This window comes from Myotis nattereri (genome assembly GCF_964212035.1).
Source record: "Myotis nattereri genome assembly, chromosome: X".
Lineage (NCBI taxonomy): Eukaryota > Metazoa > Chordata > Mammalia > Chiroptera > Vespertilionidae > Myotis > Myotis nattereri.
Genome location: NC_138078.1, coordinates 117121386 through 117265564, shown reverse-complemented (window position 1 = coordinate 117265564; position 144179 = coordinate 117121386). Strand labels below are relative to the sequence as shown.

Genomic DNA, 144179 nt, shown 5'->3' with positions numbered 1-144179 from the left:
TCCCGGGAGCTAGGGGTCCCTTGCCTGGGCCTAAAGGGAAGCCCACGATCGCGACGCCCCCCGCTGCCACTGCAGGTCCCCGCTGCCCGGGCCGGACGCCTAGGCCAGAGGCGTTAGGCCTGGGCAGGGGTGGAGCCTGCAACCGCGGGGAGCTGGGGGTCCCCTGCCCAGGCCTGACACCTCTGCCTGAGGCCTCAGGCCTGGTCAAGGGGCCGATCCGGTGATTGGTGACCGGAGGGTGATGAGGGTCAACTCCTCTGGCTGAGGCATCAGGCCTGGGTGGGGGGCGGAGCCGGGGATTGGGGGGATAGGATGGTCCCCTTGCCCAGGCCTGAAGCCTGGGTCAGAGGTGTCAGGCTTGGGCAGGGGGTGGAGCAAGCGATCAGAGGGAGATGGGGGTCCCCTGCCCAGGCATGATTCCTGGGCCAGAGGCCTCAGGCGTGGGCGGGGGCCAGAGCCAGTGATCGGGGGGAGATGGGGGTCCCCCGTCCAAGCCTGACACCTCTGGCGGAGGCGTCAGGCCTGGGCAAGGGGCCGATCAGGCGATTGGAGGGTGATGGGGGTCTACGCCTGAGGGCTCCCAGTATGTGAGAGGGGGCAGGCTGGGCTGAGGGACACTCTTCCCCCCCACACACACACACCCAGTGCACGAATTTCATGCACCCGGCCCCTAGTTTGATATAACTGCCTGGACCCCATTTATATAAAACTTGTGAAAGTATCTGCCTGGCTCCTTTATTATGAACAAAGTTGGCATTATCAGCATGATAAAAATTTGAAAACAGCAAAGAACAGCACCGCTTTTGTAGTAAGGATGCAGTGTATCAACCTCCTAGAATATGAATTCCCTTCCTGATTAAAGATTCAGGAAGTTATCAGCAGTGTAGAATGGTTGCATAGTTATTTCATTTAGATTCATATTCTCTCTCTTTTACTTCTAGATAATTATTTTAGTAGTTTGATATTCACTGTCTTCTATATTTTTTCTGGAGACCTTTTTAAGCTAAAAAGTATTTAACTATGAAATATTTAAGCGGGAAATACAGAGTATATAACAAAAAGTAGTTACCAAAAGCTAAGTTTAACAAAGATTAACATTTTTCCCTATTTGCTGAGACTCCTTCCCTCTCTCTACTGTACTTTTGATTAAATAAATGATGCCCACTGAAACCAGTTTGGCTCAGTGGATGGAGCATCGGCCTGCAGACTGAGAGGTCCCAGGTTCGGTTCCGGTCAAGGGCATGTACCTTGGTTGCGGGCACATCCCAAGTAGGAGATGTGCAGGAGGCAGCTGATCGATGTTTCTCTCTCATCGATGTTTCTGGCTCTCTATCTCTCTCCCGTCCTCTCTGTAAAAAACCAATAAAATATATTTTAAAAAAAGAAAAGAAATGATGCCCTGGCTGATGTGGCTCAGTTGGTTGAGTGTCATCCTGTGCACCCAAAAGTTCCAGGTTCGATTCCTGGTCAGGGCACATGCCCAGGTTGTGGGTTCGATCCTGAGTAGGGGGTGTGCAGGAAGCAGCCAATCGATGATTTTTCTCTCATCATTGATGTTTTTACCTCTCTTTCCCCCTCCCTTCCTTTCTCTCTCAAAATCAATTTAAAAATTTTTAAAAAGAAATTAATTATAAGCCTCACCACCACCACCCTGTCCATCATATCCATACTCTTCTCCAGAGTTAACCACTGTTTGATATTAGCGTGTGTTATCATCAACCATAATCAATGTGTGAAATAATACATAGTATATTTATATACTTAAAGTACTATATAAATGGTATTTCACTGTGCATATGTTTCTTTTCTTTCTATAATTTTTATTTTGTGATTTCTAAATTATTATATATCTATTATACTTAAAAATTATAATTCAAGCATAGATAATTGTTGAAAAAAATCATCACCACATAGCTTCTATTCAGATCCAACAATAATCACCATTGATATATCTTATTGTGTACTTTTTCCTCTCTACATAAATATTTCAGCCTGGATCTCCTAAGAATAAAACCATTTTTCAATATAACCACAGTATCATTATCACACCTAAAACAATAAACAATATTTCCATTATATTATCTAGTATCTGGTCTCTATTCATTTCCCCTAGTTATCACAAAATAGAACCTATCTTTGATTTTGTTTAACCATATCCCAAACAAGATTCATGCATTGCATTGGGTTATTTGTAAGTTTCCTTTCATTTTCAAAATTCAATTCATTATTTTAAAATTTCCCAGATAAGTTGCTTTGTAGAATGCTCCATTTTATTTGTTTGACTGTTCCCTTATAGCTTTAATTAAAAAAGTGTACCTTGTATTTTTGTGAACTGAGAATTTCCTTCTGGTGACTGCTTCAAATATATCTCATATATTGTAATATGTAGTATTGTCATAATCATTGCTTCGAAGGATGCCTGCAATTTTCCTTAGTATCCTTTGCTCCAAAAATTGTGTAATATTTACAGACAAAAGTGATTTTCAAGTTATTGCATTGTATTTTTAATTCCCAGATCTTATACATGAAGATAAGAAAATGCTTATACATTTTCTCTTTATGACACTTCCTGATATTTTCCTGATATGGACTACATATATGATTACATCTGAGAGAATTCTGGGAGAACATGAACTGTCTATGTATCTATAAAATATACTCTATTATAATTTGTTTTATTTCCTACATTTTGACCTATTCGTGCCTATGCCTATTCATTCCCTTATATTCAGTGCAGTATATTGAAATTTCCCATTATTAATGTTTTCACATATTTCTCCATGTATTGCCTGTACTTTCTCCTTTAAATGGATAGTTACTGTGTAAGTTGGTATTATACAGAGATATTAATTTCTGTTATGTCTTCATTTTTAATATGAGTTTTGCATTATAAAATATACTTCTTGCTCTAGTTTAATACTTTTGTCTGAATTCAACCTTTTCATTTTTTCCTTTTTATTTATTTATTTAATTATTTTTATAGTTGTTATTAAAATCACTCATTAAAAGTTCAGCTTTATTTACAAAATAACATTGACTATAGAGGCAGAATTCTATTCTGTAAAATAAAAAATACGATTTTTAAAAATCTTTATTGTTGAGAGTATTACAGATGTCCCCTATTTTTCCCCCATTGCTCCCCTCAACCTGGTTCCCGTCCCACCCCAGGTCTTCAAACATTTTTGCCTTCGTCCATGGGCTATGCATATATGCATATAAATCTTTTGATTAATCTCTTCCTGTGCCCCCCTTCCCCCTTCCCTCTGAGATCCTTCAATCCGTTCCATGCTTCTATGCCTCTTCTATTTTGTTCCTCAGTTTATTTTGTTCAGTAGATTCTACATATAAGTGAGATGATGTGGTACTTGTCTTTCTCTAACTGGCTTATTTGACTTAGCATAATAACCTCCAGATCTATTCATGCTGTCTCAAAGAGTAAGAGATCCTTCTTTTAAACTGCTGCATAGTACTCCATTGTGTAAATGTACCACAGTTTTTTTGTTTTGTTTTTTTGTTGTTGTTTTTTATCCAATCATCTACTGATGTGAACTTGGGCTGTTCCAAATGTTATCTATTATAAATAGCACTGCTATGAACATTGGAGTGCATATATTATTTCTGATTGGTGTTTCAGGATTCTTATGATATATTCCTAAAAGTGGGATAACTGGGTCAAATGGCAGTTCCATTTTTAATTTTTTGAGAAAACTCCATAGTGTTTTCTTTTTTTTTTAATTGTCTAAAGTATTACAAATAGTAGTACATATGTCTGTTTTTCACCCCATTGACCTTCCCCTGGCCTCCCCACCCCCCTGGCACATGCCCTCACCCCACCCCCCTCCCAGTGTCTTGTGTCCATTGGTTATTCTTATATGCATGCATACAAGTCCTTCGGTTGATCTCTCACCCCCCGCCCCCGCAACATTCCCTAGCCTTCCTGCTGTAGTTTGACAGTATGTTTGATGCTTCTCTGCCTCTGTAACTATCTTTTTGTTCATCAGGTTATAATATTCTTTATTATTCATAAGTGAGTGCGATCATGTGGTATTTTTCTTTCACTGACTGGTTTATATCACTTAACATAATGCTCTCCAGTTCCATCCATGCTGCTGCAAATGGTAAAAATCCCTTCTTTTTTATAGCAGCTTAGTATTCCATTGTGTAGATGTACCATAATTTTCTAATCCACCCATCTGCTGATGGGCATTTAGGCTATTTCCAAATCTTAGCTTTTGTAAATTGTGCTGCTATGAACATGGGGGTGCATATATCTTTTCTGATTGGTGTTTCTGTTTTCTTGGGATATATTCCTAGAAGTGGTATTACTGGGTCAAATGGCAGTTCCATTTTTAAATTTTTGAGGAAACGCCATACTGTTTTCCACAGTGGCTACACCAGTCTGCATTCCCACCAGCAGTGAAGAAGGGTTCCTTTTTCTCCACATCCTCTCCAGCACTTGTCTTTGGTGATTTGTTGATGATAGCCATTCTGACAGGTGCGAAGTGGTACCTCACTGTTGTTTTGATTTGCATCTCTCAGATAATTAGTGACTTTGAGCATGTTTTCATGTGTCTCTTGGCTTTCTGAATGTCCTCTTTCGAAAAGTGTCTATTTAGGTCCTTTGCCCATTTTTTGATTGTATTGTTTACCATCCTTTTGTTAAGTTGTATGAGTTCCCTGTAAATTTTGGAGATTAAACCTTTATCGGAGATAACATTGGCAAATATGTTCTCCCATGCAGTGGGCTTTCTTGTTGTTTTGTTGATGGTTTCTTTAGGTGTGCAGAAGCTTTTTATTTTGATGTAGTCCCAATTGTTTATTTTCTCCTTAGTCTCTTTTGCCCTAGAATCTGTGTCTATAAAGATATTGCTAAGACATAAGTCTGCTATTTTGCTGTCTATGCATTTTTATAAGATTTTTATGGTTTTACATCTTTCATTTAAGTCCTTTAGCTATTTTGAGTTTGTTTTTGTCTATGGTGTAAGTTGGTGATCTAGTTTCATTTTTTTGCATGTATCTGACCAAATTTCCCAGCACTGTATATTAAAGAGGCTGTTTTGACTCCATTGCATGCTCTTGCCTCCTTTGTAAAATATTAACTGAGTATAATGGTTGGGTCAATTTCTGGGTTCTCTGTTCCATTCCATTGGTCTATATGTCTATTCTTGTGCCAGTACCAGGCAGTTTTGAGCACCGTGGCTTGGTAATATAGTTTGATGTCTGGTATTGTGATCCCACCAACTTTGTTCTTTCTCAGGATAGCTGTGGCTATTCAGGGTCTTATTTTATCCCAGATGAATTTTTGGAGTTTGTTCTAGATCTTTGAAATATGTCATTGGTATTTTAATAGGTATTGGATTGAATCTATAGATTGCTTTAGATAGTATGGACATTTTTATGATGTTGATTCTACCAATCCATGAACATGGTATGTTCTTCCATTTGTTTATGTCTTCCTCTATCTCTTTTTCAATGCCCTGTAGTTTTCTGAGTACAGGTCTTTTACGCTCTTGGTTAAGTTTATTCCTAGGTATCTTATTTATTTATTTTTTTTTTGTGCAATGGTTAATGGGATTGTTTTTTTTTTTTCATTTCTCTTTCTGTGAGTTCATTATGGGTGTATAAAAAGGCATAGATTTCTGGGCATGAATTTTGTATCCTGCTACATTGCCAAATTCATTTATTAGGTCTAGTAGTTTTTTGATGGAGTCTTTGTGGTTTTCTATGTATAGTATCATGTCATCTGAGAATAAGGACAATTTTACTTCTTATTTTCTAATATGGATGTCTTTTATTTCTTCTTCTTGTCTGATTGCTATGGCTAGTACTTCTAAACAGAAGTGGTGAAAGTGGGTATCCTTGTGTTGTTACTGTTCTTAGAAGAAATGAGTTTAGTTTTTGGCCATTGAGTATGATGTTAGCAGTAGGTTTGTCATATAGGGGTTTTATTATGTTGAGGTATGATCCCTCTATTCCCACTTTGCTGAGAGTTTTTATCAAGAAAGGGTCTTGGATTTTTTTCAGAGACTCTTTCTGCATCGATTGATATGATTATGTGATTTTTACCTCTCAATTTGTTTATGTGATGTATCACATTTATTGATTTGCAGATATGTACCATCCTTTCATCACTGGAATAAATCTCACTTGGTCATGGTGTATGATCTTTCTAATGTATTGCTGATTCTGATTTGCTAGAATTTTGTTGAGGATTTTAGCATATATGGACATCAAGTATATTGGCCTGTAGTTCTTTTTTTTGTGGTGTCTTTATCTGGTTTTGGGATTAGGGTAATGCTGGCTTCATAGAAAGAGCTTGGAAGTGTGCCTTCCTCTTTTATTTTTTGGAATAGTCTGAGTAGGATAGGTTTTAGTTCTTCTGTGCATGCTTGGTAGAACTCCCCTGTAAAGCCATCTGGACCACGGCTTTTGTTTGCTGGAAGCTTTTTGATCACTATTTCAATTTCTTCATAGTTATCAGATTATTCAGATTTTTGGATTCTTCTTGGTTTAGTTTTTGGAGCTTGAATTTTTCTAGGAATATGTTCATTTTCTCTAGGTTGTCCATTTTGTTGGAATAGAGTTGTTCATAGTATTTTTTCATAATCATTTGTATTTTTGTGGGATCTGTTGTCATTTCACCTCTTTCTTTTCTGATTTTTTTTTTTATTTGGGTCCTCTCTCTTTTCTTCTTGGTGAGCCTGGCTAGAGCTTCTTCAATCTTTTTGATCCTTTCAAAGAACCAGCTCTTGGTTTTGTTGAACTTTTGTCTTGTTTTTTTTTTGTTGTTGTTGGTGGTGTTGTTGTTTTTTTTTGTGTGTGTTCTTTTTTTTGTCTCTATTTCATTTATCTCAACTCTGATCTTTATTATTTCCTTCCTTCTTCTTATGCTGGGGTTTTCTTGTTGCTCTCTTTCTAACTCTTTGAGTTGTAGAGTTAGGTAATTTATTACCATTTTTTTCTTGTTTTTTGAGGTAGGCTTGTAGAGCTATGAACTTCCATCTCAAGACTGCTTTCATTATATCCCATAGATTTTGGATTGTTGTGTTTTCATTGTTGTTTGTTGCCATGATGTTTTTTTATTTCTTCTTTGATCTCTCTGGTAACCCAGTCATTTCTTAATAGCATGCTATTTCGTCTCCAGGTGTTTGATTTTTTTCATTGTTTTTATTGTAGTTGATTTCTAGCTTTATGCCATTGTAATCTGAGAAGATGCTTGATATGATTTCTATCTTCTTCAATTTAAAGAGACTTTGCCTGTGACCCAATATATGGTTTCTCTTTTAAAATGACCCTTGTGCACTTGAGTAGAATGTATATTCTGTGACTTTGGGGTGAAATGTTCTGAAGATGTCAATTAATTCCATCTGATCTAGTGAGTCATTTAGGATTGATGTTTCTTTGCTGATTTTTTGTTTAGAGGATTTGCCCAATGTTGATAGTGGGGTATTAAAGTCGCCTACTATGACTGTATTGCTGTCAATCTCTTCTTCGATATCCTCCAGAAGTTTGTTCTTTTTTTTTAAATGTGTTTGGGTGCTTCTGTATTGGGTAGGTATATGTTTACCAGAGTTGTTTCTTCTTGTTGGATTTCTCCTTTTAGTATTATTAAGTGGCCTTTCTTACCTCTTGCTATGGCCTTCACTTTGAGGAGTAATTTGTCAGATATAAGTATCAATACCCAAGCTGTTTTTTCATTTCTATTTGTCTGAAAAAATTTTTTTCCATGCCTTCACTATCAGTCTGTGTAAATCCTTTTTTCTGAGTTGGGTTTCCTGTAGACAGCAGATATTTGGATCATGTTTTCTATCCACTCAGACACCCTATGTCTTTGTATTGGGGCATTTAATCTATTTACATTTAAAGTTATTATTGATAGGTACTTGTTTGTCACCATTTTTTTTCTTTATACCTGTGTTCCTTCTTTGCTTTCTATTTCTTCTTTTTACAGCAGTCCCTTTTAGCATTTCTAGCATTGCTGGTTTGGTGGTAATAAACTCCCTTAGTCCTTTTTTGTCTGTGAAGCTCCTGATTTCCCCTCAGTTTTGATTGATAGCCTTGCTGGATACAGTATTCTTGGATTCAGGCCTTTCCTTTGCACGACTCTGTATATTCCATTCCATTCCCTTCTGGCCTGATGTGTTTCTGCTGAGAAATCAGTTGCTAGTCTGATGGGGGATCCTTTGTAGGTAACTTTCTGTCTCTCTCTGGCTGCTTTTAAGATTCTTACTTTGTCGTTGGTTGTTTGCCAATATAATTATAATGTGCCTTGGCGTCAGTCTTTTGGGGTTAATTTTGTTTGGGACTCTGTGAGCTTCTTGGATTTTTGTGAGTTTTTTCTTCCCTATGTTAGGGAAGTTTTTTGTCATTATTTCTTTAAACAGGTTTTCTATAACTTGCTCAGTTTCCTCTCCTTATGGCACCCTTATTTTGTGGATTTATTTCATTTTTTGTTGTCCCAAAGATCCCTTAGGCTCTCCTCCTGTGTTTTATTTTTTTTTCCTAGATGCTGCTCTGCTTGGGTATTTTTTCCTACTTTGTCTACTAGCTCACTGATGTGGTCCTCTGCTTCTTCTAGTCTACTGTTGATGCTTTCTATTGAGTTCTTTATAGCAGTGATGCCATTTTTCATTTCTTCTTGGTTGTTCTTAATTTCCTCTTGGTTCTTACATATACTGTTGAATTTGTCTTCCATTCTTTTCAGCGATCTTATGAACATTTATCTGAATTCTTTCTCTGACATGTTGCTTGCCTCTATTTTGTTTACTTCCTTTTCTGGTGATGCCTCCTTTTCTTTCATATGTAGGCTGTTTTTTTGTCTCCTCATGATTTCTCTTCTCTGGGTATCTGGTTATATAGCTCTCTCTCTCTTGTGTTGATTTATGTTGGATCATGTTTTCTATCCACTCAGACACCCTGTGTCTTTGTATTGGGGCATTTAATCTATTTACATTTAAAGTTATTATTGATAGGTACTTGTTTGTCACCATTTTTGACTTCCAGGGCTATAAGTCATCTCAAAATACAATACAACAAGGCACAACACACAAGGCACTGGACACCAATGTATTCAGGATACTAATAACCTTAAATAAAGGTGACCATCAGAGAAAAGAGAATTAGGGGATCAGAGAAAAAAATCAGGGCAAAAATGATATTGAGAAAAGGAAAAATGTTAGAGGGAAAAGAAAGTATAAAAAAGAGGGGGGAAACTATTTATATGGGAAGAAAACTCCAATAGAACAACCCTTAATCCCAAAAGATGCAAACAACAAACACCCAGAGATGAATGTAAACTACAAACAACAACTAATGACTAGCAAGGAGAAGAAAAACAGAGGCAAAAAACAAACAAAAAGAAAAACAACAAAAAAAGAGTAACAATCTCACAAACAAGCTCAACAATAACCAGTCTAATCAACAATCAGGCAAATAACAACAATAGGACAAAGAGAAAGCAAAACAAAACAAAACAAAATAAAAGGGCAGAGAGAAAAAAATTTGGATAGTGAAGAAAGAGAAGAGAGTGTGTATGAACTTAGAGCAGGGGATCAGAAATTAAATATATAAATAGGGTGAATTTTTAGCAAGGTGTAAAAGAAGGAATAGGAAAAATCTAAAGCAGGAATAGGCTAAGCAAGACAGGACAACAAGAGGGGAAAAGTAAGGAAGATAGTGTTTGCATAAAGGTAGAGTAAAATGATGCTAAAGGAACAATGAAAATAAAATGTAGAACACTAATCCCAAAGTAAAATACAACAAAGAGAAAATAAAATGGCATTTAAAAAAGGTAAAATAGTAGTAGTAATAATACTGATTAAAAATAAAAATATAATAATTAAAAAGGTAAAATCAAGTGCGGAAAAAAGAAAAATTAGTTTCTTAAGTAAAAGATGGAAAAATAAAAATGTGCAGTAGTGAAGGTCATTCACTTTCTCTACTGTTCTGTTTTGCACACCTGTTTCCTGTCAGGCAGTCAGGACAGTATTGAAGTTCCCTGGGTTCCCCTGCTCCTCTGTGTTGTAAGCCACAGTCCTGATTTTCAAGCAGGCAGTATTTCTTTGTTTCTTAGACTCCTTTATTTGTATTTACACAAGAATCAATTTGTGATTCAACCCCTGGGTGGCAGTGTTTCTGGATTGACTTCCAGGGCTATAAGTCATCTCTAGCCAGTATTTAGATTTTGTTTTCCCTGTCACGCTTAATACTGGTTTGGGAGAATGGACTGCCCCAGAGCTGGTTCTCTGATCATTACTCCCCACTGTGATCCCCAGGTTCTACAAAAACAACTTTCCCCTGCAGTCTCTGAGAGTGTCCCCAATTGGGTGATTCTATGTACTTGGCTTAGTAATCAAAAGCAAGGATTTAAAGAGAAAATAGTGCCAGAGTAAGTGCACGAACTCGCGACTTTTACCCTCTGGCACTGCGCGCAATTCTGTGAATGTCTCTGTGCATGTCTTTTTTTCCCCCTGGCACTAAGCAGCCAGCACACTGTTAAAATTTCAGGCTGCCTTTTTTGCACCCAGTCCAGCTGTGGGTTGCTTTTTAGAGTTCCCTTCTGCTAGCAGCCCTGTAGATCCCCTTCCACATTTGCGGGTCACACTAGCCCCAATGGCCGTGGATTTTGTGGGGCTACCACTTCCCCAGAACCTCTAGCTCCCGGTGTGTGCGTTTTTCTCTCCAGGCTGGCTCACAGACCTCACCTTTTCCTAGGGGAAATCTGACCTTTCTGTGAGAAGGTGCAGAGCTCCTCCCAGTCCCCATATTCGCCCTGCTTGAGATCCAGTGTTCCTGAGTTCTCCATACTGTTTTCCATAGTGGCTTCACCAGTCTGCATTCCCACCAGCAGTGTACTAGGATTCCCTTTCTCCATATCCTCAACAACACTTTCGATTTGTTGATGGTAGCCATTTTGACAGGTGTGAGTTGATACCTCATTGTCATTTTAATTTGCATCTTTCTCATTATTAGTGACTTTGAGCATTTTTTCATATGTCTCTTGGCCCTTTGTATGTCCTCTTTGGAGAAGTGTCTATTTAGGTCCTTTGACCATTTTCAAGTTGGATTGTTTGTCTTCTGTTTGTTAAGTTGTATGCGTTCTTTATATATTTTAGAAATTAATCCCTTAGCAGATATATCATTGGAAAATATGTTCTCACATACAGTAGGATCTTTTTACATTTTGTTGATGGTTACTTTGGGTGTCCAGAAGCTTTTTATTTTGATGTTGTCACATTTATTTATTTTATCCTTTGTTTCCCTTGCCCTAAGTCCGTGGTCAACAAACTGCGGCTCACGAGCCACATGCGGCTCTTTGGCCCCTTGAGTGTGGCTCTTCCTAAGCCTTAGAAGTACCCTAATTAACTTAATAACAATGTATCTAAGTATATAGTTTAAGTTTAAAAAATTTGGCTCTCAAAAGAAATTTCAATTGTACTGTTGATATTTGGCTCTGTTGACTAATGAGTTTGCCGACCACTGCCCCAAATGATGTATCAGCAAATTGCTATGAGAGAAGTCTGAGATTTTGCTGCCTATGGTTTATTCTAGGATTTTCATGGTTTCACAACTTACATTTAAGATTTTTTACCCATTTTGAACTTATTATTGTGTATGGTATAAGTTGGTGGTCTAGTTTCATTGTTTTGTATGTATCTGTCCAATTTTCCCAACACCATTTATTGAAGAGACTATCTTTACTCCTTATATGCTCTTGTTTCCTCTGTCAAATATTTATTGAGCATAAAGGCTTGGGTCAATTTCCGGGGTCTCTGTTCTATTCCATTGATGTATATGCCTGTTCTTGTGCCAGTATCAGGCTGTTTTGAGTACAGTAGCTTTGAAGTATAACTTGATATCTGGTATTGGGATCCCTCCAACTTTGTTCTTTCTCAAGATTGCTGCAGCTATTTGGGGTCTTTTTTGGTTCCATATACATTTTTGGAGTATTTGATCTATATCTGTGAAATATGTCCTTAGTATTTTAATAAGGATTGCATTGAATTTATAGATTTCTGTGCACAGTATGGACATTTTAATTATGTTAATTCTACCAGTCCATGAACTCGGTATATTCTTCTGTTTGTTTGTGTCTTCCTCTATTTATTTTTTCAATGTCCTGTACTTTTCTGAGTATAGGTCTTTTACCTCCTTGGTTAAATTTATTCCAAGGTATTTTATTTGTTGTTGTTGCAATGGTAAGTGGAATTGTTTCTTAAATTTTTCTTTCTGAGAGTTCACTAATGGTGTATAAAAATGCCATTGATTTCTGGATTTTAATTTTATAAGCTACTTGGCTGATTTCATTTAATAAATATAGTAATTTTTTAGTGGAGTTCAGTCTTTGGGATTTTCTATGCACACTGTCATGTCATCTGTAAATAATGACGGTTTTACTTCCTCCTTTTCAATTTGAATGCCTTTTATTTTTTCTGATCACCGTGTCTAAGACTGCCAGTACTCTGTTGAATAAGAGTGGTGAAAGGGGACATCCCTGTCTTGTTCCTGTTCTTAAAGGATTGAGCAAATAAGAAAAAAAAGAGAAAAACTCATGGACATAGACAACAATATGCTGATTGCCAGGGGGAGATGAAAGCGGGAGGTATAGGAGGGTATAGGTAGAACAAATGGTGATGAAAAGAAACTTGACATGGGGTGGTAATCACATAATGCAGTGTACAGATGACATGTTGTAGAATTGTGCACCTGAAACCTGTGATATTTTTTAACCAGTGTCACCACAATAAATTCAATAAGAATTATTATTCCATTCTCTTTTTGTTTGGTATTTTTGTTTCTAGAAGTCTCCAGAGGGTAAAATACCTGAACAACTTGAATTAATTTCTCTTTTTTGTCTAGATGCTTTTTATATTTTCATCCTGCCCTTGAATTACTGTATACTATGTCCATGTATAGATATATTTTTATTTATCCAATGTGAGTCATTTTCTTCTTCAATCTGAGGATTCCTATATTTTATTAGTTATTAAAAGTATCAACCATTTTCCACTTGAGTATTGCCTTCTCAATCCACAGTCAAGGACTTTTAACCATTTTTTCATATCTTCTATTACTTTATCTCTCTGTGTTTCCTTAGGAAAACTTGATCTATCATGCAGTTCATTAATTCTCTTTTCAGCATTGTTTAATCTTTTTTGTCCAATGACTGGTTTTTTAATTCATTAATTATATATTTTGAAACCCTAGAAGTTTATCTAGAACACAAAACCTTTTTTCTTGTACTGTGTAAACTTTTATCCCATGACTTGATCATTTTAACATGTACTAATTTTGTTTCAATAGTTTTAGTATCTCAAAAAGTTGGAGTGAGCTTCTTATTGGTTTTATAAAGCAATTATCCCTCAAGATAGATATTGTCTTTGCTTGGCTTAAGAATTTTATTGTGTGTTCACCTTTTGCAGAGATAAAAAAAAAAAATCACTGCTTCCCTCAGCCAGTGAATATAATTTGGTTGTTTCTTTTCAAATCCATTATTCAGGGAGGAAATAGTTCTTTCGGGTCTCCATATTTATTCAGAAGTGCCAGTTCTACTTTTATGCATTATCACTCATCACTCTGTTCATCCACCAAACACACACATACTTTTTTCCCCCCACCAGCCAAATGAAACTTCTTAAATTTTCTGAAGCAAGCCTTGTTCTTTCTTGCCTCTGGGTTTTGGCTAGTGGTGTTTGTCTTAGTCAGCTCTGATTGCTGACTAAAATACTATAAACTTGGTGGCTTAAATAACACACATTTATTTCTCACAATTATGGAGGCTAGGGAATCCAAGATCAAGGTGCTGGTAGATTCAGTTGTTGGTGAGGACCTTGTTCTTGGCTTGTAGACAGTAGCCTTATTGCTGTGGGCTTGCATGGTCTTTCCTTTGTGCGTATGCATGGTAAGAGAGATATCTCTGTCTTTCTCTTCCTATAAGGGCACTAATACCATCATGGGAGATCTACAATTATAATATAATCTAAACCTAATTATTTCCCAAATGTTCCATACCGAAATACATTATGTTAAGAGTGAGAAAAAAGAGGATTTGTAAAAGGTGTTTTGGAATTGGTGTTTTGTTATGTGTGAAGTGTTTGAGCAGGAACATATAACAAAAGTTGGGACAAGAAGTCCTGGAGGCTCAAGTGAGGTTTTCCTCTGTCCTCACAAATGTATTACATTTTATATCAGAACTAGAGGCCCAGTGCAGGAATTCGTACATTGGTGGGGTCCCTCTGGGTGGCCTGCAGGGATTGGACTGAAACCCGCAGTCCAACGCTGCCTACAGCTCCTGCCTGCTGTTCCTGCTCATCCTTGCCCCACTGTGCCTGTTATGGGCTTGTGCCCAATCAGTCCCGACCAATCAGGAGAGGCTCATGCTGCCGCAGCTGCACTCACAAGCCATGAGCCCTGTGTCTGGCACGCCCCCTCCCCAAGGGAGTGGCCTGCAGGATTGGGCTGACACTGGCTCTTTGACATCCCCCAAGTGGTCCCGGATTGCAAGAGGGTGCAAGCCAGGATGAGGGACCCCACTGGTGCATGATCTGGCCAAGGAGGGACCGTGGGAGGGCTCCAAGGTGTGTTCGGCCCATCTCGCTCAGTCCCGATTGGCCAGACCCCAGCAGCAAGCTAACCTACCGGTGGGGGCATCTGTCCCCTAGTGGTCAGTGCATGTAATAGCAAGTGGTTGAGCAACCTTAGCATATCATTAGCATATTACGCTTTGATTGGCTGTCCGGTTGTTATGCCATTTGGTCTATTTGCATATTACCCTTTTATTATATAGGATAGCTCAATAAAGTGTAGAATTGAACCAGGTGTGTAACTCAGATGTAGAAGAAGAATAAACAAATAGCAAGTTGAGTTGTACTTAAATATAAAAAAAAAATATTTCTGGAAATAATGAAACTTCAGCCAGAAAAGAAATAATTAATGTAAAAGGGACATGTTTTGATTAAATTCTCATAATGGCCTTAGAAAAGGAAAACGGTTTTTTGGAGGATGTTAGAGATAACCATGCATTAATGAGCTGAATGTAATTTCTTGTGAATAATTTTAAGAATTATTGCAAGTGTATCTGTTTATCTACTTACATAAAAACCCTGTGTGGTGTTTGTCATGACCAGAATCACGACCAAGTGGAAGGAAGTCAATCCTGCAGGGGTGGTCTTGGCAACGACTGCGCCCTCCCCCAAGCTGTTTCCTGTAATGGTGGGGTTTGAGGCAGGAACCCTCCCTCGGAGCGTGGAGGCATATCTTTTTAAAGTGTGCTGCACCAGCAGGGCCAAGGTTGAACCTGAGTGGGGGCGGCTGAAAGGCTTAGAAAAGACAGACAAGAGAATGAAAGCTGGGTCTCGGTGGGATGCTGCTTCTCTGAGAGACAGCAACCATGCCCACAGCCATGTCTTTATTTTATAGCAGATGCTACAAGGCAAAGTAAGGGCGTGACCAAGATGTTTACAACATTCTCCTGGGTTTCAATCCTTCTCAACTACATGCACCTTAACTCTATTAAGCCTACATCACTCAGTCACGTGGGGCCACGTGTCCGGACCATAGGTTCAAGCTTACAACTATAGCTGTTGGCTATAATTGTGCTGGGACTTGCACATGGAAATGAGAGGACTGTGCCCTCTCATCAGTCCAAGATTTGAACCTGTCCAAAACACTGTAGTGGCTCCCCACAATAAAGTTTTAATTCTGTTTTTTTGTTAATAATGCTGTGGCCCCATCCCATAACAAAGAAACAATTTCTAGAGGATGAGGCCCAGGAATCAGGATTTTAAAAAGATTCCCAGGTGATTCTAATGTGCAGCCAAGGTTGAGACCCACTGCTATAGATAATATTAAACTTATATCTAAATGTGCAATTCTTTGCCCCCAAAATGAGCATGTTCAAAAATTAAATGAAGAAAATTTGGATATACTCAATGGAGATTTTCACACATATTTGAGTGATGATTCTATTGATTCCACAGCTGATTCTGAAAAGGAAAATTTTTCCATTGAATTTCTTAATAGTATTGCTCCTTCGGGAATGCCATGTCATAAATTAAAATTGAAAGTGAGTGCAATCATCATGCTATTGAGAAATCTCAATAGTAAATGAGGTCTTTGTAATGGTACCAGATTCATTATCAAAAGATTATGACCTAACATTATCGAAGCTGAAGTATTAACAGGATCTGCAGAGGGAGAGGTTGTTCTGATTCCAAGAATTAATTTGTCCCCATCTGACACTGGTCTCCCATTTAAATTGATTCAACGATGGTTTCCCGTGATGCCAGCATTTGTGATGACTATTGATAAATCACAAGGACAAACTCTAGACAAAGTAGGCATATTCCTACCTGAACCCGTTTTTGCACATAATCAGTTATATGTTGCTTTCTCTCGAGTTTGAAGAGCATGTGATGTTACAGTTAAAGTTCTAAGTCCTTCATCACAAGGGAAATTAGTCAAGCACTCTGAAAGTGTTTTCACTCTTAATGTGGTGTATAGGGAGATATTAGAATAAGTTTAATCACTTTATCAGTCATTGTTTGCATTACTGTTGTTTTTATATCATGTTTTTGTTGTTTTCATATCATGTTTTTGCTGTTTTTATATCATGCCTCTGTTGTTGTTATATCCTTTTGTTACTGTTTATTTATTAATAAATTTATATATTATTTTCATATACATTTTACTAATTTCCTTTTATCTCTCACACTTCTATTATAAAGAGCAAATAGCAATATTAAAATATCTCTGCTAATTAATTCCCTTTTTTAAAAAAAATATATTTTATTGATTTTTTGCAGAGAGGAAGGGAGAGGGATAGAGAGTTAGAAACATTGATGAGAGAGAAACATTGATCAACTGCCTCCTGCACACTCTCCACTGGGGATGTGCCCGCAACCAAGGTACATGCGCTTGACCAGAATTGAACCTGGGACCCTTGAGTCCGCAGGCCGATGCTCTATCCACTGAGCCAAACCAGTTAGGGCAATTAATTCCCTTTTAATGTGCATGAATTTCGTGCACTGGGCTACCAGTTATAAATAAATAAATAAATAAATAAATAAATAAATAAATAATATAAGCATTGTTTTTTGGTGCTCACAAGAATGATCAAATTGTATCACACTAACTCAAAATTAAATGTGTATGTTTATTTGAATACTTTAATCTCGGTTCATCAATATTCCTCCAATATTTTTAAGGGTGCTTGTCTATGAATTAATGACCAGAAGATAAAGTAGGGTCAACATGATGTAAAGGTAGTCAATGTCAGGGTTTTTCATAAGATGTGACAGTCTATGAAGGGTCCCATTGTTCCAAATAATCTTCCTCAACATGTTGCTGGTGGCTAAAAATTCTGTTGTTTTAATTCAGTAATTTAAGATATTATTATTATAAGAACTCAATACGAATAAGCAAAAATTCTAAAAAAATGCTCATGAGTATATTAACTTGATTATCAGTGCCTAACAACCACAGCCCATACTACTTAATCAGAAAACCTTCAACTTGGGTACAAACAACTATAATTTTGTGAGGGATCAAACTGAGAAAAGCTCAAAAATACAGATCATGGGTCAGTATAATTAGCTGAGCAAACAGCCTATGTTTTATGTTCTTTATCTTCCTATTATCAGCTGCATGGATTTTTCAATGTCTCAGTTTTATCATCTGTAAATGAAGACAATAATAATACCTACTTAATGGGATTGTATATTAGGGATTATATGAGAAAGTACATTAAGTTACTTGTCACAATACCTGGGAAATGGTTAGCACTCAATAAGTATTAACAACTGTCATCATCATCATCATCATTGGCTGTTGTGAAGATAGGGGATCCCAGGAATCAATGAAGGCATACTTTACTGATTACAAAGATTAATGATACAGTTACTGAAGAGAAACATCATATTGGTGCTAATTTTTTATAAAACAAAAATTCAGACAATACCACTCATAAGGTGAAAAGATAACCTACAAAATGGGAGAAAATATTTGCAAACCATCATCATAATAAAAGGCTAGAGGCATCACATCCAAAAGGACCAAAAGATTGGTCACCAGGATATGCATGAAGTAGGAGCCCCTCCCCTGGCCCTACCCCAGATATGCCTCTTCCACCCCAATTGAGGGTGGGCTGGCTAACCAACCCCTCCCACAACCTCTCACGCAGGCCAACGCATCACCCCAGAGGACACCTCTGCCACGATTGGGGGCATGGCAGGCCAGCAAACCACCTGTGGTCCCTAGCCCAGAGAGGCCTCCCAGCCGTGGATGCCAGAGTCTGTTCTGGACCTAGGGCCGCACTCTCCCCGCAAGCGACTCTGAAGCCGCCAGTGTCTAACTGCCAGTCTCCAGGAGGTGGGAGTGCATCCACCATCCACCAAAACATAGGACCATCAAGCCATTCACAGTCTCAGGGCAGACACAGGGTTGTGGCTGAGGGGATGGAGGCCAGGCCAAAACAAAACAGCAGAAACACCCTGCCCACCTCGGCGGGTGCAGCTGCAATCCACAGGGACCTGGGCAGTGTATAAAGTGCTACCTTCTCCCGGGTCCTGTTCTGGCACTGCCACCTCGTTCACCCTCAAGCCCCCCTGAGTCCTGACAGCATAATGTGTAGGGCATCCTGTAGGAGTTGTGCTGTTCTGGGTGCTTTTGCCCAAAGACACCCTTTGGGATGAATTCAGAGCCACATCTCACTTCCCACAAGACGAGAACTATGCTAAAGGAATTCAACAAAAGCTTTCCACATCTCTGTTTATTCTTTTGAATCCATAAAATGACCTTAAAAAAAGGGGCCACCTAAGAGAGAATGCACTTTCTGGCCAGAGCATGCAGGATTATTTTGCCCAAGAGGTTAAAGGAAGCAGAGAGCTAGCACAGTGGAAATGGCCCTGGTGCCCTATGAGGAGACTGCGGGAATGGGGTTGCAGAAATTCCACAAGCCTCTTGCCACCTTCTCCTTCCCAAACCGTACCATCCAGATCCGCCAGGACTGGAGGCAACTGGGAGTCGCAGCTGTGGTTTGGGATGCGGTAAGCAAATCCTGGGGGGCCTCTGAAAACATCTGCAATGATTATAAGACTGGTCTTTATTTAAAAAGAAAAGAACAGCTTTGTTGAGATATAATTCATATACTTTACATGTCACCTAAAGTGTACAATGAACTGGTTTTTTAAAGTAAATTCAGAGTGGTACAATCATCACCATGCTCAATTTTTAAATAGTTTCACAACCCCATCCCCTCCAAAAAAAAAAAATCTTCTATCCATAGAATCACTTTTCTGATCATCTTCCCCAAAATAAATTGCATTTTAAGGGTGGGTAAAGGAAAGTTGAGGGAAGTTAAAATACTGCACAAAGGATATTGTAAAATGACAAACCCCAAAGTGAAGACCATGTGTTTTCTTTTTTTCTTTTAAATATATAATTTTATTGATTTCAGAGAGAAAGGGAGAGAGAGATAGAAACATCAATGATAAGAATCACTGATCAGTTGCCTCCCGCTGGCCCCCTACTAGGGATTGAGCCTGCAACTCAGGCATGTGCCTCTGACTGGAATCGAACCTGGGACCCTTCAGTCCACAGGCTGATGCTCTCTCCATTAAGCCAAACCGGCCAGGGCCATGTGTTCTTTTAAGTTCTGCATGGTTGTAATGGTCCCCAAATCTATACTAATAAAAGGGTAATATGTTAATTAGAGTGGATGTCTTCCAGAAGTCCTTCTAGACAAAGCTGCAGTGGCTGCGAGGGCCAAGGCTCAGGCAGCTGTGGGTGGCTGCAAAAGACTGAGGTTCAGGCCAGCAGTGGCAGCAGCAGTGGGGTAATGGGGGCGGTGACTTCCCCTGATCTGCTAGGTTGCCTCCCGCAGAGGGAGGCCAGACTGGGGGCCAAGGCAGAGGAAGTTAGGGGCGATCAGGCCAGCAGGGGAGCAAGTTAGGGTTGATCAGGCCAGCAGGGGACAAGGTAGGGGCAATCAGGCAGGCAGGCAGAGGGGTTAGGGGTGATTAGGCAGGCAGGCAGGAGAACAGTTAGGAGCCAGCGGTCCCTGATTGTGAGAGGGATGTCCAACTGCCAGTTTAGGTTCGATCCCACTTGGGCCTAAAGTGACAGTTGGACATCCCCCGAGGGGTTCTAGATTGGAGAGGGTACAGTCTGGCTGAGGAACCCCACCCCATGCACGAATTTCATGCACTGGGCCCATCTACACTCCCCCCCGTCTCTCTAAATATATATATATTCCCAGTGACCGTTATGGCGGAACTACTGCAACAACCAGAATGGTCACTATGGGGCACACTGACCACCAGGGGGCAGATGCTCAATGCACGAGCTGCCCCCTGGTGTTCAGTGCGCTCCCTCAGCAGAAGCACCACTCAGCCAGAAGCCAGGCTTATGGCTGGCAAGTGCAGCTGCGATGGTGGGAGCCTCTCCCACCTCCGTGACAACACTACAGAGCAGTGAGTCAAGCGGTAAGGAGCTAGCAGGTGGGTGGTTAAGAGCGAGCAGGTGGGCAGTTAGGAGTGAGAGGCCCTGGATTGTGAGAGTGATGTCGGGCCTAAACCAGCAGTCAGACATCCCCTGAGGGGTCCTGGATTGCGAGAGGGTGCAGGCAGGGCTGAGGGATTCCCCTGGACAAATTTCATGCATCTAATTAGCTTCTAACCACAATACATGAAAAACTCTTACAACTCAACAATAAAAAATGAATAACCAGATTTTAAGAAAGGGCAAATAACCTGAAGAAATTTCTCCAAAAAGTTAAAAATGACCAATAGACACATTTGTTTGATGCCAAGTTACTAAGGAAAGGCATATCAGAATCACAATGAGATATGAATTCACACCAAGTAGGATAGCTAGAATAAAACAATTTCAATAATTGAATGTAGATATAAATTATACACCACAAATAAGTGGCATTTGCACCCCAGATATTCAAGCTTGGATTAATATTTTATTTTATTTTATTTTTTAAATATATTTTATTGATTTTTTGCAGAGAGGAAGGGAGAGAGATAGAGAGTTAGAAACATCGATGAGAGAGAAACATTGATCAGCTGCCTCCTGCACATCCCCCACTGGGGAAGTGCCCGCAACCCAGGTACATGCCCTTGACCGGAATCGAACCCAGGACCTTTCAGTCCGCAGGCCGACGCTCTATCCACTGAGCCAAACCAGTTTCGGCAGGATTAATATTTTAAATCACATGATCATATAAGCAGATACAGAAAAGACATTTGAGAAAATCCAGTACCCATTTGTAATAAAAATTCTCAGTAAACTGCGAATAGAGGGAACCTTTCTCAATTTGATAAAGAATATTTACAAAAATAACCCTGCAACTAACATCATACTTAATGGCGAAAAACTCAAAGCTTTCCAACTAGAATCAACTACAAGACAAAATGTCCCCTCTCACCACTCCTTTTCAACAGTGTACTAGAAGTTCGAGCTAAAGGGAACAAAACAAGAAAAGTACATTAAATGTATAAAGGTTAGGAAGAAAGAAATAAAACTGCCACTGTTTGTAAATGATGTGAACATCTATGTAGAAAATCTGAATCACCTCCCCCAAAAAACAAAACAAAACAAAACAACAACAACAACAACAACAACAACAACAACAAAACACTTAGAGCTAATAAGAAATTATAGCAAGGTTTTAGGACACAACGTTAATATACAAAGGCAAATGAGCTTTCTATAGACCTGCAAGGAACAAGTAGCCATTGGCATTAAAAACATAAAACCATTTACATAAGCGCACCCCAAAATGAAATAAATAGGTATAAATCTAAAAAGATATGTACACAATCTATATGAAAAAAGCTACAAAAGTCTGATGAAAGAAATTAAAGAAGAATAAAATACATGGAGAGACAGTCTGTGTTTAAGAATAGGAAGACACATATAAATTGACAGTTACAAAATAATTACGGGGATGTAAATTATAACATAGGGAATATAGCAAATAATATTGTAATAACTCAGTTTTGTATTTGTTTTTCATTAAAAATTATGAGCAAAACCCGACAAAAAATTGAATATGGTATTTGAATAATATACCATATTATTTAGTCTAGTATAAATTTAGACTTCTTCATTTGAAAAACACCCCTCACTGAATTAAATTGAATTTAGTTGAAAATGATGTTCCAAGAGTTTCTTTTTTATTTTTTAATTACAGTTGATATATAGCATTATATTAGTTTCAGGTGTGTACACCCCAATGATTAGACATTATAAAACTTACTAACTGATCATCCCAAAAAATCTCATATCTTTCTGACACCATATATAGTTATTAGAATATTACTGACTATATTCCCTATGCTGTATTTTACACCCCCATGACTATTTTGTAGCTCTAAGTTGTACTTCTAAATCCCTTCACTTTTTTCACCCATCCTCTTAACACCTCTCCCATCTGGCAAGCATCAAAATGTTCTCAGTGTCTATGAGTTGTTTGTTTCACTTGTTTGTTTATTTTTTTTATTCTATGATTTATAGGTATGTATTTATTGCCATTTTATTGTTCATATTTTTAAAAATATGTTTTTATTGATTTTTAGAGAGAGAGGAAGGGAGAGAGATAGAGAGATAGAAACATCAATGAGAGAGAAACATCATTGATCGGCTAACCCTGCACACCCCCTACTGGGGATTGAGCCTGCAATTGCGGCATGTGCCCTGACCAGGAATGGAGTCAATGACCTCTTCATTCCTGGGCCGATGTTCAACTGCTGAGCCACACCAGCCAGGCTAGTGTTCATATTTTTTTATCTTTTTTTTTTCTTCTTCTTAAAGAAGACCCTTTAACATTTCATGTAATACTAGTTTGGTAGTGATGAACTCCTTTAGCTTTTTCTGTGTCCCCTCCAAATCATGGATTGAAGTTCTAACCCCCAATTTATTTGGAGATAGGATCTTTGACAAGGTAATTAAGCGTAAATAAGTTTAAAAGAGTGGGGTCTTAATTCAATAAGATTGGTATCCTTATAAGAAGAAGAAGAAACATGAGGAGTGCATGAACGTAGAGAAAAGGCCATACAGTGGACAAAGAGACTGAAGTCAAGGAGAGGTCCTTGGAAAAACAAAACCTGCTGACATATTGATCTGGGACTTGCAGCCTCCAGATAAATAAAAAAATAAATTTCTGTTATTTAAGCCTCCCAATCTGGGGCATTTTGTTATGTAGCTAGATGATTGATATACTACGCTAAAAATAAGTTATTTGAAAAAGCCAAATAGTTCTAGTATTTTTGATAGGTGATTTCATATTTCTTGAGTGAAGTTAGTTTAAGTGTTATTTAAAATGATCATTCTTAATGTAATTTCAAGAAAGCACAATTGGAACACCCACCTATCACAGAAACATAGCTTATCGTTGTATGTGTTAAAAAAGAAAAAAAACCTGTTGATTTTAGTAGAAAAGAAATGAGCATAAGGGCCGGAGGCATAAGTCTTCCATAAGCATTTATATTCAAGCTCAGGCCCAAATACAGTTTTCTGATAGATTTTTATATTCAGTCCTGAATATATGTTGAATAACAGGGCTGTGACAAAAGTAACAATTTCAGCCATTTCTTCACTGTCAGAAGGAATTTCTGTTTGTCACTCTTGAACAATAAGCTTTTGGACTGTATTGTCAAACTTATCCAACTCAGAGTCTCCTTCTCAGTTTGTTGAATGTTTTTGTCAAGTCTCTACATTATTTCAACTTATTATATGTTGATCATAAATCTCTTTAAGGAATCCCTCTCCATATTTAAAAGGGAAAAATCCTGCAAATAAAAAAATAAAGTAGGTGGCTCTTATACAATTCTGGACATTTGAAATTAAAAAAAATTACATATGTGGCTCTAGCTGGTTTTGCTCAGTAGATAGAGCATTAGACTGTGGACCAAAGTGTCCCAGGTCTGATTCTGGTCAAGAGCACATAGTTTGGTTGCAGGGCCTGGGCCCTGGTTGGGGTGAATGCAGAAGGCAACCAGTCGATGTGTTTCTCTCACATCGATGTTTCTCTCTGTCTTTCCTTCTCTCTTCCACTCTCTTTAAAAATCAATGGAAAAATATCCTTGCGTGAGGACTAAAAATATTAAAATAAAAATTACAAAAAAATAAAATAAAATAAAAATTACATATGTGTATATTATATACATGAATACACACACGTAGTACATGTATAACATGATTGGATTATTAACACAAGACCACATGACTTCCAACTAGATTGACTACTTTGACAGAATTGATCAAATAAACTAAAATCAAGCAGTTCAGTTAAATAACTGTATAGACAGGGAGACAGAGAGATAGAGACAGTGAGAGAGACAGAGACATTTTACTTTCATTCACTACTAAATTCAGTTGAATAACATGAACTAAGGGCATGTGTAAACATGAATTCTATGTAACAAATTTGGATCTATTGTTTTTGCCCTTTAATATGGATATAAGAAATATGTAGGTGTCATTCACACCTCCACCAAGGAAGACATAACCTTGCCACTTTTCTGCTGACTTTCTAAGTTATAGAAGTTGTTTGGTGACAGTCACACCTCCTCTGTGAGGTGCTGTATTTGAAGATTGCATTGTCCTTCAACATGACTAAGAATATTGGACAGTGATTGAATGTTGTCTAGTACTTATTAATATGCATGTTGTCATTTGTCATCTCAGTCATCACTGACACTTTGTCATTTATGTTACTGTAAGCATTATATCAAATCTGAGTTGCTAGATTTCAGGCCCTTCTCTTCCTTGCAAACTCATCAAAAATACAGATTACCATCTTCAAGAAGCCATGCTAATAAAAACAGATGGGTTTAAGATTGTTTGACTCATTCAGTTCTTTAATACAATACAGAAGAGAACTACCAAAGTTATAAAAGGGAAAAAAAACACAGAAATTGAACTTTGCCTTTTTAATATATTGTATCTGAGTGTACTGATTACCATATGACAAAATTGAATCTCCTTTATCAAAGGTAACTAAATATGTTTTTAAATAAGATAGTGCTTCTAAGTCAAAGAGCTTTCATATCTATTATTCCATTTTGTTATCATTATATCTATTTAAATGATAATGTAGTTAAAAACACTGAGGCTCAGATATTTTTAATGATTTGCCTAAGAACACAGTATTTTGTAATTTGAGAAATGACAATAGATTTCAGTCCCTCATATAGTCCACCTGATGTTTCTCTGCAATGTGTTTTTCTATTTCAACAAAGTCTATTATTTTAAAGCATTCTTCTTTGATATTCTTTTTTAAAAATATATTTTTATTGATTTCAGAGAGGAAGGGAAAGGGAGAGAGAGATAGAAACATCAATGATGAGAGAGAATCATTGATTGGCTGCCTCCTGCATGCCTCACACTGGGGATCAAGCCTGCAACCTGGGCATGTGCCCTGACCGGGAATTGAACCATGACCTTCTGGTTCATAGGTCAATGCTCAACCAGGAGCCACACTGGTCAGGTAAAAGGAATTATTTTTTTCATTTCTTTTTTTGAATTGTCATTGTTTGTATATAGGGAAGCAGTGGCTTTCTGTATGTTAATTTTGTATCCTGCAAATTTACTGTACTTGTTTATTGTTTCTAATAGTTTTTGGTTGGAGACTTAAGGGTTTTCCATATACAGATACATGTCATCTGCAAACAGTGATACTTTTACATCTTCATTCCTAATTTGGATGCCTTTTATTTATTTCTATTGCTTATTTGTTCTGACTAGGACTTTCAGAACTCTGTTGAATAAGAGTGTTGAGAACGGGCATCCTTGTCTTATTTCTGATTTTATAGGAAAGCTTTCAGTTTTTTACCATTGAGCATGACATGGGCTGAGGGTTTGTCATATATGGTCTTTATTATGTTGAGGTACTTTCCTTCTATACTAACTTCATTGAGTGTTTTAATCAGAAATAGATGTTGGTTTTTATCAAATGCTTTTTCTGCACCTATTGATAAAACAATATGTCCATGTAAAGACAACATAAATGCTCAACTGATAATGAGTAAATACAAAGTGGTATACCCATACAATAGGATATTATTCAGCAATAAAAAGAAATGAAGTACAGATACATACTACAACATGATGAACCTTGAAAACTTAATGCTAAGTAAAAGAAGATAGTTACAGAAGATCACAGCCTATGTAATACAAATTTTATCAAACGTCAAGTTTCCTAGGGCTGGAGTTGGGAAGACTAGCAAGAAATGGGAGCAACTGCTAATGGGGAAGATGTATTTCACTGAGGGGTTATGGGAATGTTCTAAATTCATTGTGGTGATGGCTGCTCATCTTCGTGAATGAATATACTACAGTTCATTGAATTATAGATTAAAAAATATTGTATGATTTGTAAAATACATACAAATAAAGTTGTTTTAAACAATTTAAAAAGAATTTTAAGGGTAAAAAAAGTCAACAAAACCTTAATGTTCAAGTATTAGCTTTTTAAAAAATTCCCTCTGCATTTGGTTTGCAATCCCAAGAATATCATTGTTCAAAAAAACTTTAGTAAGAACATATCTTAATAATTTATACTAATAAAAGGGTAATATGCTAATTAGACCAGAGACCTTCCGGACGTCCTTCTGGGCAAAGCCATGGTGGTGGGGCCAAGGCAGAGGTCGTGAAGCCAAGAGTTGGAAAGCATCTTGTTTGAACCTCCAGAACTGGTAAGGGATTAAAAAGCATCATGCACAGAAAGCGTTTACATAAAAAAGATCAGATCAGTATGAGAAGCTCAGTTATGAACAATATACAGCACAATTTAAAAATATATATCAGAACATATAGATGTTATTTTCTGGGGTACAGAATTGAACACCGTATAGGCTTTGTCCTCATGAAATGTAATATTAGCTTGAAAAGGTAAAGATGACTGTTTGGCACATTTTAAGTTTAGGTGCCTACTTTAGCCAGACATGGGCGCATTTAACAACAAACATTTATTTCTCAGAGTTCTGGAGGCTGGAAGTCCATGATAAGGTTGCCCACATGGCCAGGCTCTTGGTGGGTGCCCTCTTCCTGGCTTATAGAGAGTAGTTTTGTTGTGTTCTCACATGGTAGAAAGAGAGCTAGCAAGGTCTCTGGCCTCTCCTTTAAAAGCAGGAATCCCATTCATATGGGCTCTACCCTTTCAATCTAATTAAGCCCCAAGGCACCACCTCGAAATACCATCACATGGCAACTAGAGTTTCACTTATGAATTTTGGAAGAACAACATTCAGTCCATTGTAGTGCCTCTGAGACATTCAAAGGGAGATGCCAACTATATCTGAGTTTTTAGGGAAATGTACCCCAGCAAATATATATTTGTAATTGATTAGCATAAAACTAGTAAGTAAAACAGTAGAAAAGAGGGTGCATTGAAGAAGGGCCTATAGCCCTAGTTGGTTTTGCTCAGTGGGTAGAGCATTGGACTGCGGACTGAAGGGTCCCAGCTTCGATTCTGGTCAATGGCACATGCCCAGGTTGCAGGCTCAATCCCCAGTGCACAAGAGGCAGCCTATCAACGATTCTTTCTCATCATTGATGTTTCTGTCTCTGTCTCTCCCTTCCTCTCTGAAATCAATAAATATATATCCTATATAATCATAGAGGAATATGCAAATTATCCAAACGCCCTCACATCATGACTGTTCAGCAGGGTGGGCAGGGCTGTGAGGCTGTGGGGCTGCAGGGCAGGACTCCGGGTCTCATGTGATTTCGTCCCACAGCCAAATCCCAACACGGACTCAGGGTTTACTAAACTTTACTGGAGCTGCTCCCCACACCCCACACCCTGCCCCAGGACCACCCTGCCCTCAGCAGGGTGCCCTGGCAGCCTTCTGAGAGGCGGGTGGCCGGGGAGAGCTGAGTGGGGCAGGGTGGCAGGGAGCCATGTTCCTGGGGTTCTGAGGAGAATGCCTGACAAGAGCCTGGACTGCAAAGAAAGAAGAGGAAGCGGCCATGGGAAGCCCTTCCAATCCCCCTGCACAGACACCATATCCCAGCCCCTGCACCCCCAGGGGGATGGGGAGGCTGACCTGAAGGGCGGGGGATAAGACCCAGCCTCAGGAGTAGCTGCAGCCTACACCTCCGACTCCTGACCTCTTCCACTGCCACCCCTGCCAGGGGCACCCACAATAATAGCATGCCAGTGACCCGTCAGTGCTTCCAAGGCACCCGGGGCCCATTGCCTGCCGCTGCCGGGCCCCCTCCACTGGGGCCTGGCACGCCTCTCTCCCTACAACTCCAGACCCAGGTGGAGGCAGGCACGAGCAGCCCCCCCCAGCCTCCCCTTGTCAGACCCATTCCCCCCACCCCCCGATAACAGCGGTGCTGTCTTTGCAGCAGAAGTGCACTGAACCTTGCTGAGGGCCACAGCTAAATCTGCCCTCTTAGCCCACCTGGCCGCACCCTGGCCCGGCCCCGACCCCACTCCAGGAGATTGGAGTGCCACCCTGAGCACTTACAGCTGCAAAACAGCCACATACAATTTAAAGAATGGCGCCAAGTGGGGAGGTTTGACAGTTACACCCTCTTCGGCCTCGCCACCCCCCTAGCGCCCCCCAGCGCCCCCTTTCTTCCCCCCCCAGCCAGCGCCTCCAGGGACGACCACCGCTACAGGGCTGCTGACCAGAGTCCACCTCTCTGATGCCTGTGGAACCCTCTGCAAAGCTTCGATACCTACAGTCCTGGGAAGCAATCATATGCTCCTCCCCTAATCAGCACCTGCTACCTGTGAGGGTATCCATGGGCTTAAAATTAACAATCCCTTCCTGTTTAGACATCACTTACTTGGTGAAACATTTCTAGGTTTATTAGCTCAGAACCTCCTCATGACAACCCAGTGAGGTAGGCAGAGAAGAGATTACAATTCCCATGATATGTATGTATTCAGAAATGAAGCTCAGAGAGGAAAAGTGTCAATCCCAGTGGTTTCCAAGGTGCAGCACATGCTCCACAGGGGAACAATTTGATTTTCAGTGGGGGCAATTCAAGAATGAGTTAACAGTAATTTTTTTTTGCATTTCTTATGGTTCTAGGGGCCTCATCTACAGTGTATCCTATATAATAAAAGGCTAATATGCAAATGACCGAATGGTGGAATGACCGGTCACTATGATGCACACTGACCAACAGGGGCCAGACACTCAATGCATGAGCTGCCCCCTGATGGTCAGTGTGTTCCCACAGGGGGAGCACCGCTCAGCCAGAAGCTGGGCTCATGGCTGAAGAGCACAGCGGCAGTGGTTGGAGCCTCTCCCGCCTCTGTGTCAATGCTAAGGACATCTGACTGACGGCTTAGTGGGCCTAAGCTGTCAGTCAGACATCCCCCCAAGGCTCCCAGACTACAAGAGGGCACAGGCCAGGCTGAGGGACTCCCCCCCGCAAGTGCACAAATTTCATGCATTGGGCCTCTAGTATATATATAATTTTGTTTAAAGAGCCTATAGAATGAAATGGCAAAGCACATAATGCTGGAGTATATCAATATTTATGGGTCAAGCAGTCTATAGATGTATTACAATGGATTTTTACATTGAAATGCCATTAAAAAGCAAACACACAACAACAACACAAAACTAGGCACAAACTCTTTAACCTGAAAAGAATAAGTGCATAAATACATGCAATGTAATACTTATATCAGTTGTGTTAAAAAGGGAAATCATGAAGTAAAATTATCTTTTAAAGGGACCAATTGACATTACCAGATACCCTATGAAGCAAACAGGTCTCTGCCTCCCAGCTGAATATCCTTAACAATTTCTGGCTCTCCCTTTACTTCCTTTTAATAGGTAGCTAAAGACAGTAACAACACAGCTGACTTCCTCCTTCCAATTTACCCATCCTCCAATGCCCTTCCCCTCTGTCAATCACTAATCTGTTCTCTGTATCTATGAGGTTATTTTTATTTTATTTTGTGGATATATATATAAATAATTGATTTCAGAAGAAGGGAGAGGGAGAAAAAGATAGAACATCAATGATGAGAATCACTGATCGGCTGCCTCCTGCATGCCCCCTACTGGGGGATCAAGCTTGAAACCTGGACATGTGCGCTGCACAGGATTAGAACCGTGACCTCCTGGATCATGGGTTGAAGCTCTACCACTGAGCCACAGCATTTGGGCTTTTTTCTTTTGCTTGTTTGTTGTTTTGCTTCTTTTAGATTCCATACATGGGTCAAATCATATATATATATATATATATATATATATATATATATATATATATATATCCTATCTTATAAAAGAGAAACATGATAATTAGCTATACCTCCGCTACCCTTCCCATTGGCTAATCAGGGCAATATGAAAATTAACTGCCAGCCAAGAAGGCGGCCGGCAGCCAGGCAGCTTGAAGCGAACATGAGGCTTGCTTGCTTCAGTGATGGAGGACTCCAACGTTCCCCACCTGGCGCTGCAGGCCTCTGAGTTTGCAGTTTGAAACATTCTTACAAATATAGAGGCTAAACAAAACCCCAGAAACCTGCTTTCAGCCAGCCAGGATCTCTGAGCTGGAGTTGAAACAGTGTTTTGATTATAGAACCCAAATAAACCAGATACCTGCTTTCAGCAGCTGAGGCCTAAGAGCTGGAGCCAAGCCTCAGAGCTAAAGCTGGCCCAGAATAAAAATATAAATAATAAAAAAAGGAGTGGTTGGGAGCTTCAGTCACCCACCAGCCTGAAAACAGCCCTCAGCCCCTCACCCAGACTGGCCAGGCACCCCAGTGGGGACTCCCACCCTGAAGGGTGTGTGACCAGCTGCAAACAGCCATCATCCCCTCATCCAGGCTGGCCAGGCACCCCAGTGGGGATCCCCACACTGATCCAGGACACACTTTAGGGCAAACCAGCCGGCCCCCACCCGTGCACCAGGCCTCTATCCTATATAGTAAAAGGGTAATATGCCTCCCTGCACCAGGATCAGTGTGACAGGGGGCAGCGCCCAAACCCCCTGATCTCCCTGTGGCTCTGTGTGTGACAGGGTGCGGTGCCCCAACCGCCTCCCACGGGCCCTGCTCTGTGTGTGACGGGGTAGAGCCATAACCTCCCCATCGGCCCTGCCCTGAGTGTGACAGAGTGTGGCGCCCCAACCCCCTGATCGGCCCTGCTCTGTTTGTGACAGGGGGCGGTTCCCCAACTCCCCTATCGGTCCTACTCTGTGAGTGACAGGGGGGAACTCCTCAACCGCCTGATCGGCCCTGCTCTGTGCGTGACAGGGGGGAGCTCCCCAACACCCTGATGGGACCTGCTCTGTGCATGACAGGGGGGAGCTCCCCAACCCCCTGATCGACCCTGCTCTGTGCATGACAGGGTACAGAGCCTCAACCCCCCTGATGGGCCCTGCTCTGTGTGTGACAGGGGGTAGTGCCCCAACCCCCTGATTAGCCCTGCTCTGTGCATGACAGGGGGTAGCACTGCAACCTCCCCATCGACCCTGCCTTGAGTGTGACAGGGGGAGGTGCCCCAACCCCCCAATCGGCCCTTCCCTGAGCATGACTGAGGGTGGCATCGCAATCTCCCAATCCGCCCTGCTCTGTGCATGACAGGGGGTGGCGCCCCAACTCCCCAATTGGCCCTACTCTGAGCCCGACCAGGGGCTGCACCTAGGGATTGGGCCTGCCCTCTGCCACCCGGGAGCAGGCCTAAGCCAGCAGGTCCTTATCTCCCGAGGGGTCCCAGACTGTGAGAGGGCACAGGCCAGGCTGAGGGACCCCCCTTCCCCCCTAGTGCACAAATTTTTGTGCACCGTGCCTCTAATATATATATATATATATATATATATATATATATATATATATGCCTTTCTGCATCTTAACTTGTGATAGTAATAACGTTGTAGGGTATACAGATGCCAAATTATAATGCTATATCCCTGAAACTTATATAATAAAAAAATTGTTAGAAGTTAAATAAAATAAGTAGTATTTGAAAACATGGAGCAACCTCCATTTTATACTAGACTAATTTTGGGTGCTGTGTGAGACATTAATTTTAACTTGTTATGTATAATTTCTCTTCAATGTTTCCAGAAATGGATGTGACCAATGATAATTACTTAGCACCTTAATATGTAAAACTTTGCACCAATGTTCTGCAGATAGGATGTAAAAGATATAAATGACAGAACCTTCAATAAAAGAAGAGATTTAGCACGCATGCCAATGCTCCCATATATTATAGTATTAACAGGAAAATCAGAAACAAGTGCAAGTCATTAATAAAAAGAACCACACTTTAGCTAGCTCTTTCATTCAACTAATACTTTCAAGCTCCTACTATATTTTATAAACAATGTTAGTGATTCGGGACAAAATAGTGAACAAGTTGAATATGGTACTTACACCTGAAGAGTTTATAATAGAGAAAAGAACAAACAAAAATCTTTGCTAAAACGTGTGAAAAGAAGGATGCACAATATCCTGAGAGCACTAGCCAATCTTTTCAAGGGAGTGAGAGAGAGCTTTCCACAGAATAAATAGTGTACATAAAAGTTCTGCCACAGATAGGTTTTTCTTTCAGTCAAAGGTTGGCAAAAAAAGAAACATTACACGCAAAGTCTTGAAGGCAAAGAGGAACAGATAGAAATATGACTCTAACACTGAGTAAGTGGAAGGAATCTGGGGATGAATTTAGAGAAAGGAAGTAAAGTGAAGTGCTTAAGTGCATACATACTAAAAAACATACTTGGTTTTGAATCCTGAATTTAAAACAATTTGTGTAGCAACCATTAAATTAATTATTTTTAAAAAAGAGCAGCAGCTGTTGTTTCCATCTGCAAAATGAAAATGCAAACAATTTTACCTCTATATAGTTTTGGTGTGAGAATGAAATAATATGTTGGATTCAAAGGGGGTAGGCACACTGTAAGCAGTCAATAAAATATAGCTGTTATTAAAGGGTTTCTCCTCTCCATCACTGGGAATGTGACCTACCACATTCCAAAAGCAATTGAGCCAATTTACTTTTTGGCTTTTTCATCCTTTCAAGCTTGTTGATCATCACTACTAATAATAGTATGCAATGTCATACTTAGAACACACTTTTTAGTCATATTTGTCATATTAGGGATCATTTCCACTCACTTGTTGCAGAAAAGATAGGTCTTTCTGATACCGAATGCCCATGTCTAAGCTATACATTTCCCCTTAAGGAGAGTTGATAGTGCATATGATGCATGTTTCCATAACCTGTCAGTTTTCTAAAATCTTTCTAAGTAATTTTGTTAAAAATAAATAATGGTAAAAATAGATTTTTGTAAAAAATAGATAAATATTTTCTAGGTATGAGTTTTCTTAATGATACTGTAACCAGACAATCAAAGGGTCTGGGCTGCCTATCACTACTTGAGCCAATTCAGCAGAGACAGGGTTGAATCATATATGAGCATTTATTCCAATAATGCCAGCAGTATGGGAGAGCAGCATGTCATCCACAAAAATCTGCTCTGCACCCCACCGTAAGCCAGCTGCTTATATTGGGCAGAAGGACAAAGATTACTTGGGGAAGTAGGCAAAAGGGTAGCCAAATGGGCAGTTTACAGATAATGTGGGCTGGAGATTTTCAAAAGCCTGCGAGTGTGCAAAGGGCTGAGTGTCTTCAAAGGGCTGGAGGCTATGATTTCTGCAACAAGGTTGTTAATCTTTCCATGATAATAGGCAGCTCCCTGATGAGGAGGATGGGCCTCATTTCCAGTTGAGCTCCCAGGTACGGAGGGCAACGCCCAGTCAGGTTAGAATGTGCCTTTTTTAATCAATCAGAACAAAACAATCACGGTGAATAGAGCATGATTAATATTTCTTATAATTATAGCTGGTCCCCAATATTCTATTTCTGCCCCTATCAATAGTCTGGAGAAAAAAAGAAATAATTTAATGTCTTAAAATAGTCTGAGAAATAACTAGTTCCTTTTAAACATTTACTATTAATAAACCTTTCATCTTTCTTATTGTCTATAACAATAATAAGAATAAAGAGTCCACCATTGAGACTTTACCCAGTGCTGCTTGTAGTTAGTATTGAGTCTTAGACTTACCAGAAGTTCAAACAAAATAAACTAATTATTAAGTAATTATTTGTTAAATTCCTGAAAGACATTAAGCATACACCCTGCAAATAAACAAAAGGAACACAAGGGTTTCCTCTTGGGTCTGCCTAGTGAAATATCTCTAAACAGTATGTCTCAAACCAAAGCACTAAAAAAAATTGTGCAATCTTTGATAGTTTTCATCCATGACATTAGAAGGAAGGCAGTGGGAATAACTCAGGTTAAGAAACAAGAATCAATGCCAAAGACAATGACAAAGAGAAAGAAAGCACAGCCCCAGAAGAATAAAATCACACCACTTCAGGTGATAGAGTTTTAAAGGAGGTGTGCTACTGCCTATGACTTATCTTTTCTTCCATCTAGAAAAGAAATGTTAACTACTAGAAAAATGCCAACAGGCATTTTGCCTTCCTGAAGGATAACATCCTTCTCTGTAGAAATCGGTCAAGATAAATGACAATCTTCAAATGGTTCAGTTTAAATACAGATAATATGCATGGTGGATAAAAAAAGTAGCTTTGGCCATAACCGGTTTGGCTCAGTGGATAGAGCATTGGCCTGCGGACTAAAAGGTTCTAGGTTCGATTCCGGTCAAGGGCATGTACCTTGGTTGCGGGCATATCCCCAGTGGGAGGTGTGCAAGAGGCAGCTGATCGATGTTTCTCTCTCATCGATGTTTCTAGCTCTCTGTCCCTCTCCCTTCCTCTCTGTAAAAAATCAATAAAATATATTTTTTTAAAAAAGTAGGTTTGGAGTCAGAATTGAGTTTAATCTCACATCCCCAGTTTACTAGTTTACTTGCTCCAGCTGTAAAATATGAATAATAATGACACTTGCCTCATAGGATAGTTGTGTACAGTAAATGAGATAATAAATGCAAGGTGCTTATCAGAGTGTATGGTACACAATATATACTCAATGCATATTCTTTTTATTATTTTAAAAAAGAATGACTTTGAACAAATAGCTAGACAGACTAATACTGTTATGTGTATCAGCTCAAAGCTGCTCAATCAATTCTTATGGGCCAACAAGTCAGCATTGGCAGCCCCAGTTTGCAGGGAAAAGATAATCTCCACCAATCAAGCCTTTCCATGACAATATCTTAGAGAGAACAATAGTTTCTGCTAGATCTAGGTGCTTAGTTAGACTGCTTATGATCTTACCATATGTGGACTTGGTAAGAACTCAGAATAGAACAAGAATGTGGGCTATTTATAAGTTGACAATACATTAATAGAGATTAGAATTCTGATGATCCAGAACACTTATCAATGATAAGAAAATGAGTTACTAGTGAGCCACAGGCCTGCTCTGTTCCACGTTTTATTAGCCACATGAATGAAAATCTAAAAGAAATGCTTGTCAAATAAGCAAATCATACAAAACATTATAGCACAGTGGTTATGCAGACCCTGAGAAAGAAGATACCCACTAAGCAGGGCTCCTGGTGGCTAACTGGGCTCAAATTAAACAAACAACAAAAACAAAAACCATAGCCTAGCAGCCATTTCTACAAAGGGAACTCTCATGCAAACTGCACATAAGGAAGAAGCTTGTACTGAACTGCAGGCCTGCACTGTGTTCCATCTGAGCCAGCCCTTATAAAGGAGTTCCTGGAATCCTATTTCAACCAATAGGAAAGAGGCTTTCCCATCTGTCAGAACTGCACAGGGTTACCCCCACCCCCACCCCCGCATCAGCATCTTTACCAACCAATCAAAGCAGTTCTATGAAGACAGTGCCTTTAGGACCAATCAAAGTGTGAAGATTTTGAGTCCTCATTTGCACAAGGACAGACCAATCAAGGATCAGGGGATGGACTTCTGTCTATGTCAGTCATCCCCCCTCTGGCTTGGGAAGTGCAGTGCCCTATCCACTGAAGACTGCATTACCCCAGCTGGAGCTGAAAACCAAAAATGACTCACTGGAGCAGATCAAAGCATAGAACAGAGCTGAGCCCACAAGACCAAAGCAGGTGTAGCAGATCAGAGTAGAGCAGAGCTGTCTTGCTGGAGAAGATCCTCACCACAGGGCCATCTTGCCCCTGGGGCTTCTCACAGCCTTGCTGTAACACAACTGAACAGTTTGAACTGAATCAGGTTTCCTTCTTCACTGCTCCCCATCTTGGGGATTCCTGTTAGTGTTGAATTGGCACCAACCACATTAGGTTGACAGTTAAGAGCATGGATTTAGAGTTACTCTGGTGTGGGTGTAGTCCTGTTTAATCCCCAAACCATCCCCTACTGGTTTAAAATTATGAGTCTGTTCATTATTAGCTGTATAATTATAGGCAGGCCACTTTCTATCTTTTGTAAAGTGGAGATAATCATAAGAGCCACTACATAGTTTTGTTTTGGAAGGGAGTGGGTGGAGATTATATGAGACAATGTGAAAGCTTTTGTTCTTGTTCCTGGCACATATTAAGTACACAATAGATGTTATTGTTATCACACATATATATACACATGCACGCATGCATGAATATAGCTTCACTAGAGGCCCGGTGCATGAAATTCGTGCACTGGGGAGGGGTAAGGGGTCCCTTAGCCCAGCATGTGCCCTCTCGCAGTCCGGGACCCCTCCCTCCTTACTGCCCACCTGCTTGCTGCTTCCTACCACTCGGCTTGCTGCTCCTTAGCGCTGCTGCGAAGGCCTTGGGTCTGCTGGGTGCCGGGCCTGCGGGTTTGTGTCTCTGATACCCCCAGCAGCCCCAGCACCTTGATGGCGGGGCTTGGGGCTGCGGGTCTTTGATCAGGGCCCCAGCAGCCCCAGCACCAAGGTGGTGGGCCTTGGGGCTGCTGGGTACAGGCCCCCCGCTGCGTGTTTGTGTCTTCTATCAGGCCCCCAGCAGCCCCAGCACCACCTAAATAACTTAAGGGAAACTTTATTTAGTCTTCTTTTAAAAGCAATCTAGTTTAAAAATGAGTTGCAGTTAAGAGAGAACAAAGAACATGGTACCTAAGAGTGAGATAGACCGACAGAGGAGAGGCTGGGCACTGGTCAGGGGCTTACATGCCAACTGTTCTCCACCTGGGAAATGATGTAAAATCGGTTTCTTTAGTTTTCTGCTCAATGGTCTTCTCCAGAGAGTGGAGTGGCATCTGCTCGCTTCTCCCTGGGGCCTGGCTTGGTGGTCGCCTTGGGGTCGGGCTGTGCTCCAGCGGGCATCGCACGGGCCTGCCTGCTCCGCCTGGCCCTGTCCACATGTTGCTTTCTCTGAGTCTTCCTTGGGCACAGCCCGGGTCCATCACCTCCTCCTGTGTCTCCCACCGCCAGGGCCGATAAAGAGGCCCGCACAGAGTTCAGGTCTGCAAGGAGCTGGTCCTCTGCTTTCAGAACCTTCGGGTTCTCCTCCTGCAATTGTTCCCTTCCATGACCTTCCTTCCCTACCTCCGGCATCTTCCCGGAGCACCGCATGCCTGCCCTCCAGCAGCAGGTTGTCTTTGTGTGACTTTCAGGGCAGCCTTCAGGGCCTGCCCTTCCACATTGGGCGCAGGGCCTGAAGCCCAGCCAGGAAGGCGGGCGGCTCCCCAGCAAGTCCCTCTGCACCAGGCACACGTGCGCCCACCCCGGACCGCACCCTCCAGGCATGGCGGCTCCACACTGTGCTCAAGGCCTGGGAGTTAAGCAGCAGGGTGGTCCTCATGCGCTGGTGGCTGTGGCAGCCAAGCAGAGTTCCGACAAGCTGTGGTTGGGGGCTGGGGCGCCCCCTGGGTGGCGGCCCTTGCCAGCAGCTGCAGGAGGCTGGCCTCAGATTTGGACTTGAGCAGGTGGGGCAGGCGGGGCAGCAGCTGGACAGGGGGGGGGGGGGTGGCGGCAGAGGCGGGGCAATGGCGGGGGTGAAGGGGCCTGTGGTAAATCTAGGGGCCGGGGCGCTGGCTCCACCACAGGGGCTGGGATTGCAAGGTCTTGCAAGGAGGTGGAGGAGAGGGTGCCGTAGGCAGAGTCCATGGAGCAGGAGCTGCCCTCCCCGGGGCCCAGGGCCAGCAGCTCGCTGGTCAGTGTGACAGATGAGGCGGTGGTACTGAGGGACATCTCGTCTGATTCGGAGCTGAAGGGGCCGCCCTCGAACTCGATAGAGGAGAGCGTCTCCCTGGGCTCCAGCACCACCAGGCCAGGGTCTCCGTGGAGCTGTCGGAGGCGCAGTGCTGGGTGTCCAGGCTGTTGCTGCTTTTGCGCAGGATGGTGGGGGAGCTGGCGGCGGAAGTACTACTCTCCCCACCCGCCTCTTCCTCCTCGTCTTCCTCCTCGTCCTCCTGCTCCTCCTCCTCCTCCTCCTCCAGGCTCTGTAGGTGCTGCTGGCTGCCCGCGTGCTCCTACACATGCAGATGCTGCAACTGGCTCTGGGCATTGTAAATGGAGCCCACCCAGCCCCGGCACAGAGCCTGCCCGCTGGCCTGGAACGTGTAGGCCCCCACGGCACTGTGGAACTTGTTCAGGTAGATGAGGAAGGAGCCAGGGTCCTGCAGCTCCCGGCACATGATCTTGTCCACCAGCTGTGGTGGCCTGATGACCCTGGTCCCCTCAGCCTTCTTCACTGCCTTGGTCACTAAGAGTAGGTCCATGAAGAGGAAGCAGTACACATCCATCTTGCTGTCCGTTCCCTCCTTCATCCTCAGGCTGCCCTCCAACATCAGCTGACGCGTCTCCTCTGGGGAGGCACCTGGGATGGGCACGGTCAGGTCCAGGTGCAGAAATTGCTACAAGAGCTTGTCCACCTCGTCGTTGCTACCCTCCACCACCTCGTAGGCGTCCATGCAGCTCACCACCGCGCAGCTCATCACCGTCCATGCAGCTGCTGCCGCTCCTGTCGCTGCCGCATGCACGCGTTCACGTGGTGGATGAAGCACTCCACGGAGCTGATCATGGTGATGACGGCCTCCTTGGCACGTGGCTCGTCCCTCTTCCTCAGCACCGACTTGAGCAGCAGCAGGTACTTGGTGAGCCTCTGGTGGGGGTTGGCGTGCATGTCACTCAGCTTCAGCCGCTGGCACTGCTGGTGCTTCTCGGCCCACGTCACCTAGGCCGGGAAGGGGTTGTTGTCGGGCAGCAGGCTGCGCATGTACTCCATGCAGCCCTCCTCCTCTATGCAGTACCGGATGTAGGGCTTGAAGAGGGAGCCGAACATCTTGAAGCCTTTGAGAAGGTCCCGGGCTGCAGTAGTCCCTTCGTGCGCAGCGCCTTCTCCACCATCAGTGCCATCACGCTGCCCCACAGCCTGCGGTGCAGACATGCGATCTTGGGGATGTTGCTGAACAGGAGCGGGTCTTGGAGGTGTCAGGACTCCTCCCCAGGGCGACCCTTTACCCGGAGTCCCCACCGCTCCATTCACCCCCTCCGCCAGCAGGGAGCGCCCTCGGTGGGTCCGCTGCTCTGGGCGCTGGGGAGGAGGAGACCGCAGAGAGGGTGAGGCCCTAAAGCAGGAAGCCTTGGAAGGCAGGCAAGGAGCCCAGGACTCAAGGCGCCTCCACCGCCACCCAGCATCCGGCTGGGGCCTGCACCCAGGAGTGCCATGGATGGGCAGGGCCACTGGCTGGGCTTGGAAGTGAGTCCTCCACGAAAAGTCCCAGCAGCTTGCCTGGTGTGGGTGGGGATTTCGGGTCACCTTGAGGGAGGCTCCGGCCTTTCTCTGCTCCTCTCCTGGTGGAGCAGTGCAACTCCAGCACTGAAGTCAGAGGAGCCGCCTTCCAGCCCCCAAGCCACTTCTCGGAGGAGTCGGAAGTTTCGCCATTGGCCTCTGCCTAGGACAGGACCTCTGCACTCCCAGGGTGGATAAACACACAGGGCTTCCATCAGGCTCCGCTGATCCCGGGCCAGGATGCCTCTCTACTGTGCGGCTTCAGGGCTGTTTCGCTTCGCTCTACCACTTGGAGCCTGAGTATGCAAATTAACTGCCATCTTATAGCTTCTATAATTGAAACATTGTATCTTTTGGAGCTGTTGCTTCAGGAGCTCAGAGCCTCGCAGCCCCAGGCTGGGAACCTTGGCTTCCTCCATCGCTGGGGCAACCAAGCCTCCTGTTCTCAGCTGCCTGGCTGCCGGTGCCATCTTGGCTGGCAGTTAATTTGCATATCGCCCTGATTAGCCAATGGGAAGGGTAGCAGATGTACAGCTAATTACCATGTTTCTCTTTTATTAGATACCATAATTGGTATAGAAGAATAGTTGATAATGTATATAGGTATAAGGTAAAGAGCTTTAACAAATTAGTCCAGATGAAACTGATTATTTTGTCTCCCACATCTGTGGTTTTTCTCAAGCATTCCTTAGTCTTTCTTATGCCAATCAGACTATCAGCACTGAGAAATGAAGAACATTTAGAGTCATTTTGGGAAGATAATGGAGAGAAGAAAATAATACTAAGACTTCCACACTTTGGTGTCTTTAACAAATCCAGCAGCCTACAATTTATAGAAAATAAAAAGTAATTTTTCATGCCTGGCCAGTATTGCTCAGTGGTTGAGCATTGACCTATAAACCAGGAGGTGATGGTTTGATTCCTGGTCAGGGTCAAGGCATATGCCCAGGTTGTAGGATCCATTCCCAGTAGGGGAGATGCAAAAGGCAGCTGATCAATGATTCTCTCTCATCATTGATGTTTCTATCTCTCTCTCTCATCTTTCCTATCTGAAATTTTTAAAAAAAAAGTATATATAAAAAAGTAATTTGTCATAATGAGACATTATTTTCTTATGAGGGAATCTTTCTTGTTATTTGGTGCTTGGAAGCAATGCATAATGCTTTAATAAGTTTATTTATCTTTCATTTGTTAAGGTGATTTTTCTTGCTCTGAGTAACATGAGGTAATAGTTTGCTAAACACATGTCTCATTCTTTAATGGGCAGATACTAGGGAATGGCAGAATCAGATGTGGGATAAGCCACTGCATGAAGAACTATAAGGAAAGAGAGGAGGAGAGAGAGAGAGAGAGAGAAAGAGAGAGAGAGAGAGAGAGAGAGAGAGAGATCATCATTGTGAGAGAGAAACATACATTTGTTGCCTACTCTACATAATGGGATTGAATCTATATCTAGGTATGTTATGTGACAGGGAATGGAACCCACAACCTTTTGGTGTATGGGACGATGTTCCGATGCTCCAACCAGCTGAGCCACCTGGCCAGGGCAACCACTTCTCTTATTAATATTATTCCTGGTTTCAAAATGTTTTGTATTAATTTGCAATCACTACAACATGTTTTCTAAATTTTCTTAAAAAAATATATGAGATCAGGATGTATGAAAGATGGTTTTACCTACTGGGTGGGGAAAACATCCCATTGGACCTGCTGGCTATGAATCCACATTTACATTTCCTATTTAATGCTAAAATATTGAGAGACTGGTTCAATACCTAAGTTACAGAATACCTGTCAGAAAATAGCATTTACAACTTAAAGTTATGTTTTGGCAAAATAAAATATCCTGTTATTTATTCAATGATGTATAACATAAGCCAAGTCATATTCATGCAAAACAGGCAAGTTAAATTGAACTTTGATATAATAAATTTACAAAATTTTAGGATATATTTTATTTATTTTTTTAAAAATATTTTTATTGATTTCAGAGAGGAAGGAAGAGGGAGAGAGAGATAGAAACATCCATGATGAGAGAGAATCATGGATTGGCTGCCTCCTGCAAGCCCCCCACTGGGGATCGAGCCCACAACCCGGGCATGTGCCCTTGACCGGAATCGAACCTGGGACCTTTCAGTTTGCAGGCCAACGCTGTATCCACTGAGCCAAAGCGGCTAGGGCTTGGATGTATTTTAAAAAGAAGATTGGGGAAATTTTATACAGCTAGGTTTTTCTGAAACTATGGGCAATTTTTGTAAATAAACCCAGAAAAATCTTTGTGGCTGAGTTGCTATGATTCCTGGTTAAGTCACAAACTCATTCAGTCTCAATTTTTTTCATTTGTATTATGGAGATCAATATAGCTGTCACATATAATATTTACCTTGAAATATTATTTTTAAGATTATTTGAATAATACAACTTTAAAACAGGAAAATAACTTCTATTATCTCTCAATATATATTTCATTTTTCAATTATAGTTGACATACCACATAATATTTTTATATTAGTTTCAGGTACCACATAGTGATTAAACATTTATATAACTTACTAAGTGATCACCCCAATAAATCTGACACCATATATAGTTATTACAATATTATTGACTATATTCCCAGTGCTGTACTTTACATTCCCATGACTATTCTGTAACTATCAATTTGTACTTATTAATCTCTTCCATTTTTTCACCCAAACCCCAGCCCCCCTCCAATTTGGCAACCATCAAAATGTTCTCTGTATCTATGAGTTTGTTTCTGTTTTGTTTATTATGTTTTTCAGATTCCACATATAAGTGAAATCTTAGAGTATTTTACTTATTTTACTTAGCATAATATCCCCTAGGTCTATCCATATTGTCGCAAATGGCAAGATTTAATCTTTCTTATGGCTGATTCATATTCGGTTGTATAAATGAGCCATTTCTTTTTATCCATTAATGTTTTGATGGATATGTTGGTTATTAATGTTTTGATGGAAAGCAACACATAGGTTGCTTTCATATCCTGGATATTGTAAATAATGCTGCAATAAATGTATGGATGTATAAGTGTTTTCAAATTAGTATTTGGGTTTCTTAGTATGAATACCCAGAAGTAGAATTGCTGGATCTGTCTTTGTCTCTTGTTATAGCCTTTGTTTTTAAGTCTATTTTGCCTTGATTTACTTCAAAACTATTATCTCTAAGTCCCAAGGCCTGGGTTCTTTCTTTGGGCTACCATATTCAAGCATGTTTTACTGGACATATTGCAACACACTAAAGATCAAATAAAGTATAACCTCCTAAATCTAGATTTACATGAATTAGGTAAGTTCAGCTATATGGTAATCCAACTAATACAGAGAACTATCTTTAGAACTTTCAATTACCTGGATGTGCACTGTTTCTTTGCCCCATATATTGAGGAGATATGCTGCATTGCATACTAATGTATTAGAACAATTTAAACAGTTTTAAATAAATACCATCAACAAGCCTAAGATCTACAAAGAGACTACTGCAATTATTTGAGCTGCTCTGACAACTATCATGAGACATCATATCACTGTAGTAGTGATCTATAATAATAAAAGGGTAATATGCTAATTAGACCAGATGACCGTCTGGATGAAACCAGGGCTTCTAGGGAAGCCTGGGTCCTGGGTGCCTGAGGGAAGCTGGTGCTGGCAGCCAGGGGAAGGAAGGCCTACTCTTGCATGAATTTCATGCATTGGGCCTCTAGTATTATCATAATTATACATTGTATGATCAATATTGTTTTGGATATGTTTAATCCCTTCATAGATGCTACAGATGTTTTCTAATATTATACTGTAAGCATTAAGGTGGAAATCACTGGCTCATAATACATCTTTTTTGAAGAATATTTCATCATTCATGTGCATACAAAATTAGAATTATTTTCTTTTGGCATTTTATACTCTTTTGATTGACAGATCAGCCAGCAGGTTGGGTTTTCTTATGAATAATGTGACTGGTGCATTGAGGAGAGCATAGTAGATGGTGAGACATGATATTATCTTCTGTCTGTCTTTTACTCATTCTGCTTTATTGACTAATCTATGTTAAAAAATGGACGTCAGTAAAATGTCACTAAAACATTAAATTTTATTCTTTATCTTTGCATTATTTTTGGCTCAAGATGCAATGAAGAATTGCTTGGGGTTTTGTGTGAGTATTCCTTTGATTCAAAAGAAATTATTCAACTTCCTTTTGTGTAGTGGGAGATAGAAAAGTATTAAGAAGACTGAAAGACTCTATAAGGGAAAAAGCAAAATCACAAAGCACTGCTTTGTTGGATAAAAATAAGCTTTTATTACCTTCAGTTAGAAATAATGTGAATTAAGATAAAGCGTCTTGTGGCTCAAAGGATGCTAATAAAACTAAGCTAGAGAAAATAGTGATGAAACTTATGACTCGTATAAACATCAAATATAATAGGTATTAGTCTTTGTGTCATTTTCTTTTTAAATTAGCCTCATGATTTTCATTTTAGTTTATTTTCTTTCATGTTAGTTATTGTGGATAAAAGTATTGACTTAAATTGTCTGTATTAAGGCTATGAAATAAGAGTAGTTGCTAAAAGGTGAATAACATTTACAACTTAAAAAAAGGAGAAATGATTGAAAGTTGGGTAAATAAGTTGAAATGAGAAAACTTAAAATACATGTTGGTCAAAGTAGCTAAAACAGTGTCTTCAAAGTAAATTCAATTAGAATTATTTCTTAAAGGAGCTATAGAAAAGTGTCCATACACTGAATTAATTGCTTGAAAACTTATTTGTCTTGAGTTACCAAATTTCAATTATGGACAAGATATAATATTTTAAATAATGACTAAAATTTAGATCAATTTAACAGATGCCATGTGAAACTGTATGATAAGTTAGTTTGAAATTGCCAAGGGAAATTAATACTATGTACAAAATATTTATATCGCCGAAACCGGTTTGGCTCAGTGGATAGAGCGTCGGCCTGCGGACTGAGGGGTCCCAGGTTCGATTCCGGTCAAGGGCATGTACCTGGGCTGCGGGCACATCCCCAGTGGGAGATGTGCAGGAGGCGGCTGGTCGATGTTTCTCTCCCATCGATGTTTCTAACTCTCTATCTCTCTCCCTTCCTCTCTGTAAAAAATCAATAAAATATATTTAAAAAAATATTTATATCAAATCATCAGTTTTGACCAGAATGTATGCTCCTTCATAATAATAATTCCACATGTGGCTACACTGGACATGATGCTGGACCTAAAACATTATTTTAAATAGTTTTAAAGAAACTATTGCTAAGATTAAATTATGGGTTTTAAGCAAAACAGTCCAGTTGCTGTGTCCCAAATTGAGTCTGTAGGCTACTTCCAAGATTAAAAGAGTTGCAACAGAGATAACTCATTCATCCATTGGGCCTCACTCAGACAAAATTTGAGCTCCAATAGGTATTGTTTTTAAGGCCACATCGTTATTGTGAGGAAGAATCTCCAGTTTTAACTTCTATTTTATTATTATTTTTCTTTTACAATTTACACTCTTTATTCAATGTGGACTAAAATCAAGTGGCCAATGTTGTCCTTTTAGGAATACACATTCAAAGTGTATTTTTTTTTAGTGTTTAAAGTATTACATATGTCTCCTTTTTCACTTATTGACCCCACACCACTCCCACCCCCGAGGGCAAGTCGCCACCACTCCAGTGTCTGTGTCAATTGGCTATGCTAATATGCATGTATAAAGTCCTTTGGTTGTTCTCTAACCCCCCAGATCCCCTGACTTCTCTCTGAGGTTGGACGGTCTATTCAGTGCTACCTTGTCTCTGGATCTATTTTTGTTCATCAGTTTATATTGATTATTATATTCCACATATGAGTGAGATCATGTGATATTTATCTTTCTCTGATTGGCTTATTTTGCAGAGCACAATACTCCCCAGTTCCATCCAGTTGCAAATGGTGAAAGTTCCTTCTTATTTATAGCAGTCCATTGTGTAGATGTACCACAGTCTTTGTTTTTTAAATATATTTTTATTGATTTCAGAGAGGAAGAGAGGGATAGAAAACCAATGACTAGAGAGAATCATTGATTGGCTGCCTCCTGCACGCCCCACACTGAGGATCCAGCCTGCAACCTGGGCAGTTGTGCTTCACGGGAATCGAACCCAGGACCCTACAGTCCACAGGCTGACGATCTATCCATTGAGCCAAACCAACTAGGGCTGTACAACCATTTTCTAATACACTCCTCTGCTGATAGGCACTTAGGCTGTTTCCAAATCTTAGCTATTGTAAATTGTGCTGCTATGAACATAGTGGTCCTTATAGCCTTTTTGATTGGTGTTTCTAGTTTCTTGGGATATATTCCTAGAAGTGGGATCACTAGGTCAAATGGGAGCTCCATTTTTAACATTTTGAGGAAACTCCATACTGTTTTCCACAGTGGTTATACAAGTCTGCATTTCCACCATCAGTGCACAAGGGTTCGTCTTTCTCCATATCCTCGCCAGCATTTGTCGTTTGTTGATTTGTTGATGATAGCCATTCTGACAGGTGTGAGATGGTACCTCATTGTTGTTTTGATTTGCATCTCTCAGATGATTAGAGACTTTGAGCATGTTTTCATGTCTCTTGGCCTTCTGTATGTCCTCTTTCAAAAAGTGTCTATTAAGGTCCTCTGTCCATTTTTTATTGGACTGTTTATCTTCCTTTTGTTAAGTTGTATGAGTTCCCTGTAAATGTTGGAGATTAAACCCTTATCTGTAATAGCATTGGCAAATGTGTTCTCCCATGTAGTGGGCTTTCTTCTACATGTTATTTAGCCTCCAAGTGTTTGTGTTGTTGTTTTTTTCTTTTTTTTTTCATTGTAGTTGATTTCTAATTTTATGCCATTGTGATCTGAGAAGATGCTTGATATGATTTCTATCTTTTTGAATTTGAAGAGACTTTGCCTGTGTCCCAATATATGGTCTATCTTTGAAAATGTTCCACGTGCACTTGAGAAGATTGTATATTCTATAGCTTTGGGGTGAAATGTTCTGAAGGTGTCAATTAAGTCCATCTGATATAGTGAGTCATTTAGGATTGATGTTTCTTTGATGATTTTTTGTTTAGTGGATTTATCCAATGGTGTTAATGGGGTATTAAAGTCCTCAACTATGACTGTATTGCTGTTGATCTCTCACTTGATATCTTCCAGAAGTTATTTTATGTATTTGGGTGCTCCTGTATTGGGTGCATATATGTTTATCAGAGTTATATCCTCTGGGTGAATTGCTCCCTTATTATGAAGTGGCCTTCCTTACCTGTTTGTATGGCCTTCACTTTGAGGTGTAATTTGTCAGATATAAGTATTGCTCCCCCAGCTGTTTTTTCATTTCCATTTGTCTGAAATTCTTTTTCCATCCCTTCACTATTAGTCTGTGTGAGTCCTTTGTTCTGAGGGGCGTCTGTTGTAGACAGTAAATATATGGGTCATATTTTCTTATCCATTCATCTACACTATGTCTTTTGATTGGAGCATTTAATCCATTTTATTTTTAAGGTTATCATTTATAGGTACTTGTTTGTCACCATTTTTATAGTTTATGCCTGTGTTCCTTCTTCCCTTCCTATTTTTACTTTTTACAGCAGTCTCTTTAGCATTTCTTGCATTGCTGGTTTGGTGGTAATAAACTCCCTTAGTCCTTTTTTGTCTGTGAAGCTCCCGATTTCCCCCTCAATTTTGATTGATAGCCTTGCTGGATACAGTATTCTTGGATTCGGGCCTTTCCTTTGCATGACTTTGTATATTTAATTTCATTCCCTTCTGGCCTGAGGTGTTTCTGTTGAGAAACCAGTTGCTAATCTGATGGGGGATCCTTTGTAGGTAACTTTCCGTCTCTCTCTGGCTGCTTTTAAGATTCTTACTTTGTCATTGGTGTTTGCTAATTTAATTATAATGTACCTTGGCATCAGTCTTTTGGGGTTCATTTTGTTTGGGACTCTGTGAGCTTCTTGGATTTGTGTGAGTTTTTTCTTCCCTATACCAGGAAGTTTTCTATCATTATTTCTTCAAACAGGTTTTCTATTCCTTGCTCAGTTTCCTCTTCTTCTGGTACCTCTATTATGTGGGTGTTGTTTCTTTTCATGTTGTCTCAAAGCTCCCTTAGTCTCTCTTGTTTTTTTTAAAGTTTTTTTTTTTTTTTCTAGTTGCTGGTCTGCTTGGGTGTTGTTTTTTTCCTACCTTGTCTTCTAGCTCACTTATGTGGTCCTCAGCTTCTTCTAGTCTACTGTTGATGCTTTCTTTTGTGTTCTTTATTGCAGTGATGCCATTCTTCATTTCTTCTTGGTACTTCTTCATTTCCTCTCGGTTCTTACAGATGTTGTTGAATTTGTCTTTTCAGTGTCCTTATGACCATTGCTCTGCATTTGTTCTCTGACAAATGGATTTCCTCCTTTTTGTTTACTTCCTTTTCTGGTCATTCCTCCTTTGCTTTTGTATGGAGGTTGTGTCTTTGTCTCCCCATTTTTGCTCCTCTAAAAATGGTTATGTGGCTCACTCTGACCAAAAAGCACAAAATACAACTTGACAAGCCACAGCACAGAGGGAACAAAACTGAAATGTACTCCCGACACTGATAACCCCAAATAAATGTTACTACCAGAGAAAAGAGAATTAGGGGAGAGAAAAGAGTGCAAAAATGATATTGGGAAAAGTAAAAAGGTAAGAGAGAAAATAAAAAGAAGGGGGAAAATATACATATATGGAGAGAAAACTCCACAAAACCAATAACTAAACCAAAAAATGCAAACAACAATACCCAGACTAAAAGGGGGGGGGGGGTGAGCTGAATCTGAAGAGGCAGAGCTTATTTCCAGAGGGTAAGGTAAAGGAATTGAATGTTTGGGGGACTGACCATGATTCAGTATAGATGAGGTCGAAAGAGAATGAGTGTATAAAATGAAAAGTAAAAAACAAAATACTGAATAAAAATAATAATTAAAAAATAATAATTAAAAATATATTAAATATACATATTAAAATTTTTATATATAAAAAATTCCCCTTTAATCTATCTATCTACATATTTATCTATTTTTGGTAAAGGAGAATAGAGTAAAGGGCAAATAGGTCTGAGTTTGGTCAGTGAAACTAATTAAGCTATTAGAAGAAGAGAGCTAGTGAGGAGAGGAAAAACAAAAGCACAAAATAAAAATCAAAAAAATAAACTAACAAACAATCAAACAAACAACGAGAAAAAAAATTGGCTAGCAAAGAGAAAAGAGTAGGTTCATGGACTTGGAGCAGGGGATAGGAAATTAGATATATGGGTAAGCCAACAGAGATTACTATAATAGTAATGCCTCAATAAAGCAGATAAAGAAGATCAATATTTAACAAGGAGTAAAAAGAAAGGAGAGAGAAAAACTAATGCAGGAACAGGAGAAGAGAAACATAATGAAAAAGGGAGATGTGAGGAAGAAAGTGTTGGCATAAAGGAAAAAATTAGATAGAGTAAAATAATGATAAAAATAAAAATAGAATGTAGAACACTAATCCAAAAAAAAAATGAAAGTTTTAAAAAAAATTAATAATAAATAAAAATAATAAAAAAATAAAGAAAGGAGAAAAAAATTTAGTTTCTTAAGTAAAAAATAAAAAAGTGAAGTTTGCTACAGTTGAGTTTTAATTTCCCATGGGGGCTGGTTTAAGAACCCTCTCTACTTTTCTGATTGCCATGTCTCAGCAGCTAGATAGCACTGTGTTGAAGCTCCCAGCAATCCACTGCTCCTCAGCCTTGGTTTCAGCCAGGTGGAATCAATCTACCTGCTTTCAGTCTTTTTTACACAAGCAACTATTTCTGACACTGCCTCTGTGTTTCTGTATTAGTTTCTGGGACCAAATGGCCCCTCAGCCCAGTCCCCGAGGGCTCCCTGGGAGTATTCAGAATATTTGTTTCCCTGCTGAGCTCAAGTCTGGGTGCAGCTGCACTACTAGGAGGGGCCTGATCTTGAGGAGAAAAATGTCTGCTCAAGGTTGGAGGGATTGGACTGTCCCAGAGCTGGCTTCCTGATCGCCTCTCCCTATGTCGCTCCCCAGCTTCCACAAAAACACTTTCCCCTGCACTGCAGCCTCGGTGAGTGTGTGTAATTGAAAGATCCTATGCACTGGGTTTAGCGAGTAAAAGCAAGGGAAATATAAAGGCAAAGCAACCGCATCTCTCTCCCCCCGGCACTGCAGGGCCAGTGCAGAACTTCATTTATAATTTTTATGGTATCTAAATGTTCAAACTTTTCTTCTACCAAAATAGAAAAAAGCTTTACGTAAATGTATAACTTTTTTTTAATATAGCAAGCTCTGCATTGCATAGGTTTCTATATAGACTTTGAAGTCCTTACCACAGTCTAATGCATATTCAAAGTAGGAGAACAGACAGAGGCATCATTCAAAAAATAGTTTTTCTAAGCACATCTGATCAAATTTTCTTAAGATTATGTGAAATATAATAATGAATCATGTTTACATGCATTAGTCATGTTATATTGTTATTATCTTCTAACCCAATACAAATGTATGCAACAAGGCTGATCATGCACAAGGAAAGAGAGCAGCCGGGAAATTTGAAAACATTGCAATGAGAAATAGAGAGGCATTAGAATTGTAGCCCATTGGGGAAAGTGCTTATCTAGTTACTTGAGGCTCGGTGCACAACATTCGTGCACGGGTAGGGTCCCTAGGCCTGGCTGGTGATCAGAGCCAATCTGTGGGGTGACTAATAGAGTGATCGGGACTCCTGCTCACATGCACCTTGGCCTGGAACCACCCACTTGCTGGCCCTGCCCCTCGCTGCTGCTGCCAGTTGCCTCCCTCTGTGGGGCGACCAGTGGGGCAATTAGGGCCCCCGCTTGCACTCACCTTGGCTGGCCTGGTGCCACCTGCTCATCAGCCCCACCCTCCACCACTGCCACCAGTAGGAGCCTGTAGGCTGGGGGCAGCTCCTGCATTGAGCATCTGCTCCCTGGTGGTCAGTGTGCATCATAGCTACTGGTCATTCCACTGTTTGGTTGATTTGCATATTAGGGTTTTACATAGAGAGTTACTTAAGAAATATTTACTTTTGGAGGACCAAGTTGGTGGCTTAGGTAAATGCCTATACCAGTCGTGGACAAACTATGGCCTGCGGGCCGGATCCAGCCCTTTTGAAATGAATAAAACTAAAAAAAAAAAAAAAAAAAAAAAAAAGACCATACCCTTTTATGTAATGATGTTTACTTTGAATTTATATTAGTTCACACAAACACTCCATCCATGCTTTTGTTCCGGCCCTCCAGTCCAGTTTAAGAACCCATTGTGGCCCTCGAGTCAAAAAGTTTGCCCACCCCTGGCCTATACTCACCACCTCCCACACCACATCAAAATTACAACTAAAATCCAGAACAACCATCATTCAGAACCATCTGAAACCTGGCTGAATGGAAATCCTACAACTGGAGAAATAAAGAAGAAAGTACATCGAGACTGGTGGATGTGTGGCCCAACACCAATGTGTGTCATATTTTTAAAATGGGAGGGATATATCGGGTGAAGAAGCCTTCTGTGAGGAGCAAGGGATCTCAGCCCAACACCAGACCCCCATCCCAGGGTTCCAGAGCTAGGAAGAGAAGGCCCTGTAACATCAGGCTATAAAAACCAGCGAGGTTTGTGGCTAAGTGACATGGAGGCTGCTGGAAACCCAGCAGTGCCTTTTATTATTTTATTTTATTTTATTTTATTTTATTTTATTTTATTTTATTTTATTATTTTATTTTATTTTATTATTTTATTTTATTATTATTTGTCATATTAATTTTTAAAATATAGTTCTTTATTGATTTCAGAGAGGAAGGGAGAGGGAGAGAAAGATAGAAACATCAGTGATGAGAGATAATCACTGATCGGCTGACTCCTGCACTCCCCCTACTGGGGATAGAGCCCACAACCCAGGCATGTGCCCTTGGCCAGAATCAAACCTGGGACCCTTCAGTCCGCCAATGCTCTATCCACTGAGCCAAACCAGCTAGGGCCCAGCAGCACCTTTTAAAGGGCTAGTGCACGAACTTATACATTCCTGCTTCCTCTGAGTTCCTGCACTTGGTGGCTGCTCTAGAGGATCCAGACACATATGAGGAGGAAATGGATTACCTAGCATCTGGGTAGGCCTCAGGGGTGGATTTCTGCAGGGGTCATTGTTCTTATGCTAGGATAACATCCCCCCTGCCCCCATCACAGAGCAGACTGAGTTTCCATTAGCCTGGATCACACTGTTTGATTCCATGAGACACTGCCCCATCCAATTTGTAGTCCTACCCAAGCTGTTTGCAGTGGTTTGTCCATATGAATGGCCTGGTTTCAGACTTTCCTAAAACTCTAAAAAAAATAGCAGTTGGAGTCAGTATGCCCCAAACCTATCATTAAGAGGCCCAAGACCCAGCATTAGCAACAGCCTTCCTTTCTTCACAGCTAGGCCTTGCCTGGACACTTTCAAGCCCAATACAAATATCAGCCATCTACTGATCTCTCTGTAGCTCCTACTGGGTGGCCCCAGAAAGTGGCTTACTTTGCACCTTTCCAGAGGCCCCAGAGCCAGTGCCCCCAATAGATAGTTTCAGATCATATGAAATTACAACTCTACACATCCACAGGGGCAGACTCAGTGAGCACCAAAGCCCCACTGAAGCAAGTCCTGCTCTATAGGGGTATCTCCTGCACAGCAACTCTTGTGCTGTAGTCACAGCTGGCCCTCACAGCCAATTGGCCTGGAGATCAATTCCTTCCAGTGATGCCAGTAGCAACCAAGGCTCATCTACAACAAGACTGTGTACCCAGCCCACAAAGGGGCGCACCTAGAATGCCCAGCTCAGGTGACTGAGGAGGCTGAGCCACTGGGTCCTACAGGACACCTACTATACAAGGTCACTCCAGGAGACATAGCAGCTCTACCTAATACACAGAAACAAACACAGGAAATTAGCCAGTTTGGGGAGACAAAAAAACATGTCACAAATGAAAGAAATGGAAGTAAGCAAACTACTGTATACAGAGTTCAAAAAGTGGTTATAAGGTTGCTCAAGTATCTTAATGAGATCATCAAGGGACTTAGTGAGACTTATAAGGATCTTAGTGAGAATTTAAAAAACATGAAAAAGGACCAGTCAGAAATTAAGCATACACTAACTGAAATAAAGAATAATTTATAGGGATTCAAGAGTAGAGTAGATAATTCTGAGAATCAAATAAGTGATTTGGAATAGGAAGAAGCAAAAAACACTCAATCAGAAGAGCAAATAGTAAAAAGAATAAAAAAAAATAATGATAGTGTAAGGAGCCTGTGGAATACATTCAAGCATACCAACATTTGCATTATAGGGGTGCCAGAAGAAGAGTGAGAACAAAGATACTGATAACCTATCTGAAGAAATAATGACAGAAAACTTCCCTTACCTGGTAAGAGAAATAGACATAGAAGTCCAGGAAGTGCAGAGTCCCAAACAAGAAGTACTCAAAGAGGCCCACACCAAGATATATCATAATACAAAAGAAAAGCCAAGAGTTAGAACTGTTTTCTTAGTTTATTCAGTCTAGATATGATTATCAAGTTACTAAACACTTAGTAATCTACTACTGTGTATCAGTTATCATGGTCTTTATTCTTTCAACATTTAACTAGAATCTTTACCTCTTTGTTCTACAGTATATTTTTCTAATAAAACAACAAGTAAACAAACAGGAAAAACTAGTGGATATAAGGGAAAACAAATTAAAACTTAAAAAGATAAAATATATAAGTAAGCCATATTTTTCCATTATTAAATTTGATTTAATTAATTTTATTTAATAATACCCCATAGGTACCAAAAACTATAAGCAATAACATAGTTTAAAAATATATTATTTTCCTTTATTTTGCTCAAGAGACTTCCATGGACAGTTTTAATGACTAGATAGTATACATCTATATGCTGATAATGTAAAGATGATGAGTTATGTACATGAAATAAATGTGTCATTGCTAACCAAGGTAACAATACAGAATGCCATGGGAGATCATTGTTTGCATGCACTTCAAATAAGCTCCTCATTTCTCTAATAGTCAATACCTTATTTTGTGAATTCTTATGGCCATTAATATATTTCAGTTAATTCAAATCTTGCAAATATATATATAATCATCACTAATTGGAAGTTTAGGCCACATAATTTTAGCAAAGTGAAAGACAAATAACAAATACAGTATTTTAGAGTGTACAAAATGCACTTTAAGATTACATTATCTCAGGGTTCACACCATTCATTCTTAACTGTTTCAAGTTTTGTTTTCATTCCTAGTGAAGGAATAGGTTGGAAATAGTGGACCTTCCAGCACAAGACAAGAAGTTCCTAGACCAATGTTTTGCAAACTGCACATAGAAATACATTAATGAATGTTGCAATAAATTAAATGGGCTCTGCAAACAGTAATTTAAAAATACAAAATAGAACAACAAATGTCAGCATGCACTGTACACAATAAAAAGTAGTTTCTTAAAATATTTCTCAGTGTGTGTGTGTGTGTGTGTAGAGAGTCTTTATGTAAAATGTATTTCTTACTATCTTTTACAAAAGGCCAACATAAAAACAAGTTGAAAAGCCACGGGTCTACATATGTAAAGCAAGTTCCATCATCTATAGATCCATGGCTAGGAAACTGGTCTAGGCATCAGAGCAAGGTGCTTTTTATAAGACAGACTTTAGGCTTGCTCCTGTCCATTTTGAGAACAGTGACCAAAATTTTAAAAGTGAATATGAAGGAGATGTGCTCCAGGAGTATCATGTTATGTCCAAATAGTCAACAAATACATGTCACTTTTTTTCAAAAACTAAAAGTATTGGATTGATATATATATATATATATATATATATATATATATATATATATTAATAAAAGGGTAATATGCTAATTAGACCAAATAGACCGGATGTCCTTCCTGACAAAGCTGGGGCCTGGGCGGTGACGCCTGGGGTCCCGGGTGCCTGCGGCCGGCCAGAAGGAAGGAAACCCGGGCCCCAGTTGTCTGCAGCCAGCCGGAGGATGGAAGCCTGGGTCCTGGGTGCGGGGACGAGGCAGAGGAGGTTAGGGGCAATCAGACAGGCAGGCGATTGGTTAGGGGTGATCAGGCAGGCAGGCAGAGTGGTTTAGGGGTGATCAGGCAGGCAGGCAGAGGCTGTTAGGGGCAATCAGGCAGGTAGGCAAGTGGTTAGGGGTGATCCGGCAGGCAGGCAGGCGAGGGGTTAGGAGCCAGTGGTCCCAGATTGAGAGAGGGTACAGGCCAGGCTGAGGGGCACTCTGCCTTCTCCCCCCGCGCCCTTGCATGAATTTCATGCACTGGGCCTCTAGTCCTATCTAATAAAAGAGAAACATGGTAATTAGCCGTACATCCACTACCCTTCCCATTGGCTAATCAGGGAGATATGCAAATTAACTGCCAGCCAAGATGGCGGCCAGCAGCCAGGCAGCTTGAAACTACAATGAGGCTTGCTTGCTTCAGTGACGGAGGACTCCAACATTCCCCGCCTGCCTTGCCGGCCTCTGAGCTTACAGTTTGAAACATAGTTACAAATATAGAAGCTAAACAAAACCCCAGAAACCTGCTTTCAGCAAGCCGGGATCTCAGAGGTGGAGTTGATACAGAGTTTTGATTATAGAACCCAAACAAACCAGATACCTGCTTTCAGCAACCGAGGCCTCAGAGCTGGAGCCAGAGCTAAAGCTGCCCCAGAATAAAAAAAAAAAAAAAGAAAAAAAGGACAGGTTGGGAGTTTCAGTCACCCACCAGCCTGAAAACAGCCCTCAGCCCCTCACCCAGACTGGCCAGGCACCTCAGTGGGGACCCCCACCCTGTAGGGTGTGTGACCAGCTGTAAACAGCCATTACCCCCTCATCCAGGCTGGCCAGGCACCCCAGTGGGGACCCCCACCCTGATCCAGGACACCCTTCAGGGAAAACCAGCCAGCCCCCACCCATGCACCAGGCCTCTATTCTATATAGTAAAAGGGTAATATGCCTCCCAGCACTGGGATCAGCGGTGTCCCAACCCCCCCCCCCCCCGCCACGGGCCCTGTTCTGTGTGTGATGGGGTAGAGCCATAACCTCCCCATTGGCCCTGCCCTGATTGTGACAGTGGCGGCTCCCCAACCCCCTGATCGGCCCTGCTCTGTGTGTGATAGAGGGTGGTGCCCCAACTCCCCTATTAGCCCTACTCTGTGAGTGACAGGGGGGAGCTCCCCAACCCCCTGATGGGCCCTGCTCTGTGCGTGACAGGGGGAAGCTCCCCAACCCCCGGATTGGCACTGCTCTGTGCGTGACAGAGGGCAGCGCCCCAACCCCCGGATTGGCACTGCTCTGTGCGTGACAGAGGGTGGCGCCACAACCTCCCCATCGACCCTGCCTTGAGTGTAACAGGCGGCGGTGCCCCACCCCCCCAATCAGCCCTACCCTGAGCGTGACTGAAGGTGACATCGCAACCTCCCAATCCGCCCTGCTCTGTGCATGACAGGGGGCAGCACCCCAACTCCCCATTTGGCCCTGCTTTGAGCTCGACCAGGGGCTGCACCTAGGGATTAGGCCTGCCCTCTGCCACCCAGGAGCAGGCCTAAGCCAGCAGGTCGTTATCTCCCGAGGGGTCCCAGACTGCGAGAGGGCACAGGCCAGGCTGAGGGACGCCCCCTTCCCCCCGAGTGCACAAATTTTTGTGCACCGGACCCTCTAGTCTATATATAAAAGCCTAAGCAACCATCGCAACAAAACAGACGACCAATAGGCTGCATGGAGTGACTAGGCCAGCAGGAGGTTTATTGAGGGACGACCAAATGACTGAGCAGCAGGCTGCATGGAGAGACCAGGCTGTCAGGGGAGTTAGTGAGGGCCGGCCAGGCTGGCAGGGGAGGCAGTGTGGGGTGACCAGGCTGATGGGGGGAGGCAGTTGGGGATGACCAGACTGGCATGGGTGGCAATAAGGGGTGACCAAGCCAGCAGGGGGCAGTTAGGGGTGTGACTACGTCAGCAGGGGGGGCTGTTGGGGGTGACCAGGCCAGCAGGGGGGGGGTGGTTAGGGGCAATCAGGCAGGCAAGCAGGTGAGCAGTTAGGAGCCAGTGGTCCTGGATTGCGAGAAGCAGTCAGACATCCCCGGAGGGGTCCCAGATTGGAGAGGGTACAGGCTGGGCTGAGGGCACCCCCCATGCACGAATTTCGTGCACCAGGCCTCTAGTTGGTTAATAAGATTATATAGGTATCAAGTATATATTTCTTTGCTACATGATCGGTATATTGCATTGTGTGACCATCATCCATTCTCAGATCACCTTCTGCCACCATATATTTGACCTCCTTTAATCTTATTATTCCCGATCCTCTTCCCTCTGGTAACCACCATACTGCTGTCTCCATCATTTCTCGTGTGTACATCTCATGACCTTAGGGTATTTTATTTTATTTTATTGATAACTCAAAATAAGTCCTGATTGTTATACATTTTAAAATGAAATGAAAAATCCTTCCCCCATACATTGGTGAGCCATTTTCTGTTTTCATTACTAGCTCTATTTCTTGTGAAATTAGAAGTTCCCGTATATTTTTTATTTAATAATATGAGTAGAATCAATGATGCCTTCTTCTGGTAGGCTAGAAGAATTTTGAGACAGTACCATGTGTTGCTTGGGAGAGATTAAATAATCCAAACTTTACAAATAAACTATATGAACTGATTTTCTTTAAGCATAATTATTTTCTAATTGTGTTTTGCTGTCATTAAAATTCAATGTTTTCTCATTGCTTTACCAGGAAACATGACCATTTTTAGTTCCTATCGACAACAAATCATTTGTCTTGCTTCAAAACTGTTTATGTGGATCTAAACCATATGTGAATTAACTCACTGCCTTCTCACAGCCTAATATTTTTAATATGGGATTTGATTCTTATCACACGATTGATTATTATCATACATTTATTATTCTATGCACGTTTCCCTTATAAGACCATTATGTTTCTTTCTCACACAAACTTTTCAGAACCACACACAATTCTTGGGCTACAATATCTTTTTTATGCTTGTAATAGTCTGTTTCCAATTCACACATTCTTAGATAGTCATAGGCTATATGGCAGATTATACATGTAGGAAAGATATCGCAGGAAAGGACCAACAACCAAACATTATGATGAGTCATTTATCTGCTTCAGGGAGATTTGGAGAGATAATGCTTTGTGATGAAAAGGAATCCTTATCAGAAGATCTAGTTTGAGTCCTCAGAAGTACTGTTGAGAAGGCACTCTAGCCAGTGGTAGGCAAACTGCGGCTCGCGAGCCACATGCGGCTCTTTGGACCCTTGAGTATGGTTCTTCCACAAAATACCGACTTCTTTGCATGGGCCACAAAGTTTCAATTGCACTGTACATGCGCGCCCGCACATGGTATTTTGTGGAAGAGCCACACTCAAGGGGCCAAAGAGCCACATGTGGTTAGCGAGCTGCAGTTTGCTGACCACTGCTCTAGACTCAGTCCAGGTTGCGTACCTATTCTCTCCTGTCTTTCATAGTCACTGTGAAGCAAAAATGAAATAAAGCATGTGAAGGTACTCAAATGACTGCAATATTCTATAAATGTCATTGGTTATCAAAGCCTTCCTTTCTGTATGTAAATCTGTGTGTGTTTATTAAAATGAGCACCTTCCTTAGTTCCTTTACTATTACTTTTTTTCCTCCTCTATACCAATGAAGATGAAAAGGTCATCCTAAGACATAGCTAACTCATTACTGTGCATGAAGAACTTAGCCAAGGTATATTCTCTCTTAACTAGATTTTTTAAGTGTTTGTGAGACTAACAACTGGAAGTCATATTCAACCAGAAACAGGATAGGGATGAAGAACAAATGAGTCTGAATATGTTTGCATGCATTATACATTATTGATAATCAAGTTGATCATATTTAGTTTAGGAGACAGGTTTTCAAACGCACCATGATCTCACTAAATTCTAGGAATGCAAGCTGGTCTTTTGGACTGGAACTTTTTCATCTTTCCTTTCTGTCATTCCACTGCCATCAGCCAACACATCTATATTCATACTTCAGTTATCCACTTAAAAACACTTTATACATAAAACTTTTCATGACCACTTAAGTCTGCATCAGGTGCCTTTTTAATGTATTTTCTTATTACCCTGTATTATAAGTGCCTGTGTACTTATTTCAATCACTCACGATACTCTAAGCTCCTTAAGGGCAGGCACTTTATCTTTCATACATTTATGCAAAAATATGTATCAGGTGCCTCTTTCATATACTTTAACTCTTAGCACACTGCCTCATGATATTAGAGGTATAATAAATAGATAAAAACCAAACAAATACTTTTGTTTCATGAAAATAAAAACAATTTTGAAAGCTCTAAAATACTTCTCATAATCATACAATTTAGTTTTCCATCCTTTCCACACTAATGGTAATTTAATGTGTCCTTCACTTCTCTATAAAACTTATATAAATATATGCATATTTGTAGAAACAGATGAAGTTTCAGGATTGCTGTTCTTGTGAACAATGTGGTTGGATAAATATTTTTTGTTCAGTGCATAAGGTAGCTGGCAATGAAATGGAGATGACAGAAGCCATCCTATTATATATATCAAATCAATGGGTCATATCAAATTTACAAAACTGAAGTTTTTCAGCATTTGAGCCACAAGCTCAACAGGTAAGATAAGCCATTAATGTAATGATAATTAAAGACATTTTAAGAGGTCCTAAAAATAACTTAAATTGGAAATATTAATATGTATAAACTATGTTAGAACACATTGTTTCTTTTGTTTCTCATAATCCATGTATTCTATACTATTGACTTTGAAAAACCATTTCTTAACAATGAAACTGAAATAAGTATTAGCCTTTATAGTACCATTTGATTCTTTTAATTCTTCAAAATTTTTAGAAATTAAAAGTCAAGGAATGCACTTTAACAGAAATATATGTTTCAAAATACAATTCAAGTGCTGGTTTTTAAAAGAGTCTAAAACTTACCAGAAGATAGATAATTGTGGGGTGTCTGTACTCTTTGCAAAGAAGGAAGAAAATGATTAATGGAAGCCCAGAAGTGTTCAGGCGTATGAACTTTTTTTGTTATTTCCTTGTCATACTGAGTCAAGAAATTGCAAGGCTTAATCAATATGATGCTATAAATTGTAAAGCACTGTCAAATAAGGCATGGATAGTGTTATCCAACAGATGCAATTTTGCCAAACAAGAAGAGCATTGTTGGCCAGCAAATCTTCCCATGTTAACATCTACACTAATAAAAGAGAAAAATGGTAATTGGCGTACGGCGATACCTTTTTCATTGGCTAATCAGGGCTATATGCAAATTAACTGCCAACTAAGATTGGCAGTTAACTGCCAACTAAGATTGGCAGTTAACTGCCAACAAGATGGCGGCTAATTTGCATATGTAGGCACAATGCAGGGAGGCGAAAGGGAAAGCAGCCCCCTGCCACTGACAGTGATCGGAAACCCAGGGGGGAGCTAAGAGCTGGGGGGCAGGGCAAAGGCGGCCCTGGGGCCGCCTTTGCCCTGCCCCCCAGCCATGATCGGAGAATCAGGCGCCTTTGCCGCCCTGGCCAGTGATAGCAGGAAGTAGGGGTGGAGCCAGCGATGGGAGCTGGGCACGGTCGAAGCGGGCAGTCCCAGGAGCTAGGGGTCCCTTGCCTGGGCCTAAAGCGAAGCCCACGATCGCGGCGCCCCCCGCTGCCACTGCAGGTCCCTGCTGCCTGGGCTGGACGCCTAGGCCAGAGGCATTAGGCCTGGGCAGGGGCGGAGCCTGCAACCACGGGGAACTGGGGGTCCCCTGCCCAGGAGGCCTCAGGCCTGGTCAAGGGGCCGATCCGGTGATTGGTGACCGGAGGGTGATGAGGGTCAACTCCTCTGGCTGAGGCATCAGGCCTGGGTGGGGGGCGGAGCCGGGGATTGGGGGGATATGATGGTCCCCTTGCCCAGGCCTGAAGCCTGGGTCAGAGGCGTCAGGCTTGGGCTGGGGGTGGAGCAAGCAATCAGAGGGAGATGGGAGTCCCCTGCCCAGGCATGATTCCTGGGCCAGAGGCCTCAGGCCTGGGCGGGGGCCAGAGCCAGTGATCGGGGGGAGATGGGGGTCCCCTGTCCAAGCCTGACACCTCTGACGGAGGCATCAGGTCTGGGCAAGGGGCCGATCAGGCGATTGGAGGGTGATGGGGGTCAACGCCTGAGGGCTCCCAGTATGTGAGAGGGGGCAGGCTGGGCTGAGGGACACTCTCCCCCACACACACACCCAGTGCACGAATTTCGTGCACCGGTCCCCTAGTATAACATAAACGGAAACAATCAAACAAACAAATAAACAAAATAATAATGGGTCCATTACTTTTCTTTTCTTCACCTGGAAGATGAAAATAATGGACATATTTAATAATTTAAGTATTTCTAAATCAAGTCTGAAAACCTAAAAGGAGATAAATCATACTAGTTTGGATAAAATTCAGAGGGAAAATAAAGTATTCACTAGTTAGAAAAGCATATCAAAAAACATGGTTTAACAATTACCCACTAATAATGGAAATGCAGATGTTCTATGCTAAGTATTATCACTATTTTCCAAGAAATATGAAATATTCATTTCAATTGCAAAACAAACAAACAAACAAAAAGAACAAAAATCCATTCTACATTGTACTGTGGATATTTAGTGACATGATTTTAATCTTGGCATAAAGGAGGAGCGGGAAAAAGGAGTAAAAATTAGAATACTAATTTTAATGGTATGTGCAAGTTGTCTTCAACTGAATAAAAACATATCCAGCTATTGGCTTAACAATAGAAGCATGGTCTGGTCTCAGGTAGAGTCCGTCATGTAGCTCAGAATATCTGTCTTAATAGAAAAACATGAAGTAGATACAAGTCATTGCCCTATTATCATAGAATATTAAAATTGTAAAAATGGAGATCAATTTTTATAGTTAAAATCTTTTACTATACATATGAGAAAAATAAATCCCAAGGAGCAAAAGTGACTTGTCCAAGATTAGTCAGCTAGTTATTAGCAGAGTCGGGTTTAGAATCCAGGTTTCCTGTCTCCTAATCCAGACGTTTTTCCCCTCCAGACCGTGACACTATCTCTGTGCTCACCAATTTCCCTAGACATTGTGGTAATTATTTCTCTGGCTCCTTGCCCTAGTCCTTAAAGCTAGGACAATATAACTGATTTCCAGGCTCCACCCTGAATTAGATTCTATTAGCAAATATAGTCAGAACCATTTAATACATAACTTGGTCACCAAATAACCAGTCTGACTTGACACTGCAAGCTTATATCCTAGTGCTAATACTGATCTTATTCTCTTTACCTTTCAACCAACACTGCCATCTAGGAATGGAATTATTGTCTTTTTTCCATGTTTGTGTCACTAACTTGGAGTCTAAGCAAGGGTGTTTTTTCCTCTAGTCTCTCCTCTTAAAGACTGAAGTCCTACTTCAGTCCTCACGCTGGATCTCAACTAACCCAAGCCCACTGCTGGACTGCTCAACTCATGCTTACTTATTAAATTATCCTTACATAATGTTCTTATATCAAGTATTACTCACATCTCTTTGATGTCTCCTGCTGGTTCTCCTTAATGGCAGTGGCTCATTATTCTTGGATATCTCGCATTTTCTGTTGCTTGATCTGCCTTGATCTGTTGTTCAAATTCCAGTTAATCTGTCAAATATTTGGTTCTTAGTCAAGTCCTGCCACTATCTATATCTATAAAAGGCTAAGTGACCAACCGTTCATCTGTCCGACCGTCTGACCAACCAACTGGCCGGTACATATGAGGTGCACTGGCAATTTAAAAATAAATGTTGACTCACGCATGTGCAATACATATAAAGCTTTCGCTGGCGCCAATCATAAGAGTATTTTAATTTTATAATACTATATTATATGTACTATTTTGACATGTAATTTTTTGCAGTAACGTAATTACCACATGGATCTTTCTTCTAATTAATTTCCTTTCAATGTGCATGAATCTGTGCACTGGGCCACTAGTCCATTCATAAGATCTATAGTTGAAGGAAATTTTCTTTGGAGCTATTGAACACTTTTTGTGGGGTAGCAATAAATAATAAACAAGGAGAGGAATAATGTTATTTGGATCATAGATACTTGATATTGAATTGTATTTATTTCTTACTATATAGATAAGAATGTGTCTTATTTATCTCTGTTTTTTAAGTACCCAGTATTATCTTCACAACAGAAATACTCAGGAAAATTAATCATTAAATTAAGGCCAGGATTAATGCTTCAATGGCCCCCTAAAAAGCACCACATTGTTCGTCTGCACTTGGAATCAATTGAGAGATAACATTCTGGAGTGAGAAAAAATAAAGATCAACATGTCAGTATTTTTTCCAATTAAAAGCTAAATTGAAGAATGTGATTTAGGGTTATAACTACTTGCTAGTACTCCACAAAATCATTTAAACTTGTCCACTCAGTCATAGACAGCTCTGAATAACTCATCCATCCACTTCAGAGATAGCCATTCTCTCTGCATTTATCATCTGACTTAGAGAGGATAACAGAATGCACTTTTTCTTAAGGCAGGCTGAGCCAAAGAAAAGACAGAGAAAAGAACTGAGTAAAATACCCACTTCTCTACTAAAGGAGTGGGGAATTAGTGTCACCTGATAAAAATAGATTTTGCCTTTGCTCTTAAAGGTAAAGTTTGTTGATGTGAGTAAAACACTTTCATTCTGAGGGGTTTATTCATGATGGCTCTATAGAAAGCAATTTAATGCATGACTTGTGGAGGCTGGCTGACCTTGTTCTTACCCTGGTTCTGCCACTACCACAACACTTAATGTCTGTAAAATTTTATTTCTACATCTGTGAAATGAGGAAATGTGTGCCTACTTTATCTAGTGGTTGAGTAAATAAAGTTAATTATTTGATTTGTTATCTATAAAGTACCCATACATGAATGGGGATTATTACTCTTACAGAAAGCACAGATAAATAACTCGATGGCAGAATAAATCTCTAAGCAAGGAAGAGAGATATGCCAATATTTTCTAAATAACTGTCAATATATTTGGATGACTAGATAATGTAGCCATGCCTTACTTGTATTAGGGCAAAAACATAGATTCTTGATTGCAATTGTTATGCCACCTCCAGGTGTCTTTCTTAGACTCCTTTTTTTATAAACTTTGCTTCCTATATCTCCTAAAGTCATTAATCAAACCATTGATTGATGTTTGCAATAGTGCAGGTGCTGTTATTGCATATTCATTATTAATCAAATTATTTATTCAGTCCATTAGATTTTACATACACAACACAAATCTCCAACAAAAGTCCTCTCATATTATTCAGAACATAAAATTTATTATTGGAGTATTCAGAAACACTTATTAGGGTTATATAAAATGCAATTTTTTTCAATTAAAAGTCCCAGGACCCTAGTTTCTTTATTTCTACTTCTTAAAGGACATTGGTTCTGCTGTCTTTCATTTAACCTTCAAAACTTTAAAAAATAAAAATTTGTAAATGTACCACAGCATTTTTATTCACTCATCTACTGATGGGCACTTGGGCTGCTTCCAAATTTTGTCTATTTTAAATAACACTGCAATGAACAAGGAGATGTTAGCTTTTGCAACAGCATGTATGGACCTGAAGGGCACTATGCTAAGTGAAATAAGCTGGTCAAAGAAAGACAAATACCATATAATTTTAATTATATATGAAATCTAATGAATGAAATAAGCTAACAAACAAAATAGAAACAGACTCATGGATATTGTGAACAGATTGACAACTGTCGGAGAGGAGGTAAGTTGGGTGGCTAGGTGAAAAATGTGAAGGGATGCCAAAACCGGTTTGGCTCAGTGGATAGAGCGTCGGCCTGCGGAATGAAAGGTCCCAGGTTCAATTCCGGTCAAGGGCATGTTCCTGGGTTACGGGCACGTCCCCAGTAGGAGATGTGCAGGAGGCAGCTGATCGATGTTTCTCTCTCATCGATGTTTCTAACTCTCTATCTCTCTCCCTCCCTCTCTGTAAAAAATCAATAAAATATATTTTAAAAAAAGAAAAATGTGAAGGGATTAAACAAAGAAAAAAAACATCTTATAGACACAAAAACAATGTGGTGATAATCAGAGGGAAAAGGGGTGGAGGGAGGTAAAAGAAGGTGGGGGGGGTAAATGGTGATGGAAGGAGACTGGACTTGGGGCGGTATACACACAATACACTATATAGATGATGCATTATAGAAATGTACACCTGAAACTTATTAACCTATATTACCCCACTAAATTCAAAGAACATAAAATATAGTTTAGCTTTTAAAAATGAAGCTAGATTTTAATATGCAGATTCATACTTTAAACCAATTATTCTCTTTGATTGATTCAGGGACAAAATCTTCAGGTTGATCTAGCTTAATGCCCTCAGTTTCCAGACAAGAAAAGCAGATCCTTAGAAAGGAAAAATAACTTGCTCAAGATTAAAGTGTGCAAACAAATGTGGTTTGCTGATGTCTGTGTTCCTTCCATTGTTTCCCAAATTGGCAAGAGTTATTGACTGAGACTTTTAAAAATAGTATTTGTGATGCAGAATTAGCAGGAATGCCAATATGCTGATCTTGCTAAGACAAAGTATTTCAAGTTCTAGCAAGTGAAATTCTCACTGATGAGCTCAGTTTGGTAAAGTGCATATTAATAAGCTCACGTTAAGGTGCCTTGTTTAAAGTAAGTGTTTAATACAATTTTTAGGGACAATTTTTATCTTCCTTTTAAATTCTTTTAATTGATTTTGGAGAGGAAGGGAAAGGGGGAGAGAAGTAAAAACACCAGTGATGAGAGAGAATCATTGAGCCTGCAACCCGGTCATGACTGGTAAACCACTGGGCAACACTGGCCAGGCACAAGTTTTATCCTCTTAAGCTGTAGTTATATCTCTAGCTCATGAAACCACAAACCTTCTAGGCATATTGTAGATGCAAATGCATGATCACCATGTTGTTTAATCAGGCATAAATATAAGTAATGTACTTCTTTTTTTAAGTTTAATAGTTTTATTTTATTTTATTTTTTTAACGTTTTATTAAGGTATTACAAATGTGTCTTTATCCCCCCATTGTTCCCTCCTCCCCTGTCTTGTCCTCACCCTCACCCCCTGTTGTCTGCATCCATCGCTTATGCTTATAAGTCCTTTGGTTGATCTCTCCCCTTTACCCCCACCCTCCCCTACCTTCCCTCTAAGGTTTGAGCATCTGATCGATGCTTCTCAGTCTCTAAATCTGTTTTTGTTCATCGGTTTATGTTGTTCATTATAGTCCACAAATGAGTGAGATCATGTGATATTTATCTTTCTCTGACTGACTTATTTCACTTAGCATAATGCTCTCCAGCTCCATTCATGCAGTAATGTACTGCTTCTTGAAAAATATCTTAGTTAATATTTTAGTGCAAGTAGATCTGTAGCATTATCTTTAGCAATGAAAATAGCATGCACCAAATTATTGCATTATATATAAAAATGAGAAAATATTAAATGAACTCACTTTTCAAATAGCAAATTTATAATAATAACTGCTACTTTGTTTGCATAGAGCTTAAAATATGTCATCTGTCACTCCTTTGTATTTAATCAACATCTATTGAAACTAGTTTGATTTATAGCCTATACTGAGTGTCATGTGGAAATAAAAATAAAATAACAAGCACACCCTTTATGCTTAGAAAGTACGATCTTTATTGTGTCTATGTTGCATGTATGTGGGGTAGCAGTGGGGGGGATGCACTGCAGAACTTGTAAAGTGAGCTAAATCTGTTATATTTTATCATCTTTATCTAAGTCTTGCATGTATTAAAATTATAGTCTTAAACATGACTGGTAACTTCTAACCAACTAAAACATTTTATTATAATTATTAAATATTTGAAACATAAAATTCTATTGTGTAATATAACGAACAACTAAGTATCCAATACATAGTTAAAATATCAACCTCATAGTGTAAGATTAAATAATTTAATAAATAAAAAGTGTTTATAACACTGCCTAATACTAAATATTGAATAAATACTAATTAATATGATAATATCTTCTTCATTTGTTGTCTTTTCTTTTGATGTTTCTGAGAAGAAATAGGACCTTACTGTTACAATTAATATTTCTACCATAAGCTTCCAAAATCCATGTTTTTATTTATCAATTACCACATAAGTGTATGTATTTTCTTTTTAAAAATTTTTATTGTTTAAAGTAGTACATATGAATGCTTTTCCCCCCATTGACCTCTCCCTGCTAGTTCCTATCCCTGCAGCCCATGCCCTCACCCCCTACCCCCACTGACTGTGTCCATGGGTTATGCTTATATGCATACTTACAAGTCTTTTGGTTGATTTCTTCCCCACATCCTCCTCCCCCCACCTTCCCCTAGAGGTTGGATGGTCTGTTCAGTTCAATGCTTCTATGTCTCTGGTTCTATTTCAGTTCATCAGTTTATGTTATTCATTATATTCCAAACTAGAGGCCCGGTGCACGGAATTCGTGCACTGGGGGGTGGGTCCCTCATTCTGACCTATTCCCTCTCACAGTCCAGGATCCCTGTGATGGATAGCTCCAAAGAGGTAGGCCCCGCCCACCTGGCTGGGGCTCCACAATGGATCGCCCCCACAGAGGGAGGCCCTGCCCACCCACTGCAGCCCACTGGTTGGTGGCCTGGGCCTCCCTCTGAAGGGCAATCATGGGGCAATGGCTGGGCCCCCAACTAATCACATGGCACCTGCCTTGGCTGGCCTGGTGCCAGTGGGTGTCAGTGTGGTTGCCTGAACTCGTTCCACTATTTGGCCGTTTGGTCAATTTGCATATTATGCTTTTATTATTATAGATATGGGTGAGATCATGTGATATTTATCTTTCTCTGACTGGCTTATTTCGCTTAATATAATGCTTTCCAGTTCCATCAATGTTGTTGCAAATGGTAAGAGTTCCTTCTTTCTTACAACAGAGTAGTATTCCATTGTGTGGATACACCACAGTTTTTTAATCCACTCATCTGCTGATGGGCACTTAGGCTGTTTCCAAATCTTAGATATTATAAAATATGCTTCTATGAACATGGGGGGTGCATATGTCCTTTCTGATTGGTGTTTCTAGTTTCTTGGGATATATTCCTAAAAGTGTGATTACTGGGTCAAATGGGAGTTTCCTTTTTTAATTTTTTGAGGAAACTCCATATTGTTTTCCACAATTGCTGCACCAGTCAGCATTCCCACCAGCAGTGCATGAGGGTTCCTATTTCTCCACATCCTCACCAACACTTGTCTTTTGTTGATTTGTTGATGATAGCCATTCTGGCATGCGTGAGATGGTAACGCATTGTTGTTTTGATTTGCATCTCTTGGATGATTAGCTTTTTATTTTGATGTAGTCCCATTTGTTTATTTTCTCCTTCATTTCTATTGTACTAAGAGCTGTATCGGTAAATATATCGCTATAACATATGTCTGCTATTTTGCTGCCTATGTATTCTTATAAGATTTTTATGGTTTCTCGTCTCACGTGTAAGCCCTTTATCCATTTTGAGTTTATTTTTGTGAATGGTGTAAGTTGGTGAACATATTCTTAGAAAAATACAAACTTCCAAAACTCAATCAGGAAGAATAAAAAAAAAAACAAATAGGCCTATAACTACCAATGAAATTGAAGCAGTAATCAAAAAACTTCCAGCAAACAAAAGACTTGGTCCAGATGGCTTCACAGGGCAGTTTTACCAAACATTCAAAGAAGAACTAAAATCTATCCTCCTCAGACTATTCAAAAAAATTCAACAGGAAGGAAAACTTCCGAGCTCTATGAAGCCAGCATTGGCCTAATCCCAAAATCTGATAAAGCCACTACAAAGAAAGAGAATTCCAGGCCAATATCCTTGATGAACATAGATGCTAAAATCCTCAAAAAAATTCTAGCAAACCAGATCAAGCATTACATTAGAAAGATCATACACCATGACCAAGTGGGATTTATGGTGGGGATGCAAGGCTAGTACAATATCCGCAAATCAATAAACGTGATACATCACATAAACAAATTGAGAGACAAAAATCACGTAATCATATCAATTGATGCAGAAAAAGAATTTAACATAATCCATCATCCATTCTTGGTTAAAAACTCTCAGCAAACTGAAAATGGAGGGATCATACCTCAACATAATAAAAGCCTTATATGAAAAACCTACAGCCAACATCATAGTCAATGGGCAAAAACTAAAACCATTTCTGCTAAGAACAGGAACAAGACAGGGGTGCTCACTTTCACCACTTCTGTTCAACATAGTACTGGAAATGCTAGCCATAGTGATCAGACAAGAAGAAATAAAAGGCATCCAAATTGGAAAAGAAGTAAAATTGTCATTATTTCCAGATAACATCATACTGTACATAGAAAACCCCCAAAAAACTAGACTTATTAAATGAATTTGGTAATGTAGCAGGATATAAAATTAACACCCAGAAATCTATGCCTTTTTTATACACCTACAATGAACTCACATAAAGCAAAACTAAAAACACAGTCACAACAAGAAAGCCCACTGCATCGGAGAACATATTTGCCAATTATATTTATTACAGATAAGGGTTTAGTCTCCAAAATTTACAGAAAACTCATACAAATTAACAATAGGAAGATAAAAGATCCAATCAAAAAAATGGGCAAAGGATCTAAATAGACACTTTTCAAAAGAAGACATACAGAAGGCCCAGAGACATATGAAAACATGCTCAATATCACTAATCATCTGAGAAATGCAAATCAAAACAACAATGAGATACCATCTCACCCCTCTCAGAATGCTATTATCAATAAATCAACGAATAACAAGTGCTGGTGAGGACGTGGAGAAAAAGGAACCCTCATGCACTGCTGGTGGGAATACAGACTGGTGAAGCCACTGTGGAAGACAGTATGGAGTTTCCTCAAAAAGTTAAAAATGTGACTCCCATTTGAACCCAGTAATCCTACTTTTAGGAATATATCCCAAGAAATCAGAAACACCAATCAGAAAGGATATATACACCCCTATGTTCATAGCAGCATAATTTACAATAGCTAAGATTTGGAAACAGCCTAAGTACCCACCAGCAGATGAGTAGATTAGGAAACTGTGGTACATCGACACAATGGAATACTATGCTGCTTTAAAAAGGAAGGAACTTTTACCATTTGCAACAGCATGGATGGAACTGGAGAGCACTATGCTAAGCAAAATAAGCCAGTTGGAGAAAGATAAATATCACAGGATCTTACTCATATGTGGGATATAATAATCAACATAATTTGATGAACAAGAATAGATCTAGAGACAAATGGTAGGGGTATTGGGGGGGTTAGAGAGCAACCAAAGGACTTGTATGCATGAATATTAGCATAACAAATGGACACCCCCCATTCAGCCCAGGTGAAAATGGCTGGGGGGGGGTGGTTAATAGGGGAAAAAGGAGACATATATAAAACTTTAGACAATAAGAAAAAACAATCCCATTTACCATTGCAACAAAAAAAATTAAGATACCTAGGAATAAACTTCACTAAGGAGGTAAAAGACCTGTACTTGTAAAATTACAGGACATTGAAAATAGAGATAGAGGAAGACATAAAAAAATGAAAGTGTATACTGTGCTCATGAAGGTAGAATCAACATCATTAAAATGTCCATACTACTCAAAGCAATATATAGATTCAATGCAATCACCATTAAAATACCAATGGTAAAATTCATAGGTCTAGAACAGGGGTGGACAAACTTTTTGACTCGAGGGCCACAATGGGTTCTTAAACTAGACCGGAGGGCCGGAACAAAAGCATGGATGGAGTGTTTGTGTGAACTAATATAAATTCAAAATAAACATCATTACATAAAAGGGTACGGTCTTTTATTTTTTTGGTTTTATTCATTTCAAAAGGGCTGGATCCGGCCCGCAGGCCATAGTTTGCCCACAGCTGGTCTAGAAAAAACTTTTCAAAAATTCACTCTATCTAATAAAAGAGTGATATGCAAATTAACCATCACTCCCTCACTCTGTCACAAAGATGGTGGAGGCCACGGAGCTGGAGGGAGCCAGAGGCTTGGGGTGCCCCTGGCAATAGAGGAAGCTAAGCTTCCCACCTGCCCTGGCCAGCACTGGGCTCCACTCAAGGTTACAAAGTTTCAATTATAGAAGATAAATGAATCCCAGATACCTGCTTCCAGCCAGCATGGCCTCCACTCAAGGAGGGGCTGGAAACCTGGGTTGCCAACCCAGCCTTAGAGCAGGACCAAGGCTACAAAGTTTCAATTATAGAAGGTAAATAAATCCCAGATACCTGCTTCTAGCCCATGGGCGTGGCCAGCCTGAAAACGGCCATCAGCCCCTCACCAAGGCTGGCTAGTCATCCCAGTAGGGACCCCGACACTGAAGGGGGTGTGGCCATCCTGAAAACAGCCCTCAGCCCCTCACCCAGGCTGGCCACACACCCATGGGCTGAGGGTCCCCACTGGGGGGCTTGACCAGCCTGCAAACAGCCATCAGCCCCTCACTCTGGCTGGCCAAGCACCGCAGCAGGACCCCCACCCTGATCCGGGACACCATTCAGGGCAAAACAGCTGCCCCCCACCCATGCACCAGGTCTCTATAATATATAATAAAATGGTAATATGCAAATTGACCCTAACAGCAGAATGACTGGGAATGACTGGTCACTGTGACACACACTGACCACCAGGGGGCAGACACTCAATTTAGTTGATGCCCCCTGGTGGTCAGTGCGCTCCCACAGGGGAGCTCAGCTCAGCCACAAACCAGGCCGATGGCTGCCAGTACAGTAGTGGTGGGAGCCTCTCCCGCCTCCTCAGCAGCACTAAGGATGTCCAACTGCAGCTTAGGCCTGCTCCCCGCTGGCAAGTGGACATCCCCCGAGGGGTCCCAGACTGCAAGAGGGCACAGGCCAGGCTGAGGGACCCCCCTGATTGCACAGATTTTTGTGCACTGGGCCTCTAGTCTGTAATAAAAAGAGATCCCAAATGGCCGCAGCAATCCTAAGAAAGAAGGGCAAAGTTGGAGGGATCACAATAACAGATATCAAGCTATAGTACAAAGCCACTGTTCTCAAAACTGCCTTGTACTGGCACAAGAACAGAACAGAGAACTCAGAAATTGACCAAAGCCATTATGCTGTTTTAATATATGACAAAGGAGGCAAGAGCATACAATGGAGTCAAGATAGTCTCTTCAATAAATGGTGTTGGAAAAATTGGACAGATACATGCAAAAAATTGAAGTGTATGTATTTTCAGAAATAGTATGTTTTGAAATTTTAACCTTACATAAATGACATAATATTGAAATATAATTCTTTATTTTTAAAATCATCTTTTTTTGCTATGTACAGAGGTTAATGTAGATAAATGATAGATGATAAAGAGATAGTATATTTATTTTATGAACTGTACTAGAGGCCTGGTGCAGAACAATTTGTGCATTCAAAGGGGTCCCTCAGCCCAGCCTGTGCCTTCTCCCCAGGGGATCGGGCCTAAGCTGGCAGTCAAGCAGCCCTCTGGCAACCCAGGAGCCCTTAGGGGATGTCCACTTGCCAGTGGGGAGCAGGCCTAAGCTGCAGTCAGACATCTTTAGCACTGCTGAGGAAGTGGGAGAGGCTATTGCCACCACCACTCTGCTGGCAGTTGGCAGCCTGGCCTGTGGCTGAGCAGAGCTCCCGCTGTGGGAGCACACTGACCACCAGGAGGCATCTCCTGCATTGAGCATCTGCCCCCTGATGGTCAGTATGTGTCATAGTGACCAGTCATTCCCAGTCATTCTGCTGTTAGGGCCAATTTGCATATTACCCTTTTATTATATAGGATAGAGGCCTGGTGCATGGGTGGGGGCCGGCTGGTTTGCCCTGAAGGGTGTCCCAGATCAGGTGGGGGTCCTGCTGGGGTGCCTGGCCAGCCTGGGCAAGGAGCTGATGGCGCTTTGCAGGCTGGTCAAGCCCCCCAGTGGGGACCCTTAGCCCATGGGTGTGTGGCCAGCCTGGGTGTGGGGTTGAGGGCTGTTTTCAGGCTGGCCACACCCCCTTCAGGTTGAGGGGGGGGTCCCACTGGGGTACCTGCGCAGCCTGGGTGAGGGGCTGAGGGCCGTTTTCAGGCTGACCACACCCCCTGGTGACCCAAGCTCTCAGCCTGTCCTTTTTTTTTTTTTCAGCAGGTATCTGGGATTTATTTACCTTCTATAATTGAAACTTTGTAGCCTTCAGCAGAGCCAAGGGTCGGCCAGGGCAGGCGTGAAACTTGGCTTCTTCCATCGCCAGGGGCAACCCCAGCCTCCTGCTTGCTCCATCTCCATGGCCGCCACCATCTTTGTGATGGAGTGACAGAGTGATGGTTAATTTGCATAATACTCTTTTATTAGATATGATGGTATTTCATCCTCTGCATTGATTTGTTATTGGTTAATACTATTTGTACTATCGTGGTGCATCTTTTTCATATTTTTGCAGTTTTTTCTCACTAATATATATATCTGGATTGCATTTCTATCAGTCTTTTAAGATAGGGTTTAATAACTATATTAGTTGTGATACCTAAATAATTAGACCAATTTCTATTGTCTTTTCTTGTGATCTATCAAATCAATTGAATTTTTATCCTATATTTCATACATGTTTCCTTTTTGACCTGTTTGGAATTTGTCTTTCTAATACTTTACTGGTTTCCTTTAGGTTTGTACATGTGTGCTTAACCTAAAAGTATTATAATTAATCAGTGTCAATATCCTATATCCCACAGTGATGTTAGAATACTTTGACTCGAACATCTCCTACTATTTTCATGCTATTGCTTTCTAGCATTTATGATGCACACTGTCGCCCTAACCTGTTTGGCTCAGTGGATAGAGTGTCGGCCTGCAGACTGAAGGGTCCCAGGTTCGATTCCAGTCAAGGGTATGTACCTTGGTTGTGGACACATCCCCAGTGGGGGGTGTGCAGGAGGCAGCTGATCAATGTTTCTCTCTCATCAATGTTTCCGATTCTCTATCCCTCTCCCTTCCTCTCTGTAAAAATCAATAAAATATATTTAAAAAGATGCACACTGTCTTTAAATTCTCTAGTAATCATTATCATTATTATTAACTTTTTATTTAGAGTTACCCATTACTTGTGCAAATTTACTAACACAATTAACCAATTTGTACTTGTACCATTATTCTTGTATTTCCACACTCCTTTTTTTTATACTCATGTATACTCTGTAGCAGTAAGCTCTGAAATTTTGTAGGTCTAAAAATTTGTTTATTTAAATCTCTTTCTTAAATGTACTTTAAATAAGTTTATACTTTTAAATTGAGAGTTATGCTTTCTCAAAATTGAAGATATTATTCCACTTACTTCTGACATTTTTTTTTTTTCTGACAAGAAGTCTTATATAAGTCTGAGTAGAGTTCCATGGTAGATAGACTTTTCTCTCTGGTAGGAATTCATATTTTATCTTTTTCTTTGATATTTCTCATTTTTACCAATTGATGAGTAAAGATGTAGGTTTCCTATTTTGAATTTTGTTCATTATCTAGTATATTTTTTTAAGGCTAAGCTGTTTTGTCATTCCTCAATTCTGGAATGTTTTGTCATTCCTCAACTCTGGAAATTCAGCCAATTCTTTTTGGAACATTGTCTGTTTCTCATCTTCTTTTTTCTTCTTTTAGAACTCTGACTAAATACTACTTGATTGGATTTTCCTATATTGTCCCCCATATTGGTTGGATTTCTCTTTTATATCTTCCATTTCTTTAATCCTCTTTACTTCAATCTGTCTAAGTTCCTCAGATCTATATTCTATTTTACTAAGTATCTTTTCAACTATGTCTAATTTACTTTTATTTTTTCCTCAAGTTCTTTATTCAAATGCCTGTATTTTTATTTCAAAAATTTCTTTGTGATTGTCATTTTTGTTATTGTGTCTTGATCTTGCCTTTTACGTGGTATCTATTCCTTCTTTTAACTCTTGATCATTTAAAAATTACTTATTGTAAAGATGCTTTTAATTTTTTTCTATCGTGTATAGTTCACAATGTGTTACTTCTTATGTTTATTCTATTTGTTTACACTTTCATGGTGGTTTGCTTTCATGCGTGGTACTGTAACCTCATCTTCAGATTAGTTATTTTTATGGGATTCTTTTTTATGCACTGGATTGTGCTGACTTGCTTTAAGAAATTTCATATTTAATTCTTTTGAACCTCTATAGGTTTCAATGGTTCTAAGGTGAATTTTATATTATTTTGTTGATTTGTTCATTTTCTTTGTACAGTGTAAATTGTACATTTTCCCACATGTGGCACTAGCTTGGGTTCTGATTCCTTGCAGGTGACTCTTTTCACAAAACTTTCAAGATAGCCAAATTTCTTAGTAAGTCAGTGGATAAATGCTTTTTATGCCTGTTTTACAAAAATGTGACTTCTAGCTTAGATACTTTAGTTCTAGTTCTCAGCCATTCAGAGATTAAAAAAAAACACCAAAACCTCTCCATATATATATATATATATATATATATATATATATATATATATATATATATTGAATGGGCAATGTCTATACAATATTCCTCGATCTGTTATTAACCATTCAAATTCTACTCTCATGGTTCATATACCTCTGGCCATATAATTCTCAAACACTTAATTCTAATCTGAGCTCCAGTCCTACATTTATAACTGCTTACTAACTATTCCCACATTGATGTCTGCCATTACTTCAAACTATATTACTAAAATAAAATTATCTCATATGTAAAAAAAATGGCTTACCTTCCTGAATTATCATCAGTCAGTACTTTACTGTAATGTATACTTAAGAAAACATATCAGGTCAAATATATCACAAGAATTTTGGACTACTTAAGTGCTTTTGTTAAAGGTAAAAAAAATATATTGAAACAAAACTCTTATTTAGATACACATTTAATTGATATATTTTTGCCATGTACTTTTTAAACAAAGTTTTTCTTTCACAAGTTGGTGCAAGTTTAAATCTAACAAATTTAGCCAGATTTTATTCCACTTGATTTTTATATTCATCTCATTTGGACTAATTTATGAGAATTGTGCGTCTGTTACAAACATGGAAATTGTCTCTTTTTTCAGCTCCTCTCATTTGTCATCAAATGAAATTACAACGTATCTAAGTATTCAACACTTATGCCACAGGTTCTGTTCTTCAGACATAGATGACAATGCCACCAAACTAAATTACTGGCTGGCAGGTTATACAAGCATGCAACAATTCATAATTATTATTTGTCAACTGGCATACAAAATTAGGCAAAAAATGAAATTTTAGGATGTTCTTGTTAAGTGTATGAAAGTGAGGGCTAAGTATAACAAAGCCCACAATATTTCTTATTTAGTAGTTATCTTACTAATTACTCACATATAAATACTTGCTTTTCTCTTTCTCCTAGACCCTTCGTATGAAATGAGCCACAAAGGTCTATAGATTTTTCAATGAATGTGTTTTTTTGAATCTTCGTGTTATACCATCCTTACTGTGACTATTCTAGCTCAGGATCTGTGACCATCTATGTAGACTTGTAACTCACCTCAGTGATGCCAAATTGTTCATTTCATAGGGTTTATAATATGCTTTTCACTTTACATCTGTTTTTCTTTTAAAATCCTGTTCTTCTCTAAGAAAATACCTTCCCTCTTCTTGTCAACCACAATCCCAATTATGTTTATAAAAATTGCACGTTTCTTTGAAACCCTATTTCAAACTGTACTTGTTGTATGAAGCTTTTCATTACTATGTTAACTTGAAATAATCTCAGTCCACTTAAGTATTATGCTGCTTATTTGACACTAGAGGCCCGATGCATGAAATTAATGCAAGGGGCTCGGCTCTTGTAGCCCCGGTTTCGCCTGGAAGGTCGTCCGGAAGGATGTCCAGAAGGTCGTTTGGTTGTCCTGTCTAATTAGCATATTATGCTTTTATTATTGTAGATACTCTAAATCCTGCTATCATTCCATAATGTCTAGGATTTATAAATTCTTAGGATTGACTTGGTTTCTAAACCAATAGGATTTGCTTTATAATCATGCCATTCTATTTAAACATCTTGGTCTCATGATCTATCTTCTTGCTGCTCTACACAGACAGCATGCTGACAACATATAATATACTGGAGTAGTATGGCATCTCTTATGAGTCTATTCTGGTTGCTTTTCTCTTGATAATCTATTCACAATACATTTTATCCTTATTTAATTTGCATATATCTAGAGAAGGAACATTCATGAACATTCATATTTGATAATACATATCCCATTATGTAATTTTAATTTTTTTAAAGTAATACCTTTATTCCCAAATAGAGGATCAGCTCAATGAGGGTAAGAATGTTGCCCAATTTGTTCATAATTATATCCTCATCACCCAGCACTATATTTTACAGAGGATTTTGCTAAATATGTATTTGTTGAATAAATACATTGTGAACAAAAATCAATAAAACACCATCATTAGCAGTGATCCTGACAGCTAAAATATTGAGTGGATGTTTATAAAGTTGAGTGTGAAAGTTTGGAAAGGGATGAAGAGAAAAAGTAAATGTGAACAGAAAACTAAACCAATGAATATAAGTTTTTAGCTCTGTATTGAAGAGCTTGTACTTTCCTTTCTCTTTACCATTTATTACCTAAATCAAGATGCAGTGCTATGTATGAATAAAAACAACCATCCTTTCAAATATATGTATTGTACCTCCTGTACTCTTCTAGAAGATGACCCTTGGGATTCAATTGACATCATTTTTCAAAGAGTGTAGTTACTAACTCATTCATGATCTTCAGTTCAGTGAAGCAGAATATTTCTCATTATTAGAAAAAGCATTCCTTGGTTCTTCTGATAAACACTATTTTTACCCTCTGTTTACTTGTTATTTCCCAGAATAAGATGAATTTAACACAATCTTGTGACACTCATTTTTATTAACCAAAATATTAATTAAAATCTCAAATATATTCAATTCAACATCACCAAAATAATTTATTCAGCTTTGTTTTCTTGTATAACTTATTAACTTTAATTTTTTTAGTCCAGAATCTTGTTTTCCATTTTTCAGTCTTAAATCTTATTTTTTATCTTTGATTTAATTTTTCTTTTGTCTTGGTATGCTGAATATTTTTCTGTAGTTTTCTTGAACATGTTTTGTTTTAAACTATAAAAATTGATATAAACATAAGTGTAAAGTTATCAACATTGAATTACCATCACTAAAGCATAGGTAGATGTTTACCTGATGTTCTATTACCTATCAGGCTGTCAAATACGGAGTTTCATTCTATGCATTATTTCTAACAACACTGAATTGTAGCCAAAGGAGCTTCTACACATTTTCTTCAGCTCTTTACTAGCTAGATCTTTCAAATTGTCTCTTTTTTTGGTCAATGTAGTTAGTTTAAATGCAAATATATATTTTCAGATAAATATTTACACATATAAAATCAATATGTAAAAATAAAAATGTATATAGTTTTTTAGTCAATGGCCCTGCAAATATAATGTATGTAGTATTCTGAGCCCATATTTCATAAAATGCATAGATTTTTGAGTGTTCATTGTTACATTTAGTTTGTTAAAATCATGCCAGTTCCTTTCTGTGTGTTGTTGAGACAGAAGTGCCTTCATTGATTGCTTCTCATTTTCCTTGCTGATGGCTTCTATTAGACAGACAGGTGGACTCTGACCTAATTAGCAGAGCTGTGTTCTTGACTGCTGATTTCCTTAAATTCTCTGCAGGATGGAAACTTATGAACACTTTTTGAAATTCATCTACATACAAGATAATGATATAATAATAGTAAATATGCTGTAGTATTTGAATAGATTTGAGACATAATACACCAACCTCTAAATTCTTAACTGGTAAAGGATCACTATAAAGGTAGTTGGGATAATACCCATGATGCAAAGCCATTGAATAAAATAGCCAAAGCCTCTTCTATTCAACAAAATTCAGAAAATTATAGTGCTCCATGAGCCACTAAGTCAGTTTCTTTGAACAGGCCCTATCTTATATTCTGGCTCTGTCATTAATAGCTGAATGTTTTAGGTCTAGGAACTTTCTCATCTGTACCTTTGGGATAATAATAATCATGTGCCATGGGGCTTTTAAATGTATTAAATGATGATAATAGGACACAAAAATCCATTTCATAGTATTTTATGAAATTATGAAGTTAATGAATACAAATTACTTGGTATAGTAACTTGAATACACAGTAAGTGCTTAACCAATATTAGCCATAGTTGTTGTCATGTTGCTTCTGCTGCTGTGTGGTGATTGTTATATTTATTGTCAATTTAGTGAAAGATTCCCATGTGAAAAGTATAGGACATTTATAGCATAGGTATAGTGACTGTATTTTCTCACCCATGTCCTGACTATTTTGATGGTACTTATAAAGTAAATCAAAGAAAATATTGAAAAGTCATTGATCAATAAGCTCATTAGGTGTAGAACACAATGTCAACCCATTTTGTATCTACATCCAGGCTTAGGATCAGACAGTTAGTGTTCAGAGTCCTAGAGATTGCTCATAGAATTGCAATTTGACTTGGGGAAAGAATCAATACCATGCTTAAGATGTTAAAGATGTAGATTCATGCTTTGATGTATTTCCCCTGATCTTCCATTTGATATGAAGAGACAAAATAGTGACTGTTTGGATCTTAACTCATTCCTACACCTGAGCAACCCACTTAGAGTTCAGATGGTACTGATGAGAGGGTCTTGGAAATATTTCTCTGCATAAGGATATTATGTATTTCTCTACATGCTACTGTATTTCAACTATCTGAGAAATATTTCCAGAATCAGAATTCTATCAAAATGATTTTTACTCAGTACAGACTAATGTTAGCACACTTGTTAGGTATTCTTTTTATTATCAAAGTATGAATTTGAGTTTGTCTTTGAAATATATTTTAATGAAAACCTCCAGAAGGGAATTGTATTTATGATTTGAGATAATAGTGATTTTTATTACCCCTTTTCAAAGAGTCTTTCAATGCGTCTTTATTTATAGGTTTATTAATGTAAAAAGTTTTCCGCCTTCAAAACCTCTGTCTCATTGTATTTTTAATCTCATGTGCTCTGTGGAACAACAATAGTGATGATATGCAATTAGAGCCAAGATTAAAATCTCCTGAACAAAATAATTAAGGTTTTTTACATAAGACCTGCACAGAGTTCTAGATCTGCCCTTCAGCTCTGAAATAAAGTAGAACCCCTTTTTGGATGAAGTGGTTATCAGAGAGTCCCTTAAAAAACCTTCTATCACTTTGTTTGAAGAAGCCTTTTTTCTTAAAATGAGGTAGCTTTATGAACCTACGTAGTAAGGTGAAAAGCCCCCTTAAGGTAACATCAGTACTGACAGAAATCACAATACTTGTTACTATCAGAAGCCAATCAGAAAACATAAACTAATCTCCTTGAGAGTACCATTATGGGGTGAGACAGTTTTCATTTGAGTATTTGCTGACAAGGCTGCAAGTTTATTAATACAAATTAGCCTTAGGCCCCACCTTTTGGCAGCTGAACAAAATGAAGAAGAGTTCACAGCTGCCTTTCACTGTTGGATGGAGGCAATCCTCAAGTACATCTTCAACTCCCAGGATGTACCCAGAATAATGTGCTCTGAAATATGAGGAGCTACCAAAGAAATGACCTTTGGCTTTGAGGGGTATTCAGTCCAGTTGAGGAAAGAAGATACATTCCCAGAGAACAATTTGAAGAAAATTATATAGCAGTATGCCAACAAATACAAAACAAATAGAAACTAAATACAAACTGTCTTTGTAGAGGAAAATGTAAGTTGATTGTTCAGTAATAAGGTGAGGCATTTGTGTGATTTTTCATGTATGCAATTCTCTGCCTATTTTACTGTAGCCTTTTTGATTTATATAGGAGATCACAAAGGAAGCTCCATGATGAACCAGAAAAGGGGTGAGATAAGTCATCTTGACATCAATTCATACCATCTGTGCTGTGCACATCTTTCATCTTAGATGCCCTTTTTTCAAAGCCCAAGGCCAAGCTTGCCTCTCTACTAGTGTTTGTATTCCCCTTTGTTTTGCTCCAAAAACTGGACAATGACCAGATTTATGAATTTTACTTCTGTTTCTTATATTCACTATATCCTTCCTAAAGCCTTCTACCCTCATTAGACTAGAATCTATGGAAAAATGTTTTCTGAACCTGACTTTCCAAGGCAAAAGTCACACATTTCTTTAATTCAAAAACTGTTGAGAAATATCAGGATCTCTTTCTTTGAAACTATATAAAGCAAAGCTCTCTTGAGGCAGAAGCATGAAGGATTTTGTTTTTATTTTTTCTTTCATCTATTTTTGCAATATGTCATCTGTATTAAACTGGGAGAAGAATCTTCTTAGAAAGTAGGAATGTTCTAAATAAATAATTTTTGAAACTCGTGGATGTTTCACTTTGAATTCTCTTTGGATTAAATGTTATGCTTCCATCCTTCAATTTTGTAAATATTGTAGAGGGTTCTGTGATTGCCCTCAATCCCCTTCACATTTTCCATCATATTAAAAGGGTCACTTTTCACAACCAAGCCAGTAGTTGTATGTATTATAGCATGTCTACATGAATCTGGAGAGCAAAGCCCTTTAGTTTAAATATTTCCACAGAATCAATGAATCCAAGTAGTATTACTCAAACTATTGTCTTTGAACCATGTGCATTAGAATTGCAAGGGTTATTCGCTTAAAATAGCTATTTCTGGTCTCTACATTGAATCAGAAGCTCTGAAGATTCTGCCTTTGTTCATACCGTTGCCTCTTTCTAGAACACCCTCTTTCTCTGTGGAAAAACTGCCCATCTCTAAAGGCTCAATTCAAATGCAGACTGTTTTATGAATCCATCCTTGATCTACTTCCTTTCAATAGATGTGATCTTCCATGAAGTTATTCTACAGGGTAACAGAAGCATCAGAACTTTAGTACAGGAGAATTTTGGGGGAACTGAGATAGGTCATCCAGGAAAAGGTGGTAAATAGCATCTAAGATTTGCACTTAATTAGTACTTACATTTGGAAGCCTGAGATGAAAATGCTATATAGTAACTAAGTAATAGCATCTATGTTTGGAGAATAAATTGGTAAAAATTTCACAAGAGAATCTTAGGATAGAAGTGAAATAAAATGGCTAGACTTCTAAACAAAAACATGTACAATAACAGAGACAGAATTAGTGGTAAAGACCTTTGAGTGAGAATAGATAATACCTTAATTGAGCATGTGCAGTTCTGAGAATATTATACCTTAGGGTAATGTGAGCATAATGATTTAAGATATGAAAACAGGAGGTTGACAGATATATGGAAAACAGGGTAGTGGATAAAGATATTATAAAATGGTAGAGCTGTGTGGTACATCTACACAATGGAATACTACGGTGATGTAAAAAAGAAGGACCTCTTACCATTTGCAACAGCATAGATGGAACTGGAGAGCATTATGCTAAGTAAAATAAGCCAGTCAGAAAAATATAAATATCACATGATCTCACTCATTTGTGGAATATAATGAACAACATAAACTGAGAACAAAAACAGAACCAGAGTCATAAAAGCATTGAATAGACTGTCCAACCTATGATGGAAGGCAGGCGGGAGGGAAGGGGTAAGAGATCAACCAAAGGACTTGTATGCATGCATGTTAGCATAACCAATGGACACAGATGGGGGGTGTGGGCATGTTCTGGGGTTGGGGGCAGCTGGGGAGAGGTCAATGGGAGAAAAAGGAGACTTATGTAATACATTAAACAATAAAGAACTTAAATTAAAAATAAAATAAAATGGTATGAGCCCAGGTGGGCTTGACTACAAATCTTATACTTTGAACATCTGAACTGTATCTTTGTTCAAACTGCTGCTTCATCTTGGAATGTCCTTTCTCTCTATATACAGGGAACACTTACCTGTGACTTGCGCAGGATGCTTGAGCTGTCCCATTCTGACAATAACAACTGTAACTAATCATGCCACCCCTTATATTTGAGGAATGTGGGGTACACTTACCTAGATATTTTGCTGATATCCACAGAATCTCAGTGGTAGAAACAATCAAGGAGAAGTCCATATTCATTGGGATGCTCAGGATATAGGTAGACATAGAGCAGATGAGGTCTAGAGACCACTGTTACCAGTATCACCTTTTTGAAAGGCATGCTTCTGGCCCTCACCCCATGCCTACTCAATAAGAATCAAAAGAGATAGAGGAGGACATAAACAGATGGAAGAACATACCGTGTTCATGGATTGGTAGAATCAACATCATTAAAATGTCCATACTATCCAAAGCAATCTATAGATTCAATGCACTCCCTATTAAAATATCAACAGTATATTTCACAGACCTAGAATGAACTCTCCAAAAATTCATCTGGAGAAAAAAGACCTCTAATAGCTGCAGCAATCCTGAGAAAGAACAAAGTAGGAGGGGTCTCAATACCAGATATATAAAAAAACACAGATATTAAGCTGTATTAAAAAGCTAGTGTTCTTAACACTGCCTGGTACTGGCACAAGAACAGACATATAGACTAATGGAATAGAATAGAGAACCCAGAAATTGACCCAAACCACTATTCTCAATTAATATTTGACAAAGGAGGCAAGAACATACAATGGAGTCAAGACAGTCTCTTCAATAAATGGTGTTGGGAAAATTGCAGAGATATATGCAAGAAAATGAAACTAGACCACCAACTTATGTCATACACAAAAAATAAGCTCAAAATGGATAAAGGACTTAAAGGTAAGATGGGAAACCATAAAAATATTAGAGGAATCCACAGGCAGCAAAATCTCAGACATATGCCAAAGCAATATCTCCACCAATACAGTTCCTACAGCAATGGAAACTAAAGAGAAAATAAACAAATGAGACTACATCAAAATAAAAAGCTTCTGCACAGCAGAAGAAACCATCAACAAAACAACAAGAAAGCCCACTGCATGGGAGAACATATTTGCCAATGTTATATTCAATAAGTGTTTAATCTCCAAAATTGATAGGGAACTCATACAACTTAACAAAAGGAAGATACTCAGTCCAATCAAAAAATGGGTAAAGGACCTAAATAGATACTTTTCAAAAGAGGACATAAGGAAGGCCAAGAGACATGAAAACATGCTCAAAGTCACTAATCATCCAAGAGATGCAAATCAAAACAACAATAAGGTACCATCTCACACCTGTCAGAATGGCTATCAACAAATCAACAAATGACAAATGCTGGTGAGGATGTGGAGAAAAAGGAACCCTCGTGCACTGCTTGTGGGAATGTAGACTGGTGCAGCCACTGTGGAGAACAGTATGGAGTTTCCTCAAAAAACTAAAATGGAACTTCCATTTGACCCAGTAATACCACTTCTAGGAATATATCCCAAGAAACTAGAACACCAGTGAGAAAGGATATATGCACCACTATGTTCATAACAGCACAATTCACCATAGCTGAGATCTGGAAACAGCCTAAGTGCCCATCAGCAGATGAGTGGATTAGAAAACCGTGGTACATCTACATAATGGAATACTATGCTGCTGTAAAATGAAGGAATTCCTACCATTTGCAACAGCTTGGATGGCACTGGAGAGCATTATGCTAAGTGAAATAAGCCAGTTGGAGAAAGATAAATATCACATGATCTCACTCATTTGTGGAAAATAATGAACAACATAAACTGATGAACAAAAACAGATCCAGAGACAGAGAAGCATCAATCAGATGCTCAAACCTCAGAGGGAAGGTAGGGGAGGGTGGGGGTAAGAGGGAGAGATCAACCAAAGGACTTGTATGCATGCATATAAGCATAACCAATGGACACAGACACCGGGCGGGGGGTGGTGAGGGCATCATCAGGAGTGTGGTGGTGGGGCAATGGAAGGATAAGGTCACTTATGTAATTCCTTAATCAATAAAGAAAAAAAAAGAATCTTTAGCTGATACACATCGCCAAAGGGGACATAAAGATGGCCAATAGACATATGAAAAGATGTTCAGTATCACTAACCATCAGAGAAATCCAAATTAAAACCATGATGAGCTATCACCTCACACTTGGCAAAATGGCTATCATCCATAAATCTGTAAACAAGTGTCATATGAGGATGTGGAGAAAAGGGAGCCCTCGTGCACTGTTGGTGGGAATGCAGATTGTAGCAGCCACTATGCAAAATAGTATGAAGGGTTCTTAAAAAATTAAAAATGGAAGTACCTTATGACCCAGTGATTCTACTTTTGGCTATATATCCAAAGATCCAAAAACTCTAATTTGAAAGAATGTATGCACCCCTATGTTCATTGCGGAATTATTTACAATAGCTGAAATATGGAAGCAACATAAGTACCCATCAGTAGATACGTGGATAAAAAAAGTGGTCGTACATATATACAATGGAATATTACTACACCGTAAAAAAGGATGAAATCTTAACATTTGCGTATACATGGATGAACCTAGAGGGTATTATGCTAAGTGAAATAAGTCAGACAGAAAAAGACAAATACCATATGATTTCACTCACATGTGAAATAAAATAAAATAAAGAACAAACAAAATTGAAACACACTCATAGTTTCAGAGAACTGACTGATGATTGCCAGAAGAGGGGGTTTAGGAGGCTTTGTGAAAAAGTTAAAGGGCCCTAGCTGGTTTGGCTCAGTGGATAGAGCATCGGCCTGCAGACTGAAGGGTCTGATCCTGGCCAAGGGCACATGCCCGGGTTGCGGGCTCCATCCTCAGATGTTTCTACTTCTCTCCCTCCCCCTTCCTCTCTGAAATCAATAAGAATATATTAAAAAAAAAAGCTGAAGGGATTAAGAAGTATAGATTGGTAGTTACAAGATAGTCATGGGGATGTAAAGTACAGCATAGGGAATATAGTCAATAATATTGTAATAACTATGTATGGTGCAGGTGGATATTGGCGATATTTGTGGGAACAGTTTGCAAAGCATATGATTGTCTAACCACTATGCTATACACCCAAACTAGCACAAAGTAATATTGAATACAAACTATAATTGAAAAATAAATTTAAATAAAATAATAAAAACAATCTTCAGCTTAGGGACAAGAATTTTCATTTTCAACAAGTATCTCAGATAATTCTGATGTATAATGAATTTTGAGGATAAGTAATTCTAGTTCTTCTAGAGAGCCAACTAATATACTAAGTACTTGTTCATTCCAAATGCTCATTTTCATTGAGACAGCACAGCTGTCTAATTTTTTTTTAATTAAAAAGCAGAGGTGTGAATTGTAATCATTTAATCTGGGGCAAACATCACTAAACAAAACCTGCCATTTCTCCTCTGTTTAGCTATCCCACTTATGGATTCCTACTTACACCAGTTTTAGAAAGAATTAATAGGAAGAATCAACTGAAAACTATTCATGGAAATAAAAACAACAAAATCAAGAAATCAGCTAAAATATCAGCTGAATGTGGAACTTGAGCTTATTTCCCAGTCATAATTCATAAAGAAATAGACATTATAGTGCAAATTATATTTCCATATGATGAATTTCAGAATTCCAATAAGCTAGATTTTCCAACATTCTAAGAATACAAACTCAACTGATTGCAGTGTGGATAATTATTCTTCCAATTCCTTTGATAACATAGAAAAACAACAAAAAATAACTCTTGTTTTAGAAATGGAGGGGAATTACTAATTTTAAAACCATAATGGATTGAATAATGCTGCCAACAATGTCCCTGATTCCTAGAACAGTTATTCAGCAGCTTCCTCTTTCTTGCTGGAGAAAAGTGACACAATTTTTCATAAGCTGCCAACTGCCCTGATGAAATGCATGAACTAATATAGAGACCCAATATTATACTTTCTCATATTTTTGCAGGAATGCTTATTCAACATAAATACACATACACAAATATCTTGCCATGACTAGTTGGCATTTTAATAGAGACTCATGATTAATATTTTATCTTCTATAAAACAGAAAATAGTAATTGCATACATTAGTTTTGAGAAGTGAATTAAAAAAGTAATGATTCATGAATGTAAGGAGAATATTACATTGTGCTTGACACAAAGTAAGTACTCAGTAAATGTTAACTGCTATTGTTAATATTATTATTTTGATTATTATTAGTTCTAAATTTGTGGCTAATTTTTTAGAGTGGTGTAATATAGGGGTCTAGTTTCATTCTTTTACATGTGAACATCCAATTTTCCCAGCAGCATTTATTGGAGAGACTGCCTTTTCTCCACTGGGTATTCTCAGCTTCCTGGTCAAATATTAGTTGACCATATATGCATGGGTTTATTTCTAGGCTCTCGATTTCATTCCATTGGTCTATGTGTCTATTCCAGCATCATATTTATTTCATTACTATAGCTTTGTCATGTAGTTTGAAATAAGGAAGGGTGCTGCCCCAGTTTTGTTCTGCTTTCTCAGGATTACTCTGGCTATTTGGAGTCTTTTGTGGTTCCGTACAAATCTTAGATTTTTTTTTCATGTTTGTAAAACAAATGCCATTGGAATTGAATTGAGTGTATATATGGCTTTGGGGAAAATATTTAAACAATATTATTTCTTCCAGTCCATTAACATGGGATATATTTCCATTCATTTGTGTCTTCTTTAAAACTTTCATCAGTGTCTTATAATTTTCAGTGTAAAGAACTTTCACCTCTTTGGTTAAATTTATTAATGTTTTCTTTGATGTTATTGTAAATGAGATTATTTTTCTTATTTTTTCAGATAAATTGTTGTTAGTGTATAGAAATGCTATTGATTTTTATATATTGATTTTGTATCCTGCAACTTTACTGAATTTGTTGATTTAACATATTAGATATAACAGTTTGGGTAGAGTCCTTTGGATTTTTTATATATATAATCATGTAAACTGAAAATAAAGCCAATTTTACTTCTTTCTTTTTTATTCTTATGCTTTCTTTTCCTTTTTCTTATTGCTTTAGCCAAGACAAGGCAACAGCCTTAGTGTACTTTGATAGATGACAGGATTAAAAAAGGTGCTATACATGTATAATGGAATACTATTCAGCCATATAAAAGAAGGAAATCCAATGTTATCTCTGATAAGGGTTTAATCTCCAACATTTACAGGGAACTCATACAACTTAACAAAAGGAAGATAAACAAAACAATCAAAAAATGGGCAATGGACCTAAATAGATAGTCTTCGAAAGAGGACATAGAGAAGTCAAAGAGACATATGAAAATATGCTCAAAGTCACTAATCATCCCAAAGATGCAAATCAAAACAACAATGAGGTACCATCTCACACCTGTCAGAATGGCTATCATCAACAAATCAACAAATGACAAGTACTGGCGAGGATGCGAAGAAAAAAGAACCCTGGTGCACTGCTGGTGGGAATGCAGACTGGTGCAGCCACTGTGGAAGACAGTATGGAGTTTCCTCAAAAAGTTAAAAATGGAACTCCCATTTGACCCTGTGATCCCACTTCTAGGAATATATCCCAATAAACCAGAAACGCCAATCAGAAAGGATATATGCACCCCTATGTTCATAGCAGCAAAATTTACAATAGCTAAGATTTGGAAACAGCCTAAGTGCCCATCAGCAGATGAATGGATTAGAAAACTGTGTTACATCTACACAATGGAATACTATGCTACTGTAAAAAGGAAGGAATTCCTACCATTTGCAACAGCATGGATGGACCTGGAGAGCATTATGCTAAGCAAAATAAGTTGGTCAGAGAAAGATAAATGGCTGAGAACCAAGATCAACAGTAATTAATATAAATGCGAGAACTCTGGTCAGAAGGCTGAATTCAGCTCTTTGAATATTCCAGGGTGAATATTTGCATTTTATTACCTACTGCTGACTCAATGGCCTAAAGTAAACTCCCCAACCTGATAATTTACTGTTTACTAAACAATCACCTTTGATATGTCTGTTTGCATTCCTAAAAGGCAATTGTGTATTCTAATAAATAACAGCAGATGGGAACGGAGATTCCATGGAACTTTGCTACTACAGCTAAGCTTTCCCTGGCTTTCCCCATAATTCCAAATTTATATTTCTTGTCTTATGTTTTAATTTGAAAGTCAGCTCTTTCTTCAAGCCTTTGAACCCGAAAGCCATGCTGGCCATGGCTTTTCACAATAAATATCACATGATCTCACTTATTTGTGGAATATAATGAACAACATAAACTGATGAACAAAAACAGATCCAGAGACAGAGAAGCATTGATATGACCATCAAACTTCAGAGAGAAGGTAGAGGGAGGGTGGGGGTAAGGGGGAGAGATCAACCAAAGGACTTGTATGCATGCATATAAGCATAACCAATGGACACAGACACTAGGGAAGTGAGGGCATGAGTAGGGGGGTGGGGAGCAATGGAGGGATAAGGACACATATGTAATACCTTAATCAATAAAGAAAATAAAAAAATGAAAAATAAAAGAAGGAAATCCTCCCCTTTGTGACAGCATGATGGACTGTGATGGCATCATGTAAGTGAGATAATAACACAGAGCAAGACAAATGCTATGTGATCTCACCCATATGTAGAATCCAAAACACAACAGAAGAAAACAAATGCATCGAAAAAGGGATCAGATTTTTGGTTACCAAAGACAGAAGGTGGAAGATGGGAGAATTGGATGAAGGTTGTCAAATATAAAAACTTCCAATTAAAGTGTAACTAAGTTTTGGAGATTAGGCCCTTATCAGATATGACGTTGGCAAATATGTTTTCCCACGCAGTGGGCTTTCTTGTTGTTTTGTTGATGGTTTCTTTTGCTGTGCAGAAGCTTTTTATTTTGATGTAGTCCCATTTGTTCATTTTCTCTTTAGTTTCAAGTGCCCTAGGAGCTGTATCAGTGAAGAAATTGCTTCAACATATGTCTGAGATTTTGTTGCCTTTGGATTCTTCTAGAATTTTTATGGTTTCCCATCGTACATTTAAGTCCTTTATCCATTTTGAGTTTATTTTTGTGTATGGTGTAAGTTGGTGGTCTAGTTTCATTTTCTTGCATATATCTGTCCAATTTTCAAAACACCATTTATTGAAGAGACTATCTTGGCTCCATTGTATGTTCTTGCCTCCTTTGTCAAATATTAATTGAGAATATTGGTTTGGGCCGATTTCTGGGCTCTCTATTCTATTCCATTGATCTATATGTCTGTTCTTGTGCCAGTACCAGGCAGTTTTGAGAACAGTGGCTTTGTAATACAACTTGATATCTGGTATTGAGATCCCACCTACTTTGTTCTTTCTCAGAATTGCTGCAGCTATCTGGGGTCTTTTTTTATTCCAGATGAATTTTTGGAGAGTTCATTCTAGATCTGTGAATTATGCCATTTGTATTTTAATGGGAAGTGCGTTGAATTTATGGATAAGGGCCTAATCTCCAAAATTTATAGGGAACTCATACAACCTAACAAAAAGAAGATAAACAATCCAATCAAAAAATGGGCAAAGGATCTAAATAGACACCCCTCAAAAGAGGACATTCAGAAACCCAAGAGACACATGAAAACATGCTCAAAGTCACTAATCATCCAAGAGATGCAAATCAAAATAACAATGAGGTACCATCTCACACCTGTCAGACTGGCTATCATCAGCAAATCAACAAATGACAAGTGCTAGAGAGAATGTGGAGAAAAAGGAACACTTGTGCACTGCTGGTGGGAGTGCAGACTGGTGCAGCCACTGTGGAAGACAGTGTGGAGTTTCCTCAAAAAGTTAAAAATGGAACTCCCATTTGACCCTGTGATCCCAATTCTAGGAATATATTCCAAGAAACCAGAAACACCAATCAGAAAGGATATGTGCACCCATATATTCATAGCAGCACAATTCACCATAGCTAAAATCTGGAAACAGCCTAAGTGCCCATCAGTAGATGAATGGATTAGAAAACTGTGGTACATCTACACGATGGAATACTATGCTGCTGTAAAAAAGAAGGAACTCTTACCATTTGCAATGGCATGGATGGAACTGGAGAGCATTATGCTAAGTGAAATAAGCCAGTAAATGAAGGAAAAATACCACATGATCTCACTCATTCATGGATAATAAAGACCATTATAAACTTTTGAACAATAATAGATACAGAGGCAGAGCTGCCTCAAACTGATTGTCAAACTGCAGCGGGAAGGCCAGGGAGGGTTGGGGGGCAGGAGGGAGGGGGGTAAGAGATCAACCGAAGGACTTGTATACATGCATATAAGCATAACCAATGGACATAAGACACTGGGGGGTAGGGGAGGCCAGGGGATTGTCAAGGGCGGGGAAAAAAAAAAGGACACATATGTAATACCCTTTGTAATACTTTAAGCAATAAAACAATAAAAAAATAAAATGTAACTAAGTATTGAGAATATAATGCACAACATAATTATAGTTAACACTGTAGGATGATATATTTGAAAGTTTCTTAGATAGTAAATTCTAAAAGCTTTCATCACAAGAAATAAAACTTTGTAACTATATGAGATGATAAATGTTAACTAAACTTACTGTATACTAGTTAAGTCATTCTGCTATATACCTCAAAATTATACAGTCTGTATGTCAATTATATTTCAATAAAACTGAATTTTAAAAACACTGTGACAATAACATTTCACTTTTGTCAAATATTTCTGAACACTTTATATCTCTAATCCATTTTGGTGAGGCATAACCTTATTATACTAGCATTTAACTAACTTTTTGCTTGAGCTATACATTGAACAAATGTTGAATGAGAAGTAAATGAGATAATTTAGGACATTAAAGCAGAAGAGCCATAGAGTAATTAAAACTAACATTATTTTTCCTGTTTTATGCCATTGGGCTACCATATTATCATTTTATCTTTCCTTTAGTTACCTCAAGAATACACTTATAATTAAAAATAATAAATTATAAAAACAAAAATTGGTTAAAAGGGTGAAAGAAAATAGACCTATTTATTTATCTCAATGAAATTAGTAGATGCTTGCCTTATTGGACAACGATGTAGTGACTGGGGAGGCAGGAATGTGTGTAGAGGTGGAAGAGGGTATAGAGGGGATAAATGGTGACAGAAAAAGATAAAAATAAATAAATAATAAAATAAAATAAAGAAAACTACACTCCTTTCCCATTTTATCTATATGATTCCAAATCTAAACTTGGTATTTGAAAATATAAGTCCAACTAATTAACTTTTTAATGTACTTTACTTGAAATTAGAGTTTAACAATTTTGTCATTAAAATGATTTATATTTGCAATTTGGTTTACTTTATACTTACTAATTACTGGTAGATTCAATTATTTTCATGTTAGATTGTTTTCACCACACTCTTCATAAAATAAGTGAAGAGGTAATGCTAAAGTCTATATATTAAGATCCATTTCAAGGAAACATTAACAAGTTTCTGCATGAGAAATCACGTATTTTAAATATCTGACAGAAACAACACTATTGCTCAAGAGATCCATGAAATTAAAATATTCATACACATTAGAATGCTAGAATTTTGTGATTCCCATGCAATTATTTTTTTAAAAAGAGAGATTTACAGTATTTATTAGGGAAATATGAAAAAACTAAAATCCAACAGAAAAAGAAATCACCATGAGTCTAAGTACTGAATTGAAATGCAGTAAGAAGTCATAATAAACTTGACTTCACAGCTTGTAATGAAAACATTTTATGAAGTCCATTGTATGAAATAATACAATATACATAGGACATTGAAACTCCTTTTGAAATATCATTATTTGAATCTAATGAAATTTGTACCATTGTCATTGTAGCAGGAATTAATCAGCCCATGTTGTTGTAGAAGCCTTAATATTTAGGGGAGGTACCACTTGATCTGGGGGCAGTTAAAATTTCCTTCTGAAAGGTCCAGAATATAAATCTAAAGATGACACAGAAAATTATAATTTGTAAAGTGCTTTTACACACATTATATCACTTGGGTCTTATAACAATCTTGTGATGTAAGCATTATTACTTACATTTTACACATGAGAAATTTCAGAAGAGTTGTAACTTGTTCAAGGTCACATTGGTAATAATTGGTGAAGATGGCAATCAAATTCATATCTTCCATGTCTACTATACCACATGGACAATGAATGGCACATCATCATTATCAGCTTTGAATTCATCTTCATATTCATCTTCACATCATTATTTCCTCTGGCTAAGTTTCATTGCTCCACAATAAATAGGGAGCTCATTATTTCAATTTCTAGCCACAAATGTTGCCTTCATGTGCTTCATAGGTTCAGATATCGTGAATATTTTAGTCACATCTGATTCTTACTGTACACAAGACACCCAATTCTTCCTGTTACAGATCAAATTACTTGTACCTGATTCTCTACTACTGATCCTGATATTGTAGCTAGATGTGGAATTATTTTGAATGTAATATTTAACACGCTACTAATCTAAATCAATTAGGGAAGGCATTGAATTCACACATATATCTTCAAAATCATAGCAGATAGTATAAATAAACTAATGTTTTTCAGATGGCCAACAGACATATAAAAAATGCTCAAAATCACTAATCATCAGGGAAATCAAAATCAAAATCACAATAAGAAATCACTTTATACTCGTCAGAATGGCTATTATAAAAAAGTTAACAAATAACAATTGTTGGGGAGGATGTGGAGAAAAGGGAGCCCTCATGCACTATTGGTGGTATTGTGTAGCCACTATGGAAAACAGTATGGAAGTTCCTCAAAAAATTAAATATAGGATCATACGACCCAATAATTCCACTTCTGGGTGTTTATCTGAAGAAAATGAAAACACTAATTTAAAAAGATATATGCACCCCTATGTTCTTTGAAGCATCATTTCTGATAGCCAAAATATGGAAGCAACCTAGGTGTTCATTGATAGATGAACAAATAAAGAAAATTTATGTATATATGTCACATATATACACATATATTAAAAATTGCCGATGCCCAAACCGGTTTGGCTCAGTGGATGGAGCGTCGGCCTGCGGACTGAAGGGTCCCAGGTTCGATTTCGGTCAAGGGCATGTACCTTGGTTGCGGGCACATTCCCAGTGGGGGATGTGCAGGAGGCAGCTGATCGATGTTACTCTCTCAACGATGTTTCTGACTCTCTATCCCTCTCCCTTTCTCTCTGTAAAAAATCAATAAAATATATTTTTAAAAAAATTAAAAAAAAATTGCCCTGACTGGTTTGGCTCAGTGGATAGAGCGTCGGCCTGTGTACTGAAAGGTACCAGGTTCCATTCCAGCCAAGGGCATGTACCTTGGTTGCAGGCACATCCCCAGTAGGAGATGTGCAAGAGGCAGCTGATCGATGTTTCTCTCTCATTGATGTTTCTAACTCTCTATCCCTCTCTCTTCCTCTCTGTGAAAAATCAATAAAATATATTTTTTAAAAAAAATAATGGATGATTACTCATCTATAGAATAAATAAAAGTTTGCTATTTGTGACAACATGGATGGACCTAAAGTATATTATACTAAGTGAAATAAGTTATTAGGAGAAAGACAAATACAATATGATTTCACTAATATGTGGAATCTAAAAAACAAAATAAAGAAACAAACAAACCCATAGATGCAAAGAACAAATTGATGGTTGCCAGAGTGGAGGGGAGTAGGAGATGGGTGAAAAAGTGAAGGAGAATAAGAGGTACACAACACTTTCAGCTATAAAATAAATAAATCATGGAGGTGTAGTGTGCAGACAGGGAATATAACCAATGATATTGCAAAAACATTGTACGGTGACAGATGGTTACTAAATTTATTGTGGTGATCAAATTGTAAGGTTCAATTGCTGTATACCTGAAACTAATATAATATTGAAGGTCAAATATGCTTTAATAAAAATTTAAAAATTAAAAAATAAACTCGTGTTTTACATTTCGATGTCTTTTTGACAATCCATTCAATTTTAAATATTGAGTTCTTTTGTTACCAATATTTTTTGTTTTTGAAAATATTAAATTTACAAAAAATTATGCAACATTCATTACAATAAATAATGTATCACTTAAGGAAAGCTGCTGATTAGTTATCCATGTAGTATTTAGTAAGTATGTATATAATTCAGTATTGCAGTCCTTTAAGTATTTTATCAAAAAAATGAGATCAATATAGCATCTACTTATCTTCTATTTAAATTGTGTGTGATTATGAATTGGTCATCCAAACTCTTTGGGACACCCTTTTCAACTTTTCCTAATATGTTACTTGCCTTTTTATTCTGTAAGTTTTCTAGAGAGAGTTAAACTATTATGAAATTATATAGTAGTTTTGTGACATGGACTAATTTCAAATTATGACACACTGTATAATTAAATGTCTGTTGATTAATCAAATAGATACTAGATTTACTAGTATGCAATGTATTTTAAGTACAAAAAGTTATGGTCTCAATATTGGGAGTTGGTTGTTATTTCTCTTATAAAATCCTTAGTTAATCTGGAATGAACTGCTAATTTGTAATTTGTATTACCTAGTTGAAAGTGAACAGTTTTGTTTATTAAAAAAAACAGGTTGATATTTTCTCAAATAAATCTCACAGACCATCACATAAAAGTATTTTTTAAAACAGTCATTAATTATCTTATTTTTATATTATTTTATTTTAATTCCAATAAGGGTAATAAACTGGGCATTTCCTCCTAAATTACATTTATATTTATTAAATATTTTCATTTCTTGAGAGGGGTATTCATTCATTCCATATGAAATCCTCAAATTGGACACCTTCCTGTTCAACAGTACTATATAGAGAAATATTCTATCACAGATGCAAAAATTACGTGAGCTGAACTCCTTATTTTTACATGAGCAAATAAAACTAAAACTTGCTGTCCACTGGAGATCTCAGAATAGAAAATCAAAATGTTTAAGTTTTAAAACATTCCTATAGTAATAGCTTATTTATTGTATGTGAATCATGTATTAAGATTTCAGTGAGATATATTTATTTTAATAAATATGCTAAAACACTATGACCTGCCCTGATGCTGGCAGTAAGTTAATACTTGCAAGTTTGGGCCATCCAATTTTAGACCCAATAATGAATAAATATAGCAATTTATTAATAACTTTGTCTCATCAGTGAGTGGTATTTCTTTTGAATTCTAGTTAGTTTCTTATTGCCTCATCTTTAAAGTCATCTTTTTACACTGTTTATTTCTAGATGCTGATCATGGAAGAGAACCAACCCATAAAAGCCAATCTAGTATTAGCAATCATTTTCTTCCATATAAACATATAATGTTGTTGAGAAAATACTTAAACTGTAAATTTGACATTTGCATTAAAATATTAAAGTGGATAGAGGAAACTAATACATTAACAAGTACTGACATTTCTTCATAATTTGTTACAACAGGGATATGAAACAAAATGTGAAAGATTTATATTACATCTCTAAAGTGTTATAATCTTGTGGTCCTCAAAATTTTTCTTTCAGAAGAATCACCTGAGGATCCAATTTTAAGTGTAGTTCTCTGCATTCAAGATCAAAGATTGTAAAATTTAGGCCTGGAAATTTGTCCCTATAACAACTTACCCATAAATGAATCTATTGCTCTTTATCTGGGCCCATCCTTCCACTATATTTTGAAATCAGAAAGCTTTGGAGATCATGATCATTGTCCTCAATTTACCAAAATTTCACACAATTTAAATAAGTGTGTTTTTGTAAATGGAGATGAGAGTCTTAATTTAAAGGGCTATAATTAAAATGTTCTGTCTCACTTTTAATCAGGTATAGTTATTTTCCCAACAAAGCATAAGTGAATGGATATATATCCTCTATGTCATGGAAAGTAAGAGAGAAATAGTCCAGGAAGTAGAAAAGTCCATGAGTATATGGCAATAGAATTTTGTGCTCCAGGCATGCACTTAGTAATGAATAAAGGTCAAGATAAAGTATCTGGACATCCCAACAGTAATTAGATTAGAGCACAGTAATTTGGGGGAAGAAATGTTTCAGTGTCCTGGTAAGTCAGCAGTAGACATCAGTTAGGTATGGCAAAAGAGTCTCAGACTGGTAAAATCACTAGGGACTAGGCAAACTACTAGAAAATAAACTATTTAAAATAAACATACAAATATATGTCATCATTTTCCTTATAAAAAACTCACTGTAAATTTGATGACAAATTCTAAGATTATTCAAATTTTCCATATTGTACATCTCATCACTTTGTGCATCATTTTTTTATTTATTTTCAATTAAATTTATCAGGGTGGTAATCTATCCTACCTAATAAAAGAGAAACATGGTAATTAGGATACGACTGCTACCCTTCCCATTGGCTAATCAGGGCGATATGCAAATTAACTGCCAGCCAAGATGGCGGCCGGCAGCCAGGCAGCTTGAAGGGAACATGAGGCTTGCTTGCTTCAGTGATGGAGGAAACCAACGTTCCCTGCCTGCCGCTGCTGGCCTCTGAGCTGCAACTCTAAGCAACTATGTTACAAATATAGAAGCTAAACAAAACCCCAGAAATCTGCTTTAGTCGCCAGGCTTCAGCCAGCAGGATCGCAACATTGTTTCAAATACAGAAGGTAAACAAAGGCCAGAAACCTGCTTTCAGCAGCTGAGGCCAAAGAACTGGAGCCTCAGAGCTAAAGCTGGCCCAGAATAAAAAGAAAAAAAAAAAGGAGCAGTTGGGAGCTTCAGTCACCCGCCAGCCTGAAAACAGACCTCAGCCCCTCACCCAGACTGGCCAGGCACCCCAGTGGGGACCCCCACCCTGAAGGGTGTGTGACCAGCTGCAAACAGCCATCATCCCCTCATTCAGGCTGGCCAGGCACCCCAGTGGGGACCCCCACCCTGAAGGGTGTGTGACCAGCTGCAAACAGCCATCATCCCCTCATTCAGGCTGGCCAGGCACCCCAGTGGGGACCCGCACCCTGATCCAGGACACCCTTTAGGGCAAACCAGCCGGCCCCCACCCATGCACCAGGCCTCTATCCTATATAGTAAAAGGGTAATATGCCTCCCAGCACCAGGATCAGCGGAGCCGCGAGTCCTCCCAGCACCGGGATCACCATGACAGGGGACAGCACCCAAACCCCCACAGCGGCTCTGTGTGTGACAGGGGGCGGGGCCACAACCTCCCTATCAGCCCTGCTCTGTTCATGACAGGGGAAGGCGCCCCAACCCCCTGATCAGCCCTGCTCTGTGCCTGATAGGGGGGAGCTCCACAGCCCCCTGATCACCCTGCGGCTCTGTGTGTGACAGGCTGTGGCGCCCCAAACCGCCCCCCCACGGGCCCTGCTCGGTGTGTGACAGGGTAGAGCCATATCCTCCCCATCGGCCCTGCCCTGAGTGTGACAGTGGCGGCGCCTCTACCCCCTGATCCACACTGCTCTGTGTGTGACAGGGGGCGGTGCCCCAACTCCCCTATCGGCCCTAGTCTGTGAGTGATGATGGGAGCTCCCCAACCCCCTGATCTGCCGGAAGCCGGTCCATCCTTGCTGCTTGACACGGTCACTGCAGGATAGAAACATCTGCACAGCATATGTTTCAAGGGACCTGGCGTATATAGCATACTGTTCTTAATATGTTTGCTCCCCTTAGCGCTGTGTGTTTTAACCAAGGTCACCTCTCTGAGAAAGGTTGTTTCCCCAGGTAGGGATTTTTCCCTGAAGTTAGGGAGGGGATGAAACTCTTTAACTAAGTGCCAGGCGGGTAGTTAATCACTTTAACTACAAACAATCATGCTTAAGCTACATAATCTTTACTCCCTGGAATGGAGATAAGAAACGCCTTAACCTTTGTAATAGAAATTGACAGGATTAAAATCAACTGGTATAAATACGGATGTAACAAGACAATAAACAGTAGAACCTCTCTGGAGATCCAGACCAGAACTTGGCTGGAGATCCTGGCTAGGCTGCTGATCAACTGAAAGCTGTCTCCATGTCATTCCTTCTTCGCCGACTCCGTCTACGCCTTTGGGAACCCCTGGACCTGCTGGGGTTGGACCCCGGCACTGATCGACCCTGCTTTGTGTGTGACAGGGGGCAGCGCCCCAACCTCCCTGATCAGCCCTGCTCTGTGCGTGACAGGGGGCAGCGCCCCAACCCCCTGATGGGCCCTGCTCTGTGCATGACAGGGGGTTGCGCAGCAACCTCCCCATCTACCTTGCCTTGAGTGTGACAGGGGGTGGTGCCCCAACCTCCCAATCAGCCTTACCCTGAGCGTGGCTGAGGGTGGCATCACAACCTCCCGATCCACCCTGCTCTGTGCATGACAGGGGCGGCGCCCCAACTCCCCAATCGGCCCTGCTCTGAGCCCGACCAGGGGCTGCACCTAGGGATTGGGCCTGCCCTCTGCCACCCGGGACAGGCCTAAGCCAGCAGGTCGTTATCTCCCGAAGGGTCCTAGACTGCAAGAGGGCACAGGCCGGGCTGAGGGACGCCCCCTTCCCACCGAGTGCACAAATTTTTGTGCACCGGGCCTCTAGTATATACATAAAAGCCTAAGCAACTGTCTGAGCATTTGACCAGTAGCTATGATGCACGATGACCACCAGGGGGCAGATGCTCAACACACAGGCATGGAAACATGGAACAGACTGATGACTCTCAGAGGGAAGGGTGCAGTGGGGAGGGCGGGAAGAGATTAACCAAAGATCTTATATGCATACTAGAGGCCCAGTGCACAGATTAGTGCACTGGTGGTGTCCCTCATCCTGGCTTGAGGGAAATGAGCCAAAATAGGCAGTCTAACATCCTATGAGGGTTCCCAGGTTGTGAGAAGGTGCAGGCCAGGCCGAGGGACCCCACTGGTGAACAAATCTGTGCACCGGACCTCTAATGGTTAATAAGATTATATAGATTTTTAACTGTACAATTCTATGATATATCATCTGTATATTGCATTGTGTGCTCACTATCCAAAGTCAAATATTCTTCTATAACCAAAAATTTGACCCCCTTTACCCTTTACTACTCCCACCCCCTTCCCTCTGGTAACTAACATGCTATTGTCTATGAGTTTTTGTTTGTTTTCTTGTTTGTTCATTTGTTGCTTTCAGTTGTTTTCACAAATACAATTTTTTAATTGAATTTATTGGAGTTTCACTGTTTAAAAAAATTATATAGGTTTCAGATGTGTAATTCCGCAACAAATCATCTGTGTTCTGTATTATGTGTTCACCACCCCAAGTCAAGTGTTTCCCATCTCTATTTATTATCCCTACTAGAGCCTGGTGCACAAAATTCATGCACTTAGGGGGGGGGTCCCTAAACCCAGCCTGCACCCTCTCCAATCTGGGCCTGCTCGGGGGATGTCCAACTGCTGGTTTAGGCCCAATCCCACGATCCAGGACTGCTGGATCCTAACTGATCGCCTGCCTGTCTACCTGATTGCCCCTAACCACTTCTGCCTGCCAGTCTGAATACCCCCTAAATGCTCCCCTGCCAGCCCGATCGTCCCCAAATGCCCTGCCCTGACAGCCCATTTGTCCCCAACTGCCCTTTCCTGTCGGCCCGGTCACCCCTAACTACCCTCCCCTGCAGGCCTGGTCTCCCCATAACTGCCCTCTCCTACTGGCCTGGTTGCCTCTAACTGCCCTCCCCTGCTGGCCTGAACACCTACAAAGGCCTTCCCCTGCAGCCATCTTGTGGCTGTGGGTGCCGCCATCTTTGAGGGTGTGGCAGTAATTAGCATATGCCCTCCTAATTGGCTGTAGGCACCACCATCTTTGAGGGTGGGACAGCTAATTAGCTTATTATCTCCTTATTGGCTGTGGGTGCCACCATCTTTGAGATGGCATGAGGGTCAATTAGCATATTCCTTCTTTCTTAGATAGGATATCCTCGCACACTCCCCTCCCATAATCACCATGCTATTGTCTGTATCCATGAGTTTTTGTTTTTCTCCTTTTTCTTTTTGCTCAATCCCTCCACTACTCCCAACCCATTACCCCAAGCCCCACCCCCTGACTGCTGTCAGCCTGCTCACTATCTATGAGTCTGTCTCTATTTTGCTTCTTAATTCATTTTGTTCATTATATTCCACATATGAATGAAATCATATGGTACTAGTCTGCATAGTATTCCATTGTGTGAATGTACCACAATTTTCTAATCCACTCATCTGCTGATGGGCACTTAGGCTGTTTCCAAATCTTAGCTATTGTAAATAACACTGCTATGAACATAGGAGTGCATATATTCTTTCTGATTGGTGTTTTGAGATTCTTAGGATATATTCCCAGAAGTGGGATTGCTGGGTCAAATGGGAGTTCCATTTTTAATTTTTTGAGGAAACTCCATACTGTTTTGGAGTTTCCACAGTGGCTGCACCAGTCTGCATTCCCACCAGCAGTGTGCTAAGGTTCCCTTTTCTCCACATCCTCACCAGCACTTGTTTGATGATTTATTCATGGTAGACATTTTGGCAGGTTTTCTATTATTGTATAGCAAATTACCACAAACTTAGTAGTTTAAAACAGTGCAAATTTATTATCTTACAGTTTCTATGAATAGGATGTTAGGCATTGAAATCTGGGTCCTGTGCCCAGGGCCTCTCATTGTAGTTTAATTACGTATCTATGACACTTCATCTTTTAAAGCCTCCTTTGAAACATCAGGCCACCCAAGATTAATTTTGTTTACCTCAAAGTCAATTGATTAGTATACTAATCAATGGAATTTTACCCAGTCATATTCACAGGTCCTACCCACGATCAAGGGAAGCTAATTATATGGGCTATATATACCAGGGGGAAGGAATTTTAAGGATCATCTAGAATTCTTCCTACCACAGACTGTTCTAGGTAATTACTTCCACAATTGACAAGTATCTCTGTTTTTAATAGATTATTTATTTATTTATTTATTTATTTATTTATTTATTTATTGTTGTTAATCCTCACCCGAGGATATTTTTCCATTGATTTTTAGGGAGAGTGGAAGAGAGAAAGAGAGACAGAGAGAAACATCAATTTGTCACATTGATTAGTTGCCTCCTGCACAAGCCCCGACCAGGGCCTGGGCCAGGGAGGAGCCTGCAACCAAGGTATGGGCTGTTGACTGGAATCAAACCCAGGACCCTTTGGTCCACAAGCTGACACTCTATCCACTGAACAAAGCTGGCTAGGGTGACAAGTAGCTCTTGGATCTCTTCTGCTTGATTCTAAAGAGAGCACATCCTCACATTATCCTTTTATTCCAGGTAGAATGCAGGAGCTGGGCAGCCTAGGCTTCCATTGGGAATCTAGAAATGTAACCACACCTTGGGGCTATAGAACTTTGCTAATCTGATTTGAGACATTTCCATTCTAACCATCAGATAAAAACCTTTCCAATCCTTATGTCATCTAGTGTCAGAAACATATAATTTGTGTCTAAACAATAGGATAACATTAAACCCACAATGTTAGGATTCATAGGACTTTAAAATCTGTTCTTAGCAATTTCTTCTAGATTCCAGGTTTCATGTAAAATAATCTTTTATCCTAACTTTTAATATAGAAGTGATAGGTTGTCTATGTTTTTTTCAAAATATATATTGTTGATTTCAGAGAGGAAGGGAGAGGGAGAGAAAGATGGAAACATCAATGATGATTTTTGGTTGCCTCTGCATGTCCCCCCACTGGGAATCAAGCCAGCAACCCCAGCATGTGCCCTGAAGGGGAGTTGAGCCATGACCTCCTGGTTCATAGGTCAAGCTCAACCACTGAGACATGCTGGCTGGGTGGTTGTCCATGTTTTAAAGATTTTGAGAAAAATCCACTATGCACCATTCCATTCTATTTCTTCAGCTTTCCTTCTATAGTGGCTTGAATATTTTTAATCTACTATTTGTTTTCTATGAATTTTGGAGTTATCTTTAGCAATAATATTTATATTTGAAATAAATACGTTTTAATTGCATTAATCACATAAATTAAGCATCCAAGTTTGTAACAAGCATTACTCCATAAAAATTGTATTTTGCATAATAATGATTCAATGGTGAAGAGCTGTAACTATAGAACATCAAATTTCATGAATTGATCTGGGTCTTTCTGTTTCAGATAATATTTACATACAATATTTCTTCACCCTAGAGAAATTATATACATTTATTTTATTTTTGGACATAAATCTTTGATTGCTTTATGAAGAGATGCTTGTTAAGAAAATTATGCAATGTGGTCTATATTTACATTTATAGATTTTCACTTTGAGCACAGCTATGGAAAAAATAATACCTCAACAAAGAAGAAAATACAATGTAGTCACAATATCTCATTTTAAAAATTATTCCACATTAGTTTACTCATCGTGCTCTTAAACATGCCCTATGCCATACATTAGTTTTATAGTTACTTAAGACTTAAAACAATTGCATTTCTAAAGAAATGAGAGTTGAACTTTCAAAAATAATAAGGCAATTTAATTTGAAATCAGGGAGGAAAATTCACTGGTAACACTGTTTATTTATCAAAACATTCACTACAATATGGGTTTGCTTTTGAGTTCTTCCAAGGTAAACTCTCTTTGGAACTAGGAAAGGTAACAATAATCACTACCATTTACTAAACACACGTATAGAGTACAAGATCCTTTAGCTATATTATTTCTAAGACTTAAAACAATTCTACACATTGGTATTAATATTGTAATTTTAAAGACAAGGAAACCATGACACAAATTAGTTTGCGCAAGGTCATGGTACTAGTAAGTCCTCAGTGCATTCTACTACCTACATGTTTCCTCTCTAATTAGCCTTTTGCTTATAATCACACCATTCCTTTACCATTGCTAAAAGATAATGCTTATTCTTCCACTTTTCTTGAATATAGTAAGCTGGAAAATGTGGAGGACATTGAGTTATACTGCTTGCTCAATGCTCAGAGGACAGAATGCCACTAGAATGTTATCACTGCCATAGCCCAATTTTCCACCATTGTTCAGTTCCTATTATCAATTTTCCAGCTTTCAAATAAAAATAATTTTCTGGACAGGTTTCTTGCTACAGTGTCAAATGTTATTTTCTCTTATCACCTCGGGCTGAAACTAAATTTGTATAGAGTAGAAAACCTCTAAACAGAGAAACTATTGACTGAAAAGAATTTTCATTTTTTAGCTAGTTTTTCTTTAGTATTATTTCACCTTTATTTTGCCAATTTACTTTGCTTCATCACAAAGCCCATAGGAAAAATTCGGGTAAGAGAGCAGCTCTCTGTTATTCAGCATAGCTATAAAGAAAAGTAGTCTGTTTAACCAGGTACTCTTACAGCACCTTTAAAAGCACTGTGTAAGAAAGACTATGAATCATGAAGTTAGAATTTTAAAATGCAACAATTCCTCAATAAAAATTCCTCAAATAGCCTTCAATAAATCTCCCAGGTTGAGACAAATATGCATAAGTTCTATGAGGCAGAGTTACTTAAATTTACCAAAGTCAAGCCTACAACTATTACTTAGCTATCTATTTGTCTTTGCCCAAGAGAGACTTAGATAAATCCACTGTAGTGAAGTTTGAAGTAATGAATATATACTCTTCTTTCTCCCTTTCTTTTTCTCTTACCAATCTGCTCTTCACTCTCAGATCCTCTTTCATGCCCTTTTTTCACTCCATTATCTCTTCCCAGAAAAAGTCATTATCAGTCTGTTAAGCTTTAGATTGATTGGCGCATTGTACTTCAACTCTCAATTTGGAGGTAAGATTTTATCCCATTTTAAGCATTTTAAGCATAAATAAAACACAGAGATTATCTGATGATTGATCCATTTGGCTTGAGAGGTGGGGGTTGGTGAGAGGCAGGAGCACGTGGCTCAAATCACAACAGCCAGCGAACATGTTCTGAAGATCAACCTGATATACTTCTTTCTGGGTTATTTGGGCATTGGAGTGAGGAGTAGTGTTAACCTCAAAGTTCTCTCATTTTCTCACTCTCAGCCAATAGCTAGTGAGTTCTAGCACCCAGAGGCTATATCATAACATTGATTTATAGGAAATGATTTGGATTAATGATTATTTTTTGTGAAACGGATGGGAGAAGTAGAAGTGCTATGTGTTTTCCATAACTCCAAATTAAATATACCAAATGGATTATGAAGTGATTTGATTATTCTTAAGTTAAATTTAGTGGGATGGCATTGTTTACTAAGATCATACAAGTTTCAAGTGTACATTTCTAAGATGCATGATTTGCATATATTGCATTGTGTGTCCACCACACATTTATTTTTAACAACAACAACAAAAAAATCCTGGGAGAAAACCAACTTCACGTGAAATAGGCTTCAACATGTTTGGGATAAATTCTCTCAAAGAATTCATGAATGCATACTCTGTTCCAAAATTCATTATACTAGCATTAATGGGATGAACGTTCTGTTCTGGCTTCTCTGAATCTGATAAATAACGCAATATAAATATTAAGGGAAAACTGGAGAATGAATGCTTTGCCTGACTTCCTATTGTCTTTGTTCTTTACTTCAAGCTTTCCATTTAGTCCATGGTGGACTTTGTAAATTATTTAATTAAACTCATGGAAGAAGGCACCCTTGAGTATATACTAACTCCACCACATCAATATATCTTAACTAAGGGTAAAATGTCAGAATCTTGTGTTAAGATTTTATAAAATAAATCATGCCTGGGCGCCAACCCAAATCTGCCAAATCACATGCCCAGAGGTTAGTTCTTAATATCTGTGCTTTATTTTTTTAAAACAGAACATGATTATATTTAATACACAAGTTTGATACAACCAAAAAGTAAAACACCAGAGTAAAATAGCAATAAAAAAACATGGTATTTCATTTGCAATGCATGAGAAATTGTTAACATCATATGTGTGTTTTATTTATTTATTTATTTTTAAAATATATTTTATTGATTTTTTACAGAGACGAAGGTAGAGTGATAGAGAGTTAGAAACATAGATCAGCTGCCTCCTGCACATCACCTACTGGGGATGTGCCCGCAACCAAGGTACATGCCCTTGACTGGAATTTAACCTAGGACCCTTTGGTCTACAGGCCGACGCTCTATCCACTGAGCCTAACCAGTTAGGGCCATATGTGTGTTTTAAACAAAGCACTCTAAGTGATATCAGCAGTACATTTCTACCTAGCAAAGAAACAGCTACCATGTTAGGTAACATATTAAAAGAGATATCTCACTTGTTTTCTTTTTAACCTGTGAGAGTTTTTCTGAGTTAGAAACACAGGGATAAGATTGTAGGTATTAAGATATGCACATTAGCCCTGACCGGTTTGGCTCAGTGGATGGAGCGTTGGCCTGCGGACTGAAGGGTCCCAGGTTCAATTCCGGTCAAGGGCATGTACCTTAGTTGCGGGCACATCCCCAGTGGGGGGTGTGCGTGAGGCAGCTGATTGATGTTTCTCTGTCATCGATGTTTCTAACTCTCTATCCCTCTCCCTTTCTCTCTGTAAAAAAAAACACAATAAAATATATTTTTTTAAAAAGATATACACATTATTTTTTAAAATATATTGTATTGATTTCAGAGAGGAAGGGAAAGGGAGAGATAGAAACATCAATGTTGAGAGAGAATCATTGATCGGTTGCCTCCTGCATGACCCACACTGGGGATCAAGCCTGCAACTTGGGCATGTGTCCTGACTGGGAATTGAACCTTGAGCTCCTGGTTCACAAGTCAATGCTCAACAACTGAACCACACTGGCAGTCAAGATAACAACAAATATGCATCTATCAACAGGTGAATCTAAGAATCAAGTGAATAAATAATCCGATGAACAGAATGAACTGTTGATTATAATAGAATCAGGGACATAGAAAGGGAATGGACTGACTATTCTTGGGGGGGAAAGGGGTGTCGGAGATGCGGGAAGAGACTGGACAAAAATCGTGCACCTATGGATGAGGACAGTGGGTGGGGAGTGAGGGCGGAGGGTGGGGCGGGAACTGGGAGGAGGGGAGTTATGGGGGGGGAAAAAGAGGAACAAATGTAATAATCTGAACAATAAAGATTTAATTAAAAAAAAAAAAAAAAAAAAAAGATAAACACATTCTTAAATTCGATTAAGTATTGTAAGTTTGCTATCCAGAATGAGCATCAGTTTGCACTCTCACTAGCAATACATGATGTTTCCTAATACCCTACATTATTGCCAACACTTAATAATATGCCAAATATATCTCTATAAAGCTGTTAAAATATTTTTGGACAATTTAAGCATTATTTATTTTATATTTTTCTGGAACTATTTGTACAAAATAGGAATATACGTTATATGTTTATTGAATGTTTCATAGAATTCAATTCTATAATTGTCTGATTTGGGGGCTGTTGGCACTGATATGTGGAATCGCAGAAGAATTTTATTATCATCTTGATGTCTATAATGACTATTTGTGTTTTTCCATTTTGCTGTTTCATTGTATGTTTATCTTGATCCTATAGTTTTCCAGAAGTACATTAGCTTATTTTTTCAAACACTTGCATAGGTTTGATTATGTTATTTTACATTGCTATTACTCATTTATCTTTAGTTATCATGCACTTTTCAATATTTATTTAGTCTTTCTGCTTTTATTCATATTGGTTAATCTTGCTACCTATCTACCCTTTTTCGAACTCCTTTCAATAAACCAGCTTTTGATTTGTAAATTATTTGACTGAATTATTTGCTATTTCTCATTTTATTTAAAAGTTTACTCTATTGCTTTTCTCTTGCTCCCTAGATTGAATGTGTAGCTCATTTATTTTCAGTCTTTCTCATTTTCTGATATTCAACACTATAAATTTCCCATAAAGTACTATTTTAGCTGGATATCACAACTTAGTATTTAATACTTTCTTTGTCAGTTAGCTCTATATAGTAATTTATAATTTCCTCATAAACTTGAGTTATTTGATAGTGTATGTTTTATTTATTTGTATCAAAACACATTTTCTTTGGGGAGCTAGTTTTCTGTTGTTGCTTTTCTTTTATTGTGTTGAGATCATATAGTCTATAGTTATATCACTTAGGAAATGTGTCACACAAAATACCTAAGCATCAGGGTGAGGAGAAATATGTAGTCAGACTGTTACAATGCTATTATCTTCTCATTCCAACTATGTATGAGCACTGCTCTCATATTACCACCTTTATACTAGGCATTTTCTCCACCCGGAAAATTTCCCCCAGATAGATGACCACTGGTTGAAATTGATCCGACACTCTTGCTCTCTTCTCCATGGCAGCAATTATATACACAGAACCATATGTACAAATGGGGCACTATCTTCAGTTGATGTCTCATAGGAATCTCAAAATTAACATGACTAATTGTTCACCCAAATCTACTTTTTGCAAGTTTCCTAATTTCAATTAATGACAACCTCTATTCTTCCAGTTGTTAAAACAAAAATTCGTAGACATATGGATTGATCTTTTCTCTTATTCCACATAAAATTTGCCAGCAAATCATGTTGACTGTACCTGGAAGACATATGCAGAATATAACTTCTTACCACTTATCCTATAATTGTCCTGGAAAATGGTTCCCACAGCTGAGGGTAATTTTGCTCCTCAGGACATTAGGCAATATCTGAGGGCATTTTTGGTTGTCACAACTAGGGGAGGGCATTTCTACTAGAATCTAGTTGGAGAGGCCAGGGATGCTGCTAAATATCCTGCAATGCACAGGGCAGTGCCCCTCCCCAGTACATACACAAGAAAAAATAGTCTGTCCCAAATGTCGATAATGCTGATTGAGAAACCCTCTCCTGGGTCAAAGGAATAATATTGCTCACCTGAATTACTCAAGTAGCTTTCTTACTGTTCCCCAACCCCATTTTCCCACCTATTCCTACTCAGTCTGTATTTTAAACACAAGTTAGAGAAATGCTGTTTAAAACTGTCATATCATTTTAATCCCTAGTCACAGTCCTTCAATGGCTCCCCACGTCATTTATATTAGAATAAAGGCCAAAGTCCTCACTTTAGCCTGTAAGGCTGTACATGATTTGCCTCCACTCACCATGATCTTTCTGACATTATGTTCTCAATTATTCTATTGCGGTCACATTGGCTCCCTTTTATTTCATGAAAAAACACCAGAGCCGCTGTCACCTCAGTATATTTGTTCAGCCTGGAAGTCTCTCCTCTCAGAAAAACCTATAGTTCTTCTTCTCACCTGTATGTCTTTATTCAAATACTACAGGCCCTATGCACGAAATTTGTGCAAGAGCAGACCTTCCTTCCCCTGGCTGTCAGCACCAGGATCCCTCTGGCGCCCAAGACCCGGGCTTCCCTCGCAGCCCCAGCTTTGTCCAGAAGGTTGTCCAGAAGGATGTCTGGTCTAATTAGCATATTATGTTTTTATTATTATAAATTGCCTCCAAACACAGGCTTTCCCTGGAGACCTTATTTAAATTTTCATGGGTTCCCTGCAACTCCCTATACTTTTTCCTGATTTATTTTTCTCTATATTGCTCATCACCTACTGATATGTTTACGTTTTACTTATTTAGTATGTTGTTTGGCTCTTATTACAGTGTAAGCTCCATGAGGCAGCAATCCTTGTTTTGTTCATTGCTAGTATAGTAACAGTACCTGGCACATAGCAGTTACCTAAAATACTTCTGCATTAGTTCATGAATTAGAAAGTTTCTCTGAACCTATCCTTACCTGTGGCCCATGTTTATTTTCTGCTACAGTTTGTAATTCCCTGTGGACATAATTCCCATCTTTCCACCTTGGTCTTTCTAGAGATTTTTCAATATATTTGTGTTTATTGCTGACTACAGTTTTTAGAACTATTATCACTGACTCTCAGGTGTTAGGACTGAGAAGGAAACCAAAACTCCAACTAGTTTTCTATCTTATTCAAAATTAGAATTATATTACATTTTTTATATCCCTCAAGTAACTATTGTATTATGATATGGATGTAATAGAAGTGCAATAAATTTTGAATAAATGAATGGATTAATAAACCTTGAGAAAAGGAAATGTATGTTGCTTGAAGAAGTAACTGATATTCTTTTTTAGGCAATCACACAATCAATCCAGCTGCCTGGCAGAGAAAATTATATAATGTCATTATGTAACAAGTAATTCCTAGTACATGGGGACAACACTCTGAAACATTTAGACTAATCTCTCATGTTGCTATGTTATGCTACTCCACATAGACTCACAGAAACATTGCTGTTTAAGCAAAGAAGGTGAGAAGAGTATCCAGGAATCATCTAAACAAATCACATTACTTGAAACTGACAAATGTCTATATGTTGCTAGACAACTTATTGTCTCTTTATTTCCATAAGAACTTGAAAGTCAGAGGACTGGTGAAAAGATTGGAAGACTCTTTTCCAGTTTTACTTCAATGTTTATGTTATTTTTTAATCATACTGATATTTGACAAGCTCTTCACACATGCACATTTTGTGAATTATTCTATTCTTCACCTTTGAAATACTGGGAATAGGTCAGACTTATGCCACACAATGTTATTAGAAAGATAAAATGTCCTTTTCAGCAGGAAGATATCTTTGTTTTCTGATTACACTTTTATCTTTTTAGATCACTGACTTTTAATTAACAAATTAAAATTGTATAAATTTAAACTGTATAACACAGTATGTTGATATACATATACATTATGAAATTATAACCTCAATCAAGTTAATTAACATATCCATCACCTCACATAGTTATCATTTTTTTTAATGTGCAAGAACACAAGATCTACTCTCATCAAATTCTGAGAATACAATACAATATTAACTATAGTCACCATGCTGTAGATTAGATCTCTAGTATTGATTCATTCTGCATAACTTAAAACTTTATTCCCTTAGACCAGTGGTCGGCAAACTGAGGCTCACGAACCACATGTGGCTCTGTGGCCCCTTGAGTGTGGCTCTTCCACAAAATACCACATGCGGGCGCGCATGTACAGTGCGATTGAAACTTTGTAGCCCATGCGCAGAGGTCAGTAGTTTGTGGAAGAGCCACACTCAAGGGGTCAAAGAGCATGTGGCTCACAAGCTGCAGTTTGCTGACCACTGCCTTAGACCAATATCCTCCCATTTCCCCAAACCTCAAGCCCCTGACAACCACCATTCTACTCTTTGTTTTTTATGAGTTTAAATTTTTTAAATTCCACATAAAGTGAGGCCATGCAGTATTTATATTTGTATGTATGACTTCTTTCACATAGCATAATTTCCTGCAGGCTCATCCATGTTGCCTCATGGCAGTATTTCTTCTTTTAAATGATGAATAATATTATTGGGATATATAAATATAATATATATATACTAGAGGCACAGTACATGAAATTCATGCATGGGGTGGGGGGTCCCCTCAGCCCAGCCTGCACCCTCTCCAATCTGGGACCCCTCCGGGGATGTCCCACTGCCCGTTTAGGCCCGATCTCCTAACTGCTCACCTGCGTGCCTGCCTGATCGCCCCTAACTGCCCCCTCTGCCAGCCTAAGCACCCTTAACCGCCTCTGCCTGCTGGCCTGGTTGCCCCTAACTGCTCCCCCCTGCCAGCCTGGTCGCCCTTCACTGCCCCCCCTGTTGGCCTGATCACCTCCAGCTGTCCCTTGCTAGCCTGGTTGTGCCCAACTGCCCCCCCTGCTGGCCTGGTCACCCCATGCAGCCTGCTGTTCAGTCATTTGGTCGTCCCTCACTAACTCCCCTCCTGGCATTGTCACCCCACGCAGCCTGTTGTTACTATTATTGTGAAGGCATCCTGGACAATTTGCATATTCCTCTATTATTAGTATAGATATGGAGACAGACATATAAAACACATATACTAGTATATATTACATATAATATATGTATAAAGCACATTTTATTCATTCATCTCTCAATAGATACTTAAATTATTTTCAGAGAGTGAGAGAGACTATTTTTCCAACTATCATTTCCCATTATACTCTCTTCTCATATTTACAGTATAAAGTGACTTTTCTACCTCACTATACAAAGCCAAGTTTTGAAATGTAATACTAAGTCATTGCATGCCAATACTTTGGATAAGAGTATTTCTTTGTCTTTCATTTAAACCTTTGAAAAGGATCTTTAAATTGTTAGCAGATTCCAAACTGCACCACTTCAAATTAAAATAGAGCCAATTAAGATAGAAGCCAAACTTACTCCAAAATACAATTAGCACTGCATCCAGGAAGAGGTTACATTATAAGCAAGTGTTAACAAATGACACACTAATGTTTTATAATTAGAGGAGAAATATATTGGCCATAAGGTAAACATAATAGATTTGTAAAGATGCATATAAATACAGAAAGAAGTGGATGATTTTTAGAACAAGATTTTAATTTTAACATATTTTATTTTAGTTACTATGTTGTAGAACAATTATACATGCATGTAGTTCTGGAGTTTGTGAAATATACTTTAAAATATGTATGAAGAAGGGCAATTTGTTAGAAATCAAATTATTATAAACAGTCACATAGTAATTAGAAGAAGATGAAGATGAAGAAGAGGAGGTGGGAGAGGATGAGGGAACTGTATTATCTAAAATTAAGTGAAAACTAGTTGCTAATTATTTTAAAGTAAGAATCCTATTTTAACCTTGGTATTTTGCATTCTGATTGACATGATGAGTTTCTGTGATAGAAAAATCACTTCCTAGGAAATCAGTGTTGTAGTCCCAACTCTGTTAGTAAATATGTATGTGAATATAAATACATATTTTTGCCTCATTGGATGCTTTACTCAACTGTAACATCAAAGGAGTAAATTTGATAAATCTTCCTGGCCTTTTCAGTTACAAATTTTAAATGCCTGATATGTCTTCTAAATTTTTATTTTATGGGCTCTAGTGTTTTCAGGTCCAGAATCAAAATTTTCTCGACCAATTTGACTAAAGATTGTTCAAGATACATGTGGAAGCTAACATATGCCCAGTTTATATCTAATTCTCCCTATGAAGAGGCTCTCTGTTCTATGATATGAGGTTACTTAATGAGGTTGATATACTTTGTTTCCTTAAGGAAGTCATTAGCTAATTCCAATTTTTCTTCAGTATATAAAAAGTAGTCATCATATTATAATGGTGCAGGTATAATATTTACCTTTTCTTGTCATATTTTAATTGTCATCATTATTCTTATACTTGTCTTTTAACATCTTTATCAGAATTGAAAGTGATTCCCTGAAAGACAATGTCATATATATATACATGATATATATATATCTTTCAGAAAAATAAAAAAACACCTCTGAACTGATTTCTAAGAATCCAAACAGTGCTATAAGTTTCCAATGAGCAAAATATTTTTATCTGTAATGAGAAAAAAAAGAACTATAAACATATGCCAGGCTGACATTTCCATGTAATTAAAAAGGCCAGAACTGTTGCTTTTCCTCACCTTGACATTTTCAAAACAAAATCAAGTTTTATTTTGAAAAGTCATCCCCTGAATTGTTTTTATCTCATCACCACATTATTCTCTTCCTGAGTGCCACTGCCTCCCCCTACCCCACTTTCTCTGCAATTCTTTAGTAACTTAACAAAAATGTAACACTTTCATATTTTTTAAAACAATGGAATTTTAAATGCTTGACTTCCATATGCTATAATGACCAATTCCACTTTAGACCAGGACATATTGATTTTCCAGAAAGGCAGGTTTTTTTCCCTCAAAAAACTTATTTAAAATTTATCTGTTTCTTGCAAATCACACCACTTTTTGTTTCCAGACATACAAGATTTTGGAAAACACCAAAACCATGTGGATTTATTTTATGAGCAACAGCAATGACTTACTTTACATTAGCCTGTAAAATTAAACGAAAACTTGCAGGAAGATACCAATTGACTTAATTTTTACATTTGATCAATTTTTAGATAATGAAATATTCTTCATAAGGGGAAACACACTGCAGTAGTCCCTCCTTAGCCAAGGTTTCACCTTCTGTAGTTTCAGTTAGCCATAGCCAACAATGGTCCAAAAATATTGAATACAAAATTTAAAAAATAAAAAATTTTGAATTGCATGATTTTCTTAGTAGCATGATGAAAACTTGTCTGTCCCACTCCTCCTGGCCAGGAAGTGAATCATCCCTTTGTCTAGTGTGTCTATGCTATATACATTATTTGCCCATTAGTCACTTATTAGCTCACTAGGTAATCAGGTTTGGTTATGAGAGAGAGGGAGAGAGAGAGAGAGAGAGAGAGAGAGAGAGAGAGAGAGAGAGAAATAACACTATATTGTTAAAATTGGTCTAATTTACATAGTTATTGTTGTTAATCTCTTACTGTGTCTAATTTCTAAAACTGCATCACAGGTATCTATGTATAGGAAAAAACAGTATATATGGGCTGCAGTATTATCCATGGTTTTAGGCATCCACTGGGGGGGTCTTACAACATATCCCCTACAGTTAAGTGGGGACTACTGAACAACCTTTAGATTCAGTTGATTGTAACTTAGGAATATTGTCTAGGCTACCATGTTTAATAATAACTAAAATACTAAAAATAAACACAGTTTTTTAGGTTTGTGATAATATTTTGTAGCTAAGGGAAAAAATAAATTCTTATTACTTTGGATTCAGATTCAATATTTTGGATAACTTCTTATATGTCTGACCCTGATTACAGTAGTCATAAAATGATTGTATAAATGAATGAGAAGCATAGTGTGTGCAAATAAGTAAACTCATTTATGAATATATTTACTTGAAATTATTTAATATTATTTAAATATTAAATAATAATTGTTAGAAGAAACTTCAGACTAAGACAACTAACAAACTAATTTAAGCGTTATGTAATGTGCAAATTTAAATATGAGCAAGATTTTAGATAAATTGACAAATGAAGATGTTCCAGATTTTCCTGAATTACTTACTTTTTTACTCAGAAAATTGGAGTTAACTAACTAAAATTTCTTTATTACCTTCCAGGCCCTTGAAACCACTATTTTACTTTCTGTTTCATGAATTTTACTTTTCTGGGTACTTTATCTAAGTGGAATCATACAATATTGTCTTTTATGACTGGTTTACTTCACTAATGATAGTATATTCAATTTCCCTTTATGTTGTAACATGTGTCGGAATTTTATTCCTTTTTATCACTGAACTAGAGGCCTGGTGCACAAAAATTTGTGCACTCAGGGGGGGCCCTCAGCCCAGCCTGTGCCCTCTCGCAGTCTGGGACCCCTTGGGGGATGTCCACCTGCTGGCTTAGGCCCGCTCCCTGGGGGATTAGGTCTAAGCTGGCAGTCAGACATCCCTCTGGCAGCCCGGGAGCCCTCGGGGGATGTCCACTTGCCAACGGGGAGCAGGCCTAAGCTGCAGTAGGACATCCTTAGTGATGCTGAGGAGGCGGGAGAAGCTCCCACCACCACCGCTGTGCTGGCAGCTGGCAGCCTGGCTTGTGGCTGAGCAGAGCTCCCCCTGTGGGAGCGCACTGACCACCAGGGGGAAGCTCCTGCATTGAGCGTCTGCTCCCTGGTGGTCAGTGTGTGTCATAGTGACCAGTCATTCCCAGTTGTTCTGCTGTTAGGGTCAATTTGCATATTATCCTTTTATTATATAGGATAGTACTCTACATTTTGTTTATCCATTCATTCATTGATAGATATCTGAATTTTTCTCCCTTCTGGCTATTGTTAATAATCCTATCTAATAAAGAGGGAATATGCAAATTGACCATCACTCCATCACAAAGATGGTGGCACCCATAGCCACAAGATTGTGGCGCCCAGTCCTCCAATTTTTTCAGCCCCTTCAGGGAGGTGGCAGGAATGCGGATCAGCTGGACCCACCCTCAGCCCCTGAGACCCCCTGGGCCAGCCAAGGTGCAGGCAAGCATTGGATGACAGCTGCCCAGCTGCCCAGGGCCGCCTGAGGCTCAGGTAACCAGGGCTGGCTAAGGCTTGCGTTGCCGGCAGTGGCAGCAGGACAGGTGTGATGGGGGTGTTTCCTTCCCCTGATTGCTGGGTTACCTCCTTCCCCTGAGGGCTCCCAGACTGTGAGAGGGGGAAGGCCAGGCTGAGGGCCCCTCCTCCAGTGCATGAATTTTCATGTACCGGGCCTCTAATATATATATAAAAAATATAAAAATGGATGAAAAAAATATATCTTCCAGGACATACTTTCAATTCTTTTGTGTATATATCCAGAAGTGGAATTATTGGATCATATAGTAATTACATTTTTAATTTTTTCAGGAACCACCATACTATTTTCTACAGTGGCTACACAATTTTATATTCCCACCAGCAATATACAAATGGTTTCAATTTCTATACATCCTCACTAATACATTTTATTGACTATATTTTTTCATAATTAACATTCTAATGAGCATGAAATGACATCTCATTTTGGTTTTGGTTTGCATTTTTCTAATGGTTAGTAATGTTGAGCATGTCTTTCCACATGCTTGTTACCCATTTTTTTTACTGTATATTTTTTAAATATTGAATTGATTGGGGTAACAGTTTTTAAAATTACATAGATTTCAAGTGTATAATTCTATAACACACGATATATAAATTATGTCCATTTTTTATCTTCTTTAGGAAAATGTCTATTTGAATATTTGACACATTTTAAATTGGGCTTTTTGTTCAGCTATTGTTGAGTTATAGGATTTTTAAAAATATTCTATATATTAATCCCTTATTAAATATATAAAATTTTCTCCCATTCCATGAGTTGTCTTTTTATCATTTCTAGTGTCCTTTACTGTAGAAAAGTTATTTTTTATAAAGTCCAATTTATCTATTTTTTTACTTTTCTTATAAGTTTTTGGTGTCATATCTAAGAAATCATTGCAAAATCCAATGTCATGTAACTCTTTTCCTCTGTGTTCTTCTAAATAGTTGAGCCTTTGCATTTAAATTTTTGACCCATTTTCAGTCAGTTTTTGTATATGGTATCAGGACACAATTTCTTTTTTTTCTTTTTCTTTTTTTCCTTTTTTAAATTTTTTTGCATGTGGATATCCAGGTTGTCCAATGCCATTTGTTGAATTTTTTGTTAAGTTTCTTAAATGCACAAGCTAACTCCTTCTTCAGGTCCTTTGCCCTTACTGTCTCTTCCACTTGAAATCTTCTGGCTCTAGATATTCATGAAGTTGGCTCCATTTACACTAATAAAAAAGAAACATGCAAATTGGTGTCACTCTGCTATGCCCACCAGCCAATCAGAGCGACTATGCAAATTAACCCAACAAAGATGGCAGTTAATTTGCATATGCAGGCATGGAGAGAAGACTGAAGGCTCCAGCCAGAGTGAAGACTGAAGACTGAAGACTGAAGACTAAAGACTGAAGAGGCTTGGCTTCTCTGCTTCAGCTGAAGCGGAGAAGCCAAGCCTTGCTGGGTCCCAGGTACCGGCAGCCAGGGGAAGGAAGGCCTATTGCATGAATCTTCATGCAACGGGCTTCTAGTCTTATTATAAAGGTTCAATTCAAATATCACCTTCTCAGATAAGCCTCTTGTTTATTTGTTTGTATCTGTTTTTGTTAATCCTCACTTGAGGATATTTTTCCATTGATTTTTTTTTTGAGAGAGTGAAAGGAAGTGGGTGATACAGAGAGAGAAACATCAATGTGAGAGAGACACATTGATTGGTTGCCTCCCCCATGGCCCAGACCAGCCGTGGGCAAACTACGGCCCACGGGCCGGATCCAGCCCGTTTGAAATGAATAAAACTAAAAAAAAAAGACCGTACCCTTTTATGTAATGATGTTTCCTTTGAATTTATATTAGTTCACACAAACACTCCATCCATGCTTTTGTTCCGGCCCTCAGGTCCAGTTTAAGAACCCATTGTGGCCCTCGAGTCAAAAAATTTGCCCACCCCTGGCCCAGACCATGGCCAGGGATCAAGCCTGCAACCCTTCAGTCTGCAGGACAATGATGCTCTATCCACTGAGCCAAACTGGCTGGAGCAAGCTTCTTGTTCTTAAAAAGCCACTTTATCATCTTCCTAAAGTATCTTGATCACATTACCTCATTTCAATTTATTTATAAACATTTTCCTTATCAAAATTTCTTAATGGTTTATTCAGGTTTTTTTAGCCTCCTCTACTCTCCCACCCCTTGAATCCAAATAATGTAAGCTCAGGTCAACTAGAAGAGGTCAATGGGGGGGAAAAGGGGACAAATGTAATACTTTCAATAATAAAGATTAAGAAAACACACAAATAATGTACACTTCATGAGATCAGAGATCCTTATATAACTCATGGTAAGAATAAGAGGCTAGCAACCATAGGAGATCAGTAAATGTTTGTTAAATTTTCAGTAAATTATAATTGCCAATAATAAACTATAAAAATGTCTTGCTGCTTTAGCATTTGTTCTATGTCTGTTTAAAAGTAAATGAATAAACATTGCATGCAGAGTCACAATATTATCTAAAACATGCATCCATATTTATCCTTTATAGAGTAAAAAAATATGTTTTATCATCAAAACAAAATTCAATGAACAAGAAACATAAAGAAAGGAAGTTTAGTTACCATTTCCTTACCAGTGTGTCTTATTTTTTTTGTCTCATTTCTTTTGAAGAAAATGCCATATGCTGTAAAGTTTAATGGGATGGCAAATGATTTGAATACAAATTGGTCTGCATTACTTAGAAAATACATCATTTGGTGATGTGGCCTCCCTAAAATATATTTTGGAAAGTGTTTTTGTATATTTATTGGAAATACTAATTTAAATTGGGTCATATTTCTCAACAGGGTGCAGATATGATTTTCAGCCAAAACAGTTATCAGAGTACATTGTTTCAGGCTATTTATTCAAAAAGAGAGAATAGAGGACAATTCTCCAATGGGAATGAAAAAGTTGCAAAATGATGTCATAAAACATTAACTTAACAGTAGGAAATAGCACTTACGAACCACTTTAAGTTTGGCTCTCTTGGGTTTAATTTTTTTACCACCATAATAAATTCAATAGATATATTTTTTTTATTGAATCAGAAATTGTATTTGCTTTCAAAAACTAGCAATCTTCTACAGGCACAGGCAAATACTCACACAGACCTATAGGCCACACATACATAAAATAAATCAAATATTTAGCATATTTTAAAAAGTATGTTTTTATTGACATTTAGAGAGAGAAGAAGGGAGAGGAATATAGAGAAACATCAATGAGAGACAACATCATCAATGGGCTCCCTCCTACACACACCCTTTTGGGGATTAAGCCTGCAAGCTTGGCTTGTGCCCTGACCAGGAATGGAACTGGCAAACTCTTGGTTCCTGAGTCAACATTCAACTGCTGAGCCACACCAGCCGGGCTTCACCATGTATTTTCAAAATTAAAGTACTCTGAGGGCATCTTCTCCTTAGGTAATTAATTAGAGATTGTAGATTAAATAAATGTTCCTGTAGAATCTCAGAATGCCAGGATATATGTAAACCTTAAGAAAATACTAAAGGTGAAACACTATCTTAATAGTCAATTTCAGCCACTTACCATCATCTTGAATAGGTATATAAGATGATGAATGGTGGAAAAGTTTTCTTTCAGTTTCAATAACAAAAATGCCTACTTACCTGAGTGCCTTCAAGTGGAATGAAGTACAAATGTGTTTTCTCTCTATTTGCCTTACATATAGTAGTTGCAAGTGATAGCACACACTCCCCTATCCTCAGAAATTTCAACAGTAGGATCCTTTAAATTTCCAAGGTAAGTTTCTCTGCAAGTCTTAGTACTGCAGATTTCAAATGTCATGTTATCTGTAGAAGAAATGCTCAGATTCTTAAATATTGTAAAGGGTATCCCAAAATTCATGCAAGAAGTAATTTTGATAGAAAACACAGGTTTATAATTAAAATTGTATTTTTTATTGATTCATAAAGTATACAGTATAGGGTTATGTATGGAATAGCATATTGGGTAAATGGCCTCCACGGCTTTGCTGACACATACACACTCTTTTGTTGAAATTTTCCATGACCGTTTTGCATAAATGTGGCTGAATTTCATTGATACAGTGCTCAATTTCCTTCTTCAAGGCATGGGTGGTCACGGACTTGGTTGGCATTAACCTTAGACTTCAAAAAACCCCAAAGAAAAAAGTCCAATGGCGTTAAATCGCATGATCTGGGCGGCCAATTCTGATCACCAAAACGGGAAATTACAGGACCAGGAAATGATTCATGCAGTAATTGAATTGTTTCTCGGGCTGTATGGCATGTGGCACCGTCTTGTTGAAACCACATGTCGTCCACACCCATATCTTGCAATTTAGGCACAAAAAAACGGATTATCATGTCGCGATAGCGAGCACCATTAACTGTTATTGTTTGAGCAGCCACATTTTCGAAGAAGAATGGTCCGATGATGTCTCCAGCCCAAAATCCGCACCAAACAGTGACAAGTTGTGGATGCATTTGTTTCTCAACAACCACTCGTGGATTTTCTGAACCCCAAATTCGACAATTTTGTCGATTAACCAAGCCATCAAGATGAAAATGAGCCTCATCGAAATTCAGCCACTTTCATGCAAAACGGTCATGGAAAATTTCAACAGAAGAGTGCATGTGCCAGCAAAGCCGTGGAGGCCATTTATCCAATATGCTGTTCCATATATAACCCTATACTGTATACTGTATGAATCAATAAAAAAATTTACAATTTTTAATTATAAACCTGTGTTTTTTATCTAAACTACTTCTTGTGTGAATTTTGGGACACCCTTTAGTACTTTAGTAAAGTCCCTCTTTCCATGATAGTTAAAAATAATATTCTGCCCTTCAATATTTAAAAGTTGTTTTACTTTATTATTCAGTGTTTAATCCCTCCTTAAAGAAATTCACTTCACATCACTACACTTCCACTGTCTCAATTGATTGCTTATTTTAGTTAATCCATAATCCTATCAATTTCACTCCATTATTTTTGCTCTGCTGTCAGTGGAAATGGAAGACAGATATCTAGAGTTCTCTGTATAACAGACCTCCATGCAATTGAAACCCATTATTAAGTTTTTCTTTAGTATTCTCTATTTCAGCCAAAATAATCTTAGTTCTTGTCACGTACTCTCATGAGTCTTATTTTGAAATATTTTAAAAATTGTTTCATTATATCGCTAAGTTCTCTAAAGCAATAACATTTTTTAAAATACTGGATGAATATAGAATGTTTTTACCATGGCATATTTTCATTAGTATAACTATAGTGATTTGCCAAATGGTCACAGTCAACAGGTAATTATTAACAGAAATATACTGTACCTCACAAAATGTATATACACACTTTGAATAATCATAAAGGCAGTGTTTATCAAAATACATTTTATTTTCAAAATTGAGCTATAAGCTGTTAAAGTGTGTACATATTTGTTGGGATAACCTTTATATTCAGTCATTGAAAATAAATTTTATTGTCCTTCCCATATCTTTAACTGTACCCTAATTATGCCAACTATCCATCTTTAAATTATTTAGCTAGTTCCAGTGATATCACTATACATTTGCTTGAGTCTATGTCTTATTTCTAAATCAGAAGGGACTTAAACTTGCCTTACATACATGCTCCATTTCACCCAGCTCATTGGTACTACAGAGATTACTAGAGAATACAGAAAGTGATCATATTCTGGGTCAGTATTTTAACTAGTAAATTAGTTTTGTTTTGTTTTGTTTTGTTTTTAAAATGTTGTTGGCAACTGTGAGAATGGCGCTAGGTATTAGACTAGTGGGGTCAGAGTAGACTAGGGTTCAGCAACCTCGGTACTTGAGTTCTGACTAGGAAAGAATTCAGGGCTAAGTCTCAAACTATAACAGAATATTTATTTAGAAAATCACAACAGTGGATGAAATAAGTGGTCGAAGAAATGGGCTCAGGAAACAAGCTATAGAGGCAAAGGAAGGACCCTTGGTGCTTAGAAATGAGGAAGATAAATGTGACATGCCTGGGGGAATGGAGAGGGAGAGGGGAAAGCCACAGGTGTGCTCCAGGGAAGGAGAGCATCCCGAGTCTTGCATCTTAAGGGTTTTAAGGGTGGGGATTTTAGGGGAGGTCCCAGGAAAAGATCTCAATAGAATATTCAGCAGCTTTCCATGTATGTCCTTTCAGATTATGGTCTCCACTGATTGATGGGTCGGCATCAGGGCAGGGGGTCATTATTCAATGCATCTGGTCCTGAGGGTAGCCTTAGCATAGCTTTTCTGGTTTTGCTGCTTTTCTGGGCCTGGAGCTGAAATACAACTAAGGCCTAGATGTTATATCTAGGGAGGAAAGGTAAGGGGAGGTCTAAACTACATCCAGTGATATGAAAGGTTGGGGGGTCCAAACTGCATGATCAGGACCAGAAATACACTAGGGAGGAAAGGCTCTGGCAGCAGGGTCCTACCCTACAAATGTCTGTTTCTAGGCACCCAGGGCTTTCTGCCTGGTGACTTTCTGTGCTCTGCTCATATCTGTCTAACTGCCTACCACATGTGCCATAAACACATGATCATGAACTTTAAAAATAAATATACTATTTGTAGATTTTTGAAGAAAATGGATAAGTATATCACCAGAAGAGTTGCTTAAAGAAACAATGGTGTAATTGTATTTCTGAGAAATATTCTCCACAAGAGGTATTCATCAACAAAGACATTATCTTAGTCCTAGGAATGTTACCATATGGTTCTCTAGGGTTAAATGCCAAGTTTTATGAGGGCATAAATTTAGCAACACCACAGTTCTGGTTCTGTCCCTAGTCAGCTATTTGGTTAAATAAGTGGTATACACTGGCTTTCATGTAGGAATGATTGCCTTCATTAGAAGATAAAAGAAAACAAAATCACAAGGAAGAGTAACTTCCATAAAGATGTGATCCCTATCGTCTGGCTAGCCGTCTAAAATGCCTCCTGGAAGTCACAAGGGGAAGATTGTAAGAAAGTGTAAATGTTTTCATATGTCTCTTGGCCTTCTGTATGTCCTCTTTTGCAAAGTGTCTATTTAGGTCCTTTTCCCATTTTTGGATTGGATTATTTATCTTCCTTTTGTTAAGTTGTATGAGTTCCCTGTAAATTTTGGAGATTAAACACTTATCTGAGATAGCATTGGCAAATATGTTCTCCATGCAGTGGGCTTTCTTGTTGTTTTGTTGATGGCTTCTTCTGCTGTGCAGAGCTTTTTATTTTGATGTAGTCCCATTTGTTTATTTTCTCCTTAGTTTCCATTGCCTTAGGAGCTGTATTGGTAAAGATATTGCTATGACATATGACTGATATTTTGCTGCCTATAAAATCTTCAAATATGTTTATGGTTTCCCATCTTACATTTACGTCTTTTATCCATTTTTAGTTTATTTTTGTATATGGTGTGAGTAGGTGGTCTAGTTTCATCTTTTTGAATGTATCTGTCCAATTTTCCCAACACCGTTCATTGAAGAGACTGTTGTGACTCCATTGTATGCTCTTGACTCCTTTGTCAAATATTAATTGAGCATAGTGGTTTCGGTCGATTTCTGGGTTCTCTATTCTATTCCATTGGTCTATATGTCTGTTCTTGGGCCAGTACCAGGAAGTTTTGAGAACAGTGGCTTTGTGATATAGCTTGATACCTGGTATTGTGATCCCTCCAACTTTGTTCTTCTTTCTCAGGATTGCTGCAGCTAATCGGGGTCTTTTTTTATTCCAGATGAATTGTGGAGTTTGTTCTATGTCTTTGAAATATGCCTTTGGTATTTTAATGGGGATTGCAATGAATCTATAGATTTCTTTTGGTATTATGGACATTTAAATGATGTTGATCCTACCAATCCATGAACATGATATATTCTTCCATTTGTTTATATCTGCCTCTGTCTCTTTTTTTCAGTGTTCTGTAATTTTCTGAGTACAGGTCCTTTACCTCCTTGGTTAAATTTATTCCTAGGTATATTATTTTTCTTTTATTTTTTAATTTTTATTAAGGTATTACAAATATGTCTTTATCCCCCCCATTGTCCCCTTATCTCCTCAGTCCTGCCCTCACCCACACCCCCTGCTGTCTGTTTCTATCGCTTATGCTTATATGCATGCATGCAAGTCCTTTGGTTGATCACTCCCCCTTACACCCACCCTCCCCTACCTTCCCTCTGAGGTTTGAGCCTCTGATCGATGCTTCTACGTCTTTAGATCTGTTTTGGTTCATCGGTTTATGTTGTTCATTATAATCTACAGATGAGTGAGATCATGTGATATTTATCTTTCTTTGACTGACTTATTTCACTTAACATAATGCTCTCAAGCTCCATCCATGCTGTTGCAAATGGTAGGAGTTCCTTCCTTTTTACTGCAGCATAGTATTCCATTGTGTAAATGTGCCAAAGGTTTTTAATCCACTCATCTGCTAATGGGCACTTAGGCTGATTCCAAAACTTAGCTATTGTAAATTGTGCTGCTATGAACATTAGGGGTGCATATATCCTTTCTGATTGCTGTTTTTGGTTTCTTGGAATATATTCCTAGAAGTGGTATTACTGGGTCAAATGGGAGTTCAATTTTTAGTTTTTTGAGGAAACTCCATACTGTTCTCTATAGTGACTGCACCAGTTTGCATTCATACCAGCAGTGCACGGGGTTCCTTTTTCTCTGCATCCTCACCAGCACTTGTCGTTTGTTGATTTGTTGATGGTAGCCATTCTGACAGGTGTGAGATGGTACTGCATTGTTGTTTTGATTTGCATCTCTCAGATTATTAGTGAATTTGAGCATGTTTTCCTATGTCTCTTGGCCTTTCTTATGTCTTCTTTCAAAAGTATCTATTTAGATCCGTTGCTCATTTTTTGATTGGGTTGTTTGTCTTCCTTTTGTTAAGTTGCATGAGTTCCCTGTAAATGTTGGAGATTAAACCCTTATCAGAGATATCATTGGCAAATATGTTCTCCCATGCAGTGGGTTTTCTTATAGTTTTGTTGATGGTTTCTTTTGCTGTGCAGAAGCTTTTTATTTTGATGTAGTCCCATTCGTTTATTTCCTCTTGAGTTTCCATTGCCCTAGGAGCTATTTCAGTGACGATATTGCTTTGGCATATGTCTGAGATCTTGCTGTCTGGGATTCCTCTAATATTTTTATGGTTCCCCATCCTACGTTTAAGTCCTTTCTCTCTTTTGAGTTTATTTTTGTGTATAGTGTAAGTTGGTGGTCTAGTTTCATTTTTTTGCATGTGTCTGACCAAATTTCCCAGCACCATTTATTAAAGAGACTGTCTTGACTCCATTGTATGGTCTTGCCTCCTTTGTCAAATATTAATTGAGCATAGTGATTTGGGTCGATTTCTGGGTTCTCTATTCTATTCCATTTGTCTATATGTCTGTTCTTGGGCCAGTACCAGGAAGTTTTGAAAACAGTGGCTTTGTGATATAGCTTGATACCTGGTATTGTGATCCCTCCAACTTTGTTCTTCTTTCTCAGGATTGCTGCAGCTAGTCAGAGTTGCTTTTATTACAGATGAATTTTTGGAGAATTATTTCTGGATCTGTGAAATATGCTGTTGGTATTTTAATTGGGAGTGCATTGAATCTGTAGATTGCTTTGGGTAGTATGGACATTTTAATGATGTTAGTTCTACCAATCCATGAAAACAGTATGTTCTTCCATCTGTTTATGTCTTACTCTATCTCTTTTTTCAACCTCCTATAGTTTTCTGATTAGAGGTCTTTTACCTTCTTAGTTAAGTTTATTCCTAGGTATCTTAATTTTTTTTGTGCAATGGTAAATGTGATTGTTTTTGTAATTTCTCTTTCTGTAAGTTCACTATTGGCGTATAAAAAAGCCTAGATTTCTTGGTGTTAATTTTGTATCCTGCTACATTGCCGAATTCATTTATTAAGTCTAGTAATTTTTTGATGTAGTCTTTAGGGTTTTCTATGTACAACATCATTTCTGCGAATAATGACAATTTTACTTCTTCTTTTACAATTTGGATGCCTTTTATTTCTTCTTCTTGTCTGATGGCTATGGCTAGCACTTCCAGTACTATGTCAAACAGGAGTGATGAAAGCGGGCATCTCTGTCTTGTTCCTGTTCTTAAGGGAAATGATTTTAGATTTTGCCCATTGAGTATGATGTTGGCTGTAGGTTTGTCATATAAGGCTTTTAATATGTTGAGGCATGATCCTTCTATTCCCACTTTGCTGAGAGTTTTTATCAGAAAAGGATGTTGGACTTTGTCAGATGCCTTTGCTGCATCAATCGATATGATTATGTGATTTTTGTCTCTCAATTTGTTTATGTGTTGTATCACATTTATTGATTTGCAGATATTGTACCAGCCTTGCATCCCTGGAATGAATCCCACTTGGTCATGGTGTATGATTTTTCTAATATAATGCTGGATCCGGTTTGCTAGAATCTTGTTGAGGATTTTAGTATCTATGTTCATCAGGGATACTGCCCTAAAATTCTCTTTCTTTGTGGTTTCTTTATCTGGTTTTGGGATTAGGGTAATGCTGACTTCATAGAAAGAGCTTGGAAGTGTGCCTTCCTCTTGAGTTTTTTGGAATAGTCTGAGAAGGATTGGTTTCAGTTCTTCTCTGAATGTTGATAAAACTCCCCTGTGAAGCCATCTGCTCCAGCGCTTTTGTTTGCTGGAAGCTTTTTGATTACTGTTTCAATTTCATCAGTAGTTATCAGCCTATACAGGTTTTTTGATTCTTCCTGATTAAGTTTTGGAAACTTGTATTTTTCTAGGAATGTGTCCATTTCATCAAAGTTGTCCAGTTTTTTGGAGTAGAGTTGTACGTAGTATTTTTTTTACAATATTGTGTGTATCAGTAGGCTCAGTTGTTACTTCACCTCTTTCATTTCTCATTTTGTTTATTTGGGTCCTCTCTATTTGTTTCTTGGTGAGCCTGGCCAGAGGTTCATCAATCTTGTTTATCCTTTCAAAGAACCAGCTCTTGGTTTCATTGATCTTTTGTATTGTTTTTTTGTTTGTTTGTTTTGTTTTTTTGTGTTTTTTTTTTTTTCGGTCTCTATGTCGTTTATTTCTGCTCTGATCTTTATTAGTTCCTTCCTTCTGGATACAGTGGGATTTTGCTGTTACTCTCTTTCTAATTCTTTAAGTTGCAAGGTTAGATAATTTACTACCTGTTTTTCTTATTTTTGAGGTAGGCCTGTAGAGCTATGAACTTCCCTTTCAAGACTGCTTTCACTGTGTTCCATAGATTTCGGATTGTTGTGTTTTCATTGTCATTTGTTTCCAGGATGCTTTTTATTTCTTCTTTGATCTCTCTGGTAACCCAGTCATTGTTTAATAGCATGCCATTTAGCCTCCAAGTGTTTGATTTTTCTTCATTGTATTTATTGTACTTGATTTCTAGTTTTATGCCATTGTGATCTGAGAAGATGTTTGTTATGATTTCTACCTCTTGAATCTGAAGAGACTTTGCCTGTGTCCTAATATGTGGTCTATCTTTGAAAATGTCCTGTGCGCACTGGAAAAGAATGCATATTCTGTGGCTTTGGGGTGAAATATTCTGAAGATGTCAATTAAGTCCATCTGATCTAGTGAGTCATTTAGGATTGCTGTTTCTTTGCTGATTTTTTGTTTAGAGGATTTATCCAGTGGTGTCAGTGGTGTATTAAAGTCCCCTACTATGTATTGCTATTGAGCTCTCCCTTGATATATTCCAGAAGCTGTTTTATGTATTTGGGTGCTCCTGTATTGGGTGCATATATGTTTACCAGAGTTATATCTTCCTGTTGAATTGCTCCCTTTAGTATTATGTAGTGGCCTTCCTTACGTCTCGTTATGGCCTTTACTTTGAGGTCTATTTAGTCAGATATAAGTATTGCAACCCCAGCTTTTTTCTCATTTCCATTTGCCTGAAAAAAATTTTTTTTCCACCTCTTCACTCTCAGTCTGTGTGAATCTTTTGTTCTGAGGTGGGTCTCTTGCAGACAGAAAATATATGGGTCATGTTTTCGCATCCATTCAGCTACCCTATGTCTTTTGATTGGTGTATTTAATCCATTTACATTTAATGTTATTATTGATAAATACTTGTTTGTTGTCGTTTTTATTCTTAATGTTTGTGCTTCTTCTTGCCTTTCTGTTTCTTCTTTTTACAGCAGTCCCTTTAGCATTTCTTGCATTGCTGGTTTGGTGGTAATACACACTCTTAGCCCTTTTTTGTCTGTGAAGCTCCTGATTCCACCTTCAATTTTGAATGATAGCCTTGCTGGGTATAGTATTCTTGGATTCAGTCCCTTGGTTTGCATCACTGTGTATATTTCATTCCATTTCCTTCTGGCCTGGTGTGTTTCTGTTGAGAAATCACTTGATATTATAATAGGAGCTCCCTTGTAGGTAACGTTCTCTCTCTCTCTGGCAGACTTTAAAATTCTTACTTTGTCGTTAGTGTTTGCCTATTTAATTATGATGTGTCTTGGTGTCGGTCTTTTGGGGTTCATGTTGTTTGGGACTCTGTGCTTCTTGGACTTGCATAGTTTTTTTCTTGCCAACATCAGGGAAGTTTTCTGTTGTTATTTCTTCAAACAGGTTTTCTATTCCTTGCTTCTCTTCCTCTCCTTCTGTTACCCCTCTTATGTGAATGTTGTTTCCTTTTGTGTTGTCCCAATGCTCCCTTGGGCTCTCCTTTTGCTTTTTAAATCTTCTTTCCAGTTGCTGCTGTGTTTGTGTGTTTTTTCCTACCTTGTCTTCTAATTCACTGATGCAGTCCTCAGCCTCTTGTAGTCTGCTGTTTAAGCTTTCCATTGTGTGTTTTATTGCAGCTATGTTGTTCTTCATTTCCTCTTGGTTCCTTTTTATGTTGGTGACATTCTCATTCAGCGCCTTGTAATTCTCATTGAGTTGTGTATGTTTGTCATTGAGTTGTGTGTATATATTGCTAGCCTCAGTTTCATTTAACTCCCTTTATGATGATTTTTCTTTTTCTTTCCTTTGGGGATTGCCTTTTTGTCTTCCCATGTATTGCTGTAACATTTTAATTGTAAATCCGAGTTCTTTGCTACTAAGGTTCTTTTGGGGATGGTGCTACTGGTGTGATCTCGCAAGTATCCTGGGATTGGTAATCTAGCATAACTCCCTACTTGAGCTATTTGGGTTCTCTTGATGTAGGCCTATGAGCTGGAAAGTTGCAACTGTGGTGTCTAGAAGTCAGCAGCAGCCATGGAGGGGGGTGTCCCAATTTTTGCTGTCTTGTGCCCTTGGTTGAAATTGCACATGCCGAGTGGGGACTCACAGTGGCACCCAGGAACCATCTGTTGGGGTGATGGGGCTCAGGAGGCCTGCACTCTTGAAAGGCGTGACTGTGGTGTCCAGAGTTCTGTGGTTTTGGGGTGGGCAGACCCAACTTTTGATGCTGCTTCTGTGATTGAAAACATGTGCCCCCAGTGGCAGCTCACAGGGGGGCACCCACAGTGCATTTGCCAGCAGGGTGTACTGATGCACTCTGAAGAGCCCTGGCACTGAAGCCACAGGATTATGGTGTCTGTGGGCAGGTATCCCAGAAGAGGGAATTCAGCATTTCTACAGCCTAGCAGTGTTCCCTGTTTGTATAAGTGTGTGTCCAGCAGGGGCACACAGAGGTGCCCAAAGGCTGTCTGTGGCATGATGGGCTTGGGAGGCTTGCGTGCTAGAAAAGTGTGCAACTGTAGAGTCCAGAGTTCTGCAGCTGTGGGGTGGGAAGACTCAGCTTTTGCTGCTGCACCTGTGGTAGATAGGCACACGCTCCCAGTGGCGGCTCACTTGGTGCACCATCCATACGTTTGCCAGTGCAGCTCACTGAAGTACTCTGAAGGGTCCTGGCACTGAAGCCACGTAATTGAGGCATCTGTGAGCAGATATACACGATGAGTGAATTCAGAATTTCTACTCCCAGGGGGAATGTATCCCTATTTGTCCAAGATAGCACCCAGCGGGGGCTCACAGTGCACCCTGTGGATAGATGGGCTCTGGGTGCCTGCTCATTGGAAATGTGCAACTGTGGCAGTGTGTTTGCTGGCACAGAGCTCAGATGCACTCTGAGGGCCCCTGGTGTTGAAGTTGCACAGATGGGTTGTCTGAAGGCAGTTATTCAGGAAGAGGGAATTCAGAATTTCTACTGTGGGGCAGCACACCCTTGTCTGTTCAAAATCACACCCAGCTGAGGCTCACAGTGACTCCTAAGAGAAGTCTATGGCGTGGTGTGCCTCGGAGACCTGCGCGCTAGAGATGCACAAATGCGATTTCAGAGGTCTGCCGCTGGGGAGGGGAAGGGTGCACTTACTGCTGTGGGTGTGGTGCTTCTTTGGAGGTGGAGATCCCAGAGTCTTCGAGTCTGAGTCTGCAGGTGGGGCAGCAGGATTTTGGCTGGATTAGCTGCCGGGTCACTGGCAATGTCCAAGGCCTGTCTGGGTGGTGGTGCTGATGAGTTCCTAGAAGAGGCTGCTCTCCCCTTTAAGATGGCGTGCACTCCGTGCCCAAGTCCCACAGTCCGAGGAGTGCCCTCAGAGGTGATAGTCTCTCCCTGTCCCAGAGAGCTTGGTCTGCCAGCCCCTGCTGTTCCTGCTGGATTTAACTGTCCCACATTCACTCACACACACACCACACACATCCACACACTCTCCTTTCATCCCCTCACTCACTCTATTCCTAGGTATCTTAAATTTTTTTTGGTGCAATGGTAAATGGGATTTTTTTTTTTTTTAGTTTCTCTTTCTGTTCGTTCATTACTGGTGTATAAAAAAATCCATAGATTTCTGGGTGTTAATTTTGTATCCTGCTACGTTGCCTAACTCATTGATTAAGTCTAGTAGTTTTTGATGGAGTTTTTAGGGTTTTTGATGTACAATATCATGTCTTCTGTGAATAATGACAATTTTACTTCTTTTCCAATTTGGATGCCTTTTATTTCTTCTTCTTGTCTGATTGCTATGGCTAGCACTTCCAGGACTATGTGTAACAAGAGGGATAAAAGAGGGCATCACTGTCTTATTCCTGTTCTTAGGGAAAATGGTTTTAGTTTTTGCCCATTGAGTATGATGCTGGCTGTAGGTTTGTCATATAAAGCTTTTGTTATGTTGAGGTATGATCTCTCTATTCCCACTTTGCTGAGTGTTTTTATCAGAAAAGGGTGTTGGACTTTGTCAAATGTCTTTTCTGCATCAATTGATATGATTATATGAAAACATGCTCAAAGTCACTAATCATCCCAGAGATGCAAATCCAAATGACAATGAGATACCATCTCACACCTGTCATAATGGCTATCATCAACAAATCAACAAATGAAAAGTGCTGGAGAGGATGTGGAGAAAAAGGAACCCTCTTGCACTGCTGGTGGGAATGCAGACTGATGCAGCCATTATGTAGAACAGTACAGCAGTTCCTCAAAAAATTAAAAATGGAACTCCCATTTGACCCAGTAATACCACTTCTAGGAATATATCCCAAGAAAACAGAAACACCAATTACAAAGGATATATGCACCCCTATGTTCATAGTGGCACAATTTATACTAGCTAAGGTTTGAAAACAGCTTAAGTGCCCATCAGCAGACAAGTGGATTAGAAAATTGTGGTATATCTACACAATGGAATTTTATGCTGCTGTAAAAATGAAGGAATTCTTATCATTTGCAACAGCATGGAGGGAACTAGAGAGCATTATGCTAATTGAAATAAGTCAGTCAGAGAAAGATAAATATCACATGATCTCACTCATTTGTGGAAAATAATGAACAACATAAACTGATGAACAAAAATAGAAACAGAGACATAGAAGTATCGAATGGACTGTACAACCTATGAGGGAAGGTGGGGGTAATGGGTAATAGGTAGACCAAAGGACTTGTATGCATGCATATGAAAAAAACCAATGATCACAGACAGTATGGGCGGTGAGCGCTTGTGCTTGGGGCGGAGGTGGCTGGGGAGAAGTCAATAGGGATAAAAGGAGACTCTTGTAATACTTTAAACAATTAAGAATTAAAAAAGTGTAAATTATTCTCTTGCCTGATAGTTCAAAGGCCTACAAATATGAGCTATCCTAGCAGGGATTCATTAATATGGAAAATTAGTTTCATTAATATGGAAAGGTAGCTTCATCACTGTGGAAAAAACAGTTTAGTGGAATTGTGAAGCCACTTTAATGGAGTGCAAATCCAAACCCTGTTTGTCATTCACTGATGTTTTGGAAAAATTTCTTAATTTTTCTTCCCTGACTTTCATCTTCTGTAAAATTGGGATGAAAATGGTGCCTGATTCATAATGTTGCTATGAGGATTAAAGTTAATAATTATTGCAAAGCTCTGAGAGCAGCATCTGGCCCATAATGCAAGCTATAACAAATTCATAAATAGAAATTCTTGCAAGGCTTGCAGTTATGTTTCTGAGCAGGAATATCTCATAGATGCCAGAAGCTCCAGAGTTAAAGGTCATGATAGTCAAATATAACATCAAAAATGAAAAAAAAACAAAACACCTTTAGAACTCTTTAGTTGAATAGCTTGCAAAATATGTTTAGTAGTCAGATCCTGTTTACAAATAAAACTTTTTGTAACCCCAATTTATAAAATAAAGGAAAAATAAAGTTGCTTTGATTGAAGCAAGAATGGTTCTCTCTTACTTTCTTGGCTGCAGTAAAAACCTGATTCCACTTTTAAAAAGAAAACACAAGTCCTGGCTGTTTTGGCTCAATGGATAGAGTGTCAGCCTGAGCACCAAAAGGTACCGGGTTAAATTCTGGTCAAGGGCATGTACCTTGGTTGCAGGCTCTTCCCCAGCCCAGGCCCTGGTTGGGGCTCATGCAAGAGGTAACCAATTGATGTGTTTCTCTCACATTGATGTTTCTGTCTCTTCCACTCTCCCTAAAAATCAATGGAAAAATATCCTCAGGTGAAGATGAAAAAAAATATCCAAAAGGCCGCCAAAATAAACAGCATTAAGAGTAAACCCTAGGTAAACTATGGACTTTGGTAATTATAATTGTCAATGTAGGTTTATCAACTGTAACAAATGTTGTTGGTAGAAGATATTGATAAGGAGAGAAGCTTTGCATGTGTGGGAGCAGGAGTATAAGGGTACAGGGGAGATCTCTTTACCTTTCCCTCAATTTTGCTCTTACCCTTAAACTGCTCTAAAAAATTTCTGAATTTTAAAAACACAAAAGAAACATTATGTATTGACAAACTTATTTACTCTCTAGATGCCATTATCCAAATAAGTAGCTCCCAAGAAATGTGAATTTTCAACCTCCAAGATCCATTTCCAGGTGGCCATTTAACCTTGTACAATGAGTAGAAGTGGCTATCTCCCACAGATCTAGAGGCCTTCGTGAGTTTTTCAGGCATCTGACTAGAAATCATGCTCCAGAGGAAAATGCTTTTAATAATCTGTCTCTTACCATTTTTAAGTATACAGTGCTGTGACTTTTAGCACATTCATGATGTTGTACAATCATAACCACTATCTAATATCAGAATATTTTCCGCACCTCCCAAAGAAACCCTGTAGTCATTACATTGTCATTTCCCATCCTCTACCCCTTGCCTCTTGTCCCTGGCAACAACTAATCTTCTTTCTTTTTCTATAGATTTGCCTATTCTGGAAACTTCAAATAATTAGACTTAAACAATAAGAGGCCCCTCTGTCTGGCTTCTTTCACTTACTAGTAGCATAATGTTTTCAAAGTTCATTCATGTTGTAGTGTATTCATTCCTTTTTAGGGGCACATAATATGCCATTGTATGGATATACCACTTTTGTTTAGCAACAATAGACATGTGGGTTGTTTCCACTTTGGGCTATAACGAAAAATACTGCTATGAAAATCTGAATACCAGTTATTGTAGGAAAGTACTTTTTTAGTTATCTCAGATATATACCTAGGAGTGCAAAACATGACTCATATGGAAAGTCTAGGGAGAAACCAAGATGGCGGCATAGGTAAATACCTGACATTGCTGCCTCTGCACAACCACTTAAAAAATACAACTAAAAGACAAAACATACATCACCCAGAACTACAGGAAGGCTGGCTGAGTGGAAATTCTACAACTAGAAGGAAAGAGAAAAACACACTGAGACTCAGAGGAGGTGTGGAAGTAAAGTGCAGAAGTACAGAGGAACGTGCAGAAAGGGCTGGCAACTGAGGACGCGGTTGTCTTTTTCAATCAGGAGGGAGATACAAGCTCCCAACTTCTCTGAACCAGTTCCGGGCAAGTCTACGGGGACACAGACTCATAAGGGGAGAAAATGGACTGTCTGGCATCAGGTGGAACTCGAGGGTGGCTTTCTCTCAGAGGTGCTTGCAGTGATTACCACAGGACACTGACACGTGGGGCCTCTTAGGGTAGGACTGAGGAGCAGCCATAGCTGCTTGCTCTGCCCTGTTGATTCCCTGAGACCCCGCTCCACCCAAGATGTGCACAGAGGCTTTTGCATATGAAGGACCTGGTGCTTTGCAATCTAAAATTAGGTAACAAACTGCAGCTGGGTCAGAGAGAGCCAGAACATCCAAAAGAAGGCCCAAGGCCCCACAGCAGCTTGCATTGCTTCACAGCTGGGCCTCATCTGGGCACCTCCAAACCCCAAACAAAGAAGAGGAAACTGCAGATCTCTCCACAGCTCCTGCTGGGTAGCCTCAGGCAGAGGCTAAATTGGCACCTCCTTAGAGATCCAAGAGCCAGTGTTCCCAGTGGTCAGAGTGGGACCATCCAGATTACAAATCCTCAGATCCATAAGGGACACACTCAGGGGGCAGACTCAGTGAGCACCAAAGCCCCACTGAAGCAATTCTTGCCCCATAAGTGTTTCTCTAGCACAGAAGTTCTTCCAATGTAGACACAGCTGATTCTCACAGCCAATTGGCCTGGAGGTCAATTCCTCCCAGTGATGCCTACAACAATCAAGGCTTAACTACAACAAACTGTGCACAAAGCCCACAAAGGGGTGCACCAAGAGTGTCCACCTCAGGTAATTGGGGAGGCTGAGCCACTGGACCCTATAGGACACCTAGCACAGAAAGCTACTCTATCAACAGAGGGAAGCATAAAAAATGCGGAGACAAACAGGTCACAAATGACAGAAATGGAGGAAAGCAAACTACTGGATATAGAGTTCAAAAACATACTTTTTAGGCTTTTCAAGAATTTTCTAGAAACCGCCGATAAATTTAGTGAGACCCTTGATAAATCTAGTGAGACCCTTGGGGATATGAAAAAGGGCCAAATAGAAATTAAGCATACACTGACTAAAATAAAGAATATTATACAGAATTCCAACAGCAGACTAGAGGATCGCAAGAATCAAGTCAAAGATTTGAAGTACAAAGAAACAAAAAACACCCAACTGGAAAAACAAAAAGAAAAAAGAATCCAAAAATATGAAGATAGTGTAAGGAGCCTCTGGGACAACTTCAAGCATACCAACATCTGAATTATGGGGTGCCAGAAGATGAGAGAGAGCAAGATATTGAAAACCTATTTGAAGAAATAATGACAGAAAACTTCCCCTACCTGGTGAAAGAAATAGACTTACAAGTCCAGGAAGCACAGAGAACCCCAAACAAAAGGAATCCAAAGAGGACCACACCAAGACACATCATAATTAAAATGCCAAGAGCAAAAGACAAAGAGAGAATCTTAAAAGTAGCAAGAGAAAAACAGTCAGTTACCTACAAGGGAGTACCCATACGACTGTCAGCTGTTTTGTCAACAGAAACTATGCAGGCCAGTAGGGAGTGGCAAAAAATATTCAAAGTGATGAACAGCAAGAACCTACAACCAAGACTACTTTACCCAGGAAAGCTATCATTCAGAATTGAAGGTCAGATAAAGACCTTCACAGTTAAGAAAAAGCTAAAGGAGTTCATCACCACCAAACCAGTATTATATGAAATGCTGAAAGGTATCCTTTAAGAATAGGAAGAAGAAGGCCAAAACTGGTTTGGCTCAGTGGATAGAGTGTCGGCCTGCGGGCTGAAAGGTCCCAGGTTCGATTCCGGTCAAGGGCATGTACCTGGGTTGTGGGCACTTCCCCAGTGGGGGATGTGCAGGAGGAGGCTGATCGATGTTTCTCTCTCATCGATGTTTCTGACTCTCTCTCTTCTTTCCTCTCTGTGAAAAATCAATAAAATATATTTTTTAAAAAAGAATAGGAAGAAGAAGAAAAAGGTGAGGATAAAAATTATGAACAACAAATACATATTTATCAACAAGTGAATCTAAAAATCAAGTGACTAAATAATCTGATGAACAGAATAAGCTGGTGAATATAATAGAATCAGGGGCATAGAAAGGGAGTGGACTGACAATTCTCAGGGGGAAAGGGGTGTGGGGGGTGCGGGAAGAGACTGGACAAAAATTGTACACCTATGGATGAGGACAGTGGGGGGGTAAGGGCAGAGGGGGCAGAGGATGGGAACTGGGTGGAGGGGAGCTAAGGGGGGAAAAAGAAGAACAACTTTAATAATCTGAAAAATAAAGATTTCATTATAAAAAACATATACCTACATATATATATCTGCATCTAAGCTTATGAGTTTATTAAAAAGTTTTATTTAGCTAGGTATGCAAATATCTTTTCAAATGTAAGGTGTATGTTCATTCAAGAATAATCATTGAATACTTAACTGTGCCAGATACATCACTAGTTATTTTTTGTCTATTAAGTATGATAATTTTATATAGATTATTTAATATTTGCCTTTTAAAAAGAAATAAAACATAGTTAGAGAAAAAATAATTATAATGAGAAATTGAAGTTCATTTGGCCCTGGTTTACCAAGGTTTTACTCTACTTTCTGGTGTCAGGAATGTTAGTTCTTTGTCTTTAGAGATTGAGCAGTCTTTGAAGTATTTCCTGGTGAACTTCTCCATCACAGTTTGTGATTTCCACAGATTTTGTCTTATTATTCTTTAGATTCTTGCAAATGACGAATACACATGCACACATGTATACACATTAATATAGACTATGTCTATATATAATTACAAATAATTTCAATTACTATTTAATGTTATATACTGTGTCACAATTATGGCCTGCAAATCTAGATAACTTCAATCTCTAGTCTACTAATTGACTTTCTTAAGTTACAATATGCAATTATTATACTTTCTGAGATCAGCTATTTTTCCTTTGCCTATGAGGAGGAAGAGGCCATAAAGGTTTAATTAATCAAGTAATGAATGATTAAATATAGCCTGAGTCTATTGGCCTCAGTAACTTTTCTAAATTATGTGTACTTATTTAGCAGGGAATAGAACATCCATGGAATACTTTTTCATTCCTTAGGAAACAGGAGGGTTTTTGTATTTTGTATGGAGGCTTTGTAGTTAATGGCAACATGATTACAGAGTTTGCACATATTTGTCATCATGATCCTCCTCTACCATGAGATTTCATCTTTCTCATCGAGAAGTGTAATTTGTATCTTGAATCCATCAGATTCAAGATCTGGATTTGATCATATGACTTACTTTGGTTAATAATATTTTAGCAGGCATGACACAAGCCATGACTTGAAAACTGTTACAATAATGAAGCTTACCCTCTCATACTGCTCCTAGGAACACTGTAACTATCACCATAGGAAAAAAAAAAACAGGCTAGCCTATTTAATAATAAACTAAATATGGCAAAGTTTCCTTCATTACACCTGGTGACAAGAAGCCAACAACTGGACATATAAATAAGAGAATCAACGCCACCTGACCAGATGGCTCAGTTAGTTAGGATGTCCTCTCATAAACCAAAAGATGTTGTGGGTTCTATCCCCACTCAGGATGCATATGGGAGGCAATTGATGCATGTTTCCCTCCCGCATCAATGGTTCTCTCTCTCTCTCTCTCTCTCTCTCTCTCTCTCTCTCTCTCTCCCACCCCTCCCTCTCTCCCTGTTCCTCTCTGTCCGCCTCTGTGGGAAACTGATATAGGGTTAAGTCTTGGACTGACCTGTTGGCAAAGTCACAAACAAGTCCCGGCTTAGAGGGCACAGTCCTCTTAGCATAATTAGGCTTGACCTTATAACACTCCCTAGATCTTATCTGGGAAGCTAATGGGCTGAGGAAATGCAGGAAGTGTAACCATGATCAAAACAAGTGAACCTCACAAGAACTGTGTAACTATGGTAACCACTACCTTGTTTACCTCTCACTATAAAACGCTTGGTGAGGCCTGAGCACAATGGAAGTCCTTCCTCTTGCGTTGAATTACCCGCCTGGCCCCCCAATATTCCCAAATTATCTCGTGTCCTCTCTTTTTCATTTGCTGTGCGGCTCCTCTTCCAGACCCAAACCCTGAACCACGCAGGACGTGGAGGGAAACACTTACGACACCCCTCTCCCTTTCCTTTCCTCTCTCTCTCAAATCAATAAACATATTCGGTGCTCACTTTGGGAGCACATATACTAAATTTGGAACAATACAGAGAAGATTAGCATGGCCCCTGTGCAAGGATGACACCCAAATTTGTGAAGCATCTATCATTCAGAATTAAAGGAGAAATAATGAGCTTCACAGACAAAAAAAAAAAAAAAAAAGGCTAAGGGAATCTATGGCTACCAAGCCAGCAATGCAAGAAATGCTAAAGGGACTGGTATAAAAAGAAGAGATAAAAAGGGAAGAACAAACACAGGCACAAAAATTAAAAATGGCTACAAACAAGTACCTTTCAATAATAACTTTAAATGTACATGAATTAAATGCTCCAATCAAAAGACATCGTGTGGCTGAATGGATAAAAAACAAAACAAAACAAAAAAAAAACATGACCCATATATATGCTGTCTACAAGAGACCCACCTCAGAACAAGGGAATCACACAGACTGATAGTGAGGGGATGTAAAAATTTCTTTCAGGCGAAAGGAAAAGATAATAAAAGCTCGGGTACCGATACTTAGATCTGACAAAATAGATCTCAAAGCAAAAGCCATAACAAGAGATAAAGAAGGTCACTTCATAATACTAAAGAGATTGAAACAACAAGAGGATATAACCCTGATAAATATTCATGCACCCAATGCAGGAGCACCCACATACTAAAAAACAAACAAACAAACAAAAAAACAAAACTCCTGGAAGATATCAGGGGAGAAATTGACAGCAATACAGTCATAGTAGGGGACTTCAATAGCCCACGGACATCACTGGATAAATTCTCTAGACAAAAAAATCAGCAAAGAAACAGCATTCCTAAATGACTCACTAGATCAGATGGACTTACTTGACATCTACAGAACATTTCACCTTAAAGCCATGGAATATACATTCTTCTCAAGTGCATATGGGACATTTTCAAAGATAGATCACATATTGGGTCACAGGCAAAGTCTCTCCAAATTCAAGAAGATTGAAATCATATCAAGTATCTTCTCAGACCACAATGGCATAATATAAGAAATAAACAACAATAAAAACAATCAAAAAATTCAAACACTTGGAAGCTGAATAGCATGCTATTAAACAATGATTAGGTTACCAAAGAGATCAAAGAAGAAATTAAAAACATCCTGGACACAAATGAGAATGAAAATACAACAATCCAAAATCTATGGGACACAACGAAAGCAGTCCTGAGAGGGAAGTTTAAAGCTCTACAGGCCTATCTCAAAAAAAAAAAAAAAAAAAAAAAACAATAAGAAAAAATGGTAGTAAATCATCTAACTCTACATCTCAAAGAATTAGAAAGAGAGCAACAAGAAAAGCTCAGAGTGAGCAGAAGGAAGGAGATAATAAAGATCACAGCAGAACTAAATGACATAGATACAAAAAAAATACAAAAGATCAATGAAACAAAGAGCTGGCTCTTTGAAAGGATAAACAAGATTGATGAACCTCTATCCAGGCTCACCTAGAAGCAAAGAGAGAAGACCCAAATAAACAAAATCAGAAATGAAAAAGGCTAATTAACAACAGACCCCCCACAGAAATACAAAGGCTTATTAAAAAATACTATGAACAACTCTATTTCAACAAACTAGACAACCTGGAGGAAATGTACGTAATCCTAGAAAAATACAACCTTCAAAAACTCAATCAGGAAGAATCTAAAAATCTCAATAGGCCGATAAGTATGGAAGAAATTGAAGCAGTCATCAAAAAGCTCCAGCAAACAAAAGCCCAGGGTCAGATGGCATCACAGGGGAGTTTTACAAAATATTCAAGAAAAAACTGAAACCTATCCTCCTCAGACTATTCCAAAAAATTCAAGTGGAAGGAACACTTCCAAGCACTTTCTATGAAGCCAGCATTACCCTAAACCAAAACAAGATAAAGACAACACAATGAAAGAGAATTATAGGCCAATATCCCTCATGAACATAGATGCCAAAATCCTCAACAAAATTCTAGCAAATCAGATCCAACATAACATCAGAAAGATCATACACCATGACCAAGTAGGATTTATACTGGGGATGCAAGGACGGTACAATATCTGCAAATCAATAAATATGATACATCACATATAAAAATGAGAGATAAAAATCAAAGTCATATCAATTGATGCAGAAAAAGCATTTGACAAAAATCCTACACCCTTTCTTGATAAAAATCCAAAGCAAAATGGGAATAGAAGGATAATACCGCAAAATAATAAAAGCCTTATATGACAAACCTAGAGCCCACATCATTCTCAATGGGTAAAAACTAAAATCATTTCACCTAAGAACAGGAATGAGACGAGGATGCCTACTTTCACCACTCCTGTTTGACATAGTTATGCAATTGCTAGCCATAGCAATTAGACAAGGAGAAGAAATAAAAGGCATCCAAACTGGAAAAGAAGATGTAAAACTGTCATGATTCTCAGATGACATGATACTGTACTTGGAAAACCCTAAAGACTCCATCAAAAGATTATTAGTCTTAATAAATGAATTCAGCAATGTAGAAGGATACAAAATTAACACCAAGAAATCTATGGCCAATAGTGAACATATAAAAAGAGAGACTAAAAAAACAATCCCATTTACCATTGCACCAAAAAAATTAGGATACCTAGGAATAAACTTAACTAAGGAGGTGAAAGACCTGTACTCAGAAAAATACAGGACACTGAAAAAAGAGATAGAAGAAGATATAAACAGATGGAAGAACATACTGTTCATGGATTGGTAGAATCAACATCATTAAAATCTCCATACTACCAAAAGCAATCTATAGATTCAATGCACTGCCCATTAAAATACCAACAACATATTTCACAGACCCAGAAGGAACTCTTCAAAAATTCATCTGGAATAAAAAACAACCCTGAATAGCTGCAGCGATCCTGAGAAAGAAGAACAAAGTAGGTGAGATATCAATACCAGATATCAAGCTGTATTACAAAGCCACTGTTCTCAAAACTGTCTAGTACTGGCACAGGAACAAACATATAGATCAATGGAATAGAATAGAGAACTCAGAAATTGACCCAAACCACTATGCTCAATTAATACTTGACAAAGGAGGCAAGAACATACAATGGAGTCAAGACAGTCTCTTCAACAAATGGTGTTGGGAAAATTGGACAGATACGTACAAAAAAAAAAAACTGAAACTAGACCACAAACTTACACCATACACAAAAATAAACTCAAAATGAATAAACTTAAACATAAGACAGGAAACCAGAAAAATATTAAAGGAATCCGCAGGTAGCAAAATCTCAGACGTATGCCGAAGCAATTTCTTTGCCGATACAGCTCCTAGGGCATTGGAAACTAAAGAGAAAATAAATAAATGGGACTGCGTCAATATAAAAAGCTTTTGTACAGCAAACAAAACCATCAACAAAACAACAAAAAGCTCAATGCATGGGGGAACATATTTTCCAATGTTATCACTGATAAGGGTTTAATCTCTAAAATTTACAGGGAACTCATACAACTTCACAAAAGAAAGATAACTCAATCAAAAAAAGGGCAACAGACCTAAATATATACTTTTCTAAAGAAAACCTAAGGAAGGCCAAGAGACATATGAAAACATGCTCAAAGTCACTAATCATCAGAGAGATGCAAATCAAAACGACAATAAAGTACCATTTCACACCTGTGAGAATGGTTATCATCAACAAATCAACAAATGACAAGTGCTGGTGAGATTGTGGAGAAAAAGGAACCCTCATGCACTGCTGGTGGGAATGCAGACTGGTTCAGCCACTGTGGAGAACAGTATGGAGTTTCCTCAAAAAATCTAAAAATGGAAATCCCATTTGACCCAGTGATCCCACTTCTAGAAATATATCCCAAGAAACTAGAAACACCAATCAGAAAGGATATATGCACCCCTATGTTCATAGAAGCACAATTTACCATAGCTAAGATTTGGAAATAGCCTAAGTGCCCATCAGCAAATTAGTGGGTTAGAAAACTGTGGTACACAATGGAATACTATGCTGCTCTAACAAGGAAGGAATTCCTACCATTTGCAATAGCTTGGATGGTCCTGGAGAGCATTATGCTAAGCGGAACAAGCCAGTCAGAGAAATATAAATATCACATGGTTTCACTCATTTTTGGAAAATAATGAACATAAACTGATTAACCAAAACAGAACCAGAGACAGAAGCATTGATCAGACTGTCAAACCTCACAGGGAAAATAGGGGAGGGTTTGGGTAATGGGGATAGATTACCCAAAGGACTTGTATGCATGCTTATAAGCCTAACCAATGGACACAGACACCAGGGGGGTGAGGGTATGAGTGGGGAGGTGGGGGGGGGGGCAATGGGGGAATAAGGACACATATGTAATACCTTAATTGATAAAGAAAAATTTATAAAAAGAAAGGGAAAGAGCAAAAATAAATAAATACATAAAAGGTGAATAAGATGGAGTTAGTAAGCAATTCTAGGGACATGATTCAAATCATAAAAAAATAAAACAAAATAAAATAAACATATATTTCGGTGAGGATAAAAAAAAAAAAGAATATCAACTCCTAGCTAACTACAACGATATAAGGGAGCACAGATGACACAACAGAGAAAAACCATCCTAGCTTTACCAAGCCAAAATTAATTGCCCACGCAACTGTGCATAAACAAATGTGTTTCTTTAAACTACTAAGTGTTAGGTTGTTTTCTCAAACCAAAATGAATTATTAAAAGTCTATATCCCTATGTCAATATTTCTCAAACTTTAATGGGCATTTGAATTACCTGAGGATCTTACTAAAATGCAGATTCTGACCCAGTAGGTCTGGACTTGGGCTCAATATTTTGCATTCTTAGTGAGTTCCAATAGATGATGATAATATTGGTCCACTAAACACATTTTCATTAACAGTGGCCTGTGTGATAAGAGACATAAAATGGTTCATACAAATGTTTGCTTCTCTAGTCAATGAAGTCCATGATTTTTATCAATAAACCAATTTTAAATTTATATTGTCTTCTCATCTAACAAACAGGTAACAATTCCACCTCGAACACAACACACACACAATTCATTATCAGAATGCAGTCAAATAGAAACCTTCAGTGTAGAAGTCTAGAAAACCATAGTACCATATACAAAACAAAAACAAAAACAATAATAGTAATTATGACAGCAGAAATACTTCAGGAATTAATTTGTTTTATAATAAATTTTATTTAAAGCCCTGTTTAAATATCTGAACTTTAAGTAATTATAGAGTTCCTGCTCCCATTGAGCGTGCAAAGTAGTACTTGGTTTGAGGGAATATAGAGTCATTTTTATTCATATAAATGAATAAATTTCTGTATTAAGTCCTAAATAAATTTCCCTTGCAAGTATTATCATGGAAAAAATAAATATAGCACCTAATTACTATAGTCAAGATAATATAACTAATAGTTAGCAAAGTAAGATGAACCTAAGCAATATTTCTATCTGGTTTTACTAAGCATTACAGAAGGAGAATAAAGGTAGCTTTTTGAGAGCTTTAAATTTTATACATTTGATTCTTAATTTTTTTTCCAGGCTGCTTTCCATAGTGTTTGTACCAGTCTACATTCCCACCAACAGTGAATGAGGGTTCCCTTTTTTCCACAACCTCCCCAACACTTGTTATTGTTTGTCTTGTTAATAATGGCCACTCTAACAGGTATGGGGTGGTATCTCATTGTAGTTTTGATTTGCATTTCCCTAATTGCCAGTGAGGTTGATAATATATATTGGTTGTTTGTATATCTTCTTGGGAGATGTGTGTTTTTTAGGTCCTCAGCCCAATTTTTTATTGGGTTGTTTATTTGGTGTTGAATCTTATGAGTTCTTTATATATTTTGGAAATTAAACCTTTGTTGGACCTACTATTTGCAAATATCATCTCCCATCCAGATGGCCGCCTCTTTGTTTTGTTGTCAGTGTCTTTTGCTATGCAGAGCTTTTAGTTTGATATAGTCCCATTCATTTATTTTTTCCTTTCCTTTGCCGTTGGGATCAAGTTCATAAAATGTTCTCCGTGACCAAGGTCCAAGAGTTTGTAACCTATATTTTCTTCTATGTAATTTATTGA

The 144179-nt window shown here is 38.8% G+C and overlaps 1 pseudogene across 1 annotated transcript; it reads right to left on the bottom strand.

Annotated features, from left to right (window-relative positions):
- Window positions 1-37713: 37713 nt before the first annotated feature.
- Window positions 37714-82785, bottom strand: LOC308511800 (pleckstrin homology domain-containing family G member 5-like; annotated as a pseudogene). The gene is made up of 2 exons: window positions 82752-82785; window positions 37714-39338 (listed from the first exon to the last, which is right to left on the bottom strand). The product of its transcript is annotated as a pleckstrin homology domain-containing family G member 5-like (transcript).
- Between the last annotated feature and the right edge of the window lie 61394 nt (window positions 82786-144179).